Consider the following 144,179-nt stretch of genomic DNA (forward strand, 5'->3'; position numbering starts at 1 on the left):
CTATTGACAAGATTTGCTTGACGCACTATATTCATTATCCATTAGCATTTCGAGGTTGTTTATCTTTAGTGAAGATATCGAAGCTTCAATTAATCGCTATTCCGTTCCACTGTGTAGAGAGTATCGATATACATGATGATTAAAATCGACCAATCCACATCCCTAAAAACGTGCAATAAACTCACACATACACATTTTAACGCACACATACACAGCTTGCCCACCACCAAAATGGCTACGGCTTGACGGATAAATTTTGTACTGAGAACCGAGAACGTTGGGGCCTTGGAATAATTAGAATATATATAGTCTGTCAAACCAAGTATGTCAGTAGCAATGTACAGGAAAGTGAAGTAGGGTAACACTCAAAGAGCAGTATTGCGCTAAGAAAAGCAGCAATGTACACCGGTGTGAAGTTATCGGCGATAACCCGACCTACATCGAACCAAAACAGGTAATTATCATAACCTCAAATTTTACAAATATTTACGATAAAGTGGTATCCAGACAAGACAATTTTTCGCCAATCTGATGAAATTCTCCGATCGAATCAGCAGGTGCGGACACATAAATGCCAATTTTCATAGTAATTATCTATGGAATGCAAATTGGCCAATTATTTTCCTGATCAAATCGACTGATTTGATCAGTCCCGTGTGGATACCAAGTTCATGCACAATCTTATTTAATATATTGGTATTTAATGGTGATTGCACAAATTTCTCTTGAAATAACAACGATTCAGAATGTAAACAAACATGATGGCTGCATTGCATAGAAGGTAGGATCCTATATACAAGTGGTATACGCGTGCCTCCGTGAGTGACAAAACATACGCAATGCGACACTATGATTGGTCGAATTTATTTGTTGCCCACCGTAATCCATACTAATTTATGGTGGGGAATAAAAAAAAGGGAGACTGTGACAAGGACAAACAATAATAGCGCTTTCGCTGCTAAAGATACATAAGACTATCCCGTTCGGTCATTTCCCCCCAACCCTCATGCCAGATCCAGTGGATGCAGTGGCGTAGCGTGGGTCTCGGCCGCTCGGGGCGGATGAAAATTTTGCGACTCCCTTACTTACTAGCTAACTTAGCTTACGTATTTCAATATAATAAGTGCGACTGAAATAGTTCAAATATTTATACGATATTATTGGTATTTATTCTGAAATTTTGCCGCCCCCTAAAAGTGCCGCTCGGGGCGGGGGGCGGGCCCTCCCCCCCCGCCCCCACTACGCTACGCTACTAAGTGGATGGCTGTCATTCACGAGCCACATTCCACAGATGACACGCGGTTTTAGCATTATTCGAAAACAGTGTTGCTAACCCGCGATTTTTTAAATTTGCCACGTTTTACTACCGACAAGACTTGCTTGACCCAGTATAACCACTAAATCGCGGATTCGCGGTGGCATCACGGATCATACGCAAGAGGTGAATCCGCACGCTATTTCGGTGTGTGAGCGAGACAGCTTTATGCTCGTGAAATGTGCGGCGTTCGTAGAGTAAATAATACATACTACGAAAGTCGGTAGAATTGGGAATATTACGCGAAACTCTGCGTAGGGGGCGCCACTACCACAATCATCACAATCTGAGGGTCCACCGCAAAAGAGAGAGTCTATGTTTTGTCATCTAACCTCTTTATAACTCTTTCGAGCGATAAAGAGGCAGATAGCTGAGTTTCGATTTTCGCGTTTCCCGGTAGGCCCTTTGTAAACAAACCACCTCGATGTATCGATGTCATATTTTGATATTTTATTGTCTGTGAAAACCTGACAAAAAACAGTTTAAGGCACAGTATGTATAAGTTACTCTATGGTTTACGATGGGTGCTAGTGTTGCCCTCTGGCGGCAGAACATTGCGGTAATACCCCTTATTGAGGGAAGACAACTACCCGTGACATTTAATGGCTCCTCTAAAGCAGCGGTTCTCAATCTTTTTTTTTAACGGAACCCTTTTGGAAAGCGAAATACTTGATGGAACCCTACAATAAAACAATAGTTTTTAGAAGTATAATAATATAATAATAATGTGAGCCTATATACGTCCCACTGCTGGGCACAGGCCTCCTCTCATGCGCAAGAGGGTTTTTAGAAGTGTATTTTTTTATTAATAAGCATAATAATTATGCTTATTTTATTATTCTAAATTCTTGCGGAACCCCTGCATCTCACTGCGTCTCACTCCGCGATTTTGTCGCTTTGCTACAGGTAGCTAAAAGTACATCCGTTCGGCCCCAATTTTGGGGAAAGCCATAAGCCGCGCGTGGCGCTGTCGCCACCTAGCGGCCATATCTGTGCTGATCGTAAGTATCGTAATAGACGCGTTTTGTTAGAGAGTGAGTCTTCTGTGCTTAGTACTACATATTTATTCTGTGCTGCCGGTTACAACCTCACGTTGAGATTAATAAATGGTCAAGTTTTTAAGTTGAGTTGAAAATATAGCTGGTCAAGCAAATCTTGTCAGTAATAAAAGGCGCGAAATTCAAACTTTCTATGGGACGATATCCTTTCGCGCCTACATTTTTCTACTGACAAGATCTGCTTGACCAAGTAGGTAATATAGCTTTGACTTGGACGTCATTCACATTCACAACCTTTTATCTTGTAAACAATAGAATTTCGTTTATAAGTGGCTAACTAAAGCTCCGTTTTCCTAGGATAGCGGTGCCATGCTAAATATGGATGAGTTGTAGGTATTGGTTAAAAACCAAGCTCTGGGCTATAATCGCGAAAATCGAAGTTCGTCAATTGCGGGCATTTTTCTCTGTCACTCTAATTACGTTTGAATAAGAGTAAAAGAGAAAGATCCCCGCAATTTACGAATTTGGGTTTTCGCGATAACCCCCCGGGCTCAGCACGGTTCCATTTATCGACTATCACTATGCCCGTCACTTTCGCACTTACATACTTGTTAGAACGTGACAGGCATGGTGATAAACGATAAAAATGCGACCGTGCTACTAGGGGTTTCCTAGGATAGCGGTGCCGTCACATAGGTACCTAACGATAACGGCCGTCTCCATACAAAATACCTACTTTGTAATTTGTAAAACGCATAACGAAATAGATTTTATAATGTGTAATAAACCTAAACAAATATCAAAATGTGCGTGGCGGAAATACTGGGCACAGAAAGAGGTACTAAAAGGAGACTATCCCCCAAACCTAAAAAAGGTCATTATGGATACTTGCATATTGCCCAGTTTGACATATGGTTGCCAAACATGGACCTTCACAGGCAAAATTCGAAACAAAATCACAACATGTCAACATGCAATGGAGATGAGCATGCTAAAACTCAGAAAGATACAAAAAGTCAGAAACGAGGAAATAAGAAAGAGAACGAAAATTATAGATGCGCTAAAACAAGCCCTACAACTGAAGTGGAAATGGGCTGGCCATTTGTCCCGATACTTGGACGGAAGGTGGACCGTAAGCACAGATTATATAATAGTTCTTACGAACAGATACTTATCTCTCAAAGAAAACGCAAATACCTACCGTTTTGATACCTACACAAAAATACAATGGAGTGACCTTCAACGCGCCGCTTCCCGCACCGCGCGCGCCGGCACAACGCTAGGGTTGCCGACGCTTAGAAATGATTTTACAAATAAGTAGGTACCTACTTAAACTATATTATTATATTCTATAGATTACTATAGAAGATACCTACCTAAAATATAAGTTTTAATTGTCCAACTTGCATTAGAACTTGCCATATAAAATCATAGCGTACAATAACTATACATGAGTAAGATAAGTTGCAATTAGTTATTATAATATTCCGTTTATGCGTTTTATTCCGACAAGTGACTGCGAAACATTTTAAAAGGTCATATCTTCCTGCAGTAACTGCAGTGTTTACGCCGTTTTATAAACTACTTATATTGAGAATGTCTATCATCTATACTATATTTTTCCTATCTATCGGAAGAGCAAAAACGGTTTTTTTTAAATTAATTTTGATGTTTCTAACTTTCTACACTACAAGCTGTGTTATTTGTTCGTGAAGAAGACATTTCTTTCGCATACAATTTGGCATATACGAGCCTTACGAGCGCGCGGCGACGCGACGTGCGTGCGTGAGCGCGTGTGGCAAGTGGCAACCAACTGGCTTGCTTTTCTACCGTGAAAGGGAACAGATTCGTAGGTATAAAACCGAGCTCGCGCGGAGAGTTCCATAGGCCTGCCTTAAGAGTAACAAAATGGCCAGGACCAAGGGGAAAAAGAGGCCGAGGAAAACCAAAAAAAGGATGGGCAGGCGACATCATACAGATAGCTGGAAAGAACTGGATGGAAACAGCAAAAAATAGAGAGAAATGGAAGGGTACTGAGGAGGCTTTTACCCAGCAGGGATCAGTGCAATCAAAAGTGCAACCAATATAATAAAAAAACAAATGATATTAAAGCACTGAGCAAATAAAGCTATAATAATAATAATTTGTAGGTATGGACTTTGACTTCCGTATTTTGTATATGAAAAGGCCGCTAGATATATGATTGCACCGCTATCCTAGGAAACTAGAGCTTAGAGGCCATTAGTCCATCGGTGGCTAACAAGCTTACGACTCACCTGATGGTAAGCGGTCACCTAATCCTATGGACGTCTACACTCCAGGGGCGTTACATGCGCGTTGCCGACCATTTTAAAACTTATACACTTCTTTTTTGGAGATCTCCTTAGACTTGAAGATTCAATATCGCTTGTAAGTTTGGGATCGTAGACTATTCATAGCGGCCCTTTGGACTGATTTGAAGGGACCAAGGTGGCATCTAGGTGCTCCTGCCCAAAGGTGACAACTCATTATATGGGATCTGTCCATGGTCGTACGCAGCATTTTTTAAGGGGTGGGGCAGAAGTGTGGACGTTGTAACAGGGTATGGTTGAAACAGAGATTCTTAGCTTATGGTCAGAGACCATTGTGGGACAACTGCCCCACCTTGCTCCACCGTGGGTACGGCTATGGATCTGTCTGCCCCAGAGTAAAGTATCGCCTCCCTTTATTGAGCACACCGAGTTTTTTGGATACGAGCGCAGCCTACCCAGCAAGGTGGCTACGAAATTATTGGACGTCACTGATGGAGATGTCAACACCGTGGCTCCCAATACTCCCTGACATGGGAAGGGTTGTGCCACTTGTGCCTTGAAAATGAGGTTTTCTTAGTGGTAAACGCGCAAAATTGAGCCTTGGTGGGATTGAATTTGACTAAATTCTCCCGATCCCACACCGAAACTCTGGATAGTATGCTCTCAATACCTGACACAGGTTTTTCACGGCATTCTAGTATCACAGAACGAGCGATGTTGGCACGGCATGTGTTATACAGGTTGGTCCAAACCTTGCCGTCCAAAAATTTTTTTTAAATTCTTCACGCTGTGGGCTATCAGAATATGTATGTTAGCCGACTTCTCGTAGTTTTCGAATTATGATTTTTATTTTTATTACTTTTAACTTTTGTTGAGAAATTCCGGGGTGAAGCAATTATTTATTAAAAAAACTATTGAACTTTTTTGAATATTTCTTTTTGTAACATAATCCTTCACAAACGGCGCAGTTGCTAAAAAAAAAATCAGCATCCTCACTTGGCTGAGTTGGGAAAAAAAGACAAACTTTTACGTTCAAGCATGTCAAGCTTAGATGTTGCCCTTACCTAAATAAATAAAAAATACAAGCGATTTCAAGGACTTTTGGTTATTTTAGAAACTGCTAGACCCTACGTTTTTTTAAAAGGTCAAAAAAGTGATACTTAATAGTCATAATTTGTTAGAGTCGCCGGTCAAAGGAACTGAGGTGGAAAGCTTCCAAATTAGTAATTCATTACTAAAATCCTCTTTTGTTATTTCTACTATTATTTTATGGGGTCACCTCCCCATCGCTATTTCATGTCATCAGTGCAAATACCACGAACAATTATAAGAAGGCATAAAAGCAACGCAAAGCTTCACCCCGGAATTTCTTAACAAAAGTTAAAAGTTAAACTGGAAAACTACGAAAAATCGGCTAACATACATGGGGTATATTCTGATAACCAACGACTAGGATTCTAAAAAAATTTTTGGACGTCAAGGTTTGGACCACCCTATATACAGGGTGGCTAAAAAATAACTGCATTTCCGTTGCCAGGGAGGTTTTGGGATTATACTGAGCAATTTTTACTATGAGACCAACCCCTGTCGCGAAAAAAAAAATTTGAGTGTTTCCGGACTACATTTTGGCTGGTCCATTTTCTATGGGAGGTCTTTTGCCCATTTTGGCGCCCCCCCCTTGGACGGCGCCCGGGGCACGTGCACCCCCCAGCCCACCCCCTAGTTACGCCACTGCTCTAGGGCAATTATTTATATATCCTTGTAAGTCCCCGTGTACTTGAGTACAAATTAAATTCGAGTTTTGAACTCATATGGAAATAAAAGCGCCAAAATTGCCACTTGGGTTTTACGAGGCTTAACACAGATTAGTATTATCAATATCTATGTCGGACTGTTTTGATTTTTTAGACTCTAGTGCTTTAATTCTGCGAAAGAACGCCTGCGAAGTTGCCAAGGTTGTCTTTAATCGGAATGACTTGACTTACTTGTACTTGCAACAAAGTTTTATGCAAAATCCAATTTACATTCCATGCATAAATGCCACTGACCACTTGTCACTCTTAACACACTTTCCACTGAAATAATTCTCTGCAAACATTGTCACTTGGTAATAATAAAAACATTGAAACAACAACAATACAACAAAGAGCACAAGGCACAATATTCTTTCTCACGTCCACTTGCCGCCATCGCCGTGCGCTCACTGAACTGAATTGAATGAATGTGATGAACTGATGAACTAATGAATGAAGGATTGTCTGAATGGGAATGGAACACGGCGCGGGGTCGACGGGACGGACTTGGAGCTTTCGGAAGGTATAAATAACGAAAGGTACGAATTGTGCAACGAGGGGATCAAGTAAAATTTTGCAAACGAGGGTGTTAGTTCACGGCAGGATGTTAAAGGAAATATAAGTTAGGTAAATACAAATGATATTATATAATCATAAATAGGTTATACTCATACTTGAGGAGCACAAAAAATACTTCCATATTTATTTCTGTGCCTATGAAGAAATCTGTCAATTTTCATTAATTTTCTCAATCCATCCATCTTTGTCACACTCGTTGTTAAACATAAGGTCGTCTCTTTCTCTTTCGGTGTGCGGGAGCTCGTTAGCACGTGCACATTTCTCGCTTGTCCAACCGCGACTAAAGGCAACTTGTCCAATTTGTCACAAGTTAAGTGCTTCAATTTTGGAACGCCTATAACCTATCTTGAGTTATAAATCATTGGGTAAATATCGTCGCATGATCGTCGCAGTAATTAAATATGCATATATGAAGCCATCGAAAAACAAGTAGGTACCTACCTACAGAAAAAAAAATAGATGGCACGGAACCGCCGCGGCGAGGCGCAAGTCGTATTCGCTTTTGACCGGTTATTGTTATGTTACGTTACGATAGCGTAATACCTAATTAAGTAATTACCAATAAATTAATTAAAAACTAATAAAATTAACTAATTACTCTAATTAGTATCTGATTAGGTAAAATGCTAATGACTGACGGAATGGTAATGGTACCTAATGATTGTTGGCGCACCTATACGTACCTATATAAGGAAGTTAAAACTTAAAGTTTGATTAGTGCACATCCTATTTGCATGGACTACACAAGTTGGATGTCTACGAGTACAGTAGAGTCCGGTTATAACGACGCCCAAGGGACCGCTGATATTACGTCGTACTAACCGGACGTCGTACAAAACGAACTGCCAATTTTAATATATTTTTTAAACAAAATAATTACGTCATTTTGTATTTATTAACACTTTGCGACAATAAAAGAAAAAAAAAACATTTCCTTTAAAATATTTATTTACGTTAGTATTATAACACTTTGTCTTAAATGGAGAGACTTGTGTGTTTAGAAGAAGCCACTTTTCAAGGTACGCGTAGTCAACTCACTCGTCATCCGCAAATTACTCGAATCCCGTAAAATAAAAAGTCGTAATTCTTGGGGATCTAATCCAGCTGACGTTGTTTTATCACATAGTTCCTATGTCCATCTCCTGTGTCCATAGATCAGCTCGAAGGTATGTACCTACCAAAATATTGCATTGTACCTAACTTATGTACATAAATTATGTATGTGAAGTTTAAGCTCAATTGAATAATGGGAGTTGGGTTTTATTTAGTTTGCAAGATTACGAAAAGTCACATGACTATTTCATCTTGCTGCGTATAGGCAAAAGGGGGAGGGAGTTAGGTGCGCGGGACGGAGTTAGCTTCTTACCAACTATTTATTTGTAAAAAGTAAAAACTACGTCGCTCGTCGTTGTAACCGGACTTGACGGACGGATTTTGAGTCAATTTCTGTCGTTAAAAGCGATCGGTCGTTATAAGCGGAGTCGTAATAAACGGTTGTACTTTCATAGTAGCTCGTACTAAAACCAAACAAGTGCCTATACTTACGAGGGGTATTCAAAATATTCTCGGTATGAGAATGAAAACAAACAAGTACGAAAAGTTTGATATTTTTATTTTTCAATATACTCCCCCCCTATGTTCATACACTTAAAAGATCGATCAATTATTTTTTTTAATCCCTCGTAAAAATATTTTTTATCTTTCGTGTAAAAATGCTCCTCCACTGCCGCCTTCAATGCTTCATCGTCAGAAAATTTATTTCCACGCAGATCCTTTTTAAGATTGGGGAGCAAAAAGAAGTCGCTGGGGGCTAAGTCCGGACTATACGGTGGGTGAGTAACAGTTTTAAACCCACGTTCAACAATAGCTGCCTTGGCAATATGAGCAGTATGGACGGGGGCGTTGTCATGCAGAAGCAGAATACCTTTGGTTAACTTTCCTCGCCTCTTTTCTTTAATTACATCCTTTAATTGACGTAGAATGTTAGCGTAGTACTGTCCTGTGATATTTACACCTTTTTCTTTATAATCGATTACTAATACTCCTTCACAATCCCAAAATATCGTGGCCATGACCTTGCCAGCTGAAGGGATGACCTTCAACTCCTTGGGATGAGCTGAACCCTTAATGTGCCACTGCATGGACTCTTGTTTACTCTCTGGGTCATAATGATGAACCCAGGTTTCATCTCCAGTAACTATTCTTTGCAGCACCTCATCAGGATTTTCACCGCACAGGTCAATAAAATCGGAACAACAAGCTACACGCATGTCTTTTTGAAGCCGAGTCAGCATTCGCGGAACCCATCTTGCACTTACTTTTGACATATTAAGATGGTCATGTATAATATCATGTACGGTACCAATAGAGAGATTGGTTACTTGTGCTATAGATTTTACCTTCACTCGACCATCTTCCAATATAAGTTTTTCCACTTTATCAATATTTTCTTGTGAAGTAGCTACTACAGGCCGGCCAGGTCTAGGGTCATCTTCAATACTCTCCCTTCCGCGTTTAAACTCGCTTGACCACTTTTGAATGGTAGATAAAGAAGGAGCAGACTCACGGTAAACACAATCCATTTCCTCTTTTATGGTTTTTTTGATTTTTACCCTGTTTTGTCAAGAATTTTATCACGCATCGATGTTCTAATTTAGTTAACATTGTCAATTCGCACAGGATGTTCATGTTTGTTCAGCAATTGCAGAAAAACAAAAGACTATCTCGGTTCGAATTATACTTTTTTTTAATGTCAATGAATAAACCTTAGCGGCCAGTAACGAAAGAAATTTTAGAAGAGGTCGTAAGATATCAATACCGAGAATATTTTGAACGCCCCTCGTACGTCGCTATAAGCGGTTGGTTGTTATATGCGAAGTCGTACTAATAGGACTCTACTGTACTTAGTCTTACTTAGGTACCTAATTATATTTTTATGTAGGTACAATATTAAAATAAGTAATAAAAAACCGGCCAAGTGCGAGTCTGAATCTTTATTTTATTCTGTTTTTAGTGTTTGTTGACTTTGTTGTTATAGCGGCAACAGAAACAGGGTTGGGCAAAATACTGGCTTCCACGTATTTGAAATACAAATTACAAAATACATTTTTAAAAGTATTTGAAATACAAAATACAAACTACTTTGGTGACGGGTATTTGAAATACAAAATACAAATTACAGTGTTTAAAATAATGTATTTCAATTACAAAATATACCTTTATTTATTTATTTTTTTAGCATTTAGTTTTAACGTTAACGAATATCCTTTCATATAAACTTATAGGGTCATTGCGCTAGTTTTCGTCCAGCTCTAGTTTACGTCCACTTGACGAAATTTGAATATATACCTACATTCCTGCACAAATTTGGACTGATTTCAATCCTTATGTCTAAGGCGTCTAAGCAATATATCTGTCTACATATAACAATGATATTTCGCAAAAAGGAAGCGCTGGTGGCCTAGCGGTAAGAGCGTGCGACTTGCAATCCGGAGGTCGCGAGTTCGAACCCCGGCTCGAACCAACGAGTTTTTCGGAACTATGTACGAAATATCATTTGATATTTACCAGTCGCTTTTCGGTGAAGGAAAACATCGTGAGGAAACCGGACTAATTCCAATTACGGCCCTAGTTTACCCTCTGGGTTGGAAGGTCAGATGGCAGTCGCTAAAAACTAGTGCCAACGCCAATTACTGGGATTAGTTTCCAAGCGGACCCCAGGCTCCCATGAGCCGTGGCAAAATGGCGGGACAACGCGAGGAAGATGAAGATTTCGCAAAAAGTAGTAAATTAAAAATGAAATATATATTTGATAATCCGTCAAGTCGTCGAAAACTAGTGCATGGACGGAAACTACTGCAATGACCCTATTCCCTAGATTTAAACGAAAAGTTCCACGCAGAAGTTGACCTAATATAGATCCAGTATCCAGCCAATGAAAATTGTATCTCGGCTGGATCGGAGGTTCGCGGTAGGCTCACAGCTTGTGCGAGAGATTAGACATTTTAGGATTATAGAATTTAATAAAATGTATTTATAGAAATGTATTTTGAAGCTTGAAGTATTTGAAATACAAAATACTAAATACATGTGAGTGCAGTATTTGAAATACCAAATACAAAATACTTTTGAGGTAGTATTTGAAATACAAATACAAAATACTAATTTGTATTTCAAATACGTATTTCAAATACATGTAATTGAAATACTGCCCAACCCTGAACAGAAATACATCATCTGTGAAAATTTCAACTGTCTAGCTATCACGGTTCGTGAGATACAGCCTGGTGACAGACGGACGGACGGACGGACGGACGGACGGACGGACGGTTCCGTTTTTACCCTTTGGGTACGGAACCCTAAAAAACAATCTCTGTCTATTTTTATCAGAGAGAAAATGGAAAAATCACCTTTTCGTACCTAATGCTTACCCCCCTCGTTGCACAATGTACTATTTTATTTTATTAACCGACTTCCAAATCTCAAAGAAGGAGGTTATCAATTCGGTTGTATGTTTTTTTTTTTTTTTTTTTAAATGTTTGTTACTCCATATCTCCGTCATTACTGGACCGATTTTGAAAATTCTTTTTTTGATTGTATGTATATGCATACAGATTGGTCCCGTTTTTGTCAAAACCCAGTTCTGATGATGGGATCCATGAGGAATCGAGGGAACTCCTCAAATCTTAAAGGCATACATATAGTGATTTTTGTGTTTTTATCAACAAATCAAGCATATACATTCAAAAACGTGGCATTTGATGAAGTGGAACTGCTGATGATGATCAGAACGGAACTCTTCAACGACGCATAGTACACGTTTGACGATTTGTCCTCTTCGTTATGTTTGTTAAGCAAGTTAAGTTTTTAAGCCACATTTTTGTCAAGCTCGAGTTCTGATGATGGATTCCATGAGGAATCGAGGGAACTCCTCAAATCTTAAAGGCATGCATATAGAGATTTTTGTATTTTCATCAGAAAATCAAGCATTTTTATTAAAAACTGTCGCATTTGATGAAGTGGAACTGCTGATGATGATCAGAACAGAACTCTTCAACGACCCATAGTTAACGTTTGGCGATTTGTCCTCTTCGTTATGTTGGTTAAGCAAGCTTAGTTTTTAAGCCACATTTCTGTCAAGCTCGAGTTCTGATGATGGGATCCATAAGGAATCCAGGGAACTCCTCAAATTTTAAAGGCATACATATAGTGATTGTTGTGTTTTTATCAACAAATCAAGCATATACATTCAAAAAAGTAACATTTGAGGAAGTGTAACTGCTGATGATGACCAGAACGAAACTCTTTAACGACGCATAGCTCGCGTTTGGCGATTTTTCCTCTTCGTTATGTTTGTTAAGCAAGTTAGGTTTTTAAGCCATATTTATGTCAAGCTCAAGTTCTGAACATGGGATCCATGAGGAATCGAGGGAACTCCTCAAATCTTAAAGGCACACGTATAGAATTTTCTGTATTTTCATCATAAAATAAAGCATTAACATTAAAAACTGTCACATTTGATGAACTGGAACTGCTGATGATGATCAGAACAGAACTCTTCAACGATGCATAGTACACGTTTGGTGATTTCGAATTTCGACTTTGACTTGGACTGGGACTCGGACTCGGATCCAGATCCGGACTCGTATCCGGATCCGGTTCGGACCTGGACCCGGACCTGGACTCGGTATGATTACCTACCATAAAATGTAGGTATAAAGTATGAGGCCAAACCCCTCCCGCTCAAACCCCCGTACACCGCACCGCATATGCGCTGTTAAGTGGGTTAGGTTAGGTTAGAACTGCTATCCTCACAGAACCGAACAAAAGTGGGTTAGGTTAGGTTAGAACTGCGAGCCTTACAGAAACGAAATGCTACTAGAAAAGTGGGTGGTTTTACCTCCTTTTCTACATAGCGCACCATCTACAATAATCTTTCACCGGGCCGCATAGAAGTCGGTTTTTTTTTCTTAAAAATTATTTTATTACTATTGTCTAAGAAATAAATAATACGTGTCCCTTATCTGAAGTCATCTGGCTAACGCCTGGCCTGGCAAATAGGGTTATTGCTAACAGTAAAACAATACCCGCCTTTCTTCGGCAGTCTAATAAAAAAATAAACATAAAGGTCGTAGAAAAGAAACGGGTCTTCCGAACAAAAGCTTTCAACGTGCAGTTCTGGGAGTGTTCCGACATGTGCGTACCAGACTTTTTTCTGAAACACCACGCTTATCGTGAATAGGATGCCATTTTTAAGGGCCCGGGCACACTTAGCGTCTTTCGAGCGTCGGCGTCTAGCTAACTCTATAGCTGCTGCTCGACACAACGTCGGCGCAACGCCATTTTCCATAACGCTGACTAGACGCCGACGCTCGAAGGACGCTAAGTGCGCCCGGGCCCTAAGTCTCAGGAACCCGCCGACAACAAGCTGTTCCCATACAATCGATTTTGAAAAGACATGCTAAAATTACATGAAACTACTAACTATTATGTCTGGTATGGTACTAGTTTTTGTTGCTAAAATAGGTCGTATCGATCACTCGGTCCAGGTGCCAGGAGGTTAGGAATGAGAGAGTGTATTTGCAGAAGCGCAACTGTTTACTCACCTATAATCGCATCACGCGCACATGACTTGCAAAATTACTGGACTCTGATATAAACGTCCTGCGGCGATGGAGTGCTGGCAATGGCAGTGTTGCGAGCCATATACGTGCTCATCAGAGAAAATTTTAAAGGTGTCGCCGTTGTCGGATATGACATGGAGGATTATAAAACTTCAACTCGCTCTAATATCGTTATGTATGAGAGCGTAACTACGATTGAATGACGGCGGCTAGATTCGTGTGACTCATTGCCTGACGCGACTCGCAGTGCATTTCGCACGCACCAATAAACACAATCGTTCGTATCACACCTATCGATAGCAAAATTTTAAGGGCACCCCACACTAGCGTCTTTTGAGCGTCGGCGACTAGTCAACGCTATGCCAAATGGCATCACTGCGCAGTTGCGCCAACGTTGCGTCCAGCAGCAGCCATAGAGTTGACTAGATGCCGGCGCTCGAGAGACGTTAGTGTGGGGTGGCCTTCTAGATAGTAAAGCAGTTTTTTAAATGTGTTCGCATTGTTTTGCCAAATGTTTGGGAATAGCACAGCTACCTGGCGCTAGTTGTTTTATTGGTAATTTCGGAGAAGCACAAAGCTATGAAATTACCACATGGATCTTTGAAGTGACCGATGGTTAAAGTTGTATATTAATAATAAACGTTCGGTCGATGCTCGTATAATCGTATATCTACTCACAAACTCCGAGAAAGCAATGAGGTTTATAATAAATTGTATTAAGTTTGGACTGTATAAGTAGATAGTTTGACTTTTATCTAACTTTGGCATGGCAGAATCTTAATTTAACACTTAAAACTCTCGCTTTTACAATGAAATCATATAGCGGTAGACCCGTTTGTGAAATCAGAATCTTAATTTTGTTGTTTACAACTTGAGTGCTCTTTACTATGGTAATTGGAATCTTTCTGTAAGTACAGGGCGGTCCAGAAATAAGTCAACATTTAAAATTCTATTTTGAATAACAATATATTATTTAAATATATATACAGGGTGCTTCCTGTAACAGGAGCAATAAATTAAACTAAAGGCTGTATTCCTCAAACTGACCAATATTTGCTCAGCGACTTTTAATAATTATGAATCCTTTAGACTTCCTCTTTTCCATACAAAATAAATATTGCCTTCAATGTATGCTGACATCAGTGTGTTTGACATTGCTTGTCACGCTTTAAACATAACAAAATTTGCAATACATTGCGTCTTAGAATAAACTTTAAAGTGTAATCAAAATCAAAACATGAGTTATTTTCAAAAGTTGCTGAACAAATGTTGGTCAGTTTGCGGAGTACAGCCTACAGTTTAATTTATTGCTCCTGTTACAGGAAGCACCCTGTATATTATTTAGGTAATTAGGGAAAAAACTTATGTTTGTAGGAAAAGTAGACAAATTGCGGTTTAATTTTTCAAAGGCAAATAATTTCAAATGTTACCCACTGTATTGATATCCCTCTTGCAACATAACCCAGAAAATTTTCATTACAGCCTGAAAGGCATGATGGTGCCTGTCAAATTCCATGATAAAATGAGTGATATTCGCCGCCGCATATAGGTAACTGTCGCGATTGTGACGTTCATTAGGTAATATTTTTTTTTATTTATAATATAAGAAATTCGTCACAAATACCTAACTTAACTTAGTTTAGGTTAACTGGAAGAGATCCCTTAAAGGGATAAGTTCGCCTTTGTACTAATGACGAATGTTATTTTTCCTGTTTTGTTCTGATTTTTGTACAATAAAGTGTTTTACTACTACTACTACTACTACAAATTGCGTACCCCATTTGATGGTAGTAGATAAATTCGATTCCAATAGAAATGATGCAATCTACCCTTTAGCTAGTTAAGCTCTTTAAAATAATTTTTAGAGGGTAATGTAAAGTTAATAAAATAAAATGTCAAGAAGATATTTAATTCAGCGAAAAACCGGCTTTTCCGCAAATTGCCAGTCTGTATTTTGTACGCCTACTTATCTCGCGGGCGGCAGTACAGCCAAATATTTGCCCTTTTCATTTTCAGTTTTCAGGCTTCGTTTTCAGTTGAGATTCGTTTCCCGACCGAGACAGACGGCCGACGTGCGGGGAGGCTGGGGAAACTTGGTACGCGACGTGCGAAGTGTTGGTAAAGTAATTTACTAGTACCTAGTGAAAATACTGAAAATGTTAATGGATATTTTTGGATAAAGAATGAATGGTAAGTTATACCCTAGTATATATTTTTTATTATACTTCGTCACTAATGTAAAGTCGTAGGCCTGAGGATTCTTTTTATTTTTATCTACCGAAGACTTATATTAATTATTAACAACTGTGCGTTTATTTCCACTTTTATAGATAGAAAGTGTACTTGGTGTCAAGAAATTATTTTCAGTTCTTCACGCCCTGTAGTTTTTTACCCCAATTTACTCGAGGGGTTGTTGATTAAAGTACCTATTGCAGTGGTTCCTAACCTTTTCAGTTCGGTTACCCCTATGACTACTAGGGAACCTGATTTTACCCCTCCACCCAATGGTAATAAAAAAATAAAACGTGTACGTTTGTTGTATTGTTATATTAGGTTAGCTTATTACCCCCGTAAAATACCAGTATTACCCCCGTAAAATACCAGTATTACCCCCACGGGGGTAATTACCCCCAGGTTAGGAACCACTGACCTATTGCATGAGTTTCATACATATAGGTTCGAACACCATACACCTTACACCTTACACACCAAGTACACCTTATAAAACAAATTCCCTCGCCGCGTCTGTCTGTCTGTACGTTCGCGATAAACACAAAAACTACTGAACGGATTTTCATGCGGTTTTCACCTTCATCAATTAAGTGATTCTTGAGGAAGGTTTAGGTGTATAATTTGTTGACCCGTGCGAAGCAGGCGCGGGTCGCTAATCTGCACATATAACATACAAAACGTCGACATCAACCCACAATAAATAAACTAGTAAAAATAAAAATACTACGCACCCATATAAAGTCGTTTCAAATAATAAGTGGCATATTTCATGTTTCTAAATACGTCCATAGGAAAGAAGACGGTATAGTTATAGTACGTTTGTGACATTGAAAAAGAAAGCCATTTGTCGTAAGTACGCTAAAGCTAATTGAAAACCAAGTTATTTATTTTAAATGGTACTCTTGTAAAGTTTATTAGATATAAATTAATTTTATAGGTGTGCTTTTGTACGGTCTAAGCTTGAAGCAAACTGCAAAATTCTACTTACGAGTATGTAGACACTTAGGGTGACTGCTAATAGTTATTGGCCACTCTTAACAAAAATACTTCTTGGGCTTGTTTCTTTCTGATGTGTTAGGAAAAGCCAGTTACTATGTAATGGGCAATAACTATACGAGTAGCAGTTGCTCTAGGTCATTTTGGGAAGCGGGCACGCAGGCAGTTTTAGATGTGGAGCCATCAAGGATTTGAATAATGGCTCAGGGAATATATAATTGGGTACGTAAATTGGATACGTAGATTACGAATCATAAGGTAGTGTCCGTTATTTGTGGTGGTATAATAAATATAACATAAATGTATTATGTACAAATTTAATCAGTTTTATACAAAAAAATCCTAATAGTAGGTAATATTATACATTTCAGTATTACGAATGATTGATTATCGAGAACAAAATCGAAGTTGTGCGCTTGACGGGGAGATTGACAAGGGAGTTACATATGTATATCAGTAGATGTGCAGTTGCAGTAGATTCACGCAACCATAGATATGATAGGTATTATCCAAAATAATTGAGTAATAAAAGGCAGTCTGTAGTTCATTGGTTTACTACAAATAATTTACTTCTCAATGCCAAGAAAACTAAATGTGTTAGATTCTCTTTGCCTAATGTCCAGCATACAAGTAACGCACAGGTTGTTTTAAAAGAAGAAATTTTAGATTTTGAAGATAAAGCTGTTTTTCTAGGCTTAACCTTGGATTCAAAATTACAGTGGGGTACGCACATTTCTACACTAGCAGGTAGACTAAGTTCGGCAGCATACGCAGTTAAAAGAATCCGTCAACTTGCAGATGTTGAGACAGCACGGCTGGTGTATTTTGGATATTTTCATAGCGTCATGTCTTACAGCATTTTATTATGGGGCAAAGCCGCTGACATTAATTCAATTTTTGTTTTACAGAAACGTGCTGTACGTAACATATATAATTTAGGAACACGAGTGTCTCTCAAAGATAAATTTAAAGAAATCAATATTCTCACTGTTGCTTCCCAATATATTTACGAAAATATAATGTATGTAAGAAAAAATATTGACATGTATAAATTGAATAGTGACATACACAATTTTAACACTAGGAATAAAAATAAATTGGCCATTCCATGATTACGTTTAAATAGAGTAAATAATATGTCATTTATGGGGAACAGTGTGCGCTTTTATAATAAGTTACCATCTAATATTACGAAATTGTCAATGAATAAATTCAAGTCAATTGTGAAACGACAGCTGTTACAAAAAGCTTATTATTCTGTTAAAGAATTTGTAGAAGATAAGGATGCATTTATGTTAAAGTAGAACATTGTATATATACAGAGTGCTTCCTGTAACAGGAGCAATAAATTAAACTGTAGGCTGTACTCCTCAAACTGACCAACATTTGTTCAGCAACTTTTGAAAATAACTCAGGTTTTGATTTTTATTACACTTTAAAGTTTATTCTAAGACGCAATGTATTGCAAATTTTGTTATGTTTAAAGCGTGACAAGCAACGTCAAACACACTGATGTCAGCGTACATTGAAGGCAATATTTATTTTGTATGAAAAAGAGGAAGACTAAAGGATTCATAATTTTTAAAAGTTGCTGAACAAATGTTGGTCATTTTGAGGAGTACAGCCTACAGTTTAATTTATTGCTCCTGTTACAGGAAGCACCCTGTATAGTTATAAGATGACTTGTAAAAGAGCTAGCTTAAGCCTATTTACAGAATAAACGTTTTGATTTTGATTTTGATTTTGATAATGGTCTACTTGTAGAAATAAGAAGCAAATATTGGAAGGTTCGGATGAATAAATTATAAATATTATAATTATTTCTAAAGAAAATGTATTCAAAATATTTAGAGCACATACAAATTCTTAGAACCTGCCTAAGATACATTAAGAAATCGCTCATAATAACTGCTAAATTCCTACCTATTATATTTATACTAGCAAATAAAATTGGACCTGTGGGTCGATGTTGTGTCGTTACACAAATCGCGCTCATTTTATTTATAGTCCGTTTATGTAAACCAATTTCAACTTATTCACAGAAAGGCGTAACGTGGTAGATTTCCTATTGAAATAAGTCTTTAGGCGAAAGAGTGCCATCATTAGTGGCACTTATCGTCGCCACGTTAACATGGATCGTGGTATTTTAGGTATACATTATTGAAGGTCGCGTGGGATGATTACTTGTAAATTGGTCTGTCACGTACAACTCCTCTGAGAAAAGATTCATATTGCTTAAGTACTGATTTCTGAATAACTCAATTTGCTTGTTTTGATTGTAGATTCATATCAGAGCTTAATATCAATCGTGGTTTCTTTTCGGGATTGCCTTTTGTTTCATCATTTAAAATGTTTCGTTTTGTTAAAACATTAGAGAAAATACTAGTCAGTTTAGTTACTTTAGTTTAAAATTTCTAATAGGCTTCCTTTTTACGTGCCTATAGTTGTTATAGATTTGTATTAAGTTACATTTAAAAACTCGCTAAAAAACCTTTTCTCGACCGCACTTGCACAATAAAATTGAGAATACGCGATTACACATACACGGCCAGGACAAAGGGAACATAATTATATTAGGTATCTACTCTGCATCGAAGTGCATGGTCCAATGCAATTTCCTCTGCAGAGCCCGTACCATATGAGTCACTGACAGTGTCAAAACTGACATTTACGCTATCGAGAACGTAATTTACTTTCTATACATCTCGTTTGCACTAATATGCGAGTACGAGCGAGATGTATAGAAAGTAAATTATGTTCTCGACGGCGTTTATGTCAGTGCCAAACTGATGGTAGCCGTACAGGTTGTTTCGGTCGGACGTCTAATCGACATCGGCTTAAATATCTCGATATTCTCAAATAATATGACTGATATGATATCTGTGTCTGAACCAATATTTTGTATATGTAGGTAAATATCTGGGCGACCGAGCTTCGCTCGGAAAACATATAATAACTCGAAAATGCGCGTTTTCCCAGAGATAAGACCTAGCTAGATCGATTTTTCGCCCCCGAAAACCCCTATATACCAAATTTCATCGAAATCGTTAGAGCCGTTTCCGAGATCCCCGAAATATATATATATATATATATATATATAAATAAACAAGAATTGCTCGTTTAAAGGTATTAGATAGATACATATATAATGATGTCAAATGATGTTTAAGTCTGATAACACATAATGAATGAATGAATGAATGCGATGAATTACTTACGCAACCCCGCAGTGTCGGGGATGGTAGTTTCAAGCCAAAACCTAGTTCTGTATGGCTCAAAACATTACCTTACCAGCGCAGCGCTTCAACGCCCAATTCGTTACTGTACAAACTTCGGAACAGATTACAGTTTGCCCGGCCGCAATTACATTAGGTTTTACCTTTGTTTGCGCCCATTATCTCCCAAATACTCCTAAATATACGAGACTACATACGTGTATCATTACAAGAGCCTACTCAGTACACATTAACCTTTTGAACGTAAAGTCGCAATTTCATTTCTTAAAATTGGTTTTGGAAGAATCCCCTTATTTTGTCTTTTGGGTTTCGTACCCATAGACTAGGAATCCTCTAGACTGAGTTTAGAGCAATTATTTCATGAAACCGATGCTGCCAAAAATACGGGGGTGCGGGGGTCGAGGTGAGCGAATCCCGTGCCGTGATTGGTCCGTTCAATCACGGCACGGGATTGACTCGAAGATGGAGTAAAACTACCGTATACGTAACTGGCAGAGGGGGTAGCGTTACTATGCTCAGTCTAGAGGATTCCTAGTCTATGTTCGTACCATAGGTATATGATAAAAGAATATTGGTTTAATTTAGGTCACCGTCGGCCTTTTCTTTGGTTTGATGCTTCGACGTGTCGTTTAGCTAATGCTACCTACCATTTCAAAAATGATTGGAAGCAAATTTTGTGAGTGAGTTATCTAGGTATAATTATACCCACACATCTTATTCTTGTCAAACTATTTGTAGATGTAGGGCAATCAAATTAGATTTTATCGAAGAATTAATTCCCAGCAAGCCGGAAATCGTTTAAAGATCTTTATTTGGTCCTAAACGCATCAAAAAATCCGAGTTTGCGCAATCACAGGAGATGTGGATAAAAAAATCCTGAACGACTTCTTTTCATTCCATTTTTTTTGTATCTTAATTAAGCGTTATGACTTTCGGGTTTTCTGCCAGATGAGACCATAGGTACCTATATATTTTATTTAAGGGTTGGGTTGGGGTAGTTAGGTGTTAATGGTACCTACATACATACAAAATTAATCCTTAGATTTAAGGATATTGCCGTGCTAGCTCATGTTAAACAACTATGTATTACCTATGTAACACTTGTGTACTTACCATGGTAAGTGCCCGACTTTACTTCACTGTAGGTAATGCCACCACATGCTGACTTTGAAATGGTTCTCTCTGTGCAGTTTCAAGTGGAATCGGGCCATGGAATTTGAAATGGGGTACACCTTCTTACCTAAGGCCAAGAACCTTAAAGATTTTCATAAAGCCATAGCATTTGTCTCCTCGCAAAGTAATTTTAATATAAGGCACCTAAGTCTTAAGTGAATTTGCAGAGCTCTTTCTCAATCCTTCTCAATATGAAAAGGGATGACGATTAAAGCTGACTTACATTGGAAACGAAAGAAACTGCCCCGACATTTACGGATTTAATTTTTCTTATCAATGGCTTTGCCAGCAGTAGATTGGTGATTTTAATAAGTTAAGAGACGGCGACCTACACCAGTGCCGGCACATACCGGCGCCAGACGGCGCCCCGCTGCGACCCTGTCCCTGGTGTATTTCAAGTGAAGTGTTGTCAGTGCGTCAAAAAACATGTACAGGTGCAAACAAAAAAACAGTAAATTTATGACGGTCTGCGTTACGAGACCTTGCGTAGACGAAGCGTTGTTGCAGCGGATCGTTTTTAGAAGTCAAAATGTTTGACCATATGTGTAGTTGTGTACATGTACAGTCAGCAAAACTATTTCTTTATAGCATGTTACATTTAGTAATAATTTAATAGTTTTAAGTGTTTAGCGAATAAAATTTTCTTTTTTATTTATTTAATGTGGTGCTGTATGTTGATGGTTTTTGCAATAAATGATTTTCTATTCTATTCTATTCTTAGCACCCTGGCATATAAAAATATATTCAGGGGTGCTAAGTAGTTTACAGTTTTTATGAATTAATTAATTAACTGGCAACTCTGAACAAATAGGATTATAGTGCGACATAAAATAATAGAAATGGAACTAAAAAAATTCTATACTAAATTGTTGCCATGTTTAACCATTTTATGTCAAAAATGTGACAGTTATACTTGGTCAACCAGATCTTGACAGTAGAAAAAGGCGGCAAATTTGAAAAATGTAGGCGCGAAGGGATATCGTCCCATAGAAAATTTGAATTTCGCGCCTTTTTTTACTGACAATATTTGGTTGACCAGCTATAAGTATGTAGGAACTGGCGTCCTCAATAATTTTCTACGATAATATAATAATAACAAATGCACACCCGGTATATTAATTGTATAATTTGTTTTAATAATTATATCAGGCCGTGGCAACGGTAAGCTCGTTAAAGAGGTAGGTAATTATTTTACGTTTACGCCTCGTATCTTTTTGAGTTTCTGTGTTTTATTCAATTTAATTCTGTATTCGAGTGTATTGCGAAAGGCAATTGTGCCCAGGCATATTACATCGGATACCTAATACATATTAAATATCATAAATTAAATAACGAGACAATCGTTTGTGCGTTCACGGCGTTCACGCATCACGCTATTCACGCTTGATATCTTCAATCGGCTTTATTAAAATATGTGTTATTTCAAAATACGTACGTTTGATGCAGAAAGAAGAGAACTAGGTTATATAATATAATATCAGTGATCATATTGGTGCTTTCCATAAGGTGGCGACTGACTTGTACCATTTCGGTGTAATGTAACACGATACAACCCGAGCATTACAGCAGTCAGTACAGCGAACCGAGTCGCTCGACGCGAGCGCCGCGTGCTCCACTCGGCTGTCGGTTTTTACGCGAATCCCTTTGAGTGTTACATTACAAGTCAGTACAGGTTCACGAGTCGCCGCAAGAGCACGGGACTGGATTTTTCAATAAAAAGCTTCGAAAATAGAATGGGATAGAGAGAAAGTTCTATCATTTATTGACAAATACAGAGATGAGAGATGACTTAATATAAAAGAAATAGACACACAAAGCAGAACAAAAACGTCAAGAAATGTGGATCCCAATGACGTTTCGCACCATTTGCATTGATGATAAAAACGCTTACGTAAATTTTGAGTCAAGATAAATGTTTCGCACAGAAAAGAGCTTAATGTCGTAAGCATTAAGTGTCAAATTTGCAAACATAAGTACCAACACTGTTAAAAAATTTAGTCCGATGGCACTAAACGTAACGTATTTACGTCAAACAACGTCAAACGAGAATAATGAACGAATGGAGTCACTTTGGTACACTTTAATATGTATTACTGTACAGGAAAACCATTTGAAGTAATAAATAAAACAAATTTAATTTAATCGGGAGCTCAAATAAAATTAATTCGTGGTTCAAATTCAAACAAATTAAATTTTTAATTCGTAAGTATACGTCTTTAAATACTAATTTCCTTGAAATAAATTCTACTTATTAAATAACTGTGTATTTAAGATCTACATTTACTCATAGCACGGGTGCACGGGGACATTTAGATACTGATTGGATTTTTTTTATGAAGTCTACCTATGCTTTATAAAAAAAATCCGGTGGTTGTCACTGTGTTCCGACAGGTTTAGCATTTACAGTTAGTCGATATAAGCCCTTATTGGTAGTGTATATGTCGGAAACAGGGAAATGGGCCGAACACACAAGTGCCGTTTTGCCTTGTTTAAAACTGCATCACCCCTATCTCTTGCTATAATTAAATAGCAGTCCACTTTGCACGTCGCATAGGTTTTCTTGGAAATCTTGAATTTAAACATAATATTATTTCTTATGAATTCCATATAAAAATATAAAAAAAATTGACCTCACATCGACTCATTAGATTTTTGTTCCTTGACATCCCTTCTTTGGTACTAACAAATTAATTTATTCAAAACCATAAAATTACCACCAGATTACATAAATTATGTAATGCTATCCAAAGAACTAACCGAAAGAAATACATTATTTTACATATTTTTACATATCAGTAATCAGTAATCAGTGTGTTTATTGCTTTCATAGGTTATACAGGTTGGTACATTTTATTGGTTCAGCTATGAAACCCTGTAGGGCACTGCAATATAACTTAAATCTAACTTAATTATAATGACTTAAAGCTATCTCTTATAATTTTAACGGCACATTTCGTAATTGTTGACAACTTCACATTTGAGCGTTTCAAACAAGACTAAACGAAAAAGTAATGCATGATCTGTTTTGACATCACTTTTGTGGGGCCATTTTTGGCGGCTGATTTGGTATCCAGTTCTTTATACTATATCAATGGTCGCCACCTATAGAAAACGAAGCGCCGGAAGTTCAGGCCCGGCCCCTGCCCGGTCTAGCATGAGTATAAAACTGGTGTCTGCAGACAAAATACAAATATATACAAATCATTTATTGTCAGAAACACATAAAAGACATAGTTTTAGTTGACATTTCTCCTTTCAAATGTTGCTTCCATTTTACTTGTGATAATAAACACTTGTATGTAATATAATGGTTTCTATTACTAATATGTTTATAAAAAGAATTCATTACGTATATCGAGACACGAAATAATCTGTCCTATCTTTATTACTTATATTGTCGATGTTAAATTTAGGGCAGTCATAACGTCTATAGAAATCTGGAACTTCTATATAAACGAAATGAATAGAGAAGACGTATATGTACTCCGTACATAGCATCTTGTAAGAAAGCAGTCTCCTATTATGTAAAAGGATATCCTACACGTAGTAGAGCTTAACGCGCGAAGGCTTTCCTTAGTGTTAGGCTTTCCTTATTTTATTTTGGGTTGTTTGTGTAACACACCGCAATTTATGAACCACGAAAATAACACTTGTGTTGGTAAACATGATATTCTCAGTGCCATTTATGAATTCTTATTTGAATAACAAAATTATCTCTGTTCATTCATCATTATTTATTTCATTGCTTTAGGGACATCGAATCATCTCTGTCGATTCCGATTACTGCCTAATTACAAATAGCTTGTAATCACTGGCTCACAGTATACTACAAGCTATAGGGATACCTACAGTACAGGCCCAATAATTCTTGCAATCCCAGAAGTTTCCTACAGTTTTCGGGCAAATTATTTTCTCAAAGCGATATCATATCAGACAGCATTCACGAATTTCACGATGATAGGTATATTGTTGCTACTCAGGCTCCTAAGGTAAAAATTTCGGTTCCTAAGTAGTCATAATATAATTATGTTGATGTAAGGTAAAGGCAGGCATTATGATACCTATGTAAATATCACATATTGAAATGAGATGTGTTTTGTGTAAAAAATATTAAACCGTAAGATTTATTGAGTTAAGCGTGTATAAATATTAATTCTAAAACATTCCAATATTGTATTTAAAGGAAGTCGTAGTTTTTTTAAGCTTTTCTGAGTGACTAATGCCTTGGCATGGTAATTTTGAAACAGTTTTTATTGTTGAAATAGATTGAACGGTCTGCCGACAGAAATTGCCTTGAAAACCTTAAGAAAACCGTCACGTACCTATTTCAAGGACAGAAACGCCAGTATCTGCGAGTCCTGCGCTTGTTCTAAGCTTATGAACAAACGGGACAAAACTTGGAAAGAACCAGTATAAAACGAGTGCGTTTTTCTACTAAATAATGATACAATTACAAGGTCAATACGTAAAGTTTGACTATTAAGACGTGTTAAGTAGGCTGTGTTTGTTAAATTATTTTCCTTAACTTAACAGAAAAGCGTCACTTAAACACAGAGTGATGGCACTTTGATCTACACTCAAATTGCGACACAGTCATTTACTTTGATGTAATAGGTATATCTAAATGTATAAGCCGAAGGTATCTAGTTACCTAATCATAACGACAAGAGATAATGAGATTTTGTGATCTGATTACATTTCGGATTGTATTCCATGGGGATTTAATTTAATATATCTACTCATAATGGCTCCAACACGACGTATTTATTTAAGAATTTTGAATAATAAATGGTTTAAGATAAAAATAGATTTAGACAAACGATACACTGGAGTCAAATGTTTCGAAACCTCCATCCATATATTTTACCTACTCGTAATTTTAGTTGGCAGTTGCTTTGTAAAATATATATTTTTTTTATTCTTGGCTGTAGGTAACTAGGTATATTTGTTTCATATGAGTAATTTTAATTTATTTCTGACACAAACGATCCAAAAATATTCCGTTTGCCTGCAGGCGTATTATGGATCACTTTGTCCACGTGATAAAGTAACTTTTTAACTCCAAGCGATAGAAATATAAGTGACGGTTAGCGTTTTATCTCGCTGTCAAATAGACAAAAACGTATTGGTTTCATTTATGGCATTCATCATAAAATGTTATTTTATTTTATTATCCGCTGTTCTTGCTCTTATTACAATCTTCTGAATGGTAAAATTACGTTAGTCATTGAATTTCGCACCTATCAAATTTTTAAAAAAGTTTGTTTACAATCACCTGCGGGGGAGTTTGGCTTTTATTGGGCTACAATATTGATTTTAATTTATTTCACCGAATACTTGATATGCCCGTTACTCCGCCGAATGGTCTTTATAATTTTCTCTTTTCTCATTTACAGGTACATTCGACAAAATATTTAGCTTAGAACCCCTGCATACAAATAAAATATGCAGTAGTGCTACGCTAATCGCATTGCCGACGTAGTTATAACTATATATATATAGTCGCAGTGGTATCATGGTCGCGTTTTTATCACCTGTCATGTCATGCGTCACTTTCGCTCTTATATTCTTGTAAGAACATGACAGGCATGGTAACAAACGATAAAGAGCTAGCCATCTTAGGCCTTTTGAATAGGTCTAGCTGTGCCTTTCATGTCATTACGTCAAACACTAGTAACATTGTATTTAAAGTCGAGCCATAAAAAACTTAGCTCTCGCAGGGTTTCTGACATAATATTCTGCAACTCTTTAAATATAAAATAATTAGAATAAAAGGTCATCGTTTGGAACTTACCTGTCGTTATAACTAACTTCGTCTCTGCTTGCACTGAAGAAATCAGAAGCTATCATCAGAAATCCAATTTGAATTAATTACAAAACTAATTGAGTTTTCTGATATCAAGTAATTTCCACTCAATGCTTTTGAGCGTCTAAAATAACCAAATACCTATCGGGAGCCATGTTAGCCCTGTCTTTGATAATTCCGAACAAGGGGATTGAATACTCTTTGATTAAAGGGATAATAAACCTGGAATCACAGAATACGTATAGGAATATATTATAATTTCCTTAATCGGGACTTTTCGCGTAGGTACCTATTATTATTATTGTTCTCTTTATTTGTCTTCAAGCTTAAGTTAGGTTATTTTATAATATGGATATAAAAATAAAATACAAAAACACTTACAAAAACAATACAAAATACTTATAAACATATTATAAAAAACCTAACCTAGGGTGCCGCCAGCAGCGGGGCAAGGCCCAAGCTGCCGGCGGTAAGGGCTGCAGAGAGAGAGGAACCGGTGGACTATCCGCGCCGTGTCCAAGATCACCGCCTTCTGCATCTGGCCCTTGATCCAACCACCTAGCGAGAGTCTCTCAAGATGTTGGTCGAGACTCTTCCCTATTAGACCGTTCGCTGAAACAACTATCGGGACAATGATCGTCGAATCAACATCCCACATGGCGGTTATCTCGTGAGCCAAGTCTAGTCTATTATTATTGTTATTATTGGGGTGGTATCGGGCCTTTGAGTGTCACGTCGACCAAGTATTGATCTATTGTGACGGCCCTTTAAAGTTCATTACTAATGCCCGTTGCATCCAGAAAATTACAGATGCTTTGGGCCGTAACGTTCTGTACCTCATAGGGTTGCAATACGTGCCGCCCTAAGTAGGTACTTCTTTTTGACATTAGTGGTCCACAGGAACAGAGAATGTGCATTGCAGTCTCCTCTGACTCCTGGCAGAACCTGCATGTCGCATCTTGTTTCTTGCTACTTAATTTGAAACATGTGCTGTTCAATGTTCAACTTACAGTGTCCAGTCAGTATTCTAGTCACCGTGCAAGTTTTGTGCCTTTTGAGCCCCAGAAGCTCCTTAGCGATTTTGCTGTTGAACCCTTTGATTAGAGCTTTCGAGTGTACTTGTCCTTTAGCGAACTTCCACGAATCGATTGCTTTCTATTTTTCTAAGTCGCTGAGCAGAGAATATGCATCCCGTTTTGTGATTCCACAGAACGGTTCTGGGCCGACCAGGGGTGTGTCTGCGCCACTGACCATCCAGCCTCTAGACATAGCATAGTCGCGCTACCCCCTCTGCCACACATACGGTAGCGTTACTCCATCTTCGAGTCACGCCTACACCGCTTACTTCAGTCGGCGGACCGGGCTCGGTCTAGAAACTTCGGTAGCTCGAAGAAGTTTTTGCTATCAAAAATGCATTATTGTTGTGTCAAATTGTGTGGCAAGAACATTAAAAACTCTGGTGTACAAAAAAATGGCATTTCATTTCACAGGTAAGTCGATTTTTAGAGATTTGGATAAAAAAATATTTTAATTTAAGCGTCTCATCAAATTTGACAGCGCTTGAAACTCGATGACGTCTTTTAAGAAAGTCTCTTTCTATCGCGCTGCATCCGTATACATCCTTTCTTGTCTTTTATTACGTGACATTCCTAAGCCCAAACTAGTGATGTCCATATCCATAGAATGTGATTGTTTACTATTGATAAGGTCATTCAATTCAAATCGCATAGGTATTTGCGAAAAATTCACTATAAAACAAATAAATAATATGAGAATTACACTTACGGTCAGGTACCAATTTTCCCTTGAACATAACCGATATTGTCAATTCAGCACTACATAGGTACTCGTATTACTTTTAGCGATTATAAAAACATTGCAAAAATTTATCACAAGACCAATTTTATACAAAAACACACGGTTGCAATTTAAAATGCATTATTTTGATTCCATTTTTGTTGAGAATAGTGGGCGCCGGTTTAACTTTTTAATTTTTGCTTTTTTTCTGTGTACGACTGCCAACATGGCAATGATACTTGAACTTTCGGCCAAATAATTTAAACCTCATTTAGTTAGATTGTGTTAAATAACATTTCATTTACATAATAACAAATCAATATTTGATTTAAACCATGTAATAACTCTTAATAGAATTATACAGGATGTTTTTAATGGGTGGGTATAGTAGGATACCGCGAATACAGGGTGGATTTTCTTTTTGGCTCAGTGAGGGCAGCTACCAGATCCCGTACTGCTACGAGAAAACGGTCTTAAGAGACCTTCCCTCGATTTTAAATTAATGAAGATTGGCATTTACAGATTTTGGAAAAAACATACAGGATACGAGAAAAAGGTCATTTTTGACAAACTTTTTTTTATGCCAATCGATCCCATTCCTATTGAGGATCAAAAGCTTGTATTTTTTTTTCATGCTAGAAAAGCCACAAATCGAGGAAAACTTTTCCCATAATATTTGAATGAAAATGAAAACTTTTATTTTTCACATGCTACTTTTGTATGCCAATCGATTCCATTCCTATCCAGTATCAATAGTTTCCTAGGGGTCGACTTACGGTAATGTACTAAAAAGCCACAAATTGAAGAAAACTTATCCATACATTTACTATGGAGAAAACGTGAAATTTAATTCACAGTTTTCTATCTGGCCAATCAGTCCGGTCCTGTTACATTTAAGAACCATAATACTGTATGAAGACATTGCTGTACGAATGATGGGCGAGGTAGAAAATTGTGAATAAAATTTCACATTTTCTCCATAGTAAATGTATGGAAAAAGTTTTTATTAATTTGTGGCTTTTTAGTACATTGCCGTAAGTCGACCCCTAGGAAACTATTGATACTGGATAGGAATGGAATCGATTGGCATACAAAAGTAGCATGTGAAAAATAAAAGTTTTCATTTTCATTCAAATATTATGGGAAAAGTTTTCCTCGATTTGTGGCTTTTCTAGCCGGAATTTTTTTTTGCTTCCATACAAGCTTTTGATCCTCAATAGGAATGGGATCTAATTTGAAATCGAGGGAAGGTCTCCTAAGACCGTTTTCTCGTAGCAGTACGGGATCTGGTAGCTGCCCTCACTGAGCCAAAAAGAAAATCCACCCTGTATATAAAGCCGCAACCCGACTGATTAATTGACATAATTGCTCTCCCAGAAGGGGGTTCCTGGGGTATTTGACTTTGATACGGTCGTATAGAGGGGGTGGTTTGGTGACTTCCAGAAAAATCCGACTTTTGGTCTACCGGATTATCCGACTTTTGGTCACTAAACGGTGACAGATACGTGGGAGATGCTCGACCAAATGTCATAGAGGGACGCTGACAGTTTCTGAAGCCGCCATTATTTTTTCAAAATGGCCGATTCAAAATGGCGATCATTTTTCAAAATGCTCCCAGCGCGCTAAAATTTTGGTCACGAAAACTCGGGGTCACCTAGCTGTATTCCTATGGATTTTTTTTAATAAAACCAATATGGCGGTAAAAATGGCCACTTATTTTTTATGAAAAGCTTCAAAGGTGAGAGATAGGTGGGGGATGCTCGACCAAATGCCATAGAGGGCCCGAGACAACACAAATTGCATTTAAAAAGTTTCAAAATGTACTAACTAACATAAAAACACCTTGTAATACCATGGTTGCAATAAAGAATTATGATTATGATTATGATTATGAAAATGGCCGTCTTTTTTTTTCAAGTTGGTCTGAGCGCGTTGAGATTTGGCATGCGGCGAGCTTGGGGGCCCAAGATTAGTATGTAAATTATTTTTTGAAAACACTCAAAATGACGGCGGACACGGGCAAAGGAAAATTTCCAAGTAGGTTAAGCGAACCCGAAGGGCGAATATCAGGCTGGGAGGCCGAAGGCTGACCCGCCGAAGGCCCGAAGCCTTCACCCCGACTCCCAAGCGTGCAACCCTCAGTAATTTAAAGCGAGGCCGAAGGGCGAGCTGCGTGAAGAAGTGCTTCCAAGCAGGGATGTTGCGAATATCCGCATCCGCATCTCGTCTCGTCTCGCGCTTCTCTAAATCCCATAAGACGCCTTTTTACCAATAGTTTATTTTTAAATTAATTATATAAAGCAGATACACCTGCTAACGAAACCACAACGTTATGGGTTAATGTTTTCGAACGAACGAATCAACATAGCATTCAAAACATGCTTGCATATTATTACTGTTATTACATTATTGACCGTGATTGACAATGTTATTATTCAACGTGTCACATCACTAGCGCCCGGCAGATATTACTGTCTGACGCCCACGTGTGTTTGAACGGACCAATCACGGCACGGGACTCGCTCACCTCGTCCCCCGCACCCCTGTATTTTTGGCAGCATCGGTTTCATGAAAGAATTGGCCTAAGTTGAGTCTAGAGGCTGGATGGTCAGTGGTCTGCGCCCTTTCTTGCAAGTTCGTCTGCTTCTTCGTTTCCGTTAATGTCGGAGTGCCCTGGTACCCATCTAAGTGTGACTTTGTTGGAGTTAGCCAGTGCATTTAGGTTTGTTTTACAGTTCTGGACTAGTTTTGTAGTAGTTTAAGCTTTAAAATTACCTCTGACGTTTTTAAGACGACGTTTACTTCTTGATCTAGAAGAAAGTCAGTCTTGATAGCCAGTCGGAGTTGATATCAACATCAAAGAGAATATAATCACTAGCTTTAGCCACGAGTTATGCGAACTACCTGTACATGATTTTGTTTATCCACTTGAACATTTTCACAAGTCACTCGGTTGGCACACAACACTCACAATGTTCGGTTAAATTCCCGTCTCTTAGTAAATAATAATTTGTAATAGCTGTGAAAGTTTAAAATAATATTAAAATTAAAAAAAAATGCTACAAATAAAAAATGCCCGGAGGCACCATTACAATTTCTTCTTTGAAATCCGCATAGAAAAATAAATATACGAGTAATTAGCTTGTTATTTTCAAGCCGGAGGTTGTGGTTTCGAACAATTCTAACGCTGGCTCTATAAGTTCGTTTTTTTAGCATTAGAAAAAAGGTAAACAATCTTGATGTGTCTTTTAATTGAAAAACATGTTTTAAAAATAAGTCACGGCAAATATGTAACAATTATGAATCTAATACGATCATTTCTATTCTTCTGCTTTCATAAGTATAAGTTACTGATTTTTAAAAAGCGTTTTCAATTAAAAGACATGTCAAGATCGCTTACCTTCTTTCTAATGCTAAAAAAAACGAACTATAATAAATGTTCCCGGGATTTATTCTTCGATTTAGTAGGGTTTCATGCAAGTTTATTGAATTATCCCAAAGAATGAAATGAATGAATTACCCAAGATAGTTGAATTATCCTTTCAATTATCTTGGGGTTGGGCGTTGGGACCCAAGTGGTATCTTAAATGATTTGGATTACTATAAGGCTTTATATGCTAAAGTTAATAACAATGGGTTTCCAGCAGACGTCACAACTATCTCTTGTGTCTGTTCTAATTCTAATCAACCGTATCACTAACGTCCTTCAATAAGCCGCCAGACCTATTAATTACTAGTCCGGTACGGAACCACGGGAAATTGATTTTGAATTAGCATGAATGCACTGTTGATTAAGCAACTAATGTAGTAGAACTGACAAATTATACTGGAGTGGTACTAATCTAATAGTACCTACATATTGTAATCCTGAACATTTTACATAAAGTAAACTGACAGCAACCCTTAAGTCGTCACAAACAATTTATAGTAGGTACATAGTATTAAGTTCAAACTTCATTGGCAAAGTTCGAAGGTGCTTCCAAAAGAGGTTAAAGATTTACTTCACGGTCCTTGTAGGTGTAGGACGTAAATTTATTATAACTCATGTAGCCGGTGCCCTAACTTATACCTCTCGCGCCGAATTATGGTCTCAAAATGACAGTTCATTTTTATATGGAGTAGGCACTTAATTAGCTGACATGTAAAATGTTTGTAGACATATTTTTGGAAGTTTAGCACATTTAAGTTACCAATTAGAAATGTTAAGTTATAAAAATACGGTAAAAATATTCCTTGAATTATTGTTTAAATTAAGTTCAAGCAAAAAAGGTACCTACACAATACATGTGTCACATAATGCGCAGAAACACATAAATACGTTGTAGAGCTGTTGAAGCTATAACAATAAATAATAATAATTATTAGACTTCTTATGAATAACTTTTCAGCCCACTTGAAAAAAAATATTACCTACATGGAACTTTTTAACTTTTTACTTCAATAAATCCCTTTCGCAAGAAACGTGACTTCTTTCTGCGTGATTCGAGTTTTACAAGTATAAGATACGGAAGAATTCAAAATTGTATGTGACCAAAATTTGATACCATTGATCTCCTAGTGAGTATTCTATTCTTTGCCAGTGACCGTGACGACTCAGAGGTGCCTTTTTTTTGGAAGGAGTATTATCTTAAGTGCACAAGTGGTCCACCTACATATTTCATTCTGACAGTGGGTATAATAATTTCACCAATTTTATGTGAGCTCGCTGATGTGTTACCCAGATCCCACGTTTTTTTCATTTCAATGGACACTTGAACGCCCATAGCCATAGTATTTTTTGTGGCCCTTTGCTGTTTAAATAGCTGTGCCTATCCTCTAGCCGACTATACGTCAAACCTTGCCAAGCAAAATTAAATTTTATTTTGTCAACACAAAGTTCAAATTAGAATGGAACAGGAGACCTTTTTATAGGTCTCTGGGCGGCTAGAGGCTATAGTATACGTACGTATACCTAACGTATCCCCACACAATCGAAATAGAAGTGTGAGCTTCAAAAAGTACACTACGCAAGATTAGATGCACTTGGTTGATCCGAGCATTCATATAATTTAGGAACTACACGATTCATGGTATGTACCTACTTATTTATTATTTAGCGGTACATAAACGTTGGTTTTATTATGAAAATTTTATTTCATAAGTAACTATTGCGGTAACCGACGACAATAGTTGTATAGAATTGTCCGTGACTCCGTGTCCTGGCAAAAACCAGCAGTTACCTACCTAAATTCTCTTTTTCATGCGGTATTATTACCTGTACCGTACCGGGTGGGTCCCCCAGTGCCTCCTCTAATGGTCCCAATTCCCAATGTTTTAAAATTCTCCGATACCATTAATTAATTATTTTGTTAAGATGTATAAATAATGGATCTGACATCATAATATTATAGCTCGAATTAAAGTTAGTTAAAATCTTTTCCGTTCTCTATACACCGAGGTTGAACCTACGGTTTGAACATTCGAAAATTTTAAATTGTAAAATTATTACATTATGGCCAAGTCATTATACGTATTACAAATTAAAGATATCTTATTGATACGGTTTTAACACCCCCTGGCACTGATTAAAATAACCGACTTGGTTTCACATTACATCTCAAAACTTTTTTGTAGTGAAAGCCTTGCGAGACTTGCACCTTTTTACATGTAATGTTTTTGATGGGATTCATTTAACAGTTTTCATGTGGTTTCATGTGGCGATGGTTTTCCTCCGGGTCCAAAATCGATGATCTACCTTATCATCAAATACCTTACCATATCCTACACCTATATTACCTTATCATATTAATCTGTAAATCTGACATTATATAATAAATATTTTTCGCGGAATTGGCTACTATAAAATATATAAATAGTTAAATACCTATTGATTTTTAAGGATGTTTTTATAGTTATTTCCCTTATCATAATGTTCCAGCTAAGTAGTTAAGTAGTACCTACTTGTGAAGCGTTTAAACATGTTTCAGTCTTATTTAGGATATTTCTAGTTAAAGTATTATAATTCAATTATCATTTTGCAGAAAAAATCTTACATATTTAGCCAAAGTAACGCGAGCCTCCCATTGTTAGCATCATTCACAGTCTCAAATCAGATTGCATGTAACCTAGTGCCCATTGTACCACAAGCAAACACATCTAGGAACCGGCTGATTAGAACAAGCGTAGAATTTCGCCGCATAATTTGTATACTTGACACTGTCTAATCACTGCATTAAACATTTTCATTACCTACACTACAGCCCTCACGACAGAGGCAGCGTCTCCCGAGATTTTACATTCTCATATCCGAGAAAAATAATACAAGGAGTTGAACAGTCAACAATAATTTCTAGGTTTTGTCACATAATAAGTAGGTATCTGTGTTGACTACAATTCTTAAATAAAGCTTTTCTTTTTTAAAGTATATTGAAGGGTGCAAAAGAGAACTCATTACGTATAATTAATATTTAATAAGTGCGAAAGTGGCAAACAAATAAAAACTACAATTAAAAGATAAAGATAAAAGATAGTTTATTCATGTAGGCATAATTACAATGCGCTTATTAAATTTTCCAAAACGTAAGGTTAGCGGACTGGAAAATATGGAAAGCAAGCAGCAAGTATAGCGATATCCCGCTTGCATACCGAAGCGGCGTGCGGATCCGCATCCAATGTAAAGACTGCTATTATACTAGTACAACTTCGTCAATCGGTCTTCCTCCGCTTTCTCCGCTTCACGAACGCGTTTGTTTTGTTGCAGTTTTATCGCAGATAGTATTCCTGCTCGGCCTAACCACAGCGAGCCCAGGGTTGTACCGCCACAATGATACGGACAGCACGAACCGGCCATGCTCTCTCATCGAGTTCACCACGTGGGCCGCGTGCGAGCAGACGCAGCATCAGCTGCTGTGCAAGGGCGGCATCTCTAACCGGTGGATGAAGGGCATACAGTAAGTGGCAGACAATAATCTTATCCTGCTTGGCTTGATAACGATAACCCCAAGACTGTACTGACAAAATAATATGGATTAGAGCACTTATGTTAAGCACACACAGTAGAAATCGCGCTTGGGTCGACATCGTTGGCTGTATAGGACATATAATTATTACATATCTTTATATAAATCCGTTTTTTTCAAAGTGTAGATCTTGACGAATGGAATTTGTATGTCGCGTAAATCGAGCTTGCAATATTTTTAATTTTTAAACATTCGACTAATCATAACTATGCACTTCGTCACCTAATTTGTACACAGCGAAGGTAACTTTGCCGGACATATTTGACTGAATTAGATTCGTTTGTTTTGCAAAGTCGATATAATATTCAGGGTTTAATAGTGGGGACAGTGCGTGGGTTGGTGTTGGTGAGTCCGATCAGGAGCCCGATTCACATTTAACAACTTGTTATATTTTTAAACTGGTTTTGATACGATCTGTTGATACGGTCTTGACTATCGTCTTGGTGATTGGCGCGTATCTCTCGCACGACTTTCACTTCATTTCGCACGCATCATCATGAGCGATCTTCAAGGTAGTATTAATTAAGTTCAAAACTTTAACAAGTAGTTAAATCTGAATTGGGCTTCAGAAGATTAGGTCCATTAACTACATAAATGAAGAGAAGGTATTCAACGTTTCACCAACTTACATGCCCATTAGACAAGACAAATACGAGAAACGGTGGAACCGATTTGTGCAGAATGGTCGATGATGAATATTATTTAGATTAAGGCGGACATTATTATTTTAACCTTAAGCTTTAACTTAGCTTTTATTTTGCCCACAGGCACTTAACACAGGCACAGGGCACAGGCACAGGCACAAGGACTTAAGTCCGCCACATGTTCTTTATATTTTTCAAATAATAGAAGTATTTTTTTTTTCTTTTATTATGTAGGTACATATGTACTAAAAATCCGAAATGTATCAATTGTGTTGACCTTATCTTCGTTAGTATTTCTAGTCATTTACGAGTCAGGGCACGTATTAAGTTGAGTTTTAAGATTTGTTTGATCAGGGAATCGACTTACAAATTAAAACAGGGAATCAACTTACAAATTAAAACAAGCTAAAATAATAACGGTCCATTTCAAATCAAACTTGCTATATTTAGGATTGGTATTATTTATTACCTAAATAATAGGCTAATTGATTTAGAATATGAAAGATAATTATTATTCTCCATCTTGTGCTGAATGTAGTACCTAATTGTTAAATAAGTATGAAACTTAAAATTAAAAAGCAAGAAGCGGGCGGTTAACATTCTTTTTTTCACATTACTATCTTACACTCAGTATTTAAGGGTACTAAGTTAGCAGCTTACGTTTTTGATGATATAAGGAAAAAAGACTACGCCTTACCTTCGCAAATTGCAATACGTGCCAGCTGCTAGTAAAAATAACCGCTGTTTTGCCTTGGGTTAAATAGAATTTATTGCGTTTTAGGTAAATATTCTCTTAAATAAATAAATAGGTAAATGGAAAAACGTGGCATCAGTTTTGACTGTTTCATTGTTATTGTGACATAGGTGAATATTTATTATTTCCTGAGTCTCCCGTTGACCCCGAAGTCCGAACGCTGTGAAGGCTTCAAAATGTCGGGATGTAATATTAAATTCATTATGCGCGATCATATTTTTAAATAGGTAGTTTTACTTCAGGAATACCTAACTATCGCGGTAACCGAAGACAACATTAGTATAAAATTAATTAACAGAGGATTGTAAATGATTTAGATTTAGATTTATTTATTTCATAATATGAAATTACATTATAAATTATTCTAAGCTAATCTATACGAATTTATATTATGATCGTCAACTATTTATTATATACAAATGTCAAATACAGATAAAAATCATCATCAAATATCAATAGCAAAATAAATTCATCACAAAGTCAAATAAATATACAATGTCAAATGATAGTATTATTACGGAAAAGATGTAAATATGGCTACTTATACCTAGGTAAGTATCCCGTAATGATCGTTAAAACATGATGAAAACATTTTGTCCACAGGTATGAAATTACATCATTAATTCTAACGGATTGGCCCGGCACCTGCCTCAACATAGGCCGGCTGCAGCAACATTTCCCGGAGCTGCGGGCGCTGCACTTACTCAACTGCTCACTGCTACACGTGTTCAAAGGACACTTCGACGAAAATAGTAGGATAGAGGTGAGACCATCTATTCCTCGGACTATACAGGGTGTTTCCTGTAACAGGTGCAATAAATTAAACTGTAGGCTGTACTCCTCAAACTGACCAACATTTGTTCAGCGACTTTTGAAAATAACTCGTGTTTTGATTTTTATTACACTTTAAAGTTTATTCTAAGGCGCAATGTATTGCAAATTTTGTTACGTTTAAAGCGTGACAAGCAACGTCAAACACACTGAATGTCAGCGTACATTGAAGGCAATATTTATTTTGTATGAAAAAGAGGAAGTCTAAAGGATTCATATTTTTTAAAAGTTGCTGAACAAATGTAGGTCAGTTTGAGGAGTACAGCCTTTAGTTTAATTTATTGCTCCTGTTACAGGAAGCACCCTGTATACATAATTTAATTTGATATTTGCCAGTTGCACATTGATGCCAGTTATACCATCGAGACTAATCTTAATCGAAATCTAGCTTATCTAAATCTTAAGCCCGGAGAAATCCTCGGGGCAAGGGTGGGCTCCTTTTGTATACAATCTGGTATCAGTTATATAAACAAGGGGGAAAGGTCAAGTTATAATTTCAGTTGAAAGGACCTATCATTGAACTAGGCCTACTGAAATTTTGAATTAGCCATAAGCCGTGCACAAGTTGCACAACTGCACTGTCACTGTGATCAACTGATCAAAGGGTCCATAGTGACCGCTCAATCGTGCGAGGTTGTTTTTAAAATGCTGATTCTGACTCTTTAGATACCTACCTACATTATAGGCCTTTATTCGGAGCAGTTTTGGGTACGTAGGCAGCCATTTAAAATTGTACTTAATTAGGTTCCGGAGATCAAACTTCAATCCAATATTTAAGCGGACTGACTTAATTCCTAGATATTTCAATATTAAGCACTTAATATTGAGTTAGGTATTCTCTTTGAAAATAAAGTTTTCATAAACGGTTTCGTTTAAAAGGAATAATTGTAACTTAATGAACCTAAAGGTCAGACTAAAAGTAATAAAAAAGTCTGAAGAAGTTTGAATCCTCAATTATGTACCTTAGTCGACAGATGAGTTTCGTATTCCGATAATAGAATTCATTTTGCATCGAATAAGTGTTCTTGTTTAAATTTGAGCATTACCAAAATACTAGGTAATCACAACAACATCATAGGTATGTACTAGAGGATCAGCAACGCTCGCTCGCTGCACGATTATTGGATTTAAAAATTGATAGATTTTTGCGACACACCTATTTGTAACGTAAATAACTAAAGATCAGTCACCTTCATACCAACTTTATTCAATTGTTAAACGGTTTCTGAAGATATTTCAAATATCATTCTAGATATTCAAAAAATAAAATTGAGATCTAATAAACAACTAACTATATCGCCTTACCAGCCTTACTGAAATTAACACAAATATGACGACTCAATTTTAAGGGCAATTTCACCTCAATAACCCACTAAGTTATAATAACGAAATTGCCATTTAAAGTTAAATTCGAATATTCGAATAAACATGATGATGTTTGTTTAATTTTAAAGTTTTAATTTCTTTTTTATACATCGTTGAGTTTGATATCAAAATACATGAACTAGGTAGTTCATGTATTCACATTATACAATATCACTGGAGCGGCTAATAGATGACGAAGGACCAGCGGAAGGAAGCGCAGCCCGAAGATAAGATGGGGCTATGGCTATGTATGAATAAATTATGGGATTAATGGGCCGACCTTACCTGCATGTAATTTTCATTGGTTTCGGCGGCCGCCAGAAATGTGGTTCGTTATTCCTTCTTCCTTCTCCGTTCTCTTTTAACCTCTATATTATTCACACGCGAAACGTATTTTCATAATAGTTTATATTGATCGATGTATTTTTGCTCAATGACAGCAATGTCAATATTTAAATTGTTTACTTTTTATTTGCGGTTTGATAGGTCGGCAGAAAAGGCGGGTGATGTGAAAAATGAGGTCGAATATATTTATGAAAGAAAGAGTGAGCGATATGGATGAATGTGAATGATAATGAATGAAAAGGGGCGCGAACATTCTCCCCCGGCTTTAAAGGGTTCCTTTAAAGGAAACAAAACTGAATAAAGTAAGAGATAACCCTTCTCATCAAACTAAGAAACGAACATTCACAACAATAGCGAAATAACAAACTAAAGAAAAGTATTATCCTAACGAATTATACTATGTACATATTATTGGTTAGGCAGTGGGCACAATCGCACGACAGGGCGTACAAAACTTCCCTTATTTGTCCTGACAGTGACAACGCGGGTTGAGCCGTCCTTTGAAGGATGTTCTGCCTCTACAACGCCTAAAGGCCACGAAAATGGCGGCGCATTATCTACCTTTATAACAACCACAGTGCCAATTACGATAGGAACTGATGACGTGGTCCATTTAGCTCGAGACTGCAACTGATGCAGATACTCTGAACGCCATCGCTGCCAGAAAGACTGCACTATCTTATCCAGGAGGGCATGTCGGTCACGTAAATTTCCTGACTCCACCAATGGAACAGGTAAAGACAGCAGCGGAGCAGTGTTGAGAAAATGAGCCGGGGTGAGAGCTGACGGTTCAGCGGGATCACTGCTCAGGGCTGTCAGTGGTCGTGAATTTACCAGAGCCTCTATCTGCGCAAGCGTGGTCAGAAGTTCCTCGTATGACAGTATTTGCGTACCGATTACCTTGAAAAGGTGATTTTTGACTATTTTCACCATACTTTCCCATGCGCCTCCAAAGTGTGGAGAAGCGGGAGGAATAAACTTCCAATCAATACGGTTCTCCGCGAGCTCCATCTCAAGATGTGGACGTTGTTCGTCCAAAAACTTGTAGAGGTCTCGCATATAAGAATTGGCGCCAGTAAAATTAGTCCCATTATCCGAATATATGCATTGGACGGGGCCACGCCGCGCCAAGAAGCGCTTTAAAGCAGCCAAGAAGTTAGCGGTACTCAATTCCGTCGCTATCTCGATATGAAGGCAGCGCGTCGTGAGGCAAGTGAAAATGCATAACCAAGCCTTGCGACTCTTGACTCCTCTGCCACGAGTAGGTGTGTATTGCAAAGGACCTGCATAATCACACCCCGTATGCGTAAAAGGTTTATCTACCTGATTCACGCGACAGCTCGGCAAGTCTGCCATGAGTGGGAAAGACGATTGTGGATTCGCTCTGAAACACGTGTTGCATTTGGAAACGCGGTCACGAATGACACGACGAGCCGACAGTATCCAATACTGAAGCCTAAGTATAGACATCAATGACTCAGGACCAGCATGCAAATGCTTTCTGTGGAAGTAATCAACAATCATATTAACTACATGATCACGTCGCGGAAGCACAATTGGGTGTTTCTGCGAATATTCTAAGTCAGCATTTGATAGTCGGCCTCCAACACGAATCAGACCGTCTTTATCTATGAACGGTTTTAGCTTTTGTAAGGCCGGTGAGCAATACTTCTTGCTCTTAATTTTGTCAATATCGTCACTAAAGTGTTGACTTTGTAACGATGAAAGAATTTTACCTTCAGCGAACTCTAAGTCAGATCGAGTAAGTGCCGTAGAGCGCGGTTTCGGTTTAAGAATGCGATACACGTATACGATGATGCGCAATAATCGAGACCACGACGATATCCGCTGAGCGAGCGAATAAAGTGGCGACTCTGACACATCCGTAGTTGTAGCGTGTGTAAGAGGTTTAAGCTCTGGCACTTCACCGATGGACTCTCGATCGAGCTCCCTTAAAGGCCACTCTGATGGATGCTTGGAAGCCCAAGCTGGTCCCGTGAACCACAGAGGATGATCCACTAGCTTAGCAGGCGTCAGTCCACGGGACAGGCAATCTGCGGGATTTTCCAAGCCCGCCACATGATGGAAGCAGCTGGCCGGAATAGCTTCGATAATCTTAACTACCCGGTTGGCAACAAACGTTCGCCAGCGGTGTGGTGATGACTGAATCCAGCAGAGGGCAACCTTCGAATCAGTAAACGCGTAGATCTCGTTAATGTTATAACGGGATTCGAAGTTATCTTGCACCTTCCGCATGAGCTTTGCCAGGAGGACCGCAGCACACAGTTCTAACCTCGCGACGGAGACTGTTTTAAGGGGACAAACCTTCGACTTGGAACACACCAGACGGACAGTCACTTCGTCTCCCTTTAGAACCTGAAGATATACTACACCTCCATATGCACGCTCAGATGCATCACCGAAGCCTAAAAGGTTTATAGCACAACCCTGTACTACTCCAAGATGGCGCGGTATATGGATTTCATTGAGTTTAGGCAACTCCGAACGGAATCGTTCCCATAAATCCACAATATGGGGTGGGGGAGTCTCATCCCAGTCGCATTTGATCAACCAAAGCTCCTGGATGAGGAGTTTTGCATATAAGACCACTGGAGCTACTAAGCCCACATTATCCCATAGACGTGCCACTGCGGACAAGATCGTCCTTTTAGTGCACGTTGAGTCTGGTTCTTTCACTTTGAAATGGAAGTAATCCCCAGATTTATTCCAACATAAGCCGAGAACCTTTTGCGAGACCCCTGGGTCAATTTCAATGTCTACGGAAGCCCGATGCGAAGCAGGTATTTCACGTAGCACGGCGTCTGAATTGCAGGTCCATTTCACAAGATCAAATTGACCGCATTTGAATAGATCAATCAGCTCCTTAGCCGCGGCAATAGCAACAAACTCATCCTGCTGTTGCGAGTCATCTGACATAATGCTAAAGCATACGTCATCCATGTAAGTACAGGAGGACGCAATCGCTGCAGCCTTGGGAAACTTATGCCCGTCGTCTGCAATCAGCTGACGGACGACGCGGAGCGCGTGATAGGGACTCGACTTCATGCCAAAACACACACGATTAAACTCGTATGTAGTAATGGGATCTGCCGGGCGGAATCTATATAAGATTCGTTGAAACTGGCGGTCCGCTTCGCGAACACCAATCTGTAGAAACATTTGACGACAATCGGCCGAAAGCGCTATTTTGAATAAGCGAAAGTTTAGAAGGATTGAAAACAAATCCCCTTGAAGGTTGGGCCCTGAGTGCAAAACATCATTCAGCGACAGGCCTGTGCTTGTTTTGCTACTCGAGTCCAGGACCATACGCACCTTTGTCGTCGTTTTGTCCTCGCGCACGACAGCATGGTGAGGAATTATATACGCGATGGCTAGTGAGGCGTTCATGGAGTTAGTTACCTCCGATATGTAACCCTTACTGACGTATTCACGAATGATATCGTCATAGGCGGCACGTAACATACTCGACAACTCTAGCTTCCTTTCAAGGCAAAGAAAGCGCCTCTTAGCAGCAGAGTGCGACTCTCCAAGCTTGAACACGTCATCTCGGAAAGGCAATGCGACAGTATATCTACCACTAGCGTCGCGCGTGGTGGTAGCACGAAAGTAATCCTCGCATTCAAGGTCATCTTGACTTTGAGCGGGCGGAGCGAAAACTTCCTCAAGCTCCCAGAACCTTTTGAGGAGGTGGTCCATGGAGTCCTGAACGGAAGTACAACATGCCGAAGTATATTTACGCGGTGCCTGTAAAGCAGGGACCGAACCCATTAAAATATACCCCAATACCGTCTGAATAGCCGGTGGCATATGGTTCACGTCGCTTTTAACAATGTGCGGTAGCAACAAATGTGGGAATATAGTTGCACCCACCAGCACATCAATTGCGACGGGCGTATCTAACGTGTCGTCAGCTAAAGGGAGTCCATGAACATGCGTGAGTGTTGACATGTCCACGGGCACTGACGGCAAGTCGTCGGTAATGCGATCTACCACAAGACTCGAAACGTCAAAGTTGACGTTTTCGTCAAACCGCGAAAATACTTTAATGTTTGCGTTCCCTTTAACAATTTTTTTAGTTTTTCCAATGCCAAATACAGCGCTTGGTTTTTTATTAAAATTCAAACCTAATCGCTTACAACACTCCTCAGTAATGAAGTTACTTTGTGACGCGGTGTCAAGTAAACATTTGATGACTTGTGTGCCACCCTTATTATCGCGGACGATAACCTTTGCGGTGGACAGCAAAACCGTATCACACGAAGATGTTGAGTTTTGATTTGACATCTTATTGTTAGAGGCCGCTAGTGCTTGAGTCACGATAGACGTGTTACAAGATGTGCTCTCCGGCGGTGAAGACGACTTAGCCGCGGCGCTCGCAGATGTATTTGACACATCAGACGTCGTAGCCTTTTCATCCTTGTCGTTGTCAAAATGCAACAGAGTATGATGCTTTTGACGGCAAACTCGACATTTCACCTCGGAATTGCACTCGCGGGTGCGGTGTTTGATACTAAGGCAGTTAACACATGCCTTAAGCTCTTTAGCGCGTTTGAAGCGTTCGGAAGGCGTTAAGTTGTTGAGGGACGGACATTTAAATAAATGTTCATGGACAATATTGTCACACAAACATTTAGTAGTGCTCGCGCAAGCGACATAACTTTGTAGTTTTGGTGCGGCACTACGCGGTTGAGACGACTTAACACCTTTTTCGCGCGATGGATTTACGGCGGCGGAGACGGCGGTACATGGTTGCACATTTTGACAAATCCTAAACTGACTCTTCATAAAATCTGACAGATCACGAAAGGTAGGCAACTTCGTATTGCGGTGCAGCATTTCAAATGCTCGTAGAGATTCCTGGTCTAACTTTTTTAATGCTATATGCAGAAGCATAAAGTCGCTTAAGTCATCAAGCTTAAGCGCTTTAAGCGCATTCGCAGCTGTGACGAATTTATCGATGAATGTCTGAAAGTTAGAATTAACCTTTAAATTGAGCATTTGATCCATGTAGGTCGAGGCAAGAGTGCGCTTGTCTTGAAATCTGTCAATTAAACTATCGAGGATAAGATGATAATTTTCAGCGCTCGGAGTTATACCCGCGAAGACAGTTTGAGCTTTTGGTGACAATTTCCCAATAAGATAGAAAAGCTTCTCTTCGTCGGTAAGCGACAGATTGTCGTGCACTCTAGATTTAAAACTAGCGTAGAACAGCGGCCAGTTACGTATGTCTCCATCGAACGCTATCAGTTCCATCGTTGGCAAAGAAGGTCTGGCTCTCTCCACTATAGAAGGTGGCGAAGAGGCCGGCGGTGCGGCTGGTTGCAGCCGCTTAACCGCTCTCCTGATGCGGCAATACAAATCTTCGAAGGCTATGATCGGCTGATAATTAGGGACAGCAGCCGCCTTAGCCCTAAGCAACGTGCGATTATACTCATTAACAACCTCTTTGAACTCCGAGCGAAGTTCGTCGATATTTTCCGCAGCGGCAAGGAAACTCTCGCGACTGTCTGCATCTGTATCAACGACTAGCGACTTATTGTAAATGCCCTGGACGAGTTCAAAGAACATATTGCGTTTTGCTTCAAGCATCAACAACTCATCTTCATAATACGCGCTGTCGACGCTTTCGATTTTTTTTGTATCTTTCGCCATAGTGCAGGAGACGGGTTAAGTATGCGGTAAAACAATTTATGTTCCTATAAATAAGGATAAACTCTTATAAACGTAAGTATACCTAAATTGCGGTTGCGGTTAAGAAATTATATTTAGGTAACTAGTTTATAAGGGCGGCGCGGAGAATAATAATACACATATAAATAAATACCTAAACTGCGGGAGCGATTAATAAAGAATAATTTAGGTAATATTTATACGGGCGGTGCGGGAGGAGAACGATTCGCAATGAATGTATGAGGAGAGAAAAGGGAAAAGAAGAGAAGAGAATCCGGTTCGAAGGACCAGAAATGGAGCGGCTAATAGATGACGAAGGACCAGCGGAAGGAAGCGCAGCCCGAAGATAAGATGGGGCTATGGCTATGTATGAATAAATTATGGGATTAATGGGCCGACCTTACCTGCATGTAATTTTCATTGGTTTCGGCGGCCGCCAGAAATGTGGTTCGTTATTCCTTCTTCCTTCTCCGTTCTCTTTTAACCTCTATATTATTCACACGCGAAACGTATTTTCATAATAGTTTATATTGATCGATGTATTTTTGCTCAATGACAGCAATGTCAATATTTAAATTGTTTACTTTTTATTTGCGGTTTGATAGGTCGGCAGAAAAGGCGGGTGATGTGAAAAATGAGGTCGAATATATTTATGAAAGAAAGAGTGAGCGATATGGATGAATGTGAATGATAATGAATGAAAAGGGGCGCGAACAATCACGCTTATCTACATTTTCGTAAATATTACCATTTTCCTACCTTGGGATCTAGATGTTGGTTGCGCTCACAATTATTTCTCTCGTATGGCTCACGTAATCGGTTTTATTTGCAACTAGCGACCCGCTCCGGCTTCGCACGGGTTAATAAATTATACATAAACCTTCCTCTTGAATCACTCTATGTATTAAAAAGCTGACAACAAAATCCGTTGCGTAGTTTTAAAGATCTAAGCATACATAGGAACAGACTCGTGTAGACAATACTGGGTACGCAAGAACGATATTACACGGTGCGTAGGTCTTCATTCACTTCATACTATATTGCTACCAATACCATAGTAATCACTAGTCATGCGCAAAATGTGTCACTAAAAAGAAAAGATTGATATGCATCTTTCGTACGCTCTGAAGTACTTCACTCCTTTAGTTCACTAGTTCAGTTTAGTTCAGTAGCTCAACAGATCCATCTATATCAACAGTACTGGTTTCATTTCTCTCATTTGCGGATATATTGAGTTGAGTGAAGAATTTGATAGATAATTATTCATTATGAATAACTCAAAAAAATAATTTATGAATCGAAGGAATGAGCAAGTAAATGAAAAGGTTTTTAAACTGAACTGCTGAGGTAAAGAATTAAATGAATTCGAACTGAACTAGTGAATGAACGAGTGACATCAAGTGAAGTACTTCAATTGAATCTTTCATTCGCGAACTACTCATGTCTAGTAATCACCGTATTCCGTAATGGCACTATTTCGTAATGAGATGTAATAAATGTATCTTATTATTAAATTGTTCACAGAAAATTGAAATGCACGGCCTCACGTCGCTATGGGAGGTTCCACCTGAGATTATAGCCCACATGCCAGCTCTGAAAATATTAGATGTTCGAAGCAATGTGCTGCGGCATATGAAGGCGCGACTTCTTAAGGAATCTCCGCGATTGGAGTACGTTTATCTGAGCGGTGAGTTTCTACATTTGCTCCACTAACTATGGTTATTACTTGCTCGTTTGCATCGCAAGCTTTCTCAGTATGAGTATTAAATAAACTGTACCATTCTTTATACATGAAAAAGTCTTCACTAGTCGCTGATGCAAGGAGTTGTTTTTTTTATCGTTGCTATCACCTAGCTAGTGGTTTAAGGGGCTCCCCCACGCCAATGACCTTCGATCTGAATCCCTTAGTTTCTAATGTTTTTTGAAGCTTATCACATTAACAGCAACGGCTTTAAGCAATATAGTATCCCATATTTACTTTAAAAGTTCATAGTCTTCGAGATATTTTTGCATCAAAGTTGAACAATTTTAGGCCAGAAAAATTCAAATCCTAGACACGTTTTTCGAGACGTCAAAGATGAACCCAAATATGTAGATTTCGTATATCTAAGATCCTTCACAGCAATCTAGTTATGCAAAAAGTGTTTTTTTAGACAATGTTTAGAAAAATCATAAAATATAAGTATTCATTTCTTTAAAAATCCGGTAGACGAAATGGAGATTAAAGATTGAAGAACCGATAGCCGTTTGTTTTATAAATCTATCTATAGTGCAAATGTTGGAAATTCTTGGCTGACAAAGAATTAAGAATATTTTGTATACCTAAAAGAACTCTGTGACCAAAGACCAATAAACCGTTATTAAGCTTGACGCTAAGGTCTATTTTATCGTTTATCAAATAACAAATCGAGATAAAATCGTATTTTATTTTATCCACTGAACTGTCAAGTGAAGTAAAATGTCCAGCGTTGACAGAGTAAAATCCAATCAAAATATTTATGAAGACGAGACTAACAAGACTAATAATTCTAAGCCTGTCTAATAACTTGTAACTAGACGCACTAGCTGAACTAGTTAACATATAAAATGATTGACACAGCTGATCGGTCTTTAGTATTTTCATAAACCTAAAACTTCGAATATTATGTACAAATTTTAATTAAAATAAATACAAGTAAATATAATGTATGCATTCAGTAAATTATTAATAACTAAAAGCAAAATATTCACACGAAAAATCCAAACAACAAACAAAAACTTTAACTAAATCATGTTCCGTAAAGGGCCATAAATTAGAAAAAGTGATTGGCTAAACCAAAGAGAATAGATTGGAATAGAGGGTTGTTGACATGGTGAGTTTGTAGTCACCGTAAATTGGTTGTCATTTGTTGATGTAGCATTGAAACTAAAAACGAAAATGTATAGAAACATCAAAAGAATGTTTATATATGGTTAAATTATTTATATTTGTCTTTATTATTATTATTCTGGATCACCATATGATTTTGATCCATGTCCTTACATTGATATGTGTTGGGATTGTTAAATATCAAACGGTATCTTCAACACTTACCAGCCGAGTATAAATTAGGGAGGTGTGAAGCCGTCTATTCGAGAATAACTTTTTCTAGATTACCGAAGCACGTATTTCCTTAGACTTTGCGTATCTATTCCGAGTTGCATTGCATCTTTGCTAAAAATACTCAAGAATGGTGCTCGAGTTCAAAGGTAATAAATTACAAAAATCTTATTCTGGAACCACTTCAAGTGCGTTTAACGCGTCAAACACGTCCGCTTAATGGCCTGTTAGGTTATATAAACCCCAAGTTGAAGCTGGGACGGATTATTCTATTTTTATCCGTCGGATTGTCACGATCTCTGGCTCACCCGTAGACGTTAAAACAAAGGTGTTATTTTGACGGTTGAATGTTTGACATTACGTAGTTACTATGCTGCTTTTTGTCAGACTGTTCAATTGTTAGTTTAGTGTAAATACTTACGTGTGTTTTGGTGATTTTTGTGTTTTAGAGCCAAATTAGTGTCTGATTGCATGGTCAATCAACCGGAAACGCCTAACCTAGCGGATGTTAAACGGGCTTTTCCGGGAATCCAGTAGAGTGTTAGTACCAGGTCGGGAGAAGGGCCTGGCGTCAACCTTTTTACCAACACAGGTGACGAACATACTTCTTACGTTCTCTTCAAGGTCTGACAGAGGGATGTGAGGATCTCGCGTGTGGATCATTAGGAGTAATCCTTACTCACTGAAATCTGTTAGTAATTGAAGAAGCGTGGTCTTGTTATATATATTTATATATTCACATCATATATTTGGATAGGGCGCCTTATTCGTCTGTACCCTTGGCTACGGCCTACACAGCGGAGGGAGGCAATTACACAGATACTAGGGTTTGCAATACCTCGGGTTTGTCGGCCGAACGCTTACAGCTTAAAATTAGGGTCCCTCTCACACACACTCCTCCCTGTAAAGATAGAGGTTCGCCTCTAGATTTACACATTAGAATAGGTGAAATTGGGGTAGAGTTAGGGTAGAGTAATTATTTTGGTGTTAGGCTTATTTATTTTCTTTTCACATGTAATTTAATTGCATATGGTATTAAAATCAGTAGAGTGTTAATTGTTTTAAAGTACAAAATATATTAAAATCTAGTTTCAGTAGCATATGGATGGGTTGCTGGGACTCGTACATTAAATATGATTTAAAGGTAACATATTTTTATATTGGGAAAGATAGGGGAACAAAGTTATTTCAGGACATACAGGCGGAGCAGTTCACTAGTGACAATTGAGCTTTTCTATTACTAGGGTAAATAAGGGTAATTAAGTCATATTTAATAGACGATTGTTTCAGTAATTCATACATTAAAAATATATTCAGATGAGTTTCTTGGCGTTTCTTCTCGTCTGAATTTAGATAACGAAACGCTATTAAGTATATTTTACATAGTGTTTAGGAATACCTATTAAAAATAAAACAAAATAAAATGGGTATTATTTAGTCTAGGTACCTGTCTTCATCCGGGCGTGACAGTAGCTAAAGTATGTTTGTACGTAATTATTAAAATATGCAATGTTTACATAAAGTTATTTTCCTTTAGCTAGCTAGGTTAGCGAAGGGATATATGGAAGGAAAATACAACAATTTATATTACAAACAGCAAGGGCTTACTACTGTTCACGGTATCTGGTCACGGTAGGGCCCGGTAGGAGATAAATTCTAAAAAACCGGCCAAGTGCGAGTCGGACTCGCGCACGGAGGGTTCCGCACCATCAACAAAAAATAGAGCAAAACAAGCAAAAAAACAAGCAAAAAAACGGTCACCCATCCAAGTACTGACCCCGCCCGACGTTGCTTAACTTCGGTCAAAAATCACGTTTGTTGTATGGGAGCCCCACTTAAATCTTTATTTTATTCTGTTTTTAGTATTTGTTATTATAGCGGCAACAGAAATACATCATCTGTGAAAATTGTCTAGCTATCACGGTTCGTGAGATACAGCCTGGTGACAGACGGCCGGACGGACGGACGGACGGACAGCGGAGTCTTAGTAATAGGGTCCCGTTTTTACCCTTTGGGTACGGAACCCTAAAAATATAATTTATTATTTATTAATCTTATGATAGTATTGCCTTTTATAAGGAGATGTTTTACAGTAGCTATATTTATAATTACATAGGGTATTTATTTATGTAGGGTTAGTATTTAAACATCCAAATCTAATCAGTCTGCACATAAAAGACGATGGGCACTAAGGTTCACAACGTATTTAATACACTAGACGATCACATGGTCAAATTAATTTGTTTCTTAATTTTTTTTTAAATAATTCTGGTTCTTTTTATTAAAGTAGTTTAAATAGTAGAGGGTTAAGGTACAAACTTAACCTAAATGATATTTTGTTGATATGTATTTTGTAATACTTGTAATCTAGTAGGTACCTACAGTTTTTTTGTAAACAGTTTTTTAGCCATTTAGGGTTTTACTAATGGTATGAAGACTAGGCTTTGCGGGGTAAACTGTGGACCGCTTTGTTAACAGAATACTCGAAACTCTTTATAACAGATTTAGTTAAAGTTTCTGTAGCGTAGTTTTTGCTGGTAGTTATGATGTAAAGTTAAAGATGTCTATAAACAGAAAAGAAAAAGTGACCAAGCCAATCCAGTCAGTCGAAGTAATACCAAAATGATTATAATATTTTAATTTATTTCGTAGATATCTACTGGCAAGTATGTGCCTAAATGTATTTTAGGATTCCTTTTTATTTCAGGGTACGAAAATCATTGTCTTTAATTCCTTACCTATATAACGCAAAGGAGAGTAAACATTAGGCCCTTCTCTCACGAGGCTACTCTCAAGCGATTTGTGTTTCGTACGCGTATCCTACGCGTCGCTTGTGAGTACCTACCCGCCATATTTATTTCCTACGTTTCGCACACGACGAGACGCGTCGACGACGCGTTTGATATAAGTCGCACGCTACTGTCTTGCTGGTCGAACGCGACTCGAGTCGTATACGCGTTGTATACTCAAGATGGCGGCGGAACAAGTTTTTAATATAAATTTCGTTCAAGAGGTGGAAAATAACCATGTTTATACAATTATAAGCTGCCTGATTATGTAAGAAAATATATGACAGAAAAGGCGTGGCTTGAGATTGGAAAAAAAATCAATTTGACAGGTCAGGAATTATATTTTTATTTCAATTAAATCATAAATGTATACACAATAATTGGACGAATAAAGAATTGAGAAAAGAGAAGATTGTCTTCATCGCTGGAGTCACTAGACATTGTCGTACGAATGTTGTTCCGCACACGGTGCTACGCAAATGATACAAAATAGTCTCATTTGCGTAGCACCGTGTGCGGAAACGAGTAGCATACCAGTAGGCGATCATGGTTTGCAATTTGCATCTCAGTCGCGTAGCTTTTGAATAGTCTCGTGAGAGAAGGGCCTTACAGTTGGCAAATTTCTAATTCCATTACCTACTATCCGAATGAGCTTGATGAGCACTTTCTCATAATTAAATCTTGATGAATGCCGGTCACATAGGTAGGTACTGGTATTACTCACTCGCTGCTGCATTGAGACGATAAATGGAAAGTTGGATTTAATTTTATGCATAAGTTTACTCGCAGTCAATTGTTCACTCTTGGTGCATTTTCTTTTGTTAGGTACGTTGATGCGTAATTTCTTAGGCTTCTATGCAATTTCACTTTCACCTTTGTTCATAATTTAAGTACATATTTTTTTAAATCTTTACCTTAATTAAAATACACAACAGTGTCAAATTGGAGACGTAACGAGCTAGCTTACGATGGACGTGGTATCAATTCGTCTATTTCTATCGTTTGGTGTCAGAAAGTGATGCTTGATCTATCATGTCATGTCTTTAAGACGCACAAATCTAATAGACACGTGCCTGTGATGCGCTCTCAGCAGAAATGTTATGGTTACGCGGATAAATTTAATGACGTAATATAATACAGCAGCCGTCCCTGTTTCACACCGCGCGTTAAGCCATTAGTTATTCTGTGCCGGAACCCCACTGCTGCGCAGGCTACGCACGCTACATTTTGATACGAAGCGTTTTTGTACCCACGTGTGTGGGTCAACCGTCCGCAGCAGTGGGGTTCCGACTTTAACCAAAAAAAGGTGGTATATGAGCGCTATGTACTGGAAAATAAAAAAATAAGGTTACTCTAACATTTTCAACTTCCTGATACGACGGTGGAAAGGAAGAACCCCTTAAGCGACATTTAGTGAATTGTACAGGAGAGTGTTTCAAAGTTTTCTTTTTGAGAAAAAAAATCATAACTTTTTTCCTATTTGAAATAGGTAAATGAGTTCTTAAGACGATAATCTTATTTAATTTTTCTCTATTTTATGAAATAAACATTTACCCCAAAATCTTTCAGGATCCTGAAAATGTTGTCGCTTAATTGAAAAGGTCCTCAAAATATTCCCGGAAGAACCATTTAAGCGACATCATCATAGTACTATAAAACTCACTGAAGCCACTTACCTTCTTTAACTTGTCTCTAAGATATTCAATTAAGCAACAGTCGTATGGGCAGTTATTACGTGCCAATTTGAAGTGGTATACCAGAAATTTGAAACTAAATCGACAGTTTTTTGTGAATTATAACGCTAGCTTTAATATTTTTTTAAACTATTTCATATTATTGAAAAATTTAGAATATATTTGCGGTTAAAAAACGCTATATTGTGCGTTTTTTAAGGAGAAAAATAAAATACTTATACGAAATTAACGTGTATTTTTATTTTAATAAAATAAATCTACTTTTAACAAATAACTCTTAATTAAGTATGCACTTTTTTGAGATCACAGAACAGAACATAATAAAAACAACACATTACTTGTGTGGTAATTATTGTACATAAGCATAATATCATGAACAATTTATAAGGTATACTTCGGACTTGAAAACAAATATCGTCGCCTAAGAATACGTTTGTGCTGTAATCCACCTTAATCGCACACAAAATGTATAATATAATAAAACCATCCTCATACGTCGTTTTTATTTCAATTATACTTCAAAGAAAGGTATACATAATGGAACTCTAGTCTCATATAATCACTACGATAATTAAAACACAGCTAAAACTTAATAATAAAACAAATTTTACGTTAGATGTCGTACATACCTAGTCGAATCAGGCAGCGATCGGCGACACAACCGCCGCACTCCGGTGTTCGTCGCTGACTGAAGCGACCCACTGCATTCCATTGTATAAGTAAAGCACCATTCGCGTGAAATTCGCGCCAAAAATTGTTCACTGTACCGACATCAAATAGATTAGAGCAACACTTTAACCGTTATCATACCATTTTCAATCTCCACTTAACCGACGTATCGCATTTATAAAGTATACTTTAAGCGACAGGTTCGGCCGCGGTAAGGAGTGTCGCTTAAAGCAATTAAATAACAACGTAATTTTTCGTAACATTCTGTTACGGCAATACCTAAAGCGCATAGAAACGACGGCGGCCCGTGACCTTCAACCTGGCTCGCGCCTAGCGACCCGCGCGCCCATCCCCGGCTGCGATGCACCTACCACGAGTACCATGACGTCACATACATGTTATCGCGTCATGTCACCAGCAGCCAATGAGAAGCATACATCAGATATGTCGTGATCGACAGCCAATGGTGTAGCGGCTCGTCATCCCTGCGCGCACCAATGACGACACAGGATGACACTTACGAATTAGCATATCACTCTCAACTAGCTACCACGTAGCCCATACCTATCTTTTTTGTTGCTCATTTTTATTTATTTAATTTACGTAAAAACAATGTAAAATCCCGAATTAAATGTAGTTAATTCGAAGAACCTGCTGCCTTCGTCATTTCATCAACCTGCCATCCACATCAGCGCAAATCCTGGCCATCAGCCCCAACGTATGTCTATACGCGCAGACATAAATTTGGTCCTTCGAGCCGGATATCAACCAGCCTTGGATCCATGGATTGGGTGTGAGAACGCATTGGCAGAGTGCTGTAACGACCAGAGTCATCGGCAGCGGCGAAGATCTTCGGTGAGACGAGCCAGCTTACCTATCCTACCTTTCCCTTTTACGCTTGCGTCATACCGTGCTTTTCTCAATTCCAGTGCTTGTGCTTTCGTTGTGACCCTATCGCACGTCGTCGAGTCGACCTTCGCAAAAGTCTGCAAGCAGCCCGCGTCAGCTTTGCTGCTGGCTGCCTTGCTGTGCTCGACCTTGGTGGTGATTGCAACTGTGAGTACTTAGCGCCTGCCTTTATTTGATTCGCAAAATGACTGGCAAAGATGACCTATTGTTTCACGCCGCGTTAGGTCCTAATCAAGTAACGGACTCGGAAACGATAAAACATTTAAACCGTAGGCGAGGTTCCGTAAAATGTAGGCTAACTAATTTCAAAAAGTTCGTAAATACATTTGAGGGTTTAACTTTGTCCGATACCCAGCGCACAGAGCTCAATTTACGCATGCAGGGAGCTCAGGGTATTTTCGATGACTATACTGAAATTCATAATCAGTTAGAAGGTTTAATTCCCGATAGCGAAATGGACTCACTTTTTGAAAGCAGAGAGGTGTTTGAAAGCGAATATTACGCGATTTTAGCTCAGACACAATGTATGGTGAAATGCTCGGAGAAAGCTAACGAACCTAAAGTGCAAGCTCCTAATAATTTAGCGCAAACAGTTCGGCTCCCCGTCATTTCTTTACCTACTTTCGACGGATCTTATGAACACTGGTTACAATTCCGTGACACATTTTCGTCCCTAGTGCACAACTCGCAAGAAATAACCAGCATTCAAAAGTTCCATTACTTAAAATCATCGCTCAAAGGTAATGCGCTTCTTGTTATCGATTCGCTTGAATTTTCGGCAGATAATTACGCGATTGCTTGGGAATTGCTACTGAATCGGTATGACAATAGTAGATTGCTAGTGCACAATCACGTAAAGGCATTATTTTCTATACAATCGCTTAACAAAGAATCGCCGGCACTGTTAAGAAAGTTATTAGATACAGTTTTAAAGAATTTACGCGCTTTAAAAATGCTCGGTGAGCCCACAGAAAGTTGGGATACACTAATCATTTATTTAGTTGTCTCTAAATTAGATTCCACTACCGAACGTGAGTGGGAGCAATATAAAAGCACTTTATTACCAGTGTCGAACGAAAACAAACCCGCGCTTAAGGTAGATGATTTGCTAAAATTCATACGTGACCGCGCCGATATGTTGGAAACCTTATTGGTTACGCACAGCCGGTCTAACTCAAATAGCACTTATCCGCAGCATGATGCTAAAAAATCATACACTCAAAACACGCACACGGCTCCAAAGGTTCACTGCAATGTTGTTACCGAAAAGTCCGTGGACAAATCTCACTCCAAACAAATACCTAACAAAAAATTATGTTTGATGTGTAACGGTAAACATCCTTTGTATTCGTGTCAAGCATTCATTGATTTAACTTTGCAAGACAAATTAAAGTTAGTTCGCGATAAATGTTTGTGTGAGAATTGTTTACGAACAGGGCATGCGTCCAGTGAATGCCGATATGGCCCGTGTAGGAAGTGTAACAAAAAACACAATTCCATAATTCACGAGGACGAGAAGGAAGGTGCCAGTGACAAGCGCTCCGTAGCATTGCTGGCAACAGACAACGCATCAAGGTCGCCCTCCTCCTCCTCCTCGATCCCTGATAATAATGTCGCACACGCACAACACGTATTGCAGGTATCGAACGCACACATAGACGAAGACTTATACGCGCGATTGTCTTCGAAGCGTCCTGTAATTTTAGCAACCGCTATTGTCGAAATCCTAGATAGTTACGGTAATTATCATAAAACGCGAGTGATTCTCGATAATGGGAGCGAAGGTTGTCTAATTACCGAAGCGTTGTTTAACAAATTAAACCCGCCATCTATACAGTCCACAGAAGAACTAAATGGTATCATGAATTTAGCTACACATAGTTCGCGAGTATGTGAAATAAAAATAAATTCACTTGTTACCGATTTTAAAACGCGATTACAATGTCGAGTTTTACCGCAGTTAACCTCGTCATTGCCTACGTTTCCGAGCAAACGTAATCAATACCGCATTCCAGACAACGTACGTCTGTCAGATCCTAACTTTTATGAAAGTCAGCCTGTTGAGGTACTTATAGGAGCTGACCTATTCTGGGAGCTCCTCGAAGGGATAGTTGAGATAAAGCGCTTAACAAACGGATCATTCTTAGTAAATACGAAGCTAGGATGGATCGTTTCGGGTCCCGTCTCCTCTAATACGCGCAACACCAAGCCTATTAATTGTAATTTTATGCAATCTCTTGACGCGCCATCATTAGATAATCAATTACGTAGGTTTTGGGAAATAGAGGAGGTGCAGGTAAACAACAAATCGCACGATTCGCGCAGCGAAGAGGAAATTGCATGCGAAGACCATTTTGTCAAAACGACCACCCGTCTCGAGGATGGTAGGTTTTGCGTGCAACTTCCTCTCAAAGAACCTCCCGAAACTCTCGGTGACTCATTCGCGCAAGCAAAAAGACGCTTTATGTCGTTGGAAAAACGTCTCAATCGCGATCCAGTATATAAAGGCATGTACAGCGACTTTATAAAAGAATATCTCGCGTTAGGTCATATGAAACGAGTATATACCTACGGAACCCCTAATTACTTTCTGGCCCACCATGGTGTATATCGTGCACATGCACAAAAAACACGTCTTAGAGTCGTATACGACGCTAGCGCCCCCACGACCAGTGGCAAATCGCTGAACGACATACAACGCGTAGGCGCGCCTATACAAGGCGATTTGATAGCTATATTGTTAAGATTCCGCGAAAATAGGTTTGTTGCATGCGCCGACATCGAAAAACATTATAGACAAGTCTTAATTGACGAATCTCAACGCGACTTACAACTTATTTTATGGCGCGATAATCCAAGCGACGACCTTGACATATATCAGCTGAGTACCGTTACATACGGCACGGCGGCCGCTGCCTTCCTCAGTTGCAGGTGTCTAAAACAATTGGCGCTAGAATGTACAGATCCTGAAGTAGCTAGAACGATTAGAGACGACTTTTACGTAGACGATCTCATCTCTGGATCGTCTACAATTCCCGAATTGCTACGAATTTGTGATGAAACCGCGAAAGTTTTAAGTTCTGGTTGCTTCCCATTACGAAAATGGGTTTTTAACTTCAATTGTACCGACCAACGTTATAATGATGATACGTCGTCAAAAGAATTATCATTAGGCGAACACGCGCATAGTAAGACTTTAGGTCTTGGTTGGTACAACAAAGGTGACGAATTGTTCTACCATACGCGACACGAGCCAGATCCTAAACCTGTCACGAAACGCATAATATTATCCACGGCATCACAGGTTTTTGATCCGCTCGGATTATTAAGTCCAATGATAATTATCGCCAAATGTTTATTACAACGGCTGTTTTTATTAAAGGTTGATTGGGACGCAGCGGTACCCGATGACGTCACGCAAGCCTGGCACCGCTTCGTTAACAACCTGACTATTTTGCCTAGTATTCGCATACCACGGCATGTTATGTGCAATTACCCTATATGTATAGATTTGCATATATTTTCAGACGCAAGCCAAGTAGCTTATGGCACTTGCGCCTATTTACGCACGATTGATGATAAATCAGCTGTTACCGTCCGGTTGCTATGCTCGAAAAGTAAAGTGGCCCCAATTTCGCCTCCTTTGAGTACGCCTCGACTGGAGCTGTCTGCGTGTTTGTTAGGCGCAAGGTTATATAATAAAATAAAAGAATCGTTACGCGCGAAATTCAACCGAGTAATATTTCATACCGATTCAACCATTGCATTGAGTTGGCTCCGAATGCAGCCTAATTTACTAAAACCTTTCGTCCAAAATAGGGTTGCGGAAATCCACGAAATCACGAAGGATCATTCGTGGCATCACGTTAGCGGCAAGTGCAACCCGGCCGATTTGGTTTCTAGGGGAGTACAGTTGGACGCACTTCGCACCTCCAGTCTCTGGTGGAATGGTCCCGACTTCCTTCACGACATTAATTATAATGCTCAGTCTGTAGATCCGTCATTGTTGCCAGACGAGTCCCAGATACCCGAACGTAAAACTAATCCTATGACTAGTCTGGTATGCAACGACAATAACAATAATATACTATTTACATTCGACAGGTTTTTTCAGTTCAACCGTATGCAGCGCGCGGCCGGGTACGTACTTCGCTTCATTCATAACTCGCGCAATAAAGATGCACGTCGAACCGGTGCGCTCACTGTAGATGAACTGAGGGAATCTGAGATATTACTCACGCGCTTATCGCAATTGGAGTCATTATCGGATGTTCACAACGCATTGTCAAAGAACAAATGTATCGCAAAGGGGTTTTTAGCCAAATTAAATTTGTTCATTGACAATAATAAGCTTATTAGAGTCGGAGGAAGACTTACAAATTCTTCGAGGTTTGATTACGATAAGAAACACCCGATATTACTTTCTAGTAAGCACCATTTTACTATTTTATTGTTCCGATATGAACATAAAAGATTATTGCACGCGGGACCGCAGCATATATTGTTCTCGCTTCGCGAGGCCTGGTGGCCCATAAGCGGTAGGAATCTCGCTAGGAAAGTGGTTCACAGCTGCGTTGTTTGCGTTCGTTTCAAAGGTAAAACGCTAACTCCTATTATGGGTAATTTACCGTCAGAGCGATTAGAACCCGGTTTCGCGTTTGTCAATTGCGCTGTGGACTATGCAGGTCCATTTTACATTTTAAACCGCAAAGGTCGGGGAGCCACGACTGTTAAGGCGTATTTGTGTATATTTATATGCTTTGCTACACGCGCAGTTCACTTAGAGTTGGTTACCGATCTCTCTTCGGAAGCTTACCTTCTGGCGTTGAAAAGGTTCATTTCGCGTCGTGGTAAACCTTCAAAAATATTTTCAGACAACGGACGGAACTTTGTAGGTCTTATGAATGATTTTTCAAAGTTTTTAAAATCATGTTCAGGCGAAATAAAAGAATACGCGAACTCGTATAAAATTGAATTTATTATGACGCCACCTTATGCTAGTCATTTTGCCGGCCTGGTCGAGGCTGGTGTTAAGAGTTGCAAGCACCACTTGCGACGTGTGATAGGTGATGTCAAGCTAACTTACGAACATTTTAGCACGATTTTGACGCAATGCGAAGCCATCCTGAATTCCAGGCCTTTGAGTCCTTTGTCCTCAGACCCGCAAGACTACACCCCTTTAACCCCGGCTCATTTCCTGGTTGGACGTCCGCTGACAGCTCCTGCGTGCGCTGACCTCATCGGCGCGCCCGTGCACCGTCTGTCACGATACCAGCGAGTGGAGCAAATGCGACAACATTTCTGGGCCAGGTGGTCGAAGGAGTTCATATCCGAGCTGCAGGTCAGGACAAAGTGGACGCGAAATATGGACGACCTAAAGGTGGACACCCTCGTCTTGATCAAGGAAGACCATGCTCCGCCCCTCAAATGGAGCTTAGGGCGAATCACCAAGACTTTCCCGGGCAAGGACGGCGTCTCCCGAGTAGCCGATATACGCACATCCCGCGGCACTGTACGCCGAGCGTTTTCGAAAATCTGCCCGCTACCTACGCATGATGACTAACTTCATCGTCTTATCTTCACATTGGAAGTTGACTCTTCCAAGGCCGGGAGCTTATGTTACGGCAATACCTAAAGCGCATAGAAACGACGGCGGCCCGTGACCTTCAACCTGGCTCGCGCCTAGCGACCCGCGCGCCCATCCCCGGCTGCGATGCACCTACCACGAGTACCATGACGTCACATACATGTTATCGCGTCATGTCACCAGCAGCCAATGAGAAGCATACATCAGATATGTCGTGATCGACAGCCAATGGTGTAGCGGCTCGTCATCCCTGCGCGCACCAATGACGACACAGGATGACACTTACGAATTAGCATATCACTCTCAACTAGCTACCACGTAGCCCATACCTATCTTTTTTGTTGCTCATTTTTATTTATTTAATTTACGTAAAAACAATGTAAAATCCCGAATTAAATGTAGTTAATTCGAAGAACCTGCTGCCTTCGTCATTTCATCAACCTGCCATCCACATCAGCGCAAATCCTGGCCATCAGCCCCAACGTATGTCTATACGCGCAGACACATTCATTTAACCGACAATCGTTTTATTAAGCAGTTTTGAAGAACCACTTAAGTACAGAATTCAAGATATATATGCCCGGAATAATCAATTAAGGGACATTACATCGGAAACGAACTCTTTTTAAAAATAATTTATACGACTGTGGTAATTTTGGAGTAGGTTTTAAGTGACACAGATAATATTTTATTCAAATTGTGTGTTGCATAAGGGGTGGTTTTTCAAATTCAGACCTCATTCGTGAATTACTTTAAGCGACATATAAGTCATCGGATCGCCGTGAAACCCAATTCAAACGACGCAGAAAAAAACGCTGATTCCAATGATATTTATAACTCATTTTCGACCAAAATGTCGCTTAAGTGGTTCTTCCTTTCCACCGTCGATATGATGATTAATATATAAATTCAATATTATTTCAGTTAAAAAAAACAGCTACAAATGTGATACCACCGTAATTACGAGTACCTATAGTACATTATTGCAGAGGCCGGGAAAGGGCAATTCGTGGATGAGTTTCGATTTTGTCGGACGACGCGAAGCGGAGTCCGACAAAGAAGACGAATCCACGAATTGCTATTCCTGCCGAGGCATATATAGTGCTTTTCTCCAAACATGCGAGGAAATAAGGTAAAATAATAATTATTTAAGCATGAAGCATCACTCAAATCGAACCTTCACATCAAAAATTTCAAAAACAATTTCCCTCTAAAATTAATTTTTTAAAGTTTAGGGCACAAACTTATTCTGCCATTCAGTACCATTCAATATTCGTTCATTCAATATAATTGTGCAATATAGTTGGTCAAACCAATTTGTCAGTCAGTAAGAACCAGGAAAACTATACCCATCCTTTTCTTTTGGGTGCTAGTACTAGTGTAAGACAAAGATAGTATGATTCTCTCTGTCTATGTTTGAAATGAGAAAGTCCTTTGACAAACTATATAAACTTTATGTACACGGATGAGATCCTTAAAAAAATATAAAAATAATCTTTGATTTTATTAAGCACGATCATACACTAGCACAACGGTCTTGTAAGAACGAGACAAGTAAGGTCGTTTATCTTACTATCTCACTCTATCCTATAGCTTAAAATGATAGCTGATCGGGTCGTGTAGACGCGGCTCGCGGCTATAATAATTGGCTGTTTGCGTTTTTTATTTTTAAAAAGTAAAAAACACTACAGTAATAAGTTATTACTGTAGTGTTTTTTTTATTCCCGTCCGCTAGAACAGGACAGCGATAGTTTGATTTTTTTAAATTAGAGTTTGACAATAACGTAGAACTTCCCGTACTATTTTTGCTACAATAAGGTGAACATTTCCGAGCATATTGGAGAAAAGTTTTGTTATCTATAGTCCTGATCATAATCTTGTTATTTCTAATCAATTGTCTGCCTATAAATTTAATATCATAGGTAGGCGTAGAGGGTAGGTACACGTGGTAATTACATTTTGATTACTGCGTAACCTAAAAACATTATTTTATTTTTGATTCCCTTGTCATCTTCTTACTTGTTTTGTCATTTTGCTTGTTTTGAGAATGCTAACTTTCGCAATACAATATAATAAATTTATCAACATGTGTAATATAAACCAAGCATCAGGTGACACTGATGATTATTATTTCTAAGAACTCCGGCCGTTGGTTTGTAGGGTTCCGTACCCAAAGGGTAAAACTAAAAACGGGACCCTATTACTAAGACTCCGCTGTCCGTCTATCTGTCTGTCCGTCTGTCTGTCACCAGGCTGTAACTCATGAACTCATAGCTAGTTTTTACAGATGATGTATTTCTGTTGCCGCTATGACAACAAATACTAAAAACAAAATAAAACAAATACTTAAGTGGGGAGGAGGGAGGCAATTGCCCAGCAGTGGGACACTCTATGCTCATAAATAGTACATTATTGTCGAGGTTCGGAAATAGCTACTTGCAGGCTGAGGATTCCTTTTAAACGGACGACCTTGGGAGTCCGTTTAATTGAATCCGAAGCCAGCAAGTAGCCTTCCAGCCGAGTCATATATAGTGCTTTCCTCAAAAATGGTGCAAGAAATAGAAATATTTTACAGAAGCAACGTTCTAATTTTCACAGAAAAAAAGTATAACCATTAAAAAGATTTGCTTAAAAAAAAGAAGTGTATTTTTCTGCTGAAAATACGCCAACGTATTTGAGACACCTAAATAGTCACGGTACCAACATTATAATAATAAGTGCTGATCATCTGATTGGCTGTTTAATGGACCTATGCCTTCATTTGATATGGCCATTTAAAGTTTTAAAAAGTTTGGAACTCGTTAAATAATGGAGTTTGTATGCAACATTGCAGTCCCGAAATCGAGACTGCAATGTTTTTAACTTTTTAATTTTTTGAATAACCATAAACTACGCACTTCGCAACCTATTTTTTAACCGGCAACGTCGACTTTGCCGTCCATTTTTGAGAAAAATATAATATTTAAGCGGGGCTCCCATAAAAAAAACGTGATTTATTTGCCGTGTTTTGCGTAATGTTACTTAACCCTTCGTGCGCGAGCCCGACTAGCACTTGGCCGGTTTTTCTGTAACGTAAGCGTTTATCGACACTTGTCGAGTGTCGTCTTATGAACCTCAGCGAGTCAGCGCTATTGGCGTCCACGGAATACTTATACCTAAAAGTAACAATAACATTGTATTGTATTGTGCAATGTCAAGCCACGTGCAGTTCTTATAAACAGTAGTGTCAAATAACGCTGATCATCTTCAGCGTCCAGAAAGTATGGGCCCGATTCGGATTTTGAACTAGACATCTATTAGATGTCTATTAGACATCACCAAGATACGACAACGATATCTTTAAGATCTTGCCTGTCAAATTTGACATTTGTGCGATTCTGGAGATACTCTTGAACGATTTCCACATGATATTATTACGATATTTTAACGTAAAAGTGACATTTGTTGCCCGAATTGAGCTGCAAAAGAGAACTAGTAGAAATCTAAACTACAACGTATCCAGTACATATCGTATCGTTCTCTAGTCTAGAACGGATCTTGTTTTCCGAATACCGCGGTATAGTCGTTGCTTTTTGCTTGTAAAATCTGACACATGTAACTAGAATAGGTACTAATCTCCGTACCGACTTGTACTGAAACATGATTATTATTCACAGAGCGTCGACAAAGGTCTCAGTTTCAAATTGGGCAAAAATGTTTTCGTATGTACGGATTGTCTTGCACATACAAACATAACCGAACGGGACCGAAACATAAATCGCGTACCTACTCGAATAAATATCGTGGATTCGTTCTCAACTTTAGGTAGGTACTTCGTAACGAAACTTTAGCGAACTGAATGAGAGGAAAATTCGCGATTAATACAATTCATGTTGGGCTTTTCTTGAAGCCTATTAAATTTGGCCATTAGCAGTGCTCTTTTAAGAAACATCAAATTAGACGACACCTTTTTTGTAGTAGGTAAGTAATGATTGTTTTATGATCTAACAAGATTTTAGAAGTTAAATTGTAAATATTTCCTTTCTGTGTAGGTACCTACCTAATGACTATAGACTTTTACAAGCAGGTATATACTTGATTAATTCAATCAAACAAATCGGGTTTTTTCCTATCAAATAGTACCTAGAGAAATTTTTCATATCGATCCCTCCGTCATCGACTGAAGTCGGCTAAAAGTCGTGTTAGAGCGGTTTCGCACTACGTCCGATCCGAATCTGTGAAAATATGATCCGAAGTAGCCGTAGAACTATTTCTATGGTAGTTTACGCACTAGATCCGTCAGATTTCTTTCCGAAATCGGATGACGGAGTGCGTAAATTACCATAGAAATAGTTCTACGGCTACTTCGGACCATATTTTCACGGATTCGGATCGGATTCGGATCGGATGTAGTGCGAAACCGCTCTTACAAGCATTTATTAAGTGCCACTTGTCAACCTAATATCAATCTCAGTTTTGAATGATTCACGGTTAAGGGACAAATTCACGAATGCAGTTTTGTTTCTTTTTAAAAATAAAGGAATGTCTCCTTTAAGTAAAATGAGCCAGCTTAAGGATTTAAGGTAGTTTCCCTCCAGGGCCCGACTTAACTTTCCACCCTGTATATAATGACAATCGAACACTTTTTGTTCTGTTGAAGTCGATGCAATTTAGCTCAGTCGGACCCATCAATGTACTTAAGTAAAGTATAAATGTCGGAGGCAGATCGTAAAATCGGCCATATCGAGATATTCCTAGGCATACCATGAAACGCCGCCATTTCATGATCTGACTAGCGACTACCAGCCATAACGTTCAAACATCAACGTTTGACGATTTGCCTAGCGACGTTTAGGCATATCAAATGTAGGGTGTGATATTCCTAGGTATATCATAAAACGCCGGCATTTCATGATCTGCCTAGCGCGACCATCAGCCATATCGTGCAAACTCAAGGGGTGATATTCCTAGGCAGATCATGAAACGCCGGCATTTCATGATCTGCCTAGCGACGACCAGCCATATCGTGCAAACCTCAAGGGGTGATATTCCTAGGCAGATCATGAAACGCCGACATTTCATGATTTGCCTAGCGACCACCAGCCATATCGTGCAAACCTCAAGGGGTGATATTCCTAGGCAGATCATGAAACGCCGGCATTTCATGATCTGCCTAGCGCGGCCACCAGCCATATCGTGCAAACCTCAATGGGTGATATTCCTAGGCAGATCATGAAACGCCGGCATTTCATGATCTGCCTAGCGACCACCAGCCATATCGTGCAAACCTCAAGGGGTGATATTCCTAGGCAGATCATGAAATGCCGGCATTTCATGATCGGCCTAGCGCGACCATCAGCCATATCGTGCAAACCTCAAGGAGTGATATTCCTAGGCAGATCATGAAATGCCGGCATTTCATGATCAGCCTAGCGCGACCATCAGCCATATCGTGCAAACCTCAATGGGTGATATTCCTAGGCAGATCATGAAACGCCGGCATTTCATGATCTGCCTAGCGACCACCAGCCATATCATGCAAACCTCAAGGGGTGGTATTCCTAGGCAGATCATGAAACGCAGGCATTTCATGATCTGCCTAGCGACGACCAGCCATATCGTGCAAACCTCAAGGGGTGATATTCCTAGGCAGATCATGAAACGCCGGCATTTCATGATCTGCCTAGCGACCACCAGCCATATCGTGCAAACCTCAAGGGATGATATTCCTAGGCAGATCATGAAACGCCGGCATTTCATGATCTGCCTAGCGACCACCAGCCATATCGTGCAAACCTCAATGGGTGATATTCCTAGGCAGATCATGAAATGCCGGCATTTCATGATCTGTCTAGCGCTACCATCAGCCATATCGTGCAAACCTCAATGAGTGATATTCCTAGGCAGTTCATGAAACGCCGGCATTTCATGATCTGCCTAGCGACCACCAGCCATATCGAGCAAACCTCAAGGCTCAAAAGGAACGTAAACTTGTATTAAAAGGTACGATCTGGCAACACTGGCTCGGACGCAGCGCCATAGAATGCAGCGCCACCAGTGGCAAAAAATGCAATTATTTTACGATGCGATCGGTATGAATGAAGCTAGGAATTCGACGAATACATTGCTCCCATCGATCTGCCGAATCTTTTATAAGACAGATCGTGATATGCCTGAGTTAATTTTAGTCAGATCATGAAATGGCGGCGTTTCATGATATGCCTAGGAATATCTCATCAATTATTTTACGATGCGCCCGGTATGAAGCTAGGAATATCAACGAATACATTGGTCTGACCGATCTGCCGCCTCTTTTATAAGGCAGATCGTGATACGCCTGGGTTAATCTTAGTCAGATCATGAAATGGCGGCGTTTCATGATATGCTTAGGAATATCTCGATATGCCCGATTTTACGATCTGCCGCCGACATAAACACTTTATTGCACCACAAAAGAAAAAGTCAATAACAGATTAATAATGTAAATAAAGGTAGCAACAGGTGGTTTATGTCAAATATATTTTGAGTTATGAAAGGGTCAAAATTGGGTCCTAATGGTTCGGGTAATGTACAGTCGACGTCAAAGATTTGTTTACACTTTTGCACCTTACTCCTTTGTAATAAGGTGAAAAATGTAAACATCTTTGACGTTGACTGTAAACGCGGCTGCTACATCAACTTTTCATTGAACTTGGGTTAACACACCGCAGCGCACCTAGATGCGAAGACGATACAAAGACGTTATATCTATAGGCAATTATCGCGAGCGTAACATTTAGACTCATTCTTGGCTTCCTACTTATGATTTTAATGATTATTACTGCATCAATGGTTACATTTTAACCTAATTTTTTAGCTTTGTAGATAAATATATAAGAAAGTCTGAAATTCGTACTATGCGCTTGAAAAATCTCTTACTAAGCACCGATTTTCAATTCAATTCAATTCAATTCATATTTATTTCAGATAACAATAGATCCATATTACATTCAAATTAAAAAATTGCAATCACGAACACACTTAAGGTAATAAATTAAAATTAAAACTAAAACAATAATCCAATAAAAGTAAAATAAAATTAAAATAGACACATTAAATTACAATATACAAAATATACAAGTCACATTCAAACAAACACAAAATAAATAAACGGCACAACCTTCAGTCACATATTGATGACGAGACATGAAGGTCATTCCAGTGTCTCGCTATGGGGGAGTCCAAACTGCTGGCGATCACGCCCAGAATGCTGTTGCTACTCTCACGCACACGGCGCATGATGGAGGCGACCCGCTTCCGAACAATAGCATGGAAGCCGTCTACTCGCGCTTCCGCAAACATGCCCGACGCGCTGCAGTAACTGGGCAGTCCCAGCAGCATCCTGAGCGTGTAAATTTAAACTATCACAAATTTTTATCATTATTATTTGCGAAAACGGGACTATCGTCAATGCCGTCTTCGATACGTCGGAGCTAATTTTAAAACTAGATCACGTACACGCTAATAAGTCCCGCTCTTACTAAGTATTTTCCTTCCAGTGCAATTCTACGTATATCCTATTCCTCCCAATGTAAACGCGTCCTTAAAGGTTTCGTCACACAGGCGCGTTTTCCGGGCGGGGCGTGAGCGTTTTATAATGTAAAAGCGGCGCCCCCCGCTCACGCCCCGCTCGGAAAATGCGCCTGTGTGACGGAACCTTAAAATCGAGTTACATATGCATGCACGCCTCGCCACTGATGACGTAGTTACATTGCTCCGTTTACTTTAATCCTATTCGCGCTAAGCCGCCTTAAAAGCCCGATGTTTGCTATTCATTAGGCGATTAACGTGGCCGATGTATACTTTACCAATTAAAAGTTAAAAAGCAGAAATGAAAATCACGGTATTATTTGCAGTTTGGTATTTTTGGTGTAATATTTTAATTGCAGGTTATATTTGTTATCCACGAGCGCAAATGCAAGACACGTTGCAAATGAAAAACTGGTCCAATAGCAATTTATACTGTAGTTCGATATAATTACGTGATATGTCTCGGGCTAGGCAGTATCGTATAATATTAATTAATCATTTTTTCAAAAGTATAATTAAATAGTTTCGTTTTAAAATTTTATCACCGATTGTTTTTAACAGCCATTGAGTATTTACTCATCATTGCGGCGAGTACGCGTACCTTTGTCTTTGTACATAGGTAGTATAGAATAGAATAGAATAAAATTAACTATCTCATCAAAAGAAACATTTCCATACATTAGTATTTAAGTTTCGATTGCCTTTTCCCTATCAACGATTGTCATCTTGGCTAGGCCTCAAGGCCCCGTAGCCAACATGCCAATCGCTAACGCTCCGAAGGGAACGAAACGCAACTGTCACTGTCACACTAATATGGAAGAGTGATAGAGAGACACAAAGCGATTCGATGGCGAAGCGCAAGCGATTGTCACCTTGGCTAAGCCGCCAAATATCCTTCATGTTATAAACTAAATATTACATTGTCGTCCGATTTATGCATGCCTATCATCAGATCAATCGGAAATCGGGGATCAAATCAAACTACATGATTGGATTAGAGACTTACACTGGAACAAGGGAAATCAAATAATCGCGTGCAAAAGGATAAATTACCTATAATTATAAGTAAATAAATATAAATAGAATTACTGAATGAGAATGAGTAGGACTATAATTTTATTTATTTATTATTTATTTATTTTTATTTATTTATTCAAGAAACAAACAGTCTTTTATAGTTATATATAACACTGGAAATTTTCTTAAAACTAGACTTACAGTTTCCTTAATAATGAAAATATTTTAACATCATGTTAATTCAAATTGTTTTCTACAGAGTAAAACAGAGCTATTTGTGCATACAACAATAAACTAAGAGAAAAATAATAATAAAACTAAAATATAAGAGTACCTATCACAGTATTAAAATATGTTAATATTGGCACAGTATTATTTTTTATGTTAATATTGCCTCCATAGCTCACTTTAGTCATACCGTGCTAAGAATATTTAGTATTGCATTTATCTATCTATCTAATCTAATCTATATCTAATTCTTGCTTATTTATTTATGTATTTATTTATATGTTTATTTATATATTTCGGGGATCTCGGAAACGGCTCTAACGATTTCGATGAAATTTGCTATATGGGGGCTTTCGGGGGCGAAAAATCGATCTAGCTAGGTCTTATCTCTGGGAAAACGCACATTTTTAAGTTTTTATATGTTTTCCGAGCAAAGCTCGCTCTCCCAGATATTATATAATATTTTTTGTCTTAGATAGCCAATAAAGTATAATCTGGGGGCACGGTAGTGCCCCCGCCAAGACGAGCAAAGCGAAGAGCAAGGGCACTACCTACCTTTTCTCGAAGCGCTTCGTCGTTTTTTTGAACCCTCTTAACTTGGGTTTGGATTATACCAGATAAACAAAACAATCGGGATATGATGTCAATAGTGGACTTATTAAGCATAAAAAATTTCAATTCCATAGCTCTTATACTTTGGATTTTATTAATGTCTAAAAAACCCCGATTTCGTCACTGACTCATTCACTCACTCTTGATCATCAAAATCTCTAGGGTACTTTCTGAAGTCCTAGGAAGCTGAAATTTGGTATGTGAGATAGTATTAGTCCACAAATAACAAAATAATTCAAAAACTTGAAATTATTAGCCCCTAAGGGGGTGCAAAGGGGGGTGGAATTTTGTATGGGAAATCGATAACCGCGGAACCGATTTAGTTGAAATTTGGTATGTAGATAGTTATTGTTATGGGAAAGGATATAAAATAGTTTCAACCACAAAATCACCCCGTAAGGGTGAAAAGGGGTGGAAAAAGGCATTAGGGGAAAAAGGGGGTTGAAGTTTGTATGGGGAATCAGTAAAAAAGCAGATTGTATATAAAAGATACCCCCCAAGTACGTATTTCAGGATTTACATTACAAGAACTATTTTATAATAAAAAATAATGAATAGTGAATACATTTTTCACCTTACGCCCATGTCACGAAACGGCAAAGCCACATATTTTGACTAAGGTGTAGAGTCTGTGAAGGTAGGGCCTATAGAGTTAGAAGCTTGGCTCTACAAGATATCTCATAACTTTTTGTCAGTGCGAGCCTTATGGTTTCGTCTTGGCAACATTTTACATGAAAATGTTTTTGGTGGGATTAATTATTACGAAATGTCATGTCACTACCAAAAAAATCTGCTCCGCCGGTTGCCGCGGGCTGCCGCAGAAGCAGTAATTACCTAACTACTAATAAGTATACTAAAAATATTCCTATTTGCATTATTTCACACATGTCACTCACAACAGCAATACAACGTAAAATGTCTTGCACATCGAAATCACAAAGGGAGACAATTGCACTGCGAACGTTTACGTTCAACATCTTATTTTTTTAAATTTAGGGTTGGCCGGACACCACCGTTATGAATCGGTAGTCGTCTAAGTAAATCGATATACATTTTTCATTTTAGGTCGCAACAAAGCATTATTACATTTATTATATTTTCTTATTATTAGTTATTAAACATATAATTCTAGTTTTATTTAAATCGCAAATAAAAATTCATTAAACGTCACAATTTTTTATTGGATAAACCACTGTATTCTGTAAAAGAGTTTTATGAAATCACTAATTAGATTTACTTAGATTGTTGACATCTGAATTGTAAGGTTTATTATAATTTATTATTTATTACTTTAATGACGATCCTCTCATTGTGAGTCACAATTTGTGACCTTAATTATTTTTTAAATATTTGTTTTTAATTTATTGTGATACTACTGACATACGATTTGTAATTTAATACCTAAATTTTGAATGAAATTTTGATTGTGACTTATTCTTCATACTTATTCAATTATTTCGTAATGTAAAAAAACTGACAATCACAATATAAATCCCTGACAATCTACCATGTGTAATTTTAAGTGAAATTGTATATTGTGAGATAAATAAATCATATCAAATCATATCATAATTCGATACCTCAGCCATACAATCGTAATCGCTTGCTGTGACAATCGATTTGGGTTAGTTACATCTCTATAAACGTCAGTCATAATGTGTCATAAATGCAAATAGGAATGCAAATACTATAGATACGGCGTTATTCATAAACGTATGCTAAATTGCAGCTGATTATCGTCGTTTGTCCCTCTATATGGCATAGCGACAGATAAGGACAAACGACGATCACCAACTGATTAAGTTAGCAGCCGTTTATGAATAACGCCAAATGAAGCTATATTTAGGTCTTATCAGGTATATCGCCCTATCTGCCACATTATTTAACGCCATGTCATTTTGTAAAATAGGTCAAAAAAAAATTACTACGGATTACCGCGATTGTTGTTGATTCACTGATAATTCGGTCTAAATGTAGCTACGTAATCCACTTCCATAAATAGTACTTACAAGACGCCTCAGAGATTAGTAAAGTATAATGTGTAAGTTCACGTAGTATAATGCCTTGGTTACATCAAACCCTTGGCCGTCATTACCATCGGTTAGGTACGAGGGGCGTTCAAAATTTTCTCGGTATTGATATCTTACGACCTATTCTAAAATTTCTTTCGTTACTGGCCGCTAAGGTTTATTCATTGACATTAAAAAAAAGTATAATTCGAACCGAGATGGTCTTTTGTTTTTCTGCAATTGCTGAACAAACATGAACATCATGTGCGAATTGACAATGTTAACTAAATTAGAACATCGATGTGTGATAAAATTCTTGACAAAACAGGGTAAAAATCAAAAAACCATAAAAGAGGAAATGGATTGTGTTTACCGTGAGTCTGCTCCTTCTTTATCTACCATTCAAAAGTGGTCAAGCGAGTTTAAACGCGGAAGGGAGAGTATTGAAGATGACCCTAGACCTGGCCGGCCTGTAGTAGCTACTTCACAAGAAAATATTGATAAAGTGGAAAAACTTATATTGGAAGATGGTCGAGTGAAGGTAAAATCTATAGCACAAGCATGGACTAACCTTAGGTTAGTCCATGGCACAAGTAACCAATCTCTCTATTGGTACCGTACATGATATTATACATGACCATCTTAATATGTAAAAAGTAAGTGCAAGATGGGTTCCGCGAATGCTGACTCGGCTTCAAAAAGACATGCGTGTAGCTTGTTGTTCCGATTTTATTGACCTGTGCGGTGAAAATCCTGATGAGGTGCTGCAAAGAATAGTTACTGGAGATGAAACCTGGGTTCATCATTATGACCCAGAGAGTAAACAAGAGTCCATGCAGTGGCACATTAAGGGTTCAGCTCATCCCAAGAAGTTCATGGTCATCCCTTCAGCTGGCAAGGTCATGGCCACGATATTTTGGGATTGTGAAGGAGTATTACTAATCGATTATAAAGAAAAAGGTGTAAATATCACAGGACGCTACTACGCTAACATTCTACGTCAATTAAAGGATGTAATTAAAGAAAAGAGGCGAGGAAAGTTAACCAAAGGTATTCTGCTTCTGCATGACAACGCCCCCGTCCATACTGCTCATATTGCCAAGGCAGCTATTGTTGAATGTGGGTTTAAAACTATTACTCACCCACCGTATAGTCCGGACTTAGCCCCCAGCGACTTCTTTTTGCTCCCCAATCTTAAAAAGGATCTGCGTGGAAATAAATTTTCTGACGATGAAGCATTGAAGGCGGCAGTGGAGGAGCATTTTTACACGAAAGATAAAAAATATTTTTACGAGGGATTAAAAAAAATAATTGATCGATCTTTTAAGTGTATGAACATAGGGGGGGAGTATATTGAAAAATAAAAATATCAAACTTTTCGTACTTGTTTGTTTTCATTCTCATACCGAGAATATTTTGAACACCCCTCGTAAGGGCAACCAGAAGCCACCATCACGGGCCGTAACCACCATGTGTAATCTCACATTTCTTGGATAGCGCACGCCCGCACGGATACGCACCGATACACAAACACGCAGCCATATTCGAACTTTAAGATATGTCAAATATTAATTTAATATTATAACGTCACTGGCATATCCGATTTATATTGTTTCTATATCTAATATTTGACGTATCTTAAAGTTTGAATATGGGTGACGTAATTTGAAAATCTGTGGGTAGTACCCGGTACGTTACCATTCTAAATGTTTATTATGATAATTAGTGGGTAGCTCTTGATAAGGTATCTTGCAGCATAAGTTTACTTACCTTTATTTTGATAAAGGTAGGTAATAAATATTACTTGAAGCATAAAAATACAGTAAGCAACGTGTTTTTGTAATGGATGGCGGCGGCTATTATTATTATCGATTACTAGTCTAATTGTTATAAAACTAGTGAACGACTATGAATAAAATAAATAGAAATAATACAACTTACCACTGGCTTTCTTCTCGTGTAAGACACATTTCTAAGAAATTTGTCCATTTTATGGAAGCACTTTAACCTCAATTTTAATGCTTTTTTCGCTTTCTTGGAGCTGTTTCTAGGTTTAATAGAATGTCCTTTTTCTAACAATTGTCTAGTACGAACATAGGAATCTCTTAAAGCTTTAATTTTTTTTTGTATTTGTGTCACAGTCATTGGTAGGCCAATACTGAATAATTGTTCACAAATGTTGATAAAAGCCTTATGTCGTTGAGCAACGTGTCTATAATATGGTTCACTAGGATCCCACAAACATTTTTGCTCGCGGTAGAATCGAATTATCTTTAAATTAAACTTCTTCGGGTTGATCATTGTTATTGTTTACCACGTGGTCAGCGATAAGGAAATCAATACGCGTCGTAATTGCATACTAAACGGGCGGGTACTGACTTCGGATACTTGGGGTTACAGTTACACAACTGCAGTTGATATAAAAGTGGTGGGGATTTTATTGAAATCAATAAAACTATTCTATACTATACGCAAATTAAGAGCGATTCATTGGCTATCGAAGGCCGACAATATTAAACACCATTATTCGATCAGCTTTTGAAGGGAATTTAATCATTTAACTTCTTCAAATTGTAATATCCATAGGCGGAACGTTCGAATTGTTGTATCAACTGTTAATACATATTTTTTTATTGTTCCTTATTGTTTATTTATTTAAATCTCTTTACCAACCAATAAAGCGACAAAGAAAAGAAGAAGTGTCGAGAAAGCGACATGCGATCCAATATTTTCTCACAAAAAAGTGTGGATGTTTCTTGCTGATAATGGGTGGTCAGAAGGGTATCTAAGGCTACCTAGCGTAAATTACATAAGTCATATTTTTTTTTTTCATTTTAGATAACAAATGGGACTGCAGCGATGGCGGGCTGGACTGGCTGGCAATGGAAAGAGACAACGACACGGTTAAGAGGAAGATAGTAGATTACTACAAACTCATGTGCCACCAGCAGCTTTACAGAGGCAAACCACTGCATAAAGTCATGGACTTCATTAGAGTAAGTACTTACTTACATAATTTTTAGGGTTCCGTACCTCAAAAGGAAAAAACGGAGCCCTTATAGTATCACTCGTGCGTCTGTCCGTCTGTCTATCTGTCCGACCATTCCCCGCCTTTTATCTCCGACGCTACTGGGTCTAAAAAAAAAATACACAAAATAGTTCTTTACCTACAGATGACAGGAAAACCTATTAGAAATATGCAGTCAAGCGTTATACTAGGCTGCTTTTATTTCATTGAGCCGTTTTGTGTGAAATAGGTTACAAACTTAAATTCACAATAACAATTCTAGTAGGCAAGATCGCTTTTTTACTTTACCTTCCATATTATGTTTGCTTTATTTTCCAAATAAGAGCTAAACATGGCTTCAAATTTTAAGAGCGATGACCGGCCTGACACTAGTGTTGAGTCGGTTAGTTTGCGTGTTGCTGACACTGTAAAAGGTGCCGCACGCGCCGCTGCACTGCCCGCGCCCCCCGCGCGTGCCACCTCCTCCTGTCTCCTCGGAGTCACGTCAGCGTGCTTATGCTGACGGCGCCGGACAGCCTGTTGCAGCTAATCGGGTCAACGCGCCTTCTAAGGTGTGTGAAGCACGGGCTCCTCTTGAGGAGAAATCCTCCCGCACCGATGTCGATAAGTAGGGATTCACACTGGTAGAAAAGACACTGAGTGGTACTGCGGTGCCGCTTAAGACGAAACAGGAGCTGAGATTTAAATATTTTAGGTAAATATACCCGTCTCGCTAACGAAAGCGGCTCCTAAAACTAGTGCGATAAGGACAAGGCGAAAAATCCTGCGTATAAATCTCAAAAATCGAGGTTTCGTACTCGACTGTTTCCTCCTCCAAAACTTAACCAATCGTAACCAAATTTGAAAATCTAAATGATTATGAAATTATCTGTGTCGGACCGTTTTGATTTTATGGCTAATTGATATCAGTTTTGAATACCACGCCTCTCATTGCGGCATAGTCAAATAGGCCATTTTGGCCATTTTTGAAGGGCTCTAGCGCCTTAAAAAACAAAAATATCATAAAAATCTAAACGGTCCAACACAGATATGGACAATATTAATCTGTGTTGAAAAAACCATTGCTCTAGCTTCAAAACCCACGGAGGAAACAGTCGAGTATACGTTTGTATGGAGAAATGACCACTCCTGTTGGCTCTTAATTTTGGTCTATGGATTACGTATCGCGCTTGCAGTACTCCGCCGTGGCCGACGAGGAGGTGGAGTACGTCCGTCAGAAGATTGGCTACACGCACATGCTGCAGTCGCGCCGCTTCGTGCACTTCAGTTCGTTTGTGATGCGCGTGCCGCAGCCGCTGCAGAGGGGCTACCGCGAAACCCGAAATTCGCAAACTGTGGGGATCTTTCTCTTTTACTCCAATGAAAGCGTAATAAGAGTGACAGAGAAAGATGTCCGCAATTTGCGAACTTCGATTTTCGCGGTTATAGCCCTGGACACCATCGCAAGCGCGGACTTCTGGCCGAAGGGTGTTGTGTTTCGGCGGTTCCGGGGCAATACGCCGAATCCTACCCCGGATCAGACGACGCCCAAACCGAATTGGTGTTTAATTTGTGTTTTGGTTTCATTTGTAATGCTTAAGTATTTGTTTCTCTGTAATTTCATTTATTTGTTGTTACGCAGGGGCTTGGTAAATAGTAGGTCAAAGCTTAATGTTTTGGTTTTTATTTTTTATAATATGTATGCGGTAGACTAAAATGACATTTCATAGTATGAAATGACATTTTATGTTCATACTATGAAATGTCATTTTAGTCTACCGAATAAAAAAAATAGACTTTAGTTGTCTGAAATAAAAGATTTCATTTATTCATTAATTCAATGCGGTCACAGAATAAATAATAGTACTAAGTACAGAAGACTCACTCTCTAACAAAACGCGTCTGTTACTTACGATCAGCACAGATATGGCCGCTAGGTGGCGACAGCGCCACGCGCGGCTTATGACTTTCCCCAAAATTGGGGCCGAACGGATGTACTTTTAGCTACCTGTAGCAAAGCGACGAAATCGCGGAGTGAGACACGCCTGATGCGGTGTAATTAATTTGATGAATAAAAGTAGATATCAGAACACAGCAGTTCTCATTCCTATCATAAAGAGATTGTTGTACTTGGTCATTTATACAGGACTGCAATAAGTTCGAATGATAGCGATATCTACAATTACGACTACATTGTAAAAAAGGCAAATCGCTCCTTATTACCGCATGCCTAAGCCGCTCGTTCATACAGCAACATCAGTAGATCTGACCATTAGTGCGCCTTATATCTTTGCAATAAGGTTGATGTTGACGATGTGAGACGATGGTACTTCAATATTGGGCAACATTATTGGACATGGCGTTAGTGTCGCTACGCTATTGACTTGGAAATACAAAGTAAACACTGTTCGTTTTATGAGATGTAATAGAAATGGCGAGGCGAGAGTATTTAATTTAAGACTTTATTCTGCGGCTTTTTCACTTTTTTTCTAGATTGAGGCGATACTTTCCTTCCCCGGGCCAGCAATTGGTTCAAAGGTTTAAGCGTGAAGAGGTAACAGACAGACAGACAGAATTACTTACGCATTTATAACATTATTAGGACTAAATTAAACTTAGCTATGGAACATCACGCCTTCTTTGTATTTTTAAAAATATCAAAAAGCGACATTCTCTCTTCCAGATGGTCCGCCACACCTGCCCGGATCCCTGCTCGTGCGTGATGACGTACGTGGCCGAGGACAAGCATGGCGGACTGATCCCCATCATCACGGCCAACTGCACGGGGATGGGGCTCGCGGAGGCGCCGGACACGCTCCCGCCCGGCACCACCACCGTGCGGCTCGATGGGAACAAGGTAACACGGTACGATATCCCTGCTCGTGCGTGATGACGTACGTGGCCGAGGACAAGCACGGCGGGCTGATCCCCATCATCACGGCCAACTGCACGGGGATGGGGCTCGCGGAGGCGCCGGACACGCTCCCGCCCGGCACCACCACCGTGCGGGTCGATGAGAACAAGGTAACACGGTACGATATCCCTGCTCGTGCGTGATGACGTACGTGGCCGAGGACAAGCACGGCGGGCTGATCCCCATCATCACGGCCAAATGCACGGGGATGGGGCTCGCGGAGGCGCCGGACACGCTCCCGCCCGGCACCACCACCGTGCGGCTCGATGGGAACAAGGTAACACGGTACGATATCCCTGCTCGTGCGTGATGACGTACGTGGCCGAGGACAAGCATGGCGGACTGATCCCCATCATCACGGCCAACTGCACGGGGATGGGGCTCGCGGAGGCGCCGGACACGCTCCCGCCCGGCACTAAGTACCACCGTGCGGCTCGATGGGAACAAGGTAACACGGTACGATGTTTTTCATGTTGAATGCTTTCATTTAGATTTATAGATTAGATTAGATTAGATTAATTTATTTCTTATTGAAAATGTACATTAAATTTTACATACATACATACATACATACATATAATCACGCCTATTTCCCGAAGGGGTAGGCAGAGACCACGGATTTCCACTTGCTACGATCCTGACATACCTCTTTCGCTTCCGTTACTTTCATAATATTCCTCATACACGCTCGCCGGTTTAGGGTGCTTTTGACCTGGCCTTTCTTCAGGATTTCCCCGATCTGATCGAAGAAAGTCCGCCGAGGTCTGCCCCTTCCAACTCCCTCTTCTACTTCTCCCTTATACACTCTCTTTGTCAGCCTTCTTTCACTCATTCTTTCCATGTGTCCAAACCATCTCAACATACCTTTCTCAATTTTTGTCACTACATCTATCAATCAATTCAGTCCACACTTTTCCCTTATCACACTGTACCTAATTCTATCTTGTAATCTCACACCACACACACTTCTCAACGCTCTCATTTCCACTGCATTCACTTGGCTCTGATGCCTCTTCTGCCATACCCAACTTTCGCTACCATACATGAGTGTAGGCACCAACACCCCTCTATGCACAAATTTAAATTAAATTTTACATGTCAAAATAAAATGCATTTACAAAAAGATCGTCACAACACAATATATTAAACGTCCCTGTTGACCTCACAGTCAAACTCATTGAGTTTTGCGAGGCTATGATTATATTTAAGAGTAACTCTGTATTTTATTAAATAAATAAAATAAAATAATGGATGCGGCACCAACGTGAGGCAAAGTAATCAAATGCAAATTTTGAGTTGTTTTCTTATCTTTGCTGGTAGAATTGACTTTTAAATGATGATTTTGAATGATAAATATGTAATAACATTCATTTAGATTTGATTTTGTTTGATATCAAACAGTTAATATTTTATTCGGGTTGGTGTGGTAAAACATTTTGTGTTTCACTCGGGGGCAAATTTTGTTTAACCCACTGCTGCTAATGCTTTGAAACCCACGCAACAAACATCAACTTTGCCCCCTTGTAAAACCAATAAATATAGGTACCTACTACTACAAACTTTTAAGGCGCCAAGCGGTAGAAATTTTACAGGTACCTAAGTATTAGTGAAATATTAAAAATACTACATTTTTCTCTTAAATGTCTCATGATTGGTGTTGTTACCATATACGCAAGGATGCTTGAAAAACGTTACTTAATGACCGTCTGTTTAATTACGGTCACGCTCAGCAGGCGTCCTGTAGATGAAGACAATAGCACCGATGGACAGACAATTAAAAAAAATTAAAAAAGAAACAACCCTTGCATAGGGTCTTCTGTAATGGAGCGCTGTTAATGTCCCTATTTACGTATACAGATGTGTTTTCATTTACAAATAAAGTCCGTTGGGATTCTTAAAAGTAATTTATTTTAGTCGGCCTTTCATTTATAGGATGTGATTGGTTTTGTTCTACGGGATGGGTGCAAGTTTTATGTTCTCCGAACTGGCATGTTGCGACAGATGTGATTCTTCCGGGATTTCCGGGGTTCTTCTGGTTACGAATGAATATAGAGTACTCGTGATCGTTTCTGTTATGTTTGAATTATAATGCTGTGTATTATTATTCATATAACGATCATTCGTTGGTCGTCTGAAATGAAATACTGTGATGTAATTCTTCGTTATACTTATGCTGCTGATCGCGTGATTACTTTAATTAGAAATAACAATAATAAAATGCTTTATTGCACACTACAAAAGAAATGGTACAAAAGTATGAACAGGTACAAAAATGTAGGTAACAACAGGCGGACTTATCGCTAAATAGCGATCTCTTCCAGACAACCTTCAAATAGTGAGACGGCGAAACAGATTCAAGTTAACGGGGTGGTGCGAATATAAAACAAATAATAAAAATAAAATAAAATACATACACTAAGATATAAAAATATACTACATTTATTACTATATTATATAAATAACAAATAAATATGTAAATGACAAAGGAGGCTAAAGGACAACGGCGAGGAGGTATAACAATTTTTTTGAAAAAAATATGAAAGTGATAAATAATGATTTTTTAATAAGCTTTTAAAAATAGAGAGTGATGCTGATTTAGCACGTTTGATATCCACAGGCAGAGAATTCCACAGCCGGACAGAGCGAAAACTGAAAGAGTTAATGTAAAATTTAACATTTAAGAAATAAAAATACATTAAGAATATATTTCTTAAAAATCTTAAATCATTTTTTCAACTAAGCCTAATACAAATAGACTTGAAGAAACTGTCATAGGAACCATCATTCGACGCGAGAGGTATAGTTACAAAATTGTCACTGATGCTGATGTCACTATTATTTTGTGTTTGATGAAATTTTCAACCTTCCACATTCTCATGTAAAAAAATGAAAATGAAAATGAAAATATTTATTTCAGACACCTGGTATCCATATTTTTGTCTACAAAACTATATTAGTGGGTAACAAAGAAAAATAAAATAAAACTAAAACTATAAAAATAAACGTTAATGTTAGTAAAATATATAATGCTCATTGGATCTTACATGTATTGAGATCCAGTGAGTTATAAGAGGGCTATCGACCCTTTCCGCAATCACCTTCAGGAGTGTGTTGGTGTTGCCCCGCACGCGTTGCCACAGGGACGCTACCCTCTTACGCAACACTGCGTGGAAGCCGTCTGTGCTCCACTTGGCGAAAATTCCTGTAAAGTTCTGTGTATATTGTTTTATCAACCAGTTTTATGCCCTGAATTTGAGCGCCCTGAGCAGGCGCGGCCCGCCTTAAGGAGCGCTTGTGCGGTGCACTCCCATAAATAATCAAAATGAAATTATGGTACTTATTTAATTTATTACTATTTAAGATCTATCGTAAAAAACTCAATACCAATTAAATAATAACCTTTATTCATTATACTTAAGTTTATAGACAGCTCACCACTACCTACACGGCGTACTCCTATAAATTCATAGAAATCAAAGGTAACGCGCGAAGTGCAGCGCTTTGGATTGCGCTCCTATGGAAAAAGATTTAGTATTCGATCAATAGGAAATTCAATAAGAGCGCTTTCGACAGAGCTCCGCGCGTGAAACAGAATATTTTCTATGAGGGAAGAGGCAAAATCGGTGCGGCGCTCCGAGCCCGGTTGATCTGCGCGCGCATCCCGCGCGCCATGTTGATATTGTTGTCACTTGTTTCTAAACAGACCTTAGTCAATTTTAAAGTACATATGTGCGGGAATGCAATTTTGGCTTTTTTTCATTCTAAATAATGAAATAAGAGTTTAAACAGTTAAAGCACATAATTTGTTTGCTGTGAGGTATTTAAAAATGAATGAATTTAACGTGAGAATGTGATAGTTTACAAAATCGACTCGAGTTAAATTATGGACGACCTTGAACTTTCGTAGCAATGTTAGTCAAAAGCAAAAACTTATATTATAAATCAGATCAATAAGCAAAAACACCGTGGTTGTGTTGTGTGAATGTGATAAAAGTAACTAGCTTATTTTGTTTTTCGTGTTACCTATATGTTTTGTGTATGGCGCGGGCGCGGGCGACGGCTGTGCGGTGAGTTTGTTTGGACCGAAACAGGTGTGTTAACAATTTAGCACATCTTTCCATAAAATTTAAATAAAAACATTATATCCATTTGTAAAATGAACTGCAGTTGGCGTCTATCGGTCATCAACATATTCGTAATACCGAAAATCTATGAGAGAGTTCAATGACCGGGTGGACGGAAACCAACATCTAGGTACTTTGCGACGGTTAATTGAATGTGTAGGTTTAGTTTTTGTTTTTTATTGTGAGTGAACACCCATAATACATAGCTACCAGCCGCCTCTGGCCCTGAGCGTACTTGGATATAGGACATCACGGTTTACTTTAACATCCGTGTATTGTTGCTGTTTCCAAGTGCGCTCACACACTGCGCTTACGCCAAGTAGCATGTTTGACTTTGGATCTACCCGCGCTGTGTATAATTGTATAGCGGCACAAAATATAAATCTAATGTTTTGTTTTAGCGCTCACTTTGTAAATATTATAAATATCTAGTTTTAAGTTTCTCATATAAGTGAATTGTTAAAATTCTTTTGAGAAATAAAGATCTTTGTACCGCATTTGATTGCCAACAGATTGACTCGATCGGAACTCTGCTGCAGAACCCTTACTATAAGAAAATAGCGGATCTCTACTTGGACAACAATAGCCTTTCTACGGTGAAGGAGCTGGAGGGCTCGGAGTGGTTCAATACATTCCGGCTGCTGAGTCTGAAAGGGAATCTGCTCAAACAGGTATTTACCTTTATATTTTCCGTTTAGGCATTTTATTTTATCATATTTCAATATATCCTTAGGTACTTGACACGGGCCCTTCATCTAAATATGAAGTAGTACAGATAACACACCCGTTTTGTCAGTAGAAAAGGCGCGAAATTCAAATTTTAGATGGGACATCAATCCTTCGCACCAACATTTTTTAAAGTTGGCGCCTACTGACAAGCTGGTTGTGACAGAGTATAATATACGAGCTTGTATACCAGGTACTCCTTGCCAAGCTAAGGATACAGGTTAAAAACCTTTACTGTAGTGATTCTAAAAACCGCATCCATTGATTTTTTAGAAAATGGCTACAAATTTATTTTTTAAACAAACATTAATAATAAATAACATAATAACTAAAACTAATAATTCAAACTTCAAACTTCAACATTTATTCAGCAAATAGGTCACAAGGGCACTTTAACACGTCAACATTGAATTTACATACAAGCAAAAAAATAATAATTATACATTATACATCAATTATAAAATACAACTGCAACTACCAAATCAAACTAACGTAATACAATTACTTAGAGATGTATAAGGTCTCTTAATGTCAAATTACATAAAAAAACTATAATAATAATATTAAAATAAAAACAAAACAGATACATGGAAAAAAAAAGCTAAACTTATTTAGAGGTGTAAATTAAATGTCTCTAAGTGTCAGAACTAAAAGATAACATAGTTCATCAAATTATCCTTAGAGATGTATAGGGTCTCCAAGAGTCAGAATCCTGTATGATTAATACATTCATTAAGAGAAAAGAAACATACGAGAACCGAATGAGGCGTCTCACTGCAATTAAATTAAAAAATAAAGTTACAAAATATATTCGTGTTAGCTTAAACAGACCCGTCTCCACAAACAGCACCCGTTCACGAGTACGACGCGTACCTATCTCAGCCATCGCCTCCCTCAACCTTCATTCAATAAACTAAAAGACGTCTAATATGCGCCTCCACCCTACATTGTACCCGGCTCAAAAGTCCCCATGATGCCTGCAGCGTTTCCTCGCTGCACTGCAATGGAGATCTGTTGAACCAAAAATTGTTTATTTTTAAAGATATGATGCGTATCGAATAGAAAAGATATAGGTTTATATATGTTTTTTCCTTTAAGAGTATGTACGTTTTGTTTATCAAAATTAGGACTTGCTCAACCAATGGAAATATGTATCAAGTACAAAAGCTTGGAAAATATTTTGCTAGGCTCTATAGTCATAGCTCATGAGCCATTAACGTGTGAAATAATTAAGTACCTATTAGGCTCTTATGGAATTAATATCATGTACCTGTATTTTAACTTACGTTAGTGCTTTCACCTGAAGCTAAAAGCTCTTTTCATGACGAGTTAAGCTCTTTGTGACGTGTCTACCTACGGCTGGAAAAGCACAAACATAACTCCATGTAAAGGGAATGAATATTGAACATGAACTGGATATATGTACCTTTGAGTTGAGCGAAAGCTTCATTCCTAACGAGCTAAAAAGTCTAGAAGGAAATACTTTTAATAGATGCTTAAAAAACTTTTTATTTCTGATTTCTTTAATACAGTATTTCTCCAATGTACCTATGTAAAGCCGGCTTAGCATATCCTTTCACTATGTTTTTATATACATGTTTTTTCCCAAGTTAAGGGATTTAAAGATTTTCATCTACACATATATATATCATAAATTCTCTATGGTGCATTTGAAAACCGCAAATTACAACCAGCAACAAAACACACAAATAAACAAATTTCATATCAGTGAAAACTTTATTATTATTATGGCGTAATAATAACGTTGATATCGGTTTGATAATGATATGCTAATTTCGAACATCTAAATTTGTCATTGGAATTTAATTTGATCTCATTTCTAATATCAGCCGAGATGACGTTTTATTGAGTGTGTGATCAAATGTAACAATTGCGGCCGTCAATGTGAGGTTCTAAACACATCATCGAGATTGTACAGAATTAGGCATTAAAACACCCGTGTGATGTTTTTATAAAATTCGCTTTCAGCTCTTTTCACAAACCCGCGCTCATGTTTTAATGCCTCTCATTATGAAGGAGTCACTTAATATTCATTTGTTTTAGATTCCCGTCTACGCGTTCGACAAAGCGTTCCAAAGCAACAATAACATAATGCATGTGTTCCTCGGTGACAATCCTTGGCGCTGCGACTGTCACTTCATTCCGCGCTTCAAGACACTCTTGCTCAAATACAAGCGGGTGATACAGGACCTGCCTGACATACGCTGTTCGCAGTCGGATGACAAGACTTTATCGCTTGTGCAGGTAACACTCATATTAAGCTTAGAATAAATTTTAAAAGTAGAAAAATTACTGTCTTGGGTGAGACTTGAACTCACGGTCTCTGGATCGATACTCCAGCGCTCTGCCATCGGAACCACCAAGACCTTATCCATAGCCAGCAAATCTTTCCATCATATGGGTCAAGGGGACCCGAGCGACATCTACCGTAAGAGCGTTACACTTCTGCTTCTGCTGCTTCTGCTTCTGAGTTTGCTGACTATGGATGAGATCTCGGTGGCTCAGATGGCAGAGCGCTGGAGTATCGATCCAGCGGCCGTGAGTTAAGTCTCACCCAAGACAGTAATTTTTCCATTTTTAAATTTATTCTAAGCTTAATACCTTAATAGGATCGTTCTCATGACGTTTCTGCTTGTTAAAAATTAAAACACTCATATTAACAGAAAATAGGTTCATGAGCGGTCCCCATGCACTGGAAGATGTAGGAAAGGCCGCCAAAGGCAATTGACGATCTGTGACAAAGGGTAGCGTACAACAGGACTGGGTGTCGAATGTCGGTTCGGGATAGGACAAAACACAAGCAATAAACGTCACATTTATTTTCGCAGTGTTCCTCTGGATTGACCGTATGAAGAGGCCTTGCCTCCCACTCCTGATGGCTATAGCCTGACCCAGTCCTACAGTACAAATCATTTGTGTTTCTTGTCGCAGCGAAAGCGCACCTGATGTCTTGGCGTCATAGGTCGTAGGAAGTAAGCGGCAACGCAATTTATGAAGGAATGTCACCTTTAGTAAGCAATGGTCTTGGCGTCATAGGTCGTAGGAAGTAAGCGGCAACGCAATTTATGAAGGAATGTCACCTTTAATAAGCAATGGTCTTACGCATGACCTATTTTGCAATAACTTATACAACCTAACAACCATTGAAGTGATTGCCCTGGGTGGCTTTCTCTCCTCTGGGAAACCCTTAAGAAACCGTTTAAAGTTTAATTAAACCTTATAAATGAGGACCCAATTATTATTGACTGCGTTAAGTTGCGAAGGGTTCAATTGCGATTTTATTATACTTATAAAAATTATAAATTAAAATGTAATACTTTAAGTAATTGCTGTCTACAAATATTTTTGAACGAAAAGAGATTTTTGGCGAAAAAACGGCTCGCTAAGATAATAGCGAAGTATTATGACTTGTAAATAAGTAGGTAATTTTATAAAGAAGCGTTTGCTTAGTAGAAACTTATCGTTGTTAGCTAATAAGATATAAAACAATCGATCGAACTATAATATTGTATCCTTTCAATTTGAAAACCACCATTTTTACTGTATGTAATGTCGCACGTTTCCCAGGCCTCATGGAAAGCCACGTGACCAAAACGTGGCACTCAACTTGAAACTTAGTTATATTTGACATGTACGATAAAGGCCAGTATAGTAGTAGTGTAGTAGTAAGTACCAGTATAGTCAGCATTTAACGGAATTTCTAAGTTTCTAAATCTTCTAATTTGGCCATAAATTTACCAATTGGAATGATATTACTGTTTAGAAAATGTAATATAGGTATACATATGTACATTCATCTTTGTAAAAATGAAAAGGGTTTTTTGTTAAATATAGTATACCCTTGCTTGCCAATAGTCAGCCTTTAATTACCCAGCTGGAAGCTACAAAGGAAGGCAATTAATCTGTTGGCAAGAAAGTGTTTCTGCAAAGACTTAGGACCGTTTTGTTAACAATTTAATAACTAATTAAAAACAAAATATCAGAAGCGTCTCTATGCCTTAAAGACAATTCCAATGTAATATAAATTCCGTTAAAGACTATTAAAATTCCTAATTTTATTAAGAACACACATTTTCGCTAAAGGTGGCATTTGCGGCGTTACTGCTGCACCGTTACTGCTGCAGTCGCAATTAAAGATGTAACGGATATCCAGCCACTATTCGATATCCCCTATCTCAGTGGTTCCTAACCTGGGGGTAATTACCCCCGTGGCGGTAAAACTGGTATTTTACGGGGGTAATAAGCTAACCTAATATAACAATACAACAAACGTACACGTTTTATTTTTTATTACCATTGGGAGGAGGGGTAAAATCAGGTTCCCTAGTTAGACATAGGGGTGACCGGACTGAAAAGGTTAGGAACCACTGCGGCCTATCTTATCATATTTTTACCACGGTCGAATACCGAATAGTTGCGTAATATCCGTCCAGATTTCAATAGTCTGACCTAAACGCGCAGTTTTCAATATGAAACCACCAACAAAAACATCAATTCAGCATATTTATTAAAACATACAACGGTACCTATGTGTGATGTTTACATTTTATGATCCATCGAATTCCACTTGGGATAATTATGTATATTGTTTGTAGGTACATAAAACAATTCATTATCGCTCCATACAGTGCGCGCGTAACCCCAGCCGGCCGCCATGATGCTCGCTAGTGTTGCCAACGCATCTGCTTATTTATTGATGAACACCACAATATGTTTGAATAAATAAGTACGCTTGTCCCGTGCAAATAAATAGATTGAAGGCTCTACAAATTACCAACTGTCAGCGTTGTCTCTTTTTCTCGCAGTAGCGAGAAGAAGCTTTTTTTAAAAGGTAAATGTTTTCTTTTTTCAGATCAGCACATTGCCTTTGGGAAGAGTCTGCCGCAGCGGCCCCGAGATGCCCATAAGCACCATTAACATAATCAATGTGACCCTGGCCACCCTTCTGTTTATAGTCATAGGGAGGTTTCTGTATGACTGGCACAGTTTCAAGAACACGGGACAGTTGCCATGGATATCCTCTATTTTACCTTGATGAATGGAGGACCTTAGAGTACCGCGAAAACCGAAATTCGCAAATTGCGGGTATTTTTCTCTTTTACTCCAATGAAGGCGTAATTAGAGTCACAGAGAAAAATGCCCGCAATTGACGATCTTCGATTTTCGCGGTTATAGCCCAGAATTGATGGCACGAATAGTATTTTGAATAGGATTCTTGACAATCTTGAGGTCAATTCTGATTTAAAATATTAATATGGTTTTGATCTTGTTATGATACGACCATGGCACAAAGCAGTGAATCACAGCACCAATAAGTGCGAGCAAGATGACATGACTCCTAATTATGTCGCGCGCATCAATCAGCGTGAATGATCGTAAGATTGAAGGGAAAGATTTATGCCGCCTGCTGATTGTTATTTAATTTAAAAATAAGTCAGTCTTAATGTGAATTTAGGCCTAAATCTTGTAAAATTAAGTAGATGTAAAATTTATTAGGTCAGTAACATGTTAATAAAATTATACAATATTTTTTTGTTTTATTGTAAAACCATGTATCTAGTACCTTTAAACGAGCAATTCTTGTGTTCATAAATTAACATATCGTCAGGTGACAAGCGAAACTCACTAAGTACCACCACAAGTTGATAGCCATAGTGAACCATATTAGTACGAAAAGAAGGTTGATTTTTGTTTAATTATGTTTTAGTAATTAGTGAGTTTTGCTTGTCACTTGACGATATTGTCAGACCAAAGTAACTCTGCCTGTCTGTAACCTCTTCATGCTTAAACAGCTGAACTGATTTAGAAAAAATATTATATGGATACCTACTTAGCTTGAAGCTCGGGAAAGGTCATACGGTAGTTTTTATCAATTATCATCATCATTCCACGCAGGCGAAGCCGCGGGCAAAAGCTAGTTATTTATAAGCCATCTGACACTTAAGCAATGGCTGCCGCTTTTGTAAAAAAAATGGTAACGTCACTGTCGTCGACCAATCGCAAAATCCGTTAGATCATGAAATTCCTAGGTATATCATGAAACGCCGCCATTTCAGGATGTACCACCACACCAGCCGCCAGCTCCCCACATCGTATAAACTTCATAGTTTGACGATTTGGCTGGCGACGTGTATGTAGAGGCATATCGAATAAGTACCTACGGTTACCAAAGCTACAGCAAATAAAAAAAAACAAGTAATAATAATTAGGTTAGGCGAGCAGAAGCTAGTAGGTAATAGTTAGTAAAAAATCAAATTAAATATGGTAAAGTTCATAAGCAAGTCTCCAGTTTTCTTAAGCGTCAATACTTAAGCAACGTGGAAGCGCCCTCTATTAGGCCTAAAATAGGCGTTAACAATACGAAAAGCCTACGACCCCAAAACTAAGTGCTTTGTTTTATTAGAAGGCAAATTAATTACGCAACGCCTAATTACAGGCTTTTGTACTAACTTTGCTAGTAAACACGCTTTGAATTGTTTTCATTTAACATCTGCAGATCTTGGCGAGTGCGCATTATGTTGGAATGGTTGCAATATGTATCTGTAAAAGTGTCTTTACATGTAAGTGTGACTCCTTTGACTCCTCTATTTGTGTGAGACACTAGAGTTTATTTACTGCACAGCATAAACTAGGAATCCTCTAGACGGAGTTTAGAGCAATTATTTCATGAAACCGATGCTGCCAAAAATACTGGGGTGCGGGGGACGAGGTGAGCGAGTCCCGTGCCGTGATTGGTCGGTTCAAAGACACGGACGTCACACAAAAACACTTTCGACTCGAAGATGGAGTAAAACTACCGTATATTTGTGGCAGAGGGGGTAGCGCTACTATGCTCAGTCTAGAGGATGTCTTGTCTGTGCTGCACAGTAATGATAAATCAGTACTGATATTATAGTCGTGTGCGTCACTTAGAAAGCAGTGTTAAAGTGCGTCACTTAGAAAGCAGTGTTAAAGTGCGTCACTTAGAAAGCAGTGTTAAAAAGTGACGGTTATCTTATCACGTGGATAAAGCCATTCATAATATGCTAATATGGTATATATATTCTTGATACCTATATCTACCGCCCTATTCTGTAATCTGCTAATCTGTGACAAAGGGTGCAAATAGGCGTGGGTGTCTATTTAAAATTGATTTTCTACGAAGGTTCTCATCACACAAACAAAATATCATGAGGGATAATACTAAATATTATGTACATTGTTAACGAGTTTCCAAGTTTTAATGGTCCGTGTTGTAATAATACAAAGGAGTGTGAGGCGGTGAAACTTTCGTGAGGCTTGAATATTATATTTTATATATCATTTCAAGGGGTGCGTAATTTTAGACGATATATCGCCCGCAACAAGACAAGTATCCGATGAAACAGGGACCATAATCGCAGGCACTGTATAGGTACGTAGGCACTCGCTGCAGCAGGCGTATCATGGATGGCCTTTTCCACGTGATGAAACAATTGCCACTTAAACAGACCGGGTTAAAAGAGACGGACATTGACATTATCACGTTTTCACGTACACAAACGCCAAATTAATTGAAATAAGTTTTTGTCAAAAATTTCATTTTTGGTACAAGCTTTTATCGCTGACTGTACTTTTCTTACGACAGACAACTAATACTCATCGAGACAATTCTAAAAACCCCTAACATAATTAGGTTGCGTTGTTTCATCACAGAGTGCCTATGGCCAGCTCCTGTCTCCATCATCAGATCAGCTCGATGGTACCATAATATTGCATTGTCACCCGACTTACATGTGTATGCAAAATTTCAACTCAATCGGAAACCGGGAAGTGGATCAAATTTAACTTGCAAGATTCCATTACATAGTTACATACAGGTCGACCTAATAAAAGCTTGTTAAAAATGTATCGGGATGACAGATATGCTATAAGTCACGTGACTATATCGTGTTTGTGAAGCGTTAATTGTACTAAACTGACGTGACTAGTCCCTTCAATATATGTAATTTAAAATAATAAGCGTGAGGTGGTTGAACCTAACAAAGGCCACCGTAAAGCGAACCGAATAAAAATGATTTATATCAACGTACCACTCAAAGAAATAAAATACATATGCATTTATTTCATTACTTTTTTACAGTTCTGTTCTTAGAGCTGTTCATGAGTTTTTGTATTTTATAAACAAAAATCAACGCGATACACACACTGCGCTAAAAAAAACAAAAGTACGTGAAATTTTTGTGATACTTACACATTTTAGGTTAATCTAATCGAAATAAGAGGTTACCGCGAACTAATTTAGATTGGGTTTTTCATGTAGGTACTCGTAGATGTATTAATCGCTTAAATTTTAGCATAGGGTGCCTACACTATTTTCTTAGAAGTATGTCGTACCTACGTGTTTTGAAAACTGCGTTATTGACTACTTATCAACATGTTATAAATGTATCTGTTTATAACTTACTAACGACCCGCCCCGGCTTCGCACGGGTTAACAAATAATACATAAACCTTCCTATTGAATCAGACTATCTATTAAACGTCGTCATTACGTGCACTTCACCTCGTTCGTGGTTAGGGTTGCCAGATCAAAACTATTATCGGGAAAAAAAATACTTTTTTCGGGATTTTGGGACTCGGGCCGGAAAAAAAAAATCAAATTAAAGTAATTGTATTAAAAACAACGATATTTTACATTATTGGCACTACGTCAGCTGCTCTGTCCATTACGGCTCGACGCGAGTCGCTCGCTCGTTCGACGACAGTTCGGAACTTGAAATTATCGTTTTATAACGTGAAGCTGTTTTTCGGGACAATTTTCACTTGGTCGAGAATCGGGAATACATGCTAAAAATCGGGAGAATCCCGCCAAATCCCGACCATCTGGCAACCCTATTCGTGGTGCGTGTGCCGCGGCCGCTGCTGGAAACCATCGCCAGCGCGGACTTCTGGCCGAAGGGTGCGGTTCCGTGGGAATCTGCCAAATCCTACACCGGAACAGGCGACAGAAAACCACCGTGTCGCTGAAATAAAATATTTTTTAGCTTGTAAGATTTTTATTATTGTATGTATGTTAGTTTGTAAGGTATGTATCTATGGGCCTTAGTTGCCTGATAATAAATGATATTTGATTTGATTTGATTTGATTAAAAAAACAGCATCAATATCCGTTGCGTAGTTTTAAAGATCTAATCATACATACAGACAGACAGACAGACAGCGGGAAGCGACTTTGTTTTATACTATGTAGTGATAGTGATGATAAGCCGATTTAGTTTACTGTATATCAAAGGTTTTTTTAACTAAAATCTAGCGTTACCCGTTTTAGATAAAATTAGGGTGATTAGTGATTAGTTGATTACCCTATCCTATCTCTAGCTGAAAATATTACTTCTTTTTTTTTTAAATAGATCTATGATACGGGCCTCATCACAACAATCTCCATCATAACCAACAACCACGTCGTTAATGAGTTCCAAAGTTTTAAATGTTTTAATGATGGGTGTTGTATTACAAATGAGTTTGCGGCAGTTTATGTAGATTGTGAGGGATTTATGGTGTTTGAGTTTACTCCCGGCATCTCCCGGCTATGAAGACTTCAGGCGCATTAAAACGGTGTCGCGAACGCCCCACAGGTAAACAGATATTTTTAACTTTGTACAGGACGTTCGCGATATGGTGGAGATGCTAGGATGTGTATACGTATGGGGCGTTCGCAAAGAGTATACTTAATAGTAAGTGTAGTATGTGCCGACCTGTAACTATGTTATTAATAATAAATTTAATTTAATTTCATTTAATTTCATTTAATTTCATTTAATTTCATTTTCATTTTCATTTTCATTTTCATTTTCATTTTCATTTTCATTTTCATTTCATTTCATTTCATTTAGTTTGTTTAGGTGTTCTCGGGTAATTTCGGAAATTGTGTAATCCAGAAATTCATTTCAAAATCATTCATATTCCGTTGTAATCAAAGTCCTGTTTTGGAATTATGTTTTTTCGTGTATTTTCCTTTCGGAACTACCCGAATACACCTTAGGGATTTTTTGGCTTATTTATTATGATAGAAATTAATGTAACATAAACATGCTGATTTGACTCGTTCTGAAATCAGCTTATTCTGAATACAGTCCTACCCAGGGATCGGATACCGGTATTTTTTGTATGGGAACGGAAACGGTATTTTTTCGTTCTTTGCTAATTACTTCATTTCTAATTGGGCAATCTAATAATACGAAGTCGTTACGTAAACACACAACTGAGTCCTACATTTCGAGTATAAAATAATTCGAAAAATATGGTTATTTCGATGTTTTTGCAAAAAACCGGTTCCGATCCCTCCTACCATCTATGAACATTTTTATACAGTTTTAAAATTAGCGCCATCTATACTAACTCACGTGAACCCAAAGCTGGCATACAAAGTATAATCATTTCGAACCTCTGCAGCTGTGGTGGTGTTTACCAGCTTCTCGATAAGAGTGGCAGATGGCGCTGAAAATAAAATTTCAAATATGTAGTATTTAATGGTATGTTATGAGAAGTATATTATTTAAGTAAAGAGTTACATATTGGGGCGATGTTTAATATGTTTTGTCAGATTTTGATAAAAATTGCTTAGGTCCCTTTGCATTGACCTGGTCGGAATAAACAAAAAATCCAAATATGGGACAATAAATATGTATGGAAATTCTCACTGACACATACTCGTAATTAACCCACATGGCCACATTTATAGACGGGTCTATCGCGAATTTATTTTATTACCATTATTTAACGACGTTTCGACACAGGTTTCATGGTGGTGGTCGCGGCTAACCCGCCTATAAATGCGCGATAACTCGTCTATAAATATGACTTAATATGTGTTCGAAGCACGACAGTTTTAAATATTAAATTCCCACTGAGTTACGAAAATCCCATAACATTTTCAACTCAATGTAATATTCTGTAGGACATACTGTGAAATTGCGCTTATGTTGTAGAGAATAAAGATTTCTATCTACCTACCTATCCACCAAATTTTATCAAAATCTGAGAAAAATAAAAAAAAAAAACGACAGAAAAAATAAAAAATATCAAAATAATTATTAAACGGCATAATGTTCGTAAGATCCGACTTTTATATCTTGGTTTTCTCGGAAAAATAAAGAAAAATTGACAATCTGAAAATGTGGTTTTAATTTAAGAGATTTTTATGAACTTAAACGATAAAAACCAAAAATCACAACTTGCTGATCCGACTCTTTGAATTGGGACCCTCGTAGGGTAACTAATATATTTATTGGCCCCTCCATGAAAATTGGCCATTCTTAACAATAAGACTTCTATTGCCTTGTTTCTTTCTGCCTTTCTATAGAGTGGTCACAATTACTATGGAGGGCCAATCACTAAAACAGTAACCCTATTATTATTCTTTTACAAAGAATAGAGAAACCTAAAATCCATTTAATAATATAGTAAGATTGGCAGATATCGTTGCAAAAATGCGAAAAGCGGATTGTAACAGTTGTACGCAACGCAACAAGCAATAACGTTTTGAATTTCTTTGCAACTACGTACAAAGGAAGCTCGACCCGCTGCAGCAAAATTGCAAAAGATATAGCTAAACAATCACTAGGGAAGAAAATTGAAGCTATGCTCGCTGAATTTGAACGAGCCAACGATGAGAAGTGAAATTCCCAGCAGCCAAGTCGGGGCAACCCTAGAGATTACGACCGCGGACAAATTCATAGAGGAAGTTGAGTCTATGGAGAAATGTTTCAATATCTACTTTAAGTTCAATAGTTATTGAGGTACTTACTCAATTTCACTGAGGTTGCCCGCCTCGTCTCTAGTACACTTCAGCTGCTCTAAGAAACTATTCAAACAATATTTAATTTTAAGTACCTATAATGTTACATTATATTCGTATTTATTTCTGGATAATTAACAATGTAGTACATCTCGCTCGCTTGCCAATGTACGCGAATTTAGAGCCGCCATAAAAGAAAAAATCACCAACTGTCACGATGACACTTCATATATTTTGCGCGCGCCGTAACGCATCTGTCGCATAGTTATTAAAAATTAAGTTTTATCGAGTAATTACTAGTTTTTCCCATGCAGTTATACCTAAAAGGTCTATATACAGTGCAATGTGTACATGGAAAATTTGTAAATATCGCAACGTAAGTACCACGGACTGTGGTAAGTACATTGTACAGCCTTGTACATCTTTACGGACAGCATTTGTGTCAGCTAGTAAACAAAAGTAGTTTTCATTTTCTAAATTCTTGCAGCTAGAAGGTGCTAAGAGTGCTCCCGTGGGGAAACTTGGAATTCTGATACAAGTCATGTACTTAACCTCACTTTATTATAGAGTACCTATACAAAGTTTTTATACATTCTCGTGTGACGAGTTTGTCTATGTCCGTGGGACATTGTTCGAGGTGTTGGCTTAAAGATATTTACATACTTAACCTCACTTTATTATAGAGTACCTATACAAAGTTTTTATACATTCTCGTGTGACGAGCTTGTCTATGTCCGTGGGACATTGTTGGAGGTGTTGACTTAAAGATATTCACATATCGCGTAGCGACATTTTGTGCTTCGTTCTATAGAGAACATAGACTTAGGTCCGTGGGACATTGTTTGAAATGTTGGCTTGAAAATATCCACATGTTGCGTGGCAACATTGTGCTTTGTTCGTGGAACGAAGGTCAGATCTTTTTCAACTCACTTTGACTATAATATAATGCTTATTGCATAGCAAGGAGCCCTTCGTCCGTGGGACGAGCACGAGTATCACTATTCAATAATAAAATGGATTAAATGTGAAGAAACACCTCATCCGTGGGATGATAATTTGTGAATGGGAAAAGTTTTTTATTTCAATAATATAAATACGTACATACAAAACTTAAGAACTAAAACCTGTTCTGAGCCATGCCGGGTCAAAAGGCCCCAATCACACTTGCAGCGTTACATTTGTGAATTGTTTTGTATTACCTAATAATTTCTTATAATGACATTAGCACTTGAAATTCAGTGCATGAATTTCGTCACACTCATGGATATGATCCTGTATCATTTACAAGCATATTCTAATATAGATGATATTCTGTCATTAGCAAGCCCGCTAGCGGCATTAAACAAATTGTATGCTAATTAAGCATCTACTTTCTGTTTACAAATAATAACAATATTCTGGATAATGCCTCTGGATTAATGTATATGCTAAGCATTTATAATATATGCTGAACCCTTTTAATGCTTAAGAATGGCCTACCATTTTTATTATTTCTTTGCTAATCAAAACTTCTGTAACCTGCACTAATACAATAAAATAAATAAGTGCCGTGGCAGTGTACAGCACACACATATACTAGTGTACAAAAGAATGCTATTTAACAGCCTTTATAAGGACTAGATCCAAACCACTGCCTTATTGTGAAGGTCATATCCTGGGGTTAATGGCTTATACTTTTTTCACTCTTACAAGTTTACTATAGCTTGAGCGTGTTTCATAATAATATATCATATTGTGTGAATATGGATAACTTTTTCCCTTTTCAGGCAGTTTGGTAAATTGCCATACAAGTTTACTAAAAAATTCTAATATCATAACATCATAACATAACCCTTCAAGGGCTACTAATTTATTTTAGCCAAAATGTCACAATTATAGTGTGAACAAAATTATGAAATGTCCCCGGATAGCTCAGTCAGTTGAGCATGGGAATTTTAAGTTCTTGAAGCCCAATTGCCTTCGGTGAAAATGTTCAAAAGATATATAAAGATATTATATACTGAATTAAGTGAGTTTATTATTACTTTCAAATGTAAGATAATGAGAAGTATGTTGTATAAAATACAAGACTGTAGGTGAACAAGGATACAATACCGAAACTATACCTACATATGAAATCTTAATCAGTCAGCCATTGGATGGATATTTAATATCAATTAAATTATAGCCCAACGCTTCAAACTCATTTATTTATCAAACTTTCAGACCTTTATAAGCCAGTGGTAACATTTATTTATTTTTTGGAACCCTTTTACAAAATGATAGGGTTCAGTTTAGCACAAGTTCATGCCCATTAAATGGCAGACTTGAATACATTTGTGATAAGAAAGAGAAATGGTTAGGTTGGTATGTAATATAATATAAGTAGGTAGGTAGGTAGATAATTAGTTAGGTTTATAGGTAAGTATGTAATAGCTATATTACATTTCCCAACTTTTGAACAGTAGTGTAGTAACAAATCTCTATAGCAGAATCCTTGACTTTTTAAAACAGTAACGGTCTTAGCCAAATTAAGCCCAAAACATAAAATGAAGATAATATAATTACTTAGGTATTTATTTATATTTGTGTTAGAATGTTTGATACCTCTTGGTACTGTAAATTTACTTTGAACGGTTGGGATTTTAAAAGTCTAATTTTATTTTCATTATTAAAAAATAAGTTATTATTAAATAAATTATTTATTTCATTGGGGGGCTAATGATAATGGGTCAGGTCCATCGGAGACAATTATCAATAGTAGAGCTGAAATGAAAGAAGGATTGGATTCCGAAAGTAAAATTATGCTTTATGCCCATTTTATGCCATAATGAGCAATAGATATTTTTCTTTTATCTCTAATGATCTAATTAATCAATTATAAATGTATAAATAATCAGTAGTGAATTGAAACAATTTCAAAAGTATAATAAAATGTACAACAGATCATTTTGTTGCATTTATATGCTTTTCTTTATACTCTCTGTACGAATATGATCAGAAAGATCCAACAGAAAGTGGATAGATAGTTACACCTCTCAGCAGTCTTACGACTGTTCAAGCTGATCTATGAAGATATTTTTGGGCACTTAACAGAGCATTATAGACAAACTGTCGATCCATAATAACTCATGACTATGTTATATAAATAGTCATTTTCTGTTTTTCTTACTACCTATTTAGAATTCTCGAGGTGTATGCATATGTACAACATACGAAGTACGAACATATGTCACTTACAAGTGATTTGCGGTTTTTATTATGGGATAATACACGAAACGTCACAGACCGATCCACATACATATGTGTGGTTTTATAATTCACACAGTCCCTAAATAAATGTTTTACATTATTTTACCTAATTACATGTTGTTTTGGTTTAAACTGCTTATTTTGTTAGATTCTGTAGTGGTGAGAAATACTAGAACAAATAATTGAAAGAATGTTACCCAACAGGATCATCTTTTTATATAAGTACCTCTAGATATTTATAATAAGTACTTAAATAAAATATTCCCTATGCCCATGTCCAGCAGTGGACGTCCTCTTATAGTTGTGCCGTTCTCGAGAACGTTCTCAATTTACTATGGAAAATATTCTCGAGCGAGAACATTCCCCATACAAAAGGGAGAACGTTCTCGAGAACGGCACAACTATACGTCCTCTGGCTGATAGGATGATGATGATGAGGAAATAAATTATTAAAATATAATACAAAGTGAAACTTGTTGTAGCTAGGAAAGCAATTTATCGTATTTTAAGTGTAGGCTATATAATTGGTAATACCCCGTTTAGCATAATTAGCAAGTAAGCAAGTGAATACTTACTTAGCTTAGTTAAGTACTTAACAATATTTTAAATAAGGGTACTTAATCCCTTCTAACGTAAACTATCTGGTGTTAAATCACCATGTAGTAACAAATTTACTATATTTAGTTTAAACAGCTCCAAACATGTCTCAAGATTCTCCAAACGGGGAAAGAAGAGTTTATTCGGATTAGAATATGGACATGCAATCAATTACGCTTAATTGCATGCATGAGAAGCAATGCGAGTATATTTAAGGGTGTATGACACGAATAATAAATCAACTTGAGAATTTGAAACTAAGATTACAGGGTTAGTTACTTCATGTTTCAACAAATAGCTAGTACATTTATTTTTATGTTTACTTAGAATAGCAAAACTCTTTGAAGACCTTAGCTAAGAAAAATTAATAGTGTCAAGATTTTACTTACTGGGTGATGCCCAGAACCTATGACTATTGACACAATTTTATTAAAATGAAATTATGTATTTATTGGAATAAACGAATACAATATAAGAGAAAAATATGGCATCATAATGTCTTAAAACCTTGTCTTACGTATCTTAGACAAGTAACAAGAAAGTACAAGGTATTTTAGTAGCCATTCACATGTCTTCTTTCTTTTATGGAGGCTTTATATTTATATATCATACATTACTTAGATGCTATTTAGTACTAAAAGAGGGGGTAATAATATTTCTATATTTTCTTTACATATGACAATTATCATGTCTCACATTGGATAAGGTAAAGATCATAAGGGCAGGTCTCACCAGTGAATTTAATGTTTTAATATAATGGAGGGATGCTTCAGATAACTAGTCTGCTACTTTTGTTAGATACTTATTTATTAGATATATTTACATGTTCAAAATTTTGTATACAGTAAATCTTTGATTCTCAAAGTATTTACCTATTAAAATAGCAGACTCTAATTTTATTGTTGATAATTCCCATGTCATAGGAAGGAGAATTTTTATTTTAACATTGATCTACTTTAAGATGTCTCATAGCAACTTATGTTTAGTTTACCTTTGATGATATATAGAGATAGGTATCCATTATAGATATATAGATATATATGTATATTCTTACCTAAAAGACAAGTGCTTGTTTTTGGGTAGATTTTTGAGATATTTGGTTTTTACAAATTATTTAATTCTCTTCTCTAAACATCTACATTGTTAATTATCCAGAAATAAATACGAATATAATTATAGGATTAAACGAACTTACCTGAAGTGAAGTTCAATCCTGATTATATGAAGTATTTATTTCTGGATAAGGGATATCCCCACCCTCCTCGAGTAACCATGGATCCATGGTTACTTCCCAATTAGTGTATGAATACTCTAAACTATATGAAGTGTCATCGTGACAGTTGGTGATTTTTTCTTTTATGGCGGCTCTAAATTCGCGTACATTGGCAAGCGAGCGAGATGTACTACATTGTTAATTATCCAGAAATAAATACTTCATATAATCAGGATTGAACTTCACTTCAGGTAAGTTCGTTTAATCCTATAATTGTAAAATACATATTGTGTTTTCTTTAAATCAAATACCGTCAAATCGTAAACTAGAAAAAAACAGTAATAGAGAAATTGATTGATTCAATCAATTTCCTACGCCATGTCTCTATTTAACTTAAAATAACAAAAATCGAAAAAAAAACATCTATTCAACAACTGCACTGCTCAGTGCTCGGCCACTTTTTCTTTAGTATTTATCCTCTTCTTCTTCTTCTTCCTCGCGTTGTCCCGGCATTTTGCCACGGCTCATGGGAGCCTGGGGTCCGCTTGGCAACTAATCCCAGTAATTGGCATGGGCACTAGTTTTTACGAAAGCGACTGCCATCTGACCTTCCAACCGAGAGGGTAAACTAGGCCCGTATGGGGTTAGTCCGGTTTCCTCACGATGTTTTCCTTCACCGAAAAGCGACTGGTAAATATCAAATGATATTTCGTACATAAGTTCCCAAAAACTCATTGGTACGAGCCGGGGTTCGAACCCGCGACCTCCGGATTGCAAGTCGCACGCTCTTACCGCTAGGCCACCAGCGGTAATTATCCATTTCAGTTTATTATTTTCATCTAGTTAAAATAAAAGTAATATAGAAACTAATTTAATTAAGCTTATCTTTGAATCATGTTTGCTTAACCTTAAGGTCTCAAGTCAAGAATTTATTTTAATATCGAGACAGGTTCGCTCGACGCTCAATTTATTTCTAACACTCCTCATTTATGGCAGCGCAATTGGAAAAAGCAGCCGTCGCCAGTCTCTGTCCCTATTTCCATTACCAGGCAGACAGGCCGCACAATGGTAAGCAAGCTGTTAGGGCACGGGTATAATGAAGGCATTGTACTAGCAGCAGGGATAGGGGACTACAGCAGGTCTGGCGTAAATGTGAAACTATAGGACTTCAAAATTAAGCATACCTATCAGTAGAAAATCCACTACGAACTCTGCAGATTTTAGCCTGGGATTTGATCATATCGCCTATCCGAGTATCCGCATGATCAAATCTCATCTTTTTCTTTAATATCTTCTTCTTCAGTCGGTCCCTCAATACTGAGGATCGTGACATCATGTCCTTCTGTTGAAGACCAGGTTCCTCCATAGGGTTCTGTTCCCCGCCAAGCGCATGGCCTCGTGCAGTTTTAATTGCATAGGTGCCGTTATTTGAGAACACCATCTAGTAGGGGGAGGGGCCTGAGGTCTCGAGCCTTCAACTTTGCCCGTCATTATTACTCTTTCCAGGCTATCAGGAGAGCGACGTGAGAGGTGTCCGAAGTATGCAAGCATTTGGTCCTGGCATATCGTTGACAACCGGCGTTTTATGCGTAGCTCCTCCAGTATGGAGAGATTGGTACGCATTGCTGTCCACGGTATTCGTATATATACAGGGTGGATTTTTTGAATCGGGCACTGAGAGCAGCTACCAGGAGCATGATTCTGATAGGAATGTATTGTTTTGAAATTGTTATGGAGAAATTAAAATGAGGCTCTAGATCTACCGCTACGCCTAATAGCACCTTAGAAAACTTTCTTTAAGAAAGTTTTGTGTCTATTTATTTAATTCCAGGCCAGGAGCAAAACCTTCTTAGATACCAACATAGTTTCGTTGAGATGTTCTTAATTAATATTAATTAGTATTAATCCTTTCACCCAAAACATACCTGTCTCGGTTGTTTCTTGCTTTCAATTAGGTACGTTCATTTCCAAACAAGGCTTTAAACGTAGTAGTTTATTTATACCAAAGATAATTGGGTTCTCACATATCAAAGAAGTAATTACTTTAACTATCATTACTAGAAACAGGAGTAGTGAGTACCTCCAACATCGAAAAAGCTTCAAGCTTCAATACGTAGAACAAAACAAGTAACTTTATAGGTTCTTCTTCTAAGTAACTATATCTTGTCACTTTGTACGTGACTGTGGAACACAAAGTATAATTATTAATTAATAATTAATGAGAATAGGAATACTACATACATTGATTTATTATTGCTTAGATTAGACGTTCTTCACATTGGATGCGAATTTGCACGTCGCTTCAGCGTGTGAGCGGGACATCGCTATATACCCACGTGCATATATCGCTTTCACGTTCGTACTTCAGAGCGACGTGCAAATTACCGCGTTACCTATCCAATTTCATTAAAAGTATAATAGATACAATCAGTCAATACCATGAACTACTCGTAAATAATAAATAAATAGTACATATTATGTATAGCCTGACCAGTAATATATGATAATTGTCAAGAGGGCGCTGTTATTCTCATGTATAGGGTGACAATTCCGTGTAGTATGAAAAAATTAGTTCCAGTGAAATTCCGCAACATGGCGCACCCTCAATAGATCCTGGTTCACCTATACTACACATAAGTCTCATACATAGGTAGTATTTGAGAGATACCTAGGCATAAGATACCACATCGTCGTCTGGTACCTTTACCTGAAAATGGTTTTATAAATTTAACCTTTTGGACGCCAATGACCGATATATCCGCACCATAGGTTCAACGCCAAAGACCGATTAATCGGTCACAGACAACAAAGCAACATCGACCTACGACCTACATAAAGTTCAACTTCAGTTTTGACACTTCAATGATGTGGCGTCTGAGTGACAGCTTTTGTGTTTGACACGGAGTGGAAAAGGTTAATAAAAGTGGAAAAATTACTGTCGTGGGTGAGACTTGAACTCACGGCCTCTAGATCGATACTTCAGAATAATAACATCGGTCGGTCGGTTAATAGCATCGGTCGCAGACGTTTCTGCTTCTTAAAAATTCAAATTTATTTTAATTCAGGTTACTTATAAAACCTGAATTAAAACAAATCATACTTAAATTCTTGTAATTAAGGTAGGTAGGTACTTAGTATTTTTTTTAAATTAATTAGCTTTAATTACCAACTAAAGCTTGGCTTATGAGTATGTGAACTGAGCGTTTTCCAAAAAAAGTGTACATTTCATTCATGTCTTCAAAATATTGACTTCTTGGGCTCATTTTACTCAGAATCATTTGTACATTCACGCCTCATACATAAAAAAATGTGTCCAAAAAATTCCTTTCCAGATCGTCACATTCTTGTATGAAATAATTTTTTATTTGTATGAACGTGACGCACTGGAAAAAAATTTTTTCACACAAAATTTTGGGACACATTTTTTCATGTATGAGGCGTGAATGTACAAATGATTCTGAGTAAAATGAGTCCAAGAAGTCAATATTTTGAAGACATGAATGAAATGTACACTTTTTTTGGAAAACGCTAATCTGCTCCGAAGCTACACTACAACAACTTTATAGCCACAGACGTGATTCAGCATGTCGGTTTACGTGTAGGTACCGTATGGGGCAAACCTACTGCGTCTCCGCTGTCGCCAGCCAGATTGACGTCATTATCCGCAACCTCTCGCCGACTCAGCTGCCACGCCGTCGCTGCTCGCTGATATATCGCTTAGAGAACCCGATTTATTGGCTCTGCGTGCCCGATTGTAATCGCGTAGACTTAAATTTCGATTAGTCAGTGCGGATATGAAAAAAATCTGCCGGTATTTCAGTTATTTGCGGATTAAAGATGGCCGAAAGAGATTTGATACGTGTGAGAAGGCCGCGTTGCCGTCGTTTGTACTGTTTTGATTTGATAAGATTACGGAACTGTTAATGTTTATAGAAAAGCAAATACTATTTGTGAGAATATCTTTAATTTACGTCTCAAAGCTATCTGGGCACCCTCCCTAGCAACGAAGACTTATTTTATTTATTTAAAAGTTTTTAGTTTAACCCTTTTCCAGGCATAGTACGTCTTTAAATCATATTTTTCTACAAAAACCTTGCCGATTACAGCAGTACCTATTGTCACAGATTGTACAATGTAAGTCGCCACATAAATTCGGGCGTATCGTTCGGATGTAGGAAATGACTGGACTCAAATGACGGAAACAAGTTCAGCTTATTTTGTGCCCGGTCCGGATACTCTTTAGAGATTTCCGCAGCGAACTACACTTGAAATTTATTTACTTTCGGGGTTGTATTTCGCGTCATACTGTTGGTTTCGAGAAAAATAGATTGGGTATACTTACCTATTGTCAGCATCCCCATTTTGAACGTTTATCCTTGTTTCAAGGCAATCGGGGTAACCAACCAATTCAGTATGGTACTGGAAGTTGCTGTTGGTGGTGTTGGAACTAACAAAACTAAATCTATCTTATTCTTACAAGTATATTGTTATACTTTCTCTTTCACACATGTAAACTAATGAATGAAAAACAACCTAATCAAATCCTAATCAAAAGGACTTCGCTTGTGCTTTAGTACCTTGGTAGCTATGAATAGGAACACACCTTGCCTTACAATATTGCGATAATATATTTCAACTCTTATAAATCGCTATGTGCCTTTTAATTAATAGCCCAAACCTAATAGGTGGATGATTATTCTAATAATTTGGTAAACTTCTTTACAGTGATGCTTATTTAGTAAGGTACCTACATATTAATTGGCCCTAATATGTTTCTTATCAACATACTCTTTTTATGAAGAGGATAAGTAGGTAGGCACTTAGATATTTATTCGGAGTTTCTTCTACCTTTTATACGCATAAGAATAATAATTATGATTTGGAAGACACGTGTTATATAAGACTTGTTTTTCTAAAGATAATATCACATCACTTTATTATCTTCCTGTATAATAATAGTGGACAATCTCACAAAGATCAAAGCACCCCCAAACTAAAGCGAGTTGTGTAGGTAATAAATAGTTAAATACATATAGGTACCTACCGTAAAACGACCCAATTATACGAGTATGTAGTCGTACTACAACTATGGTCCACAAGCGTATTACGTAATTCAATATGTGAATACGAGTATGTGAGTATTTTTTCTTTCATTTATATAAATATTTTGCCTTAGATCTACGTCATTGAAATAACTAATAGTTACGCGTGAAGGAAGATATTTGAGTTAATTTTGGACTATATTTACGAGGTTATGGACTATGGACTACGTTATGGGTTACGTAGCTGGTTTAAGGTATCTATTCAAACACAGCTTCTTAGATTGGGTCACTAAATATTACCTGTCCTTTGATAATTTAGATGGTTATAATAACACATAAAAATCATCTATTTTCGCTTAGGATAAAACCTAAGTAGTTTCCATAGTACTTTAAGCGTTTTATGCCAGTAGAAGGTTAGGTACTTAGCCGTATCGTATGCTGAGGCGTTGGTCGGTGTAAATCAAGTGAAACACAATTTATAGCATAGCTCGTAAATTCAATTACAGCGGGCGCAATGGTGATTTAAGTGCTTCATGTTTTATTGATTTTAAACGTACCTTTATCGATGTGCTTAAAATTGTTCATTTTGGTTAAAAAGCCAACGGTTTCTTAAATATTAAAGCCTAGATAATTCATGTCAGCGTGAGTCGAATTTATACCTGCGTCGATAAAGCATTAGATTATATGTTAGGTAAGGCTAATTTACCTACCAATTTGAAGTCGTTGCTAATAAATACAATGAAAAATACACTAAAGTGATCCTCTTGAATTTTTTCTCATCACATATGTTTCTAAATTGAGTTTTTAACGGACTAAACGGATTTTACGATATCATGAAAAATAAAAACCAATTTGCTGTAAAACGCCTGATAAATTGCGAGCAGTTTTTTTCATGAAATGGCTCTTTCATGCTACATTACACCCAAGTAAGTTACAATATAAGCTCCTATTTACATTTTCCATTAAAACAAATGTGCCGCACAAGAATATCTTGAGATATATGGCTTTATTTAGTAACCGCGAAGTCAGCACTCGCCGTCTAATTCTCATAGGTTGCGTGAGCGTGGGCGAGAAGAGCCTTCGGGTATACTGAGGCCCATCGAACTCAAAAGGGATGTCAATTTTAACTATTTGAATAGTTAATAAAATAGTTAAATGTGTTTTAGTTAAAGGACTGTACTTAGTGTACTTACATTCGCGGCCGTAAATCTCGGTCGTACTTACATATACCTACGCGAGCAAGATAAAACAGCGGTGCCGACAACCATGGCCGCTGTCCCTTCAGGTACAGCGAGCCGCAAAATTGCATGGACACATTATGAATGGAAATCATTCATAAAGTGGCATAATATATCAATAACCAATATTGACAAGGTTTTATTTACCAACACAACGTAAATTGGGTGCCAATGCAATATTTAGTAGGTATCATCGAGCTGATCTGAAGATGATTACTGGAGTTGGCTATGACAACTCCTATAAATATCCTAAGGTATAATATATATGTATAGCTTCCGATGGGACTTCTGTGATTTAAAAAACGCAACCTCATTGTGTTTGTGTTACAAGTATTGCAGCGCAGCAGGAAAAACCTGAGGGTTATAAACTGATGATGTCTTGTAACTTGTAAGTATACTGGTTCGCCGTAGCAGTGAACTCGTCTGCGGCGCCTGGCAAGCTACTGGAATGGTGACTCCCCTCGACGCTGCCTCGCTCCAGAGATTTATTAGCGCGCACATATCTTCACCTAATTGGGTTAATCTATTTCAACCCGACTCTCCTGCAGATATCTTATCAAAACTACCAGCTCTACCGTTGGAATCTGTTTCGATTGTGAACTTGATAATAACCACGCTTAGTTTTAAATAATTTGTACTTGTTAATCCTATAGTTATTATCATAAAATAAAATAACGGTTTGCACTCAGGGAGTGCCGGCAGAAATGAAAATTCAATGACTGTGATGTATAATTGAGGTTAACGCCATCTAGCGTTAGCGTTAATTACTTGAAAACCCTGTACATCACTGTTATGTTAGTACTCGAGTTATATTAATACCAGTTAGAGCAAAACTCATTAGATGGCATTTAAATCAATAAAGAAAAACTCAATGACATTACATGTAACATGTAACAGTTTCAGGTCACGTGACCGTAAGACAATCGTCTTAGAGTAAGACTAAAGAAAGTCTGCAGCGCAATAATTTGACAGCGAATTAAAAAACTATATATGGCAATGTTTTTTAAGAGTCAGTAAACGTCATTCACTACGGTATGTGTTTGTCAATATCGTTTAAATATTCGTTGTGTTTTGTGATGAACGGAAAAAACCTTACAAAACCGGCGTGCGGGAGTTACTTTTCCGCATGACGAATAATTTTACACTAGTAAATAATCAGCACGAGGCGATTCAAGCTCAAAAACAACAATGTTTACAAAATTGGGAGTTGATGACGGGTAAGTGGAATGAAACATCTTAATACTTGCACCATATTATGTAGATAATATAATATTTGTTTAGACTAAGGTTTCACAGCAAATTGAACACACCTAATAGGTATAGGCATACTTACCTTATGAACTTCTTCTAACATTTCGAGAAACTCATTGATTGGTACTAGCCGGGTTTCGAGCTCGAACCCACAAGCTCCATGCTTGTGCTTACGGCATGGGTACCTACTAGTTAAAGCTTAAATTTATTTTTAATATAATGATGATGATGATGGCAGGTGATGGGCTCCTTTGCGTCTGGAGGGGCGCGGGGCGAGTTTGGTGGATAGTTTTAGTACTTGTTAGTTTAGATTAATATTTAGTAGTAGTGTTTAGTTTTAAGAGTAGGTACCTATAGTTGATTTTAATATAATAATATTATGTTTATTGTTTTAATGGCGGTTTATTTAGTTTTTCCGAAAAGCGAAGTTCGCAAATTGCGGGCTATTTCTCTGTCAATCTAAATACGCCTTGGTGGGAGTAAAAGAGAAAGATGCCCGCAATTTATGAACTTCGGTGTTCGCGGTAGGCCTTCCGTACCTAATTACCACTGGGCCGCCGCGGATATTACAAAAGCTCAATAAGTTTGATGGTGCCAAATGTCACATTTTCCCAATGTTATTTTTCAATACCTATTAGTATATGTATACATATTAATAGTGACATCTATTGTTGGAATTAAATTTATTTAACCACTAGCGACCCGCCGCGGCTTCGCACGGGTTAACAAATTATACAAAAACCTTCCTCTTGAATCACTCTATAAAAAAAACCGCATCAAAATCCGTTGCGTAGTTTTAAAGATCTAAGCATACAGACAGATAGACAGCGGGAAGCGACTTTGTTTTATACTATGTAGGTAGTGATAATGCACAGCTTAATTTTTGCATAGACAGTAAATATGGTAGAAATTTCACAAGTATCAAAACAATTTAATCCATTTTCTCTGGTGTTGTCACATATAGATTTTTAATAACTACTTTTCATTTAGCGCTGCAGACTTTCTTTGGTTTTACTCTACGCTGTCTCGAGTTTAACATTTTTTCCCCACCTCAAAAAGTGCACAGCGCCGCTAAAGAAGTTCAAAAATATATACATTTACATATAAACAATGTTTAATTTGGCGTGGTTAGTGTGAAGTAGGTAGTATTTTAGAAATTAATTTTAAATTATGTTTGGTCACACGTAACGTCATTAGTAACCTAAAGTACCTAATGCACTAATAAGTTCCATTTTTATCTTATCAATTTTCCAACACATTCTACCTCTTTAAAATGCAGGAACACGCAGTTTACCTCAATAAATCATTATTTACTCAGGCGGACGTTTTTATCATCAAAACACCTTAAATCAGGACTCAAGGAGCACAATTTTATTTATTGTTTGTACAAAGCCGCTTTTAAGCACTTATCTGGAAAACAGGGTCGTATAAAAGGGTGTAATTTTTCTTAGTGAACAGACAACGGGGTATCTGAACAAAGGAAAGACATCTTGGGGGATAATAACCTGGGATCGACCCCCGTAATGGAGACGTTAAATTTAATTATTCTCACGAGTTATCTGCAAAAATATAAAGACTAGGTCCAGTGGCTGTAGCACGGTCGCATTTGTATCGCTTGTCACCATGCCTGTCACGGTCTAACAAGTATACAAGTGCGAAAGTGACGGACATAGTGACAGGCGATAAAAATGGAACCATATATGCTGCGCCCGCAGGCCAGGTGATTAAGAGTGAAATATTAACGAAGGATAGTGACATTATATAACTTAAATTTTAATTAGGATGAAATAATATTAGCAATTCGAAAACGCAATCTTATCGTTCGATTAATGCTACAGAAAGTTCTGGAGACAACGTTGTGTTCGTCAAATTATGGCATATTGTTATACATATAAGTAATTACTGAATAATTGCCTATATATAAATCCTCCTAGTAAGAAACATCCTTTATTTTGTAAACGCGACTTAGACGAACCAATACTAAAGTTACACTTCCACGGAGTGCTATCTACAAAGCTATTCATAGACAATTTTCCGAGAAATATGATTTAGATTTAGACTTATGAAACGTAGGTAGGTACTCATATTTTGATATTTATTTATCAAAAGAGAGAACGCTTAGAATTGTTTATAGTATAATGGACTTTTAAATATCCACAAATAATAATAGATTCTATTACTATGAACGAGTAGGTATTTATTCACAAAAGTTTATTACACGGTATTTTACTTAAACCTTGGAGTGCAGCTCCGTGTTATTATTTGACGGCTCATAATAGTGTATCGTCGTAATGTGTCTGTGAAATATTTAATATAGCTTGATTTTACTGAAACGAAAGTGATATTTCGTTAATATAGTAGTATGAGCTAAATGTGTAGTCAGCCAGCCGCCCGAATGTGTAATTTGTTGATGAGGTACCTACATAGTATTAAATACACCGAGCAGTTTCGATTTTAAAAACTTTAAAATTTTCTCAAAGTAATTCTCAATATTCCTGATAGGTTTTTCAAATTTTTAGGAGCAAGTTCGCGTTTTGATAACATGTTTTCAAACAATCGCCATGTCGCGAGTTGTCACTACAACAAGTCGAATTGCCACCTTTATACATGTAAATAGAGTTCTCCGAACCGTTTCTTACTCGCTCGCGTTGAGGAATTTATTTTCATTTGTTCCATTTAATATTTATAGACAGGTTTTAAAAAGATTGAAAAGCTTTCAGGCTTGTCTCAATTTAAGCCCTCACTTCAGAAGCGCAGGTAGAAGTTATAATGCACTTTCGGTTAACTTTAGAAATATGGAGAAGTTTCCAGAAAGTTCTTTGTTCCACCTATTCTACGTGATGGTAATAAGTTTTTCGATGTTCGTTTTGGAGCGTGCTGTCTGGACTGAAAAACCCATATGATTTAAAGATAACGTGTAGTACGTGATACCGTGCCGTGCCCAAATAAGTGATGCCAGGTTAATTATTTGTAATAATTGATAATCTAGTGTAAGTGATTTTTCCGTTATTGACCTTTTTGTGGCTTGACTCATAAACGAATATCTAGCAAAAAATGAATTAGGTTTACCTGCAGGCAACGAGTGCAGTCTGATATAGTCTGAAATGCACTTGGCCGTTTTATACTTGTCATTTTGCTTACTCCCCAATAGATAAAATAAAGTTATTTTATTCGATCCTGTAAGTTGAACCACGTTTTACATTACGTACAGCATCATTCAAGACGTGTCAGAACTCGCGCGGTGTCTCTAGAGCTAAATAAATAAAGTTAGGATGTTTTCGCTACAGTGACATCGGAAAAGCGTGTCGAAACTTTAAGACCTGTCGTTAATTTTGGCGATGTGATATGTAGGTACATACAATACATACACGCGGCTGATTCTGTTTTAACAGTTTTGTATGTGTTAGCGGCTCACGCTGATTGGTGCTTTACTAAAATGCAATACAGATCCATATTCGGATTCTAATAAAAGTTTATGAATTTGATAATTAAATATACAGAGGTACAACAATACAAATAGGTACTAAACTGAATTTATAAATAGCTTAAAATTACAAAATCACAAAAATCTTAACCTAAACTAACAACTAACAAAATTAAATACAAAAACTATTCACAAAATTCGCCCCGTGCCCCTCCAGATGGAAAGGACCCCATCAGCTCGCCGCGTTGCCACGTTGAACCGCGATGGACAACCTTTGCATAAATGACCTGTCATGTGTTATTGATATGATTTGTTTTTGGTTGAAGAAATGTTACTTTGACACTATTTAACCAACCATATCCATAACAAATCCAATACGAATTCATAACTTAATATTACAATTGTAATAAGCCTCCAGGAGTCGTCTCATTTGGCATTCCGCTCGCACTTACCTATTGGAACCGGCTCTGCCTATGTCAGCGGATGTCACGAAGGGAGTCATAGAGAAGGTAAAAGAGATGGAAGCACAGAGAGAATGGGAAGAAGAGACTGGATGTAGACAGTCGAAGATGATGATCAAAGGTTTAGACCACAGGAGAACCAGGTATCTTTTGAAACTAGGTAAGACCAGTCTGAGACTACTGACAGGTATCATTGCGGGTCACAATACTCTCAACAGACACCTTTAGATAATGGAAATTAGTAAAGACGCCTCCTGCCCACACTGTGGTAAGGAGGAGACTAGGTTACATTTACTAGCAGAATGTACTATGTACGCGGCACCGCGATACAATACATTCGGTAGAGAGAGACACACTGAAAGAACACGAACTAAAGGACGTCGAACTCAAATATGTCCTTCTGTTCTGCAGGAAAACAAGAAGATTCGAGGAGAATAGTGTGGGAATGCCGCCGGGACAGTAACCTGCAGCTCCAACTCCAGGGAACAGGGCTGAATGAACGCGACACGCGATCGACAGCCCGCCTGCTTCCGGCCGGGCGTCCCTACACTACATCTACATCTACCTATTGGTACGCGTGAGATACTGACGACACGACGCAAGGTCGTATCAAAAAGATGACAAACCATATCAAATTTAGAAAGCACAGTCGATCTCCATGTCAATGGCATAGCCACAGCCATGTTTGTGGCATTTGTGGCAAGATGCGCCTTTGCGCACACTGATGCGTATCAGCACGTCGCACCGGTGTGTGAACGAGACAGATATATGTACTTAACGTATATAGCGTGTGATGACCGGCTAAGGGTCTGTACCGGCCCTAAGCGTGATCGCACACAAATAATTTTGAACTACCTGTGCTCCACCCACGTGGCATTATCTCATCTCCGTGGGAGGTGAATTTACAAAAAATAGTTACCCGATGTCCACGCGCGCGCACGGAGACTTTCCACGTGGCAAATTCTATCAAAGTTTATTCTGTAGTTTAGCCAATGAAAATGCAATATACAATAGGTAAGGGAGATTAAGTAAGCTACCTGAAAGTAAATAAATAAATAAATGTCTATACGTGTACAGGTGCAAAGCAAAAGTGGAAGACAAAAATATGAATATAATTTAGGTACTTCATAAAAAACAATCGCCCCTTTTTTGTGTATTAGGAAGGAACCTAAATAATGTTATAATTTAATACATATTATATCTGGGATAAGAGTATATTTCTGGTAATTTTCTTGAGATATTGGATGATTGATAGTGACACAGGTAATGTCATATCAGCCATCAATCAGGGCTGTCCTTGGCCGAGACAGATTTATGGTCTCCACGGACTTGATTATCTTCTTAAATATCATAATCTGACTTGGAAAATAAATAAAATAAGTAGGTAAAACAACGACAGATCTTTCGCTACTTTAATATTTTTGTACGCTACGCTGTACGTATTATGGCGTACGTTCTACGGCGTAGCACCGTTCTGCTGCGATTGTATGGTTTTTGTATTAAATGTGTCTCCGAATGGGCCAAATAAAACCGGAAAGGAAACTAAATACTTTATACTAAAGCAACCGAATGATCACTGTACTCATTTTTAGAAGCAACAAAAAACATATGTACGGCTACCATCAGTTTGTCACTGACATAAACGACGTCGAGAACGTAATTGGTCCCCTCTTATTTTTAATCATAATTAATGACCTGCCCGAAATTGTTAAGCATTCTACCGTACTGATGTTTGCGGATGATATCAAACTGATGGCTAAATCAATCCAGGATACATCTGATGCTAGTAAACTCCAGTCTGACATAGATGCCGTTCATCGGTGGGGTTTAAATAATAGTCTGCACCTAAATACCGCTAAATGTGCAAGCATGTCATATTCGAAGACAACCCTACCGGGCTCGCGGTCATACACGCTGAATGGCGAGGTCCTCCAAAATGTACAAACTATGCGAGACCTCGGCACGTGCTTCGATACCCAACTTAAGACGAAACAGGAGCTGAGATTTAAATATTTTAGGTAAATATACCCGTCTCGCTAACGGAAGCGGCTCCTAAAACTAGTGCGATAAGGATAAGGCGAAAAATCCTGCGTAAAAATCTCAAAAATCGAGGTTTCGTACTCGACTGTTTCCTCCTCCAAAACTTAACCAATCGTAACCAAATTTGGAAATCTAAATGATTATGAAATTATCTGTGTCGGACCGTTTTGCTTTTTTGGATAATTGATATCGGTTTTGAATACCAAGCCTCTCATTGCGGCATAGTCAATTAGGCCATTTTGGCCATTTTTGAAGGGCTCTAGCGCCTTAAAAAACAATAATATCAAAAAAATCAAAACGGTCCGACACAGATATTGACAATATTAATCTGTGTTGAAAAAGTCATTGCTCTAGCTTCAAAACCCACGGAGGAAACAGTCGAGTACGTTTGTATGGAGAAATGACCACTCCTGTTGCCTCTTAAATTCGATCAAAACATAGTGCAAATCTGTAACAAAGCGCGTAAGTCTCTTGGATTTGTTTTAAGGCAGTCCAAACATTTTAATAGGCACCATGTTATTTCGTTACTTTACAACGCCTATGTCCGTAGTGTGCTTGAAAGTAACTGCATCATATGGAATCCGCATTATCAAAACCATGTCACCTTAGTTGAAAGAGTTCAAAAATCATTTGTCCGTTACCTCTACTATAAATTATATGGCTACTACCCTTACTTGTACCCGACACTGTTTGTACTAGGAATGGTATCGTACCAAAGCCTTAATGCGTAGACGACTTGCTATGGTAAAATATTTCTTTAAACTGATACGAGGCACATTGATTAATCCTACCTTATTGCAATTTGTATCGCTTAAAGTACCACTACTCATAAGAGGTTCCCTCCGTCCACGCCGACGGCCGCTATTCCTGGTCCCGCACGCCAAAATAAATCTGAGCAACTCTCCTCTGTACGCGGCCTTGAACCACATCAAAAATATTCTGCTCTTTGACCCAACACTGGACTTGTTCTTGCAGTCGGAGTCGAGATTTCTGGCCACAGCCACTCGCTATTTTAACTTAATTCACACTCCTACCACAATACAGTATTAATAGAGAACTTGTGCATATATGTTACGTCTGAATGTGTACCAAAATTAATGTACCTATATAAAAATTTAAGTTGACACACTACCTATAAATTGAATTGTATGCATGTTTAACAAATAATTTAACAATATGCTATCTATATTATTAATAATTTTATATTTTTTGTACTGTGACCTATAACTTTCATGTTTGGCAATCTGCTGTAAATGTAAGTTGGTTAAATAAATAAATAAATAAAGTAATTTACTTTCTATACATCTCGCTCGTACTAGCATATTAGTGCAAACGAGATGTATAGAAAGTAAATTACGTTATCGATAGCGCTAATGTCAGTTTTGACACTGTCAGTGACTCATGGTACGGGCTCTGCTGGCGAATGTAGAATAGTAACAAACAATTTCTCCAATATACGACAATTTCATAGGTACCCAACTTTTATAAAATCATATTCCACTCTATAATACCAACGTCAGACACTTGTAACACTAATCAAATTGCTGATATGTGCCTTTACAAATGAGTCCAACTTCACCCTCTGATCAGACTGAATAAAATCGATGCCAATTAGTGTTACCACTGTACTATACTTTTCTCAATAAATTATTTGTATTTGTATTTGTATTTGTTTGTTACGAACAGTCCGAACATTAATAACTTTTGATGTATGCATTACGTCCAAAGATATTCTATATAGAATTTTACTTGAATACATCGCGTCTTGTCCCAAAGACATTAATTAAGGCAACCTGCCAGCGCAAGAAGGCGTTTCTACGAGATCAGACAAGCAACCTCATGTCCAATTTAAGCTGACCTGCGCTCGTTTCTCCTGCAAATTTTATTTCGTGTAAGCATGTTGATACACAGAGCTTAAGTTACGCTGGTATATCTCGCTATATGCGCCCAATAGATTAGTTTAATTATAACGCGCTTGTAGATGAAAACTATGTTGCTAGCTAAAATAATTATAATTATGTAAATTTATAAATTAATATTCTTAAGACTAACTTTCGATGGATTGCTAGTTTCTGTTATTAAAGTCGTACAAAGCACGCTTGCAAGTTGGAGTAATAGTTAAATTATTCAGGCGAGCAATTCGGTTTAATAGCAGTCTAGGTACTAGTACCTAAGTTTAGTATAGTAATAATGTTTGCACATACTGCTTGGCTATATGGAAGATGACGTATTAACTCACGTTTTGCTACTTAACTTTACTGCATACTTATTGTTTTTATGATACTATACTATAAATTCAAATTCACTGACTTATAGTTAGTAGTAGAGCAATAATTGAAATGTATATTAAATTAATTTAAATAGCCAATCTAAGCCTGGAATTGCTATGAAGATCATGGGGAGCCATGGGTGTCTTTAGGAACGTATCCGGATTACTTACTTTCAAGAACGGTACAGTATAACTTTTTAAACATATTTACTAAGAAAGCTATTATTTAGGTAATACATCTCCTATTCAGATTAAAAAACCTAGTCTAAATAACCTAAGCGATTAAGTATAAATGTTTTTTTTAAATTATGTCACATGTCTTTATGGTAACAAGTGTTTAAAGTTGGTGAATTTATTTTTGTTACATTGCAATTTTTCACTAGCAACTACGTAAATAAAATATAAAAGCTGAATAAACCTTCATTATTCCGTACTTGAAACGTTTACATTTCAAGATATGAAAAGCGGTAAATATGCACAGCGAATTATTTGTATGAAATCCGTAATTGCTTCATTATTCATACAGGCAGTAAAATATCTATACAAATTATTGTCTCATTCCGAAGCCATAAAGTGGAAAGTTGTGTATATATTTATGGTGTCGTCGCATGTAAACTCAAACAGTAAAATACTTAACCGTATTTTACTTGTCGTGCCGGTGACAAATATCAGCCGTTGTCATCGATCACAGGCAGTGAGCGGGAACGGGGAAATTGATGAAGCATTTTTCGAATCCGGACTCCGAACGTGATGCCGATAGGGTCACCAGATACCATTGTGTAAAGTTCTGAGAAAAATCTGAGTCATGAATGAAAATCTGACGTTTGGATAGCCTAGGGCTGTATAGTTAGTGGGTCAAGTTAAAAACATAAGAATGTTTGAAATTTAAGGTTAAATATCCGAGTGCTCGGCAATGTTCTATTCATACTTTTACTAAGTACTTTTAATATATGAAGCAAAAAATACTAAATTAATATGAATTATCGCATAATGGGTTATCAAATTACCATTTAAGAAAAGTTCTTAAAGTGTATATTCTGTGTGTGTGCAGTGACCAGAAAGGTTAACATGTGATTTTTACTTATTTAGTACCTATTCTATAAAAAGTAATGTTAATAATGTTCACATATAACATTTTTAAACAGTGTCTAAGATTGACATATTGGATTAAATCTACGTTATAATTTAAAAACAGTGATCAGTTTTATTAAATAACTAATCACTATTTGTATAAAAACAAAACAATCTGTCTTTTTCGTATTTTGACCGAAATTTCTGTCACCTTACATTGATGAGTGGCAACCCTATGTGTCGATATCAACGCATTCAGCACGTAATAATACCTCCATTATGCTGTGTTAGCATGTTTACTTTTGCGACTGATATGCGTCGTTCGTATGGTAATTTGGTAGGCATTTGTTCTTAACTTGTAACGCCTTACAAGATAGGGAGTTTGTATATCAGCTCAAAACTTTTGTTTAATTTATTCAATTTCGCTTTAGACTGTTGTTTGATTTAATACGTATGTGAACACTCCTAAACAAAAAAATAAGTTGATCACTAAGTGGCCTTTCTAAGAACTTTCAGTGCTGCCTTCATCAAACATCAAACATCAACATTTATTCAGCAAATAGGCCACAAGGGCACTTTTACACGTCAACATGGAATTTACATACTTACAGCAAAAAAAACACATCTACAATTATAAAATACAACTTTCTAAGCCGCAAATATAAAATCAAACTAAAGTATTACATAGAGATGTATATAGTCTCTAAATGTCGAATTACAAAAAAAACGCTATAACAATAGTATTGAAAAAAAGAACACAAAGATACAAAACTATAATCTAAAATTATTTAGAGATGTAAATGTCTCTAAGTGTCATCATAACTAAAAGATTACAATATATAGTAGTTAATCAAATTAATTTTAGAGATGTATAGACGATATTGACGACCGGTCTGGCCTAGTGGGTAGTGACCCTGCCTGTGAAGCCGCGGTCCTGGGTTCGAATCCCAGTAAGGGCATTTATTTGCGCGAGGAGCACAGATATTTGTTCCTGAGTCATGGTTGTTTTCTATGTATTTAAGTATTTGTATATTATATATATCGTTGTCTGAGTACCCACAACACAAGCTTTCTTGAGCTTACCGTGGGGCTTAATCAATTTGTGTAATAATGTCCTATAATATTTATTTATTTATTTATTTATAGGGTCTCTAAGAGTCAAAATCCTGTATAATAGAATATTTCCTTTGTAGAATATGTACCTAGGTAGTACCTACGAGTATGCGTAAGACAGCTAACGTGAGTGAGCCTCAGACGGTCATATCGGATCGCCTCCTGATCAATTCACAAGACATTTTGTCTCGACTGTAAGCACGTTCCGGAATGGTATAACTTAACCTCAGAATCCACATGTAACAACTTTTTTCTTAAAAAAATAATATGTTTTTATCTTGTTTTGATCCGACCTTCACAATTGTCTAGGGGCCCAATTCGGATTTTGTAATAGACATCTATTAGATATCTTTTAGACATCGCCAAGATACGATAACGATATGTTTAAGATCTAACCTGTCAAATTTGACAGTTCAGCGATTCTGGTGGATTGGTGGTCGTGGATTCTGGATTTTAGTTATGATGACACTTAGAGACTCTTGAACGATTTCCACAAGGTTTACTTAGATATCTAATTCACATCTAATAGATATTATCTAACACGATCATTCTATCGTAAAAGTGACATTGGTTGTCCGAATGGCGCTGCAAAAGAGAACTAGTTGAAATCTAAACTATAACGTATCTAGAATGGATCTAGTACGTGTCGGCTCTTGTGAATATCTTGAAGTTCGAATACGGCAGTTGTTCGCATCTCACGCACGACTTTCATTTTTCGCATGCACCAATCAGCGTGAGCCTTCAAGGCGGTGTCAAAACAAGACCAAAATAAATTGTTAAATGACAATCGAGATGGATACTGGATAGCTCGTTTCAAGTTGATTGTGAAAAAATCCACACCAGTTTGCATACGCATGTAGTGAAAAGCGATCGTTACCTTTATGGTTTCTACTCGTGTGCCCAATAATCTTTATGCGATCTAGAGACTTTCAGTTAGAGTGACATAAATAATATTATCATTTGAGTTTTCATTGTTAATTGTAATAATAATCTTATTATTACTGATAAGAACTGAAAATAAAAATACCTACGTTCTCTTTGTTACTTTACGAGTATACGAATAAAATGCCCAAAAACAAAGATGACCCATAAGGCCTCTGCCCACTACACCGTATCATACCATGACCGTGCTATGAACGTATCAGGCATGGAATGTAACGCGATACGGACTACTATGCCCACTACACTAGAGTGACATAAATAATATTATCATTTGAGTTTTCATTGTTAATTGTAATAATAATCTCATTATTACTGATAAGAACTGAAAATAAAAATACCTACGTTCTCTTTGTTACTTTACGAGTATACGAATAAAATGCCCAAAAACAAAGATGACCCATAAGGCCTCTGCCCACTACACCGTATCATACCATGACCGTGCTATGAACGTATCAGGCATGGAATGTAACGCGATACGGACTACTATGCCCACTACACTGTGTCCACATTGTTTCATATGCGTACATAACGGGTTTAGTGCCCGTAGTAACTGCGTATCATCCCCACAGCATCCGCCTATAATCCCCGTAGCATCCGCGTTTCAACCCCTTAGTACCCGTGTTTTATTCGCAAGAGCCAGACTCGTCAGAAAGAGCGAGCGAATGGTTATCATACTGGCAAGAGCGAGCAACAGATACGGCAACGCGTTTATAACGGGCTTAGAACGTACACCATAGGCGGTTATAACCCGTATGCTCACCGTTTCGCCGACTGCACGCACCGTTCTGGCAACGTTGCGTGCCATGCACGTAGCGTTTCGGCACCGGCAAAATATCCTCGCCGACAATTTTTGACGGTCCGTGCATGGCACGCTACGGGTATGGTCGGTGACGGAACGGGCTAGTGGGCATAGTCTCATACTTTTAAATACAAATAATATTTTTTTTCCTGACACGTTCCTACTACGGTCATGGTATGATACGGTGTAGTGGGCAGAGACCTTATGTTAAACGTATTGGTGCCCGACGCGGTCCCAGTACATGTCTTCTTTTGAGCATTAGCATGTCGAGCACTAGTACGTTTATAAACGTACTAGTGCTCGACATGCTAATGCTCAAAAGAAGACATGTACTGGAAGACATTATACCTTATACTGATTTTCAGTAGGCGTCGTTTTGTTAGCCTTTATGAATATCAGCTAAGCGTCGGCTTACACGTATGCAGTTAGTGCGGAGTGGCCATACGGGCACTTGCCTTGGTATCGCTGAAACCCAACCCGTGTCGAGATATTTACCATTACCGTATTTTCTGTTACGTAGCATGGTCTGGTCTATATGGTTGATTATAATATTGTTTGCTCGGAAACGCAATAGAGCCCGTACCTACCATGAGTCACTGACAGTGTCAAAACTGACATATACGCTATCGAGAACGTAATTTATTTTCTATACATCTCGTTTGTACTAATATGCGAGTACGAGCGAGATATATAGAAAGTAAATTACGTTCTCGATGGCGTTTATGTCAATGCCAAACTGATGGTAGCCGTTTAGGTATATTGTTGTACAATGTGCAACTGTACAGCCAGCCACAAAATTGCATGGCCACTTTATGAATGAATGTATTATGCAATTTTACAATTCGCTATATTACTTCTTAATTGGTTAAAGAAAAGTTATTTAGCTATATGACATTTATATGATCGATTAAATGAAAAAGGCATATCGATTCGATTTTCCCAGTACAAAGGATGATAAATTAGGCTACTAAAACACGTAGGTAGTGTATATGTAGGTGGGCACTCGGGCAGGATTGCAAAGCTAAAAATATACCCAGCCCCTGCCATTCGCAGTAAAGATCGATCCCTGGTTATTGGAATCCAACAAACAAGGCAATATCGGGACGGCAAGTTTTGATTTTAATCTTAAAAAAAAAAAGTTGAATTCAAAAAGGATTATACCAGGAATCATTAAATACCTATTAATATTATACCTATTATATACGCTAGCAACTGATATATTTGAAGTCGGTGCCAAGCCAAGTCATAATAGCGTCAGTCGGGTGTCGGTATTCTATGAGTTGCTAAATAGCAACATTGAGCTTCAAACGTGGCTTTAGCATCTAACGAGCATTGGCAACACTGGTTATCGAGGCCGTCAGAAAGACGGGGGTACTTAAGTGCTAAACTAGCCCGGACAGGCTGCTATCGGCCCCGGCAGCCGATGATTTACGAGTAATCCCCGAACATTGCCGAATGCGCGGTCCGTATGACGTGCGGAGATAACTCGTAAGCCCGATAGTAACCGGCTTGCACGCTTTATCAGCTTTTTTTGGCAGGACAGTGCTCGTAAAAAAGAGACATAATAATCTATTTGACGATCACTTTAGCCTTGTGAGACCACTTAAGTTGATCCTTTATACAAAACTGAGCCTCCTAAGTTTGAACTTATTTATAATTTTTTATATGTTGAGTGTTAGGTTAGACAGTGAAGCCGAGAGGGTAATGCAGGTGCTGGGCATCCCTGCGTTTCCTTAATTCCGTCCCAGGCGGTGTTAAGTCCGGCGAGGTCATTGTCTCTCCGATTTGCACCATAAATCGTCTGCAATAGACACAAAGGCCAATGGATTAGGTACGAATATTTTTTTATTGTAGCGTAAATACACCCATTTAAAATTACTCATAACATAAGCAAGTATTTTCGCAAACCTCTTTGTGATACCCGAGGCAAGGAATGTTCTAATTAGAGAATAAGCCGTACTAAAACTGGAACAAAAGGTCTAATAAAAACTTGTATGGAAGGTAAGACTAGGCTTTATTTAGCAATAAAAGTCGAACGCTGGTGTTATTAAAATCCTTACATGTAAAAATAAAAATAGGTAGGTAAAGTCGGTCTTGTGTACTATGTACGAGCAACCCGCCCTGGCTACGCACGGGTAATTAAACCAATTTAAATACACAAAACATTTACAAATTATACACGTAAACCTTCCTTAAGAATCACTCTATTGACATGTGAAAACCGCATGAAAATCCGTGCAGTCGTTTCTGGGTTTATTGCGAACATACAGACAGATGCGGCAAGGGACTTTGTTTTATAATATGTATTGATACTATTGATACGTATATTACGTATGGGTAACCCCGAGCATAGATAAGCGCGATGCGATGTCAAGATGCGATGATAAGCGTTGCAGTAGCGTAAGTGTTGCTTAAGTATGCTAAAGTCTGTATATAGATATTACCCATTGTCAAAATTATCCCGCTTTCTATGTTACCCAATACACCTCCAATAAATTTTGGTGACAATCTTACACAGATCGACCTAGCCCCAAACTAAGCAAAGCTTGCACTTGGGTACTAATATTAGACAATATACATACATAAAACACCCATGACTCAGGAACTAATTATCTGTGTTAATCACACAAATAAATGCCCTTACCGGGATTCGAACCCGGGACCATGGGTCACCCACTAGGCCAGACCGGTCGTCAAAATAAAAATTAAATCTAAATAAAATTTAAATCATTACTAAAATTTAGTGGAATAAAGTTGCTTTTGTTTTGTTTCATTTAGCTTTAAAAAAACTGGCCAAGTGCGAGTCGGACTCGCGCACGGAGGGTTCCGCACCATCAACAAAAAATAGAGCAAAACAAGCAAAAAACGGTCACCCATCCAAGTACTGACCCCGCCCGACGTTGCTTAACTTCGGTAAAAAATCACGTTTGCTGTATGGGAGCCCCACTTAAATCTTTATTTTATTCTGTTTTTAGTATTTGTTGTTATAGCGGCAATAGAAATACATCATCTGTGAAAATTTCAACTGTCTAGCTATCACGGTTCGTGAGATACAGCCTGGTGACAGACGGACGGACGGACGGACGGACAGCGGAGTCTTAGTAATAGGGTCCCGTTTTTACCCTTTGGGTACGGAACCCTAAAAAATAAAACAAATTCAATTCCACTTTCTAATAACACTCACTCAAATTTGACTGTGATTTTTTTTTGCATGGTGGGCCGCAAGAGGATAATGTGATTCAGTATGTAACAAAAAATTACAAACCTACGCAAACCAAAAGAAAAGGAAATTAATCAAATGCTTTCGAAAAATATTCTTGTATTTTGCGATATTAAGGCGACAAAAAAGGGCGTGTCAGCGTTGAGGGTTTAACCTTTTAATTTGGACGCCAATGACCGATATATCCGCACCGTAGGTTCAACGCCAAAGACCGATTAATCGGTCACATACCACAGAGCAACATCGACCTACGTGCATATACATAAAGTTCAACTTCAGTTTTGACACTTGATGTGGCGTCCGAGTGACAGCTTTTGTGTTTTACACGGCGTGGAAAAGGTTAAAACCCACAAAGGATTTTTAACTTGTTGGCATAGGCCGATGATGTTTATTATTTATTATTTAAACTTTATTGCACAGTAAAAATATACAGTAAAGATTTACTTTTTATAATAAACAATTTAAAAGGTCGAACTCGAACCATACTGTTCTACATTAGGGGTGGCCAGAGGGCTTCAGTAATAAGTGCAAATAGGTATGTACTTGGAAAAATACGACATATGCCGCCGAATGGCACAGGCACCTGCCGCGATAGCAGAGAACGCAGGTTCGATTCCAGCCTGGGGCACTGGAGGCCTTGGTCACTTTTTCTTAGTACCTATATGACATTTATTTCAGTTTATAATAAACCATTTGTTGTACGACGGTTGTTTGCATTGCTATAATTATTTTTTTTAAATAAGCTTTTACAATCTTTTTCGTTGGGTCTCTAGTGTAATCCATCCACGCCCCATATTATGTGTAGTTGTCATTTGAAATACAAACTAATCATCTTATCTAGCTGTAATCTCCGACAGTTTGTTTAGTGCTGACGAGAAACGCTCGAAAGCAAAGGTTTGCCGTGCTGTCATGAATACATACCGCGCCTTCTAATAAATGTAAGAATGGATGTGTCTCATCAAAAGGGAACTATTTACGTTAATTTATGGAGTACAATCGCACCCCTGCGCAAAAAGCGATGGTGGCCTAGCGGTTAGAGCGTGCGACTTGCAGGTCGCGGGTTCAAACCCCGGCTCGTACCAATGAGTTTTTCGGAACTTATGTACGAAATATCATTTGATATTTACCAGTCGCTTTTCGGTGAAGGAAAACATCGTGAGGAAACCGGACTAATCCCAATACGGGCCTAGTTTACACTCTGGGTTGGAAGGTCAGATTGGCAGTCGCTTTCGTAAAAACTAGTGCCTACGCCAATTCCTGGGATTAGTTGCCAAGCGGACCCCAGGCTCCCATGAGCCGTGGCCAAAATGCCGGGACAACGCGAGGAAGAATCGCACCCCTAGTGTAAATTTCATTCGATAGCGTGACAGGTCTAATTTTGTATGGGTTTTTGAACAGCGCGCCAAGCGGGATGTTTTGAAAACTCAAAATTTCATACAAAATGAGACTTAACGCAAACGCGTACGACACGCCACGCTATCGAATGAAATTTACACTAGGGGTACAGTTTAAAAATATATACTTAATTTAATTTTAGGACCTGATTGAAATGAGGTGATTCGTTACCGTTGGTGTCAGAAAGTTGACGTTTCAAAATTGACGTCTGGCGGCTGGCATATCTAGTTAATTTAAATGATCAAGGGCACCCGCTAGCTGGTGCGTGTGCACGCAATGGGTGCACGCACGCGGGTGCCATTCTAGGTAAAATCCGTCGCACGCGACTGCGGCAGTTAGCTTTGCTCATGCTCAATACTATTTTACATTAACCCGCTCGCCCGCTCCGTGCACCCGCGCCAGCTAGCGGACGCCCTAAAGGCCAAAAACACATCGTATACTCATTCTCATTCTCACAGAATTCGCCCCGACTTCATCCCAGCGCAGTACGCAAAACAATAGCAGTTTATTTATATTTGCACGGCTGAGCCTTGCCGTGAAAGCTCATTAAGCGGACAAAGATTCTGATTATTAACTCGCACCTCGCCCTTTGTTATTATTTGCAAAACTGGGGCTTTGAAAAACCTGTAATGTGTTTTTAACGATTTCTTTTCCAACGGAAAAGTTTCACGGGAAACTTGGTTGAGATATGGACTAGTTATAATAAAGACAGTTATTGTCCATAGCCGAGTCTACAGTTTGTCGCTTTCATCTAATAGTATAGTATATTTTAGATTACAGTCCTTACACCCTGGCGGATACACGAACAAGAGCAGCATCCGCTCGGTGTGTATTTAATTTGTCGTAGGGGCCCAAATGTTGACTTCATCTTTAAGCACGCCTCCCAAAATGTCCGGATCACCATTTATCCGTGTTCCGTAAGTACCTACAGGCGCCAGGCATACACGGCATAAAAAGTAACACTTAATTCGTCTCATTTAGGCAACAAATCGTTTATCACTACAAGTCAAAAATATTTTTAGGTACACATTGGCGAATCGTAGAGTATAGGGTGAACAGGGTGTTAGTCCCACTCACACAGTGGCTGGCTTTTCTGTGGTGAATTCGCGCCGTACCACAGTGTAGTCTTGGCATTTCCAAACGGACGACTTATCGGAGTTGTTTAGATTGAGTGTCCTTTGTATTTATTTGTCTCTGGTTAAAATTATTATTACTTCCTGGTTCCGGGTATGGTATGAAGTCCAGTAAATACATAATAATAAAGGAGGAAACTGTTATTGGAGCGGAATCTGAACGTCGTTGTGAAAACGGAGGTGAGATTCGGAAGTAAATAAGTAGTTCGTAACGTTACTATAACTCTCTTCTGTAAGATAAAGGTCCTTTCTCAATTGCACTGCTCTAAATTCCAACAGGATTACATTTTTGTTGAACCTTACCTTCTACCTTTTAATTGTGGGTACCATACCATCTAATTAGTTATACGTACACCTCTTTTTTAAAAGAACGTGATAAGTCCCTTAGATCAAATTTAAGAAAGCATTAATTTTATTTTGTATACCTGTGTTGTAAATCATGTGAGAAGTGTAATAAAAAGTTAGTATTGTATTGTAAAAGCGGTGGTGGCCGAGTGGATATGACGCCCGACTTTCAATCCGGAGGTCGCGGGTTCAAATCCTGGCTCGTACCAATGCGTTTTTCGGAACTTATGTACGAAATATCATTTGATATTTACCACTAGCTTTTCGGTGAAGGAAAACATCGTGAGGAAACCTGTATACATCTGCGAATAAATTCAAAGGTGTATGTGAAGTCCCCAATCCGCATTGGGCTAGCGTGGAGACTATAGCCCAAGCCCTCTCGCGCATGAGAGGAGGCCTGTGCCCAGCAGTGGGACGTATATAGGCTGAATTATTATTATTATATTATTATTATTGTATTGTGAGAAAAATAGGTATTATTTATTTATTTAGAAATTTAATTCAGGCAACAAGGCCCATATTACAAATACCTTACAGACTAACATACATATGTATTTTATAAATTTAAAACTAAACACTAGTTATTTAGTCGATAAAACGGCGTGGCTCCGTTGCATCGGCTGCTCCTGTGTCGGATTCGGCAGTTTGCCCCGGAACCTCCATATCTATCGTGAGATGTTTATCTTATGAAGACTTCGCAAATATTAGGGTCGTTCTACCGTTTCGTGCCGATTTGCCACTTTTTTGGAGATTTTTTTTATTTTGAAGTCACAGTGTAGAGTTTGATATTGTGAATGTGTATACGTATTGTGTATATTATTTTAAGAAAGGCACCTATATACTAGTTATACTTTTGGAAAACAAATAAGGAATGTAATGAAGGCACAGATGGAAATGAAAAAGCAAGGGAAGGTAATGAAACACGAATAGAAGGAAATGAAATTAGATTAAATATAAATTAACTTTATTGCTCAAAATCAAAGTGATAATATTTTAAACGATGGAATCATAAATATCTTGGCTTTTTAAAAGTATATCTACCCTGTTGACCTGTTTAATATAATAACCTACTTTTTAACAATACTTTTTAGGATGTTTCAGTATTCGTTTTCGGTCTCATTATTTGTCAGAACTAGAAACATATAATAATGAGATTTGTAATGTAAAAAACTGCTTACATAAATGAAATTAAAAAAGCTTAAATTATCTACAAATTTTTATAAAAAACAATCGTTATTTATGATAAAATATATTATTCGGGAAAGAACTGAAGTATAATTTTAAAGTATCCAGTATCGATGTAGGTAATGTGACTTAGCCGTCTTTGTAAAGGGCAGATGCTGTTTTTTTAAATAATGAAGTGGGCCAGAATATTATATTTCGAACACGACCATGATAAGCCGTTTCAAAGGGAACGGCGGGCCGAGGTAAAGCTGCAGGACAGCAGAGCTGGAGACGAACAAATAGTTGTGTATTAAAAAGCAAACTAGCGGACCGAAAACACGATGTTGAGCTCTAAAGCCATTGGAGGTCGAAGAGCGTACTCTACGAAATACAAAACCCTGTGTAAATAGAGGCCAAAGGCCGAGTACGCCCCAATAATCAAAATACTTATTATAAATAACAAACTCCATAGGGTTGTAGACTCAACAAGTCGCACTTTCGAGGAAAAATGCAAAGGTCAAGCCGCAGGAGGGTCCGAGATCACATTGGTTAAATTTTAAGCTCTCTTAGTTCTCAAGTTAGGTCTTCTATGGAAGCGCAACGTGATCAGACGGACTGGGCCTTCAGCGTTTATGCGGACCTCGGCCTTTGGCCTCACTTAGCAAAGTTCTGCTCTCTTGCAGATTGATATTTGGCCTTGCACGGAAATGTGCCCCTATCTGAAGCTCCCCCGGGTCTTCGGCCTTGCTTTTTAATACATTCGGCTATTGGTTCTTGTTTGAGGTCAGCTCCATTGAAGCTCAGTCTTTGACCTCGCACGATTGTGCCCGCTGCTAATAGTTAAAAGAAATTTTTAACACCTTTTGCAGAGCCCGGCTTTCGGCATCGGTTGCATTTGGGCATTGAAACAATTTAAGGTCTACTCTCCTGCGAAAGCTCGGCTTTCAGCCTCGCAGGAAAGCGCGCCACAATCGGACGCTCCGAGCTGCTTGCTCTTTCTTTGCGGAACTCGCAGAAAGGGGTGGGAATGGGACGCTCCTCTCCAGTTCTAGATGGTGTTGGACCATTGTTTCATGAACTTTCTAGATTTTTCTAAAGCTTGGCCTTTAGACGGTTACAAAGTTACAAGAAATTTCCCTGATACGGCCAACCTGTATTTTTAACTTAGCACAAAAAGAGGCTCCCGGGTGAGACCCTCCTCATAAATATCTGGCGTCGGAGGACTCTCTCTTGAGCTTTATTCAAGAACTATCAAAAGTTTTCAGTATTTTAATTAGCATATTTTTTTCATTAATAGGCGTTAGATAAGTTTCAATCGGGTCATCTGTCCAAAATGTTCCGCATTTATAAAATGTTGGAAATATGATGTATCTATCCGATATATTTACAATATTTGCCATGACAAAAAAAAACCTACTTACGCGCCTATCTGCTTATTTATATGCAATATCCACAACCAACAGGATTCCCATGACATAGTGTCGGGTATAGATAAGAACCTATACCCTGAAACTCTGTCAAACGGTCTAACGAAGTCGAAAGAATTGGACATATATACGTTTCAAAACATGGGAGTTATGATTTAAGAGCGTATGTGTGTATATAACTCTTGGGCTGTGGGCTAAAAACATAAAAAGGTATCACATCTGTCATACAAAATTATTGTTCATTTCCTTCCAAACTGGTTCATTTCCTACACCCGACAATATTGGAAGAAATGGAGAGGGATGAATTGGAGTGGAATGAACTTTCGACGGTTTTTTTAAATTTCTTTATAGTCTTTAAGGCTAGAATGTCATCAAATAAAAGTAATGAAGATATACCAAAATGCTAACAGATTATTAACAAGGTGATTTTTTTGCAATATATATAGCACCAAATTACTTAATGGATAAAAATGAGTAGTAACCGTGACAAAGTGCCTTTCCGGTGAGGAGAACCTAAATTACTCGTAAATCAAGAGCGCGAAACCTCCTTCGTTGACGTATTGCGGTAGACTAAGGTACTAAAAACACGTAGCAATCACAGTTATTCGTGAATAAAGGCGCGTTTAGATTTGGCATGAGTGGCAATTTTTTAGAGTGAAAATAAAGTCTTTCGCGTGACAAAATTAAAAAGTGCGTTCTCTCTATGATAATTTAACTTTAAAAATACGTACCATGTACCATTATAATACTGATTATGTGCTTATTTATAAACATTAATGGAAAGTAGGGTTTATCTGCAAATAATAGTGTTTTTTAATTTTCGAACCCAATGGTACGCCATTTTAGGTGCGAGGGAAATGAATTTTTCGCATGTTTTTAATTTTTATTTAGTAGATCATTAGGTTTAGCTAAATTCCAAAACTGGCGCATTTTTCGTACCACATAAACATACCTTTTAAAAATAACCACAAGTAAAAAAATATAATTTTAACGCTTCATGTGGGCTCGGACACGAAATCGGCACGAAACGGTAGAACGACCCATTAATGAAGTGAAGCGTGTTTGAAGAGGGCGAACCTGATCTCAAGGCATGTTCTACTTAACTTACTTAAGCATTTAAAATTTATACACTAACTGAAATGCGATACGATAAAATAAAATAAATAATAAGTTAAGTACTCCAGAAAATACAGAGTAGAATAGCCAAAGGCAGTGGTCGTAAAGCTGCCCTAACCTTCCCACATTTTACTGAGAACCCGCGTAGCAGGTGACGGCCATTTCGGACTTATTTATCGTAATAGCGACCGGTCGTTTAAGTTCTTTTGCGTGCCTGTCCGGTTAACGAAGCGATTTCATGGGTGTCGGTTTTGATTTCCAGTTTCACGAAAGCTTGTATCTTGTAAAAAATAAGTCTCTTTTTGCGGTTGGATACCTTGTTTTTATTAAGATTAGAAAATTGAAAAACTGGCTAAAAGGTATGTCTTACTCTCAACGCGATGCCGCGCGATGTCACGTAACAGAAGGCTGCTTTTATAGTATTTATGTAGGCTCCAAATATAATATCTTATATTACTTTGTTCCATTATACATATTTTTTTTTAATGTGCCATATCATAATTTTAATATATAGAAATATCTAGTACTAAAAACTAACCTTGCTTGCTACTCAGATATGATTTTTTCCGAGTAGTACCAGTTGGCGAGTTTTCAATATCATAATATGTCAACGCTAATGTTTTATGCTACGTGTCACATGACTGATTCTACTCTCATATATTAAGATAAGAAATGTGACCTTTATTTCACGTAAAGTAACTACTAAAGAAATATTATAATCATGAAGGCAAATTCATAATAGGAATCCAAAGTTAATCTCAGTTCAAGACTTGCTCCAAGTATCAGTAGCAATATGAAGCAAAATGTGCCCTGACGCGCAAGTGAACGGCATTTTATTAAGCTAAGTCAATTACGAGCGTGAAAACATATGGTGGTCCATATTTCACCTCAAATAACACTCATTTTCATCTACAGCCGAAAGCGCAAATGGGAAAATTTCATTAATGCCCAAAATGGAAAATGGTGCCATGATTGTGCCATAAATATCCCTTAATTTTTTAACTTTTATTAAATATTTTGTCTTTCTAGGAAGTCGTTATTTTTTATGAGATGGTAATTTTATGGCAGGGAGCAAAGGAGCTACGTTAATAGGTGTTTGTTTTTCTTTACCATTTGATGTAGGATCTACATTTTCGTTCCGCTGTTGTTGGGTCCCTATACCACGTCCAACAACAACATACTAAAATGCTAGTTCTGGATGCTGGTATCTGTAACTTTCGTCATTTCCATACTTATACTAAAAAGGTAGTTAGCTAAATTAACGCAAGTTTTACGTCTAGAATACGTATGGGTGCGTAATTGTATTATACATACACACACTCACACACACACAGCAGGTATATTGCTCGTTTCTTCGGGCTTAGGCTTTATAGAAAACCCTGAATTGTACCGTACACGAGTACACTTGCATTCAAATAACATAAGTAAACATTTTTATTTGCGAAGAATATGTGATACCTACTCTGAAATCAATAGATTACCAATTACTTATAACGCTAGCGGTTCGCCAAAAAACGCTGCAAATGGTGTTAAAGGTATGAAAATTGGTACTAGCACTATTAACCTTTGCAGTACAATAGATGTGACATTAATGCCCAAACCATTTAATTTAGCGCAAATGCCACAAGAAAACGATAAAGGTTAATGTGGGTATAGTTTATACGATTTTTTCCAGTCTTATTTCTGCAAAACACGCTAAGCTTGCAGATAACGTTGGTATCAATACATAGTATAAATCAAAGTCGCTTCCCGCTGGCTGTCTTTATGCTTAGATCTTTAAAACTACGCAACGGATTTTGATGCGGCTTTTTTTAATCGATAGAGTGATCAAGAGGGCGGTTTATGTATAATTTGTTAACCCGTGCGAAGCCGGGGCGGGTCGCTAGTTACTAATACAACGTGGTGACTGTGAACTAGTTAGTGTACAATATCTTCGTGTTATCGGCTGTCGTCGGCATTTGGCGTTGAGTCAGTAGGTGATCAATCAAGCGGCGAAGAACACGGGGGCGACGGACGGATAGATCCTGTCTGTGACGTCACCCACGTTGACTTCGAAATATATGTATTATGAAAGGCTGTAATACACGACACAATTTAACATCATTTTATACTACATATTACCTACCTATAAAGTTTTATTTCTGAAATGTAGAAAACTTACTGAAATAGAGAAAAAATAAAAATGTTATTTTGTGAGTAGTACTCGAGTGCATTTGAGTTTATACAAAGAGTCAAAAGGTATTTTGTTTTAGATGAAAAATGTCTTTAACATGGGTCAGTGTAGGCTCTCTTGCAAAAACCGATATCCGAAACCAGTTATTCCGAATACTTCAGAATGGTGAGAAATCCCGTATATGGGGACACTAAATATCATGCAATTATCAGGTGATTTTTAAATTTGTTCTACATACATTCTAAATGCACCTTACTACAAAAATGCGGCTTTCTTAAAATACAGCGTGTATTTTTGTTACGACCTATGTGGTCGTAGTTAGTAAGCTCTAATTAAAGTAAGTTATTGCATGTTTATTAAAAAAATATTTTCCCTTACAAAATAATTCAGCACGCACTATAATATCATCACTAGTTTGTTGTTGTTGAAAACGTTCTTACTGACGCGACGTCACAGTTATCACTAGTGACGACTAAGCAATATATTACTCGAAAAAAAAATACTACTTTCTTTTAATTCAGGCTAAATAATAAATAGAATCCAGGCTTCAATAAAAAAGTTACAAAGTGTTGACGTAATCGCACCCTAATCAGCATTAGAAGTGCCAAAGCAAGTGCATAAACTACTCCCTAAACGCGCTGTCAAGATGTTGTAATTCAAACTAAACTTAAAACTTTAAAGAGCGAAAACTAACGTTAAAAATGAATAATAAGAAAATTTCACACATTACATTTGACGCCATTTTTATACCATTTACAAATTTGAAATTGAAATAAAATAAACGAAGGGTGGTGAACCGCGGTAAGGCGTACGACCTTCAAACCGAAGGTCGCGGTTTCAAACCCCGGCTCGTACCAAGAGTTTCTCATTTGATGTGTCAGTCATATTGCCCAGTGGAGACTTAGAGAGCCAAGTGAGCAGTGGAAAAAATGCCGGGACACCGCTCGGCTAGAAGGATGATGAGAAAAAAACCGGCCAAGTGCGAGTCGGACTCGCGTTCCAAGGGTTCCGTACATTAAGTCCGACTCACGCTTGACTGCACATTTCTAATAGGTTTTCCTGTCATCTATAGGTAAAGAACTATTATGGGTATTTTTTTCAAAATTTTAGACCCAGCAGTTTCGGAGATAAGGGGGGGGGGGTGGATGGTCATTTTTTGCCTATTTTCTTGAATAACTGCTAAACTATTTATCCTACAAGTAATAAAAAATTATATTTGATATTCTTACAATGAGCTCTTTCATTTGATATGTAACACGATATAGTTTGAAAAACTTTATTTTTTTATTTTCTCATTTACCCCCAAAAATGGCCTCCATTTTTAAAATTCATTTATGTATTTACGTTATACGTCCATCACACACTTCCATATGTGTCGGTCACAAACTTACATATGTGTGCCAAATTTCAACTTAATTGGTCCAGTAGTTTCGGAGAAAATAGGCTGTGACAGACGGACGGACAGACAGACACACGAGTGATCTTATTAGGCTTCCGTTTTTTCCTTTTGAGGTACGGAACCCTAAAATACAAACCCATCGACATAAAAGTTTCAAATTGCGGTTGTTCCTACAGATGAGGTCACGGGCTCGACCTTGAGCCGAATTATAACAACACAATTACGTAAGCCGCTTAGGGGTTGTCTAGTTAGCTAATTCTGTGATTGTTAGGCGTACTTAGGGGTTGTAGGAACTTCCGTAACAGCCCTGCTCCCGATTTTAGGAAACGGAAATTGCTAATTGGTGTACCTATTCTGCTTGTTAACTTGTTGTCAATTATGTACTTGTTATAAGTATATATGTAGTAGAGCCATTTATTTCAATAAATATTATACATATTTAACTTACAAAACATGCCATGGTTTTTTTTTCTCTAAATAAATTTAGTATTCATAATATTTATACAGCTATAAATATAAGTACTGAATTTCGATTGTTACATGCATTTTTATAATTTAATTTTATAAGTAGTTTAATAATTAATTAATGATGTATTGTTTTTATTTAGTTCTGAAATATTTATTGAGATGTCCATTTGTGGACACAGTAGGCCTCTTCCATCGTGTGCCTTATCTAATAATTTTATATTTTGTTATTTTTGTGTACTTCTGCTTCAACGGAGGGTTTTAGTCTAATACTCCCGCGGCGACCACCCGTACTGGGAGATATAGAGGGTTCTTGCTTGTCATTCTGTTTTGTTGAGAGAGACGGGGATGCTGTTGGTTGCTATTGATCTTTGTGTGACGTGCTATCATGCAGGAAGCGTTTTATATCATATTTGTTCTTTTTCGAAATTTGCTGAGTGGTTGTCCTTCCCGTGCTCCCTATGTTGTCAGAGGTTGGTGTGATTTCTGGCGAGTTGGATAAAGTTCTTTTATTGTTCGGTTTCGGGGTGTACATTTTACTGTTGCTGTTACCAGGTAATATGACCAATTTATCATATTTTAGTATCGCAAAATTCCCTTTCTTTCTTTCTTCTTCTGCTTGTTTTTGTAATTCTTTACGTTTATTTAATACCTGCTGTGGAAAATCTTCGTTAATATAGTACCCGGTATCCGCCAGCATTTTCTTTCGTTTTAGTAGCTCTATCTTCTTTTTCGCAGTCGTAAAGGTGACAGGTCTGCATTTGTCAGTCCTTTTGCCCAGTCTCCTTAAGCTGTCTATATTTTCGCTGTCGCACTGTACCTTCATTGTTGTGTTGATTGTGTCTAAAATTTGTTTTTCTAAAGTTTTATAATCATTTTCATTTTCTTCTATGCCAAAAAATAGTAAATTCTTCTTTCTGGACTCTTTTTCTAAGTTTAGAATAATACGTTCTTGTTTTTCTAATTTTTCTTCTAGAATTTTGTATTTAGATTCGATGTGATCGAACTTTTCGTTTATGTTATCGTTAATTGTATTTATTATGCTTTCTCGCATTTCATTCCTTTCTACTTTCTGCTCCACCATATCCTTTTGAATTTGTTTTAGCATGTTTTTTATTTCATCCATTTTTGTTTATTTTTATGCAGGCAATCTCAGAGTTTGTACTGATTTTCAGTGTTAATTTAATTTTGATGTCCACGTCCTCTAGGGGCCAGTAGCTGTTTGTTCTAATTTGTAGTATTTATTTTATGTTGATTTTCATGCCCTCTAGTGATAAGTAGTTATTTGTTATGTTTTGTAGTACTTGTATGTCCACGCCCTCTAGTGACGAGTAGCAGAGGTTCATCAATCTTCTAGTAGATGTCACGAAACGACGGTATGTAAAATAAAGTGTCAAATTTTTATTTTGAAGTTTTTTAGGTTAAGTTATATTTGATAGTTTTGCACTAAATTCACTTGATTTAAAGTAGTTTATAGTTATTTTCACTGGATTTAATTGTCAATGACACTCATCGCTTTGTGCGCAAACACTGCGTTTGCATTTACTCCACTAATGTTCACTTCTGACAAGGTCCGTTGTTCACGTATCTAGAGGAAAATATAGTTAATCTTGTTGTTTGGAGTTCCACTGATATATATATTTGGTAAAACACTTTTTAATTCCACTTCATTGTCGCTCTCGCGACATTTTGAGGCAATTTACTATTTTTAAACACAAACAATTACGAGCAAGAAGTACACTCGCCGACACACCAGCGCCCTCTCAGTATATATGTATTTACATTTTAATCCTTTTGTTAAATAACCATACTGGCCATGCTACATTAGAAACTAATAAAAAACATGCTGGATTAAATTAAGTCTGGTCCTGTCTGCAACGATTAGGGGAAGGAACGTCAGAGGAAAAAGAATATCGTGGCTTAGAAATCTGCGCTAATGGTTCCAAAAACCTACACAGTCACTTTTTAGAGTTGATGATGATGCTGAACTGCGGCAGCAAATGGCACTAGAAGAAGACAAAGAAAAATAGGGATTTGTGTTTGACCTCATAACTACTGGGTATGATAATACATTCTTATGATGTTAGAATTTATCTTTATCCGTAACTGAACCTGATTTAAATTTCGCCAAAATGTACCAAAAAGAGTATAAAAATTTCAACAATTCAAAAAGCCAATCAAAACAAACATTCAAAAGGATCGAAATCTGCAATGTTCTATCGAATTGATATTAACTAGTCGATACCGAAGAAATGTCGGCGGGTATTGTCGGCCGCGTACAGTGGCCGGGTGATAAATATCGCAATGAATCGTAATCGGAGTCCTCTGTTGACTAATGTTTGGACGGGTACGTTTGCAAAGGAGCTTAGGCTTAGCGGGTTTCTTATCGTGAAAAATTGAACGGGTCCGATTCTAATCTCGGATAATTTTGGTTTCGTGGTTTTTGAATTAGCGGTTTTAGGTTATACTTATTAGATCATGCGCTATGCTACATGAGCAGAATACTATTTCTGGCGTTATATCTAACGAGTTTAGAATCCATCTAATCTAACTTAACGCCGACTTTTACGTAACGACGTGTGGAAGTGCCATTAAAACGTCATATTTTCATAGAATTGTGATTTTTATCGTGACAGTCCAAACTATTTCACCGAAAAGTATGTGCAGAGTAAGCTTGGTCGGACTCTAGCATGGTTAGATTATCTCTTGTTAGAATTTAAAGTGGTATTCTGTAAACGGCAAGGAACTGAAATAGTTCCGTCTCATATCTCGGCAAAAATACTTGTGTCCCAACTAGGGTTGTACTTACCTTACGTAATCTTTTTTGTCTTTATTTTATTTTTACATGTCGTCGCATAGTTATGAGGTCAGGAGGTCACTATTAGGTCCATTTTAATGACTTTTTTTGTCAAATATTTAGTGTTTGTGTTTGTGATTTGGCCTGTGATTTTTTATTTAGCATCGAAACTAGTAATATAGATTAAAATAATCAAAAGTGTATTCATTAAGTAGTTAAGATTTAGCTCCAGGTTTTTGGTTAGGGACTGAAAATCAGCAGTTTCGCTGAGTCTCACCCATTTTATAACACAAATATTTTTGTAAATGCTAATTGTTTTTGTGTTGTGATGTAATATGTTTGTGTTGGTAAATAAATAAATTGTCAACAATCTTCCTAAGGCAATTATTCCAATGTTTAGAAGATCATTCATCATTTTCATTCAGATTTTACATTGCACTTATGGAAGATCATTCCATAAGTGCAATGTAAAATCCGATTGCGACATCCCTACAACAGACTAAGATTCGCCACAGAGAGCTTCAATAAAGTCGACGTCTCAAAAGCAATTTAATCAGCTTTGTTCTTTATAAATAAGCGACCCATGGCAAACTCCACGAATTTCCGCACCAATAGAAATCTTCGGCCACATTCTCGCATGTGCATTGGACGTGTCTAAATTATACCGAATACGCGTTTTTTCGGTAGGTATGTGTTATAAAATTTGTCTGAGTGATTAAGGCATCGGGGTTTTTATTGCACTGTAAGACGTAAGCGACCTATGGAGTCGACATTAGTAATAAATTCAACTCATATTCATACTCATAGTCATTCATTTATTTAATTCTTGGTTTTAATTTTATAATCAAGGACCAGAACCTTGACGAGTTTATAAGCGATCTTTTAATTTTGCCTCGTCTTAAACTATAAAACTGTGATATTTATGTTTTTGTTCATGGTCGGTGTCGCAGGCACATTGTTGCATATCGAATTGTTTTTTGGCTAACGAATATTTATTAATTTAAGTCTTATCTTGTCATTTGTAACTTCCATGACTATACGACAAAGCGCAGCGTTTCGCCATACCTTTTACACGTCCTTATTGTCAGTTATTACACAGATTGACATTGACATTATATATTTTTTTAGATTTATATTGACATTATACTTTTGTTTCTGAATACCGCCGCTAGCAAAGGTTAACGAAGCATTAACGTGAGATTAGAGATCGCATGTGCATGTTGGTAATCAATGTTTCACAATTGAGAAAGTTTCCGCTGAAACGATTTCATTGAATGGGTTAACAATGAGAATGAGATTGCATACTTTTAATGAAGCGTGCTTATTTGACTAAATGCTTTGTTTTTATATCTAGAGTTAGCCCAAGCTTACTTGGCAACGATTTTGATAGCACAGACTGTGCAAATACTTGCAAATAATACAATTTGAAACGTAATAGTTTCATAGATGCTTGACGTTTAAAATAACACTTGAACAGTCTGTGTTATCAATATCGCTGCCAACTTACTTGGTCTAACTGTAGTGGCATTTATTAGTAGGACGGCAAATTGGGATATGATATTTTTCGTTCGCGGTTCATTATTTTTTGAGCGTGACACAATGACGTTGGAATAAAATTTATATCAAGCTCTGGGTTAAGTTAAAGACGTCAAAATCAGGTCAACGTTCACGATCGTCCCGAACCGAATTGGTTTGTATTTTTGGCATATTTCTCCTATTCAAAATTATTCTAAATAAAACAAGCAAACTTTATGCCCCAATCTTATGAAAGCTCATAATGCACATAAAATAAAAGAAAAAATACAATTATTTAATATTTTTACTGTAGGTATATACATAACCGAGTCCGTATACGTAATCCCAATACTAGAAGCCGCTAACCCCAAGTCGACATTGACGCGCGTATTCTGACAAATAATCAATCCAAAGTTTGATAGACGGCACGTACTCAGTTCGTTATCTCGTTCGAACGCGCTGCACCCGCACTGCGCGCGGTCGTATTCTGATGCAACGTTCGGTAACGTCGAGGAAATTAAACGTTTAAAATTTTATATTCTTTTTTAGGAAGAGCGAGACGTATTAGGAACTCTTAACAGTGGCAGAGGGCAGAAGAACCGATTGGCGATTACTCCACCTACATGAGCGAGGCTCTTTAAAATGATGACTATAGTTAAGTTCTTCTTAAGGTGACAGTCCATTTCCAACCGCAGCTGCACTACTGTCCATTTTACTATGGAAATTGACAGTAACAGCGACGCGTTCAGTGCAGCTGCGGTCAGAAATGGAATGTTACCCTTAATATCTTCACTTTCAATCACAAGTGGTGGTCGTCCGCTCTTATTTCACAAGGATAGTAAGTAATCAGCCTCGGTTTTACAACACAAACGCATGCTTTTCTAATTATTGCTGATCATCTAAGCCATCTAAGGTATCGTTAAGGCATGGTCTAAATACCCGCTGGAAATCAATATAGAGTTTGTTCGGAAAGAGAAGAGTCGTGGAATGTATTGGGCCCCATAGGTACATTTCACGACTCTTCTCTTTCCGCATAGACTCTGTCAGAACAAATATCAGCAAGACGGAATCGATCTGACTTTCGACTTAGCACTACAATAAAACTGTCGTTACCTGTTTCGTGCAATAGTTTATTACTTACTTAGAAAACTCAAAATTTGAGTACTCTCTTACTATATGGATCAATTGGATACACTTCCATTAAACAAGCTCCGGGTAAGTACAAGTCATGCAGATGAAATCATATATGATATACTTATTCTACTTATTATTATCCAGACTAGTTTGCTTATATGCCTGGGGTGGTGATTACCAAATTATTCCCAAAAACCATAAACTTTCTATTTTTATTAGTACACCTAACTTGTGCATTTTTGATAATGCAAACACTTAAAGAAAAATACCCAGATCTGTTTAAGTAAATATGTATATCAAGTGATGCAAGTACTAGCAATACCATTGTGTATTTACAATTCTACATCCACAGGAAGAAGCGACTCCACGTTATTGCCGAGAGTAAAAAGCAGCACCGCAATACGCAGAGCAATACACTATTCCCATCGACACAATACCGGCGCAATCTCGTTTCGATTCCAGAATAGATAGGGCCCTGGATGTTTTCAATGCAGCACCTGTTCGCCAACTTGCTAACTTCGATGCACAAGTTTGCTTAAAGTATTACGAAATTTCGAGCGTCCGCGTCCCAACTTACCCACATTATGTTTGTGAACCTGACGATATTGACGTCCTTGCAACTTTTCACCTCGGGAAAAAATCATATTCCTCGTTTTATACATATAAAAGAAATTGGAATTGAAACTTGGAGTTAACTTGCTCCCACCCTGGCGCAGCGAAGTTGCTCAGTTACTTTTGCAAATATCGGATAGTATTTCACAAAGAGGCATCCGATAACTTGACAAAGCTTGAAAGTTGTTTTTGAATTTCTACCCGTATTCTGAATATGTACAATTGTACAAGTATGCTTTGTAGCTGCTACGACTGACTTTAATACATGTTTGCCCTTTTAGAAGTGGTATTTTCTTTGTACCTTCGCAGTCAGGAATGTGCGGAAAAAACTACCCATCGCAATTCTTGAGGGAAGGATGTATAAGTATGAAGGTTATATAGCTAGATAACTTTATGTGAGATGGGATTCTATTTACTTACTTATACATACAGGGTGTCCCAAGAAGTAGTGATATACTGAAGCTGGGAGGTAGAGGACCTAGAGGGCTATCTGAATCACCCCATGTATGTTCCGCGATTTTTCGTATTTTCGGAGTTATGATTTTTTTTAATTTTTCACCTATCGCCGAGTACGATGAGATTTTTATTTATGGTGACGTGAATTATTGCGGTAGATGCTTGATTTTTTTTGTATGCTACGCTGATTTATAGGCCAATTCAGTGTGGTAACATTTACTATCGTTAGATCTTTGAATGGAATTAAAAAAAAAAATTAATGCCAAGAAAGATAAAATTACCCAGTATGTTCACAACTTCAAGGGCGCTTAGAAAAATAAAACATACTGGGTAATTATATCTTTCTTGGCATTATTTTTTTTTTAATTCCATTCAGAGATCTAACGATAGTAAATGTTACCATACTGAATTGGCCTATCTATCAGCTTAGCACACAAAAAAAATCAAGCATCTACCGCAATAATTAACTCCAAAAATACGAAAAATCGCGGAACATACATGGGGGTGATTCAGATAGCCCTCTAGGTCCTCTACCTCCCAGCTTCAGTATATCACTACTTCTTGGGACACCCTGTATATTTCCAGTTAGTTGGCTCCAAAACTAAAACCGTGTAGGATATGATTTTCAAAGTGATATTCCAAATTAGAAAGTGTAAACTGACAGCAGTTTTAAAAAATGTTTTGAGATTCAGGCATTTTCAGCGAAAACAATTATGACAAGTTAGGTATATAAAATATGAGCTGTGTTATAGGTACTTATATGCGTATGCAGATAATTAATTGCAGAAAATTTATTATTCAGCATACTTGTCATAACAATTTTACGTGTTTGTCGTGCTACTTATTAACACTAATACCTATAACTAAAATGTCGACAGAATTTACTACTACAATTTCCACGCAAACTTTAATAATTAACATCCACATCCTATATAACATAGGTGCATATCTATTTTGTAGAAACAACAGTCTAACTAACATAACACACAAAACAATATAATCGTCGCGTTGCAGCAACGAAGCGTAATCTTTGTCCAATTTAAAGTAACAAGCTGAATGCATGCGCGCCTAATATAGCAAGCTGTACGTGTCATCGGCTTTTGGAGCTAATCGCGAGAGAGACGGTTGATTGCATAGCGTGCATTTTTCTTTTGCGTTCGCGCCGGCGGGAACAAAGCAACTATCCGGATTATTAAGCCAATTTACTATCTAGCTGAATAAGCACTTTGATTTTCTAATAATCGAGTTTTCCTATCAGTCCGAGCCAAATTAGCTCGGCTTTAACAAAGAAGCAGAATTATATGCATTTTCTTCTTACTCTTAAGAGGATAGCGGACGATCGCGTCTCCATACAAACGTAGTCCCCAATTTCCCTCCCTGGATACTGAGTAATACTGACATTATGGAAAATTACAGGTAAAAATGGGAACTACGTTAGTATGTAGAACCAGTCACGTGACTTCATCCCCTTTCGTCATAACAAAAAATATATCAACATTGAAAAAAACCATTTGCGATACAATAAAATAAAATAAATATACGTATTCGAATCAACATTCAAGGAATAAATGAACAAATAATTCAAGAAATGTATTATTCATTATTTTGACCAAAGTATAACGAATGCTCGAATATCTCAGTGAATAGAAATATTATCCTTCGTATAATTGGACCTCATCACCGAGTGCCTTTGATATTTTCGAATTATTCAAAGACTTCTAAATTGTTAGCGAGCTTACGAAGTTAGGCGCGGATTTGTTTGTGTTTTGCATTAGTTACTATATTAGGTACCATAGCTTCCTCCTAATAAGACCCAGCTGAAACATTGTCCAAGTGGATATCAGAAACTATAGGGGCAGTAGCCAAGGTAACAATCGTTTGTAGATAAATGCTAATCTAAAAGTAAACATGTTTCGGGATATCTGATACAAGGAAAACTCACGCAATAATTTTAATACATTATATTGGCGATTGGCGTCTTCCATAAATAATCGTCACTTGGTGCATTAACTCTTATTCTAGTTTTTAAAATAATAACGAAACTACTTTATTCATACATAGATTTAGAAAACAACCTGATCTCATTTATTTAAGTAGGTAAGAAGACGAGGCCAGCATATCCAAAGTAAAAACGGAATTTTACTTATAACTTGCTCTTAAACATTTTCCACTTAGAAATACCAGCTTGAATTTAACAAAGAGGCTATCCTCTAGTCTGAGGCTACTAAAATGAAACTTAATGATAAATGCTCTGTCATGTAAAGTTTCACAATCAAATTTTGCAAGGGCTACATAGGACATATTACTCGGCCGGCCACAGCGTCCTAAAACGTTAAAATTCATCAAAGCCCAATTTTCTGTTTCATGCACCACATGGTAGAATAATAAAGGCGCACGCCCGGTCATTAATAATATGGCAACCTCAAAACGAGCCATCCGGACCAGTTGACAAATTACCACCGTAACTAAGGTGTCATGCAGACCTTTAACATATAGAGGGGATGATTTTTCAATCCGTGCCCATTATCTAGCGATTACAAGGGTGGGCCCAGACGGATTTGGGCTGTTTTTGCGCGTGCGGCCGACCAATGATTTATTGAGGCGGCCGCCGAATCGTTTATATTTTTTAAAACTTTGTTTATCTTTCCGTTTTTTCGGATCAGGGTGGTTTATTGAGACCCCACCTTCGGCTTCCATCTGAAAGCAATTTGGCCGAAGGTTTAAAGTTTTGTAAATATTAGAGGTGAGTTTCCTGTTATGGATTGTTGTAATCAAAGTTTCAACTTTTTGAGATTATTACAGTAAATAACAACTGATCTTCTCTGAGTAAACTGCCGTATTAGAACATCAAGATATTCACAAAGAGACGACACGTACTAGATCTATTCTATATACGTTATAGTTTAGATATCAACTAGTTCTCTTTTGCAGCGCAATTCGGGCAACCGATGTCACTTTTACGTTAGATAGAGTCAGATATCTATTAGATGTGAATTGGATCTCTAAATCATATCCTGTGGAAATCGTTCAAGAGTATCTCCAGAATCGCGCAAATTATGTCAAATTTGACAGGTTAGATCTTAAACAAAATCGTTATCGTATCTTGGTGATGTCTAAAAGATATCTAATAGATGTCTATTTCAAAATCCGAATCGGGCCCAAAGTTAAAATCATGAAATGGCTCTCTGAAAATATTTGATTGATCACTCAGTTATATTTCTGACCATTTAGTATAACGTCTCAGGTCTATTTATCACACGGGTGTCGGAACGGATCATAGCATCAATGCATCTTACCTTCCCGCAAATTGGATGGCTAGTCGACGTCAGAGCTTATAGTAGTGAGGATTTTTTGCTTTGTTTTGGTAAGGATGTTCCGATATAGGTACTCTGAGAATATCATCTGACCAAATATAAATTAAAAAAATGTCACCGATTCGTAAAATATTTTTCCAAACTGACCCAATTGTCTTTGAGAAAGTGGGGAAAAATATAATAATAATCGTCCTTTTAAATCTTGCATTCGGTTTAAAAAAAATATCATTGAGACCAGCTTTAAGCGAGGTTCAATCAATTCCATATTTTCTCATATTCGTAGTCAACTATTCGAAGGCCACGCTACATGAGCTACGCCGTAGGCCGTAGCAGCATTTTTTATTAAGTAGGTAGCTAATAATATCATTGTGCCAGATAAAGTAATATAGTGCAATGCAGAGAAAGTAACGATACATTTTGATTTCAATGAATGCTTACAATGCTATCAATTTAATAATGTAGTAGTCTCTAGATAATTTTGAGATTACACTTTTACTGGTTCACACGAGTTAAGTTACGCTCGTTTACGTAACGTCATCAGGCGGTTAGAAGGCGGCCTTATCGATTTAATCGCTGTCTGAGGCTTGACGAATGATCACGGCTCGCGCTCTGATACCGTATGATAGCTTATAAAGAAAACGAAAATAAAATTGAAGTTGAAATTCTTGGAAGAAAAATGGGTCTTAAAAACTACATACTTTCCATATCAGATCTACCGTCATACTGTCTAGATAATATTATGTATCTGCCATTCCATAGGATGGTCCACGGCAGCAACTCACCTGTCCCTAGATTATGCAAGGTAGTAAATAGCTGTAGCCATATAATGGATATACACTTTGACTCTGCGTATCACTTTAAAAAATCTGTTCGGGCCTGCTTAGCAAAAATAATAGTATAAGTGAGTGATATCCACTCGATGTAATAATGTCTGCCCCCTTTATTAATTTAATGCCTGCATTATTATTGTAAACGGTATGTTAAGTATATGTAATTTTAGTAGCTTAGTCAATGCAAGTGGTGTTTACCTGTAAGTAATTGTTACGCTTAGCATAATTACTCAAAACGTTTGTGGTTGTACTTTATATAGTGTAAACTATTGTTGGTGAACCAATAAAAAAAATATATATATATATATATAAAAATTCCACGAATAACAACCGTGTGTTAACCGAGAAGACGGTAATATATTGTATGAGTTTTAGAAAATTACTACTATGGCTATTATTTACGCTTAATCCCAGTTCTTGCTAACATATCGATACAAATCGCATTTCATGTGACAACATTTTACGGCATTTAGAATGGCGAATAAACAGATTCAATGCTTCAACCATCAAATAGTAACAGTTGAAACCGTTCGTATAGTAAGTGCGTGTATCGGATTACTCAACCGACCCGAGCGTTTACTCGAACATTGGACGCGTATTCAGCTTTGTAAAATATGTAACCAATTTGATTTCAATGAGCGTCATGCTATTATTATATGGTCATGGGCGAGCTATATTAGTTAAGTGTACTTAACTAACAGTCGCTGTAGAGATCTCGTGCATTCGGCTGTTGACGTATTTCGGCTTTATGGCGCTTGCACCAGTGAGTGCAACCGCAGCACACTGATGTTGAAAACAAACTGTTTGATTGCCTTTGAATTATAAATTTCTGAAT

General features: G+C 37.8%; 1 protein-coding gene and 1 long non-coding RNA gene across 2 annotated transcripts in view; one reads left to right on the forward strand and one right to left on the reverse strand.

Moving 5' to 3' along the window:
- LOC134653006 (uncharacterized) overlaps positions 1 to 6,689 on the reverse strand; it is a 12,733-nt gene extending 6,044 nt beyond the window's left edge. The window contains exon 1 of the long non-coding RNA XR_010097231.1: positions 6,596 to 6,689. This is a non-coding gene — a long non-coding RNA (uncharacterized LOC134653006). The remainder of the gene's footprint in view (positions 1 to 6,595) is intronic.
- A 14,595-nt stretch (positions 6,690 to 21,284) lies between these two features.
- LOC134652721 (protein singed wings 2) lies at positions 21,285 to 87,450 on the forward strand. Its single transcript, XM_063507882.1, has 9 exons — positions 21,285 to 21,360; positions 35,579 to 35,768; positions 37,839 to 37,998; positions 46,992 to 47,154; positions 74,447 to 74,604; positions 77,299 to 77,472; positions 82,166 to 82,324; positions 84,444 to 84,644; positions 87,253 to 87,450. The coding sequence occupies exons 1-9, from the start codon at positions 21,285 to 21,287 to the stop codon at positions 87,433 to 87,435; spliced, it is 1,464 nt and encodes a 487-aa protein (XP_063363952.1). The 3' UTR covers positions 87,436 to 87,450.
- Positions 87,451 to 144,179: the final 56,729 nt, after the last annotated feature.

This window comes from Cydia amplana, chromosome 12 (assembly GCF_948474715.1).
Source record: "Cydia amplana chromosome 12, ilCydAmpl1.1, whole genome shotgun sequence".
NCBI classification, from domain to species: domain Eukaryota; kingdom Metazoa; phylum Arthropoda; class Insecta; order Lepidoptera; family Tortricidae; genus Cydia; species Cydia amplana.

Coding starts and splice junctions, on each gene's coding strand:
- LOC134652721 (XM_063507882.1), top strand. CDS start 21,285: ATGGGGTACACCTTCTTACCTAAGGCCAAGAACCTTAAAGATTTTCAT. Junction 21,361..35,578: donor AGCATTTGTCTCCTCGCAAA/GTAATTTTAATA, acceptor GTTTTGTTGCAG/TTTTATCGCAGATAGTATTC. Junction 37,999..46,991: donor ACGAAAATAGTAGGATAGAG/GTGAGACCATCT, acceptor AATTGTTCACAG/AAAATTGAAATGCACGGCCT.